General features: G+C 41.2%; 2 protein-coding genes across 2 annotated transcripts; both read right to left on the bottom strand.

Annotated features, from left to right (window-relative positions):
• Positions 1 to 3,790: 3,790 nt before the first annotated feature.
• Positions 3,791 to 4,225, bottom strand: LOC124589809 (molybdenum cofactor biosynthesis protein 1-like). Its single transcript, XM_047131601.1, has one exon. The coding sequence runs from the start codon at positions 4,223 to 4,225 to the stop codon at positions 3,791 to 3,793; it is 435 nt and encodes a 144-aa protein (XP_046987557.1).
• Positions 4,226 to 33,173: 28,948 nt separating this feature from the next.
• LOC124589807 (molybdenum cofactor biosynthesis protein 1-like) lies at positions 33,174 to 113,440 on the bottom strand. The gene is made up of 8 exons (XM_047131594.1): positions 112,916 to 113,440; positions 112,468 to 112,579; positions 95,777 to 95,944; positions 81,146 to 81,372; positions 67,534 to 67,758; positions 58,369 to 58,514; positions 46,609 to 46,694; positions 33,174 to 33,229 (listed from the first exon to the last, which is right to left on the bottom strand). The coding sequence occupies exons 1-8, from the start codon at positions 113,000 to 113,002 to the stop codon at positions 33,174 to 33,176; spliced, it is 1,107 nt and encodes a 368-aa protein (XP_046987550.1). The 5' UTR covers positions 113,003 to 113,440.
• Between the last annotated feature and the right edge of the window lie 503 nt (positions 113,441 to 113,943).

Raw genomic sequence — 113,943 nt, 5'->3', positions numbered from 1 at the left:
AACTACAACCAATTCCTGCATTTTACAATAGCATAAATGTATGCAGCTCTTTTTCCCCAAATTTGCTGCTTCAGATTATTAGTGTCATTATGAATTCTTTTAAGAATTAGAGGCACAAACAGATTAATAAATACAAACAAAAGCAGGAATATTCAATTTGCTCGAGGCTACTAAATGAAAGAAGAAAGGGGGATAGGGAGGAGAAAAAAGATCGCGAAAGAAAGAAATAAACTGCTGATTGTTTGCAACATTCCTAGACTCAAAACCCTAAGCAAAAGAAACAGTGATGATAGCATTGATTTAAAATCATGTCAGAAAAGACGTCAGATAATTCTAGGTGATCCTCCATAAAGCCATGGTCTCATGTTGTTAAACCCCTGCAGGATTGTTTGAGGGACAATGATTTGACATTGATTGTTAAGTCAAAAAGGCAATGCATCTTTGACTGAAGAAACAATCAAAAATATATTCTTTTAATGGAATATTTACATTGCAGTGTACTGATCTAAGAAACATACTGAAAAGAAACATGACTATGTTGAGAAATTTTCATTTTGTATTTTCTTATATTTGTAACCGCAGTACATGAAAAAAGTGACACTCGACATTTGAGTTAACTGAAAGATGAAAGATTAGGATTTCATGCCCTGCCGATCCTTGTCCCCAAACGGGGACAGCCCGCAAACAGTATTCTACCAGCCAGCTTGGACTGAAAACATAACACACGAGGATCGTGCCTGTGAGTGTAGATGGCACTCGGAATATCACGGAACACAGATACCCGAGGATGGTGTCTGTCAGAGCAGATTTCAGATGAAGCAGGAAGGCAGAGGGAGCAAATTACAGACCTGCTCCATCTGACGGTCAGTCTCAAGTAGCACTTTATAAAAGCAACGACTAATGTCACCGAAATATGCAAGGAAGACAATGATGTCCGACTGTGCAAAGGACAACTCGAGAATTTCAGCAAACTTCTGGAAAAACCTGAAGAACTAAATTGACAGAAACCTGTTCTGGATTGATAACTTACAAAATAAAACATTTTCAATCTCTGGACAAGTCACACACAAGAAAGATAATAGGCCTTTAAAAAAGAGAATACCATAATGCTGAAACATGTAAATGAGCCTGGCCAATATGCTCTACACCTCAGCAAAAGTGTCAATGAAGTGGTGCACCTTTTAGGAACTGTTAAAAAAGTGTCATTTTACATCAATAAACACAGCAATGTCAACCTGATCCTAGGAGAAAAGAGCTGATATACACTATTTACTTAAGAATGAACACTTCACCTCAACTTATCACAGCACAGGACCATAAAAAATTGAAATAATAGAGAAACACAGAGGACACTACCACACAGCTGGGGGAGAGCACAGAGAGAGAGGGAGGGTGGGAGGGGGAGGGAGGGAGAGAGAGAGAGAGAGAGAGAGAGAGAGTCTAATGACCTACTTACTCACTCTTTACTGGCAACAAGATAAGAGAGGAGGTGGTGTCATATCAAAATTGTAGAGAAAATGCACGAGAAAAAGTTTTGACAGTAGCAAATTAACATACTTGCTAGGGCTTATTTTCTGTTTTAAATATCTCTCAAATTGATCAGGTATTGGAAGTAGAAAGATAAATATTTTGAATTAAGACTTAAAACAGGATGGAAACAGGTATCATACTGGCCTGAATATAAGCTACACTATTTCTACAAAAAATGTCCAAAAAAATTAGAGTATACTGCACACCCCATAAAAACTGGGACTTTTATGAATCATAGAAACCTCAACTGTAGTGCTTCTTAAGTTTGAAACAAAACAAAAATATCACTACAGTTTGTAAATCAATTATTGTGTATAAGGTAGCAATTCAAACATTCTCTTTGTTGATATCCCATTTAGGTAGTGACGACAGAGGGATCCAGAAAAATGTAGACATTCTCTGATAGTTATTACCTTTGGAACAAAGTGTTATATGGCTGCAATTTTGAGCGGTAGCATAATCCACTGTTTTCCCAACAGATCTTGTTGCGTGGGTTTCCATCAGATGACAATGCAGCACTGAATGAAGTACAACTATTGTTTGAGCAATGCAAGGCTGTACTGAAGTGGTACTGTAAGTACGAAAACATGATGAAGGTACAATGGCAATGGCATAATGTGTATGGAACTCAGCCACCAACATATACAATAATTTATTGTATTTGAGATAAATTTTAAGCCGACGATACTGTTTAAAATGTGCACAAGGAAAGGCCCACTGACCGAGAACATCAACCTCCAGGTTCCAGCACTGCTGTATTGCAACATTTTTCTAGATCATCTCAAAAATCTGTGTAGCAGGGTGTATGGGAAAGTGGGGTAAGCCGATCAAGTGCATGATAAATTCTGAAGGCTGCAAAGTGTAAAGTGTACATTCCAAGATTGTTTCACACTATGAATGAGGACAACCCGAATTGAAGGATGGAGCACTACGAGTGGTCTGAAGGCATGCTTCACGAAGATGAATGGTTTGCAGGGAAGGTTATCTGGCCTAACGAGGCGCAATTCAACCTGAACGGTATTGTAAACTGCCATAGCTGTGTGTACCGGGCTGCTGAAAATCCTCATATTCACATGGACAAACATGTTACTTCACTTGGTGTTAAAGTGTGGTGTGGTCCGTCATAGCGTTGTTTCTCTGACCCATTCTTCTTTGAAGGTACATAACTGGTGAGGTGCATCATTTGCTGCAAACATTGATTTTATTAGCCATCCAATAAGTGTTTGGAAATAAAAGATTTTTACCTACAAGACTGCACTCCACCTCACCACCACAGAGATGTCAGATCCTACTTAAATGAAAATCTACCTGGCCGATGGATAAGTCGAGGAGGAGCTGTCAAGTGCCCACCAAGGTCTCCAGACCTTACAATTCTCGACTTCTACCAATGGGGGACCTCGGCAAACAAAGTTTACCAACAGAACCCAGCTACACTGAATGAGATATGAGAAACCATCAAGACATCCTGTGCAGCTACCACACCGGCAACACTGACAGCTGTACTTCAGTCAACAATTCAGCAGCATCAATGTTGCTTGGCTGCTAACAGGTGTCACTTTGAAAACACAAAATGATCTTCCTCCTATGCAATAATTTTGACACTATGCCATTTCGTTCCATCAATATTGACTATAAAAGAGAGTCTACATTTTTCTGGACGCCTCTGTATTACCATTCTCAAAGTTTCACTATTTTAGACAATGGGACAGGCACAGTTTTTCTCTAACTAAAGAATAAAATTTATTCTTCCCCAATGAAGCACAACATTTGAGAAAATTTTGGGATTCAGTACAGTTACGATGCAAATTTCAAACTCACAGTTATTCATCTAACAGATGTGCTTTTGAAAGGTACGGTTCAAGAAATGCTGCATGTGCAATGCCCGGGATTGTAGAGACGGCACTGTACTTTGGGAGGAGAGTGACAAAAATACTGACAGTGACAAAACAATGACTGGTAGTAAAGTTAACAGTGTCTTACATGAAAACTGCAATTGAAAGCTTTGTTTTTATGTGTAATTTATCTACAGTGTAATACAAACAAACTAGTTAAGGGTAATCACATTCTGAAAAGCTTTTGTAAATGGGTAACGTGACAAATTATTTTTCATTAAGTTTCTCTCTTTTTCGAAATTAAAAGTGCAACTTATATTCAGGCCAATTCGATGTGTATATAATTTATGATAACTATGAACAGACTTTGAAATTTGCATACATCACACCACGTATACTTAACTTATTTCACTGACCCACACAGGTGCTCATGTCCGGTGGAAGTCTCCTCTAGTTCCCCCACTTTTGGCCAGAAGCATTATTTCAGATATCACAATGTCATGACTCACAGCTTTGCACATATCGTACACTGTTAAGGCGGACACCGATACAGCAGTGAGAGCTTCCATCTCCACGCCTGTCTGCCCTCTACACTTTGCCGTGCCAGTTATAATCACACAGTTGAGAGCAGAGTCCAGTTCAATGTCCACAGCCACAGAGGATAAAGATATGTTATGACACAGAGGGATAAGGCTGGACGTCTGCTTGGCCCCCACAATTCCCGCCAGGCGAGCAACGCTAAGTACGTCACCTTTCTTCAGGCCATTTTCTCGTACAAGTTTCATCAGTTCGGGTCCCACAAAAACCTTTGCTTGTGCCGTAGCAGTCCGTTCTGTAACTGGCTTCGAACCCACGTCGACCATTTTCGCTCTGCCGGTCCGGTCGACATGAGTCAGACTTCCGAACTGTGCTCCCGAACTGCAGAAACAGCGAGAGAAGACAGAGGGCTGTGCTCTGTGCATTTGTCTTGTTAGGAGTCCTGCACTGCACATAATGCTTGAGGTACAGGGAAGCAAAAGAAACTGTTTTCTAGATTCAGTCACTACACTCAAATTATGTGATAACAACTGAGACATCTGTGTATCCGACACAAACAGGGGCGGAATATTGGTATCTGAGAAGAAGTACTTTTGAAAATCTTGTTTCTGAAGGTTTAACAACTTCCGACTTTGTGCCTTCACGACATCACTGCAGCCATCGAGTTCAGTGCCACCTGGAACCAAAATACATGCTGTAACAAAGAACTGTTCATAATCTGAAAATAGGTTAACTACAAAAGAATTTTTAAGCATTCGTGTTCAAGACAAGTTCTTTGAACATTAATGATCTGTGATGATTCTTTTCTTTCCTAAGCTAAGGTCGAAAATCTGTTTTGTCTGCAGAAGTGTGCAATATGAATATTACACAAAGTTGATAGGAACATCTCACATAAATCTCCTCAGTGGCTTTAGATTTCTCAATCTTGCAGGTGTGGATACAAGGGGAAGTCGTGGCAATGGTGATAACTACCACCCACTTCCCAAACAACATATTATACTGGGGTGCACTTAAGAAGACAGCAGTGTGGTGCGTTCTGTGCAGAAAGAGATGGGGAAAGCTTTATGGTGCTGTCTGTGTGTTCTCTCTCTCTCTCTGTCCCACAATTCACATTCCAGCCACTTCCAACCCTCGTATCTGGCACAGGCCACTGTGTCTGCTTCTGACTCTGCCTAGCAGAATTTATGCGGTCGAAAAACTATTGCTGTTGCTTTCTAATGTAATACTTGTCATGTTTCCTTTATGCCAGCCATTGTGAACACTAATGGCTAAGTAACCTCACCATACCTAAATGCCTTGTATCATACATGCACCCCAAAATGCACACGACAGGCAGATGTGGCAGAATGACATGATGTCTTTATATTTTTTACTTCAGCAATTTCCAAATTTCACACATAACTTTTGGAGAAGGAGGTAGCATGGAAACTGAAGTGTCTCAAAAATGGCAAGTACTTCCAGAAATGACAAGCTACATTTAATAAAGGACAGTTTTCAGTTGCTCGTGCTAGGGTCTGCCCACGAGGACATGCTTTTGGTCTGATTGACAATATTCCAGCCGGGTAAAGCTGCACGCCACTAGGCTGACCATACCAGCTGTCAACAACAGATTCGATACAACAACAACAACAGAAAGAACGACTTCCCGAACACAGTTGGAAATCACTGATAGAAACAGTATTCCCCTCATTCACATATGTCTGCAGACCTCTGTTCAGTCATAATGTTTATTGAAATAATGATGGTGAGTACACACTTTGACAGAGTTCAACTTGATTGTTACATGATTGTTCAATTTTTTCCTTCTTTCCTCCTCCCTTTTCTCTTCCCAAAATCTTTTCATTCTTTGACTGTGTTCTTGTTTCCTTTGATATGTACAGAATTTGTCTCTTTCATTTATCATTTCCATTCTGATTCCCGCTTGTTTAGGCTTCTTCTATTTCTTGAAACCAACTGTTTTTTAATTCAGGCATTTACTACATCCTAAATCCCTTTGTGAATCTGTTGCTGTTCATTGTGTGTATGTGTCCAAAGAATGTTAGTCGGTGTTTTCTAATCGTGACTGTGAGTCTGCCTCTGTGTTCTTATAATTCTCTGGTAGATCTCTTCGTCCATATACCATCTCTGTGCACTGCTCCAAAAAAAATTCTGAGGATTTTGCATTGTATTCTTTCTGCTTTGAGGTGCCTGGTCCTCAGATTGTGGTAATTTCTGATACAAAGAGTGCTTCTGATACTATAACTGTATTTTAGCGCATGCGTTTGCCTTGTACTGAAATGTTTCTTTTATTATAGTGTGTCCATGTCAGTTTGTACACTTTCTGAAGGTCTTTTGTTTGTTCTATGTTTTCTTCCTTCTTTGATCCACCTATTTGTATTGTTACTATTATATTGAAACATTTAATATATTTTTGTGTGTTTATTATTGTTATTAAAATTGTAGATGTCTGTCGTATGCTAACAGCGAGGTTGCTAGTGTGTTGCATTTTTGAGGGAAGCTGGGTGAGGGGGGGATGGAAACAATAACAAATGGTCACTCCCCCCCCCCAAATAACCAAACCCTGGATGCCAATACATTTGCTCTGTATAGGTGTTTGTGTCCAGAAGTAAGAGTCAATTTATCAAAAAAAGCAAAGCAAAGCTTCGTGTTCTGGCCCACATCAGAACCAGATGACCAACCACAGTGTCATCCTCTGCAATGGCATCACTGAAAGCAGTATTGGGGGGGGGGGGGGGGGGGGGGGGAGTCAGCACACCCTGTTCTGGTCACTACCAGCTTTCTTGACCTCGGAGTCGCTATGCCTCACTCCAACAGTTCTTGGTGCACCTCATTCCAGTCCTCCCACCAAGGAAAACCACGGGCAGTACCATGGGTGAGTCGCAGCTGAGCAGCTGCCTGCCCCCTGTACCCACAGTAGCTGCCACAGGACACTCTTTGGAGTGTCACTAACAAGCACACACTTCACAGTGCTAGGTGGCCAAGAGTTCTGGCTCAAAGTTCCTGCAACTGTGGTTGCAACTTCCCCAGTGTGACTTTCCCATTCTTTAACAGGGTATTTCAGTGTCAGGGGCATGTTCACATTGGACAACACTGTCCAGTACAGGCTGCTATCTTCCACCCGTGCTCTCTTGCACTGTGCATTGCATCTTGCACTAGTGGGTCATAAGGACTCTCCTCTTCTGTATGTACACTAAAAAAGCAAAATTGTCTTTTCAGACGAAAAAGTAAAATTTTCACATATCCACATTCTACCCTCAATATAAGTATCCTTATGCCTGGAAGACGGCAGATCCACCGAGCAGACCCCACCCGACGACCTGTAGCAAGTCCGCAGCACAAGAGGCAGGAATGCCATCTGTTCCCTTTCATGTTTCTGTCTTCCTTTGCCACCTATCAGTAAGTGATGAACCAGCTATAAATCTGGACTTCGCTGCCACCAATCGAGAGGCACTGGCTCGCAGACAGCACGAGCTCATTGTCCTACTGATGGGCGGAAGCAACACAACAGCAACACCAACGCCAGTCACACCACCAGTGAATATACTAGAGAGGCCCTCAATATCACCGCTGTAGTCCTCGAGCTGGAAGTGACAGCTCCGTGGAACAAAGATGGACCTTGGAAGCTGGTGGGTCCAAAATGCAATCAGCAGCAACATACACGAACAACTGAGCCTACTGACTCACACGGCAAATGCAGCACGCTTTTACCCACACCAGTTCCGAGCATCGGTAATATGAGGGACCATACAAACAATTCTGCAGCACATCAACAACACAACACTACCCCAGCTGCTATGCAGTACACTACACCGACTGGCTTCCCACTGGTCATAATACACAATTACACTTGCCTCGGCAAGCTAAACAAGACATTTGTAGAATGTCACTCCCCACCATATACCAAACACAAAACTCACAAGGGACCATGTATTACTGTATGTATGCAACAAAACAGATTGCACCAATATCCTGAACTTCATCAAAGCTGGGGGAATTGAGTATCATAAATATAGCACCCACAGGGGCAAAACTCGAATGTACATTGTGAAAGGAGTTGACATCACAACCCTCAATGACATTCTTCATGATATAATCACAGCTCTCAGCTGGGACTGTGAGAGCACGAGATGAATTCTGGGATTCGTGACACACAGACTGCAGCCAAACTATTTAGTGGAGTTGGCCAACGCAGCTTACACCTGCACCTTTCTGAAGCAGATGCTCCTGCTTCACATGGTCGTAGTAGAAATATAGACACCTCCACGTGTCCCCCAACAGTGCCACCACTGCCAGCAGTTTGGCTGTGTAGCACCCGATGTGATCTGGCACACGGTGCCGTGTAGCACGACACTTTAAACTTGGTACAACTATCAAATGTACCAAATGTGGAGGGGTCCATGTGCAAACTACAGATGGTGTGCAGCATACAAAGAAGTTCTAAGGTGCAAAAGTCCCAAAGACAGACAAGTGGTAACCAGAACAGCTCCAAGGCACTCCCCACCCCCCAACCAGTAAACCAGTAAGGTGCGGAATCTCTTTTACTAGCACTGTCAGTGGAAGTGGATGAACTGAGGATGCACAGAGCTCCACAAACTCATGGCACACTCCCCCAACAACAGAACCACAACCCACACCTGCAATGCTAAAAACTGCGCCTGTACTGATGACAACACTGCCGGTCCCAGACAACACCAAGTCAACTCTGGTCATCTTAATGCTAAACACTCTGCTTGGAACTAACAAAGATCAAACACCAATAGCAACAAACTATACGAACATGCACTGCGCCAAAACTACATTACACTATTGCCAGCTGAGGTGACACTTAAAACAGGGAACAGAGACTAGATGTGATAGACATTAGATGTGATAGGCATTAGATGTGATAGACATTACAGTCACAATCAACATTGAAATTATACACGATTTGGCCTCACCAAACACCTGTAATACTTTACATGGAAGAAACACTGCAGTATGATGAATCTCACATGATACTGAGCTACAAGCGCGTGAATTGGGCATTGTTCAAGGAAATGCTGGAAAGTCGTATCCCACAAATTCCCAAAATTACACAAAGCAAGAAACTTGATGAAGCTGTCAAAGCCCTTACCACTGCAGTTCAGGATGCAATAGCAGGCACCATTACAGTACTTATACCACAAGAATGCTCAATGGCCCTGCTCCCAGAAATCCAGGGGCCGATGTCAATGAGAGATCATCTCAGGAGATACTGGCTGTACAAACAACATATTAACAGGCTCCAGGGGATCATACAGGGCAAATTAAAACTTTTAAAAGCACAAACTGGGACAATACACTCGCAGGGCTGCACACCACATGACCTGGAGTGGGGCAATTAGCTGTCCACTCCACCAAGAAGAAATACTACACAACAAGTTTACAAATACCTTACAGACCAGCATACTCCATGGAGGAGAAGCATGAGCTGATGACCAGAACACTAGCAACATCATTCACACTGAATCTGGCTCCTTCCAAGCCAGCACTGCTACTTGAAATGGACCAGGAGGTTACATGGCTTGTAACCCAGCCCAAGTGCAATGTAACAATACATACTGCTACACATGAAAATACACAGGTTATTAAGCACAAAACAGCTAGAAAAGCTCCTGGTCCCAATCACTTTCAAAATCGTGTCCTCCAGGAGTTCACGAATAAAGCTATAGAGTATCTCACACATATGACGAATACCATTCTACAACATCAACACTTCCCTGTCCTGATGTTCAGGAAGCCAGGGAAATACCACTCCCTACCAGAAAATTACGGAGCCATCAGCCTGCTGAGCTCCCTGAATAAGATTGTTGAGAAGATGATTCTCAAACATCTTACCATGCACTGCAACACCAATGACTCACTGAGACTGGAGCAATTTGGATTCAGCAATCACCACTCCACAACACAACAACTCCTCCGTGTAGTAGAACATATTACACACACACACACCCCCCAACACCAACAAAGCTACAGGAGCGCTGTTCCTAGCCTTCAGTCATCTACGGCACAATTGTCTCATTCACAAACTCTGCAATGCTAGTCTCCCCGACAAGCTCATACATCTTACACACTCATATCTCACCAATAGAAGCTTCAACACCGACGTTCAGGGCAAACAGTCAACACAACACAGTATACAAGTGGGATTACCCCAAGGCAGCATCCAAGGGCCCCTCTTGTTTAATCTCTACGTCAATGACTTTCCAACTGAACAAAACACGATGGCGGCCATCTACGCAGATGACACTGCCATCCTAATGCAAGACTGGAACCCATCAGGCATAATTCACGACTGCAAACAAAACTGCTGAGCCTTTGCTGGAATGACAGTGTGTTAAAGCAAACACTGACAAGTGTGAAGCAGTTCTGTTCACTGACAAACCATAACAACTGCACAAACATTAAGTGTTCTGGCATACCCACAAGCTCTGGAATGAAAATTAAGATCGCAAGAGCAAAAAAGGCAGTGAACGCACCGTCAGCCAATAGCCCACTGCCAAGGGCCGCACCACGACGGGAGCAGGCCCCTAGACAAAGAGAATATAAGTGCCGCTCCTGCCAGCCTGGGCCACTCAGTATTTTGGACAGGATTAGGACAGTATACGGACAGGCCTAGCACAGAATGCTACAATAACAGTTATTAGTGATCCACAAACTGTGTGTCAAACTTACACGAACATTGTATATAACAAAGGACTAGGATTTATACTGCATGTCGCCTATCGCTTGCGACACCATTGTAAATTCCAGATTAAGCATTGTCAAGCTTCTTGTTTGTAATAAAAACTATTAATGTTGTTTGCTTGAATTGTTCTATAGCATTTTGGGAATGCAGCATCCTTTAGGCACCCTATACGAGATGAGTGGGCAGGACCTCACACATTAAGACTGCAGACAAATAACACTACACACATGCCCAATACGTTTCAGTGTGAAAGTCAAATACTTCGGTGACAAGCCAACTGAGCAAATGCAAGGTTCAAACAGTGTTACTCTAAGCTCAGCAGGTAAAGCACACTGAACAGGAGGGTATCGAGGTCCATGTACACGACACTATGACGATACGTGCACCTCCAGTCTGGGGTTACTGCCAACAGGTGATACAGGACAAAGTGCTCCATGATACACACACACTGTGGACCTTCACAGAGAATACTGCCTTGAGACTCTCACATAGGTATTCAAAAAACTCATCACACAACTGTACAAGAACTTGAGACACTCTGACAATCCCTTCATTCTTAACCTGTGAAACTACAACCACAACCATGGGTGGAAACACAACTGCTAAAAAACACTTCTATCTAGGGACAATTAATCACCTGTGGACAGCACAAGCTCACAGACAAAATAAACACTGGTAAATCCCTGCATTACAGCAAAACTAAATGGCATTGCCAGCTGCAAATATCTAGCTGACCAACCGGCAATACGGGAAAGCAGTATTGCACACTAAACATAAACATATCCAACCAAACCTCTTAAATCGTGGATCGCTTTATGGCCAATTGACCACTCGTATAACGACCTTGGCATGTTACAAGTACAGATGCTGTAGGTAGCCCAGGAGACACTCAGGTGCCCAGCCCAGCAGTACCCCTCCTCAATAGGACTGACACTCGTAAAGAGTGTTTTAAGCTGCGACAATGGTATCGAGCATCACACGATACCCAAAACTAACGACAACCTCATCCTTGCAGACAGAAAGAAACTGCTACTGCTCTTACTATCTGTCCAGACTATTGCAGAAGTTCTTTTCCTCTGGTGCTTGCCTCGGCACTTTTCTCCCTCTGCCCTTAAAACTGCTACATTCTGCTCACTTCTCGACCACTTCTATCGCCTCAAAGTGCCTTTATTAGTGGGTAATCCTATGGACAACATTGTGACCCCACATCCTGTGTACGTCTCAATTGTAACTAACCAAATGGAGGTGATGGTAGAACTTTGGTGATGGTCACCATGTCAGTGTGGGTGTGGAGTAGCTTCACCCTTTTTTTTTTTAAAAAAAAAAAAAAAAAAAAAAAGGCATTACCAGGAATTTGACCTGGGTCCTCCACATAGCAGCAAGATATGTTGACCACTGCGCTGCTCAAATGGACAAGAGAGAATTTAGCATTAATTGCAAAGTTTGCAACCATAACAATCACAATATAAATAATTTACATACAGAGTATGCATTGAAGCTTAGGGTTAAGAAAGCTGTTTTATATTCAGGTGTAACACCCTTTTAACATCTGCCAGCCGACATTAGGAGCAATCTGGAAATCCCCAAATATTCAAAATTAATGTAAAAAATGCTTTATTAGCCAGTCCACCAATAATTTATCTGGATATGTGAATGTGAATTTACCTACCTGTCCCACCTCAGATACACAATGCACAGACACTTTCTAACAGAATCCCACATTTGGCCATGCAACATATTCTCTAGGAGCAGACAGGAATGGTATATGGTTTACTCCACAGAGGGAAGCTGGCAGCAGCTTTGGAATGCCTTTTGAAGTGGTGATTCCATCGAAATAATAGCCTATGTGCAGGTACGGTTGGTTCTCCACGGAACAGAAACTACTCTACTGGTCCCATTGACAGCATAAAGGGCATTGCACAGGAAGGAAGTATATGAATTTATCAGAATAAGTTTAGATGACAGTGTCCTGTGTAAAATTAAATGCCCATTTAGCATGAAGTATTAAGTCAAAATAGTGGCAGAGCAGTTTAAGTAGCAGAGCATTGGCTTTTTTCAAGTAGTTGCTTCTCTGTATATTTATAAGAATAAAATGATGTAGAACTGATCCCCCTTCAATAATGATTAATCTGAGCAGATTAGTAGTAGATGAAAATGGTTGTTAGTAGTTCAGTGGCACTTCTCGCTTACTCGTTTTACACCCCTGAAGGCTCTCATCGGTGATGGAGCTGTTGCAATATTACATGTGAATGAATGGCTGAACTCGATAATTTTCAAGGTATTCAATATTCTTGTACAGTGCATTCAAAACAAAGTTATATAAAAATGAAGAGGGATGTGTACTTCATAAACTGGCTTGACACAAGCACACAACAAAGCAGTGTGATCTAGCTTACTCAAGCACCTCAGTTTCGCAGGAGACCCTGACGCAACAAGTACACACATCATGTTTGCTCATTGTTTTTTATTGCCTGTGCTCGAGCACAGTATGAAATGTATTAATTTTTATGGAGTCAGCTATGTATTGAATAGGACTTTCAGCAATTGTTTCCCTGTGATTTTCTTAAATTGCTTTGAAATGGACACATCCAATTTCCCTCTCCAATCTGGGGCTGCATCCCATCTCTAACTAATTTGTCATCAACAGGACATTAACTGTAATATTCCCTTTAATGAACTCATTTCCAGCAAATTGCTAAGCCGGTAATCTTCCTTTCTGTATTGAATAATAATAGTAACCCTGACATTTACATAAAGAGGCATACCAGCAGCAGCAGTTCACTGGCTTTTAAACTTCATTTGATGCATACAGAACATTGGAGATATACTGCAATGTCAGTAGGACATATTTACTGAGAAAAATCACACACAACACACTTGCCTCCACTGAACACATCCACACCCATTAATGAACAGGCAAAAATCCACAAAACCTAACATTCTAGAAGTGGAACAAAATGAATATTTTTCAAATACAGTGCTTAAAAAAAAGTTTCACACTGCCCTCACAGCCTGCATACTTTGTTTTTAACCCATTTGTGGGCACATTTTTTGTAGCAGCCCTGTAAAGTTAATTGTTTTGGTACCATTTTAGAAGTGTCAACTACATTTAATTTTCGATTATTTTATTTTTGTGATTTAGGAGCAAAAAACTATATGGTAAGTATACTTCCCACTGTCTTTAGGAAGCTTTCTGAGTTACTATTACATGTGAAAAAAAAAAGGAATTTTCTGTTTTTATTTTACTATTTACTACTATTTTACAACCCTAGAAACTTCATTTAACACTACTTAAAGAAACGAGCTGAGACAAGTCACAATAGCGTATATTGCAGAATGAAACAATGTGTTCTGTTGTAACAAGTGACAACAGTACTGACGTCATGACAGACAGACACTAATTGTTTACCATATTACCACAAAAGGTCAACCACATCCAGAGGAGGTACGACATATTCCCAAGAGCATAGTAAAACAACTAAATTAGTGGTAAGTGTGGTCAGTTGGTGGTAAGTATCCTTTCTGCAGTTCAAAAAAGAAATTAATTTTGTGGTAAGTATATTCCCCTTGTATCATGGAAAAATTACTTTGGTAGTAAGCATACTTCCCAGTGGTCTTCAAAACAACATTATTTGGTGCCACATATAGTTGCAGCTGCTTCTGAAAGGAACAAGTGACATTTCATGACAATTAAAAGCTACATTTCATAACAGACAGAAAGTTCAGCTGGTGCAGCAAACTAACATCTGGCGCCATGTGCATACAGAGCTCGTATGATGTATTCTCAGGAATACAGTAAAGAAATACAGTTGGTGGTACGTACACTTCCCACATCCCATAAAATGGTTAAATCAGGAACTTCTCTCACAACCTATCGAGCGAGGTGACACAGTGGTGAGCTCACTGGACTCACATTCAGGACGACTAATAGTTAAAGTCCATGCATTATTCTTCTGTGGCAACCTGTTCATCGCAGAGTAGCCTTTTCAACCTACAACCTCAATTATCTGCTGGATGTATTACAATCTCTGTTTTCCTCTACAGTTTATGCTCTCTACAGCTCCATCTAGTCCGTCCAGACTTGGGTTTCCTGTGCTTTCTCTAAATCATTACAAGCAAATGCTGAGATGGTTCCTCTGAAAGGGCACAATAAATAGCCGTCCCATCCTTGAAATAATCAGAGTTCGTGCTCAGACACTAAAGACCTCAATGTTGATGGGACATTAAACACTTATCTTCCTTCATTTCTCCTTTCTCGATACTCTTTTGTCTACCAGAAATTACAAAGTACAACTGACTGTGTAATGTAGGTGAAAGCGAACCTGCATTCTCATTTACTTTAGCAGAGTGCACTGTCTCTCCATTCGTTAATGGGACAGTATGACTCATGTGGGTTGTACAGTCTGTCGACCTGCTGCAAAGAGTGACTTAAGGCTTTTACTGGTCATAAGTGATATACTTAGCAGTAGCTGTGTTTCTTTACTGCATTTAGGGGAATACATTGAACCACTTCTGCATGCTCCTGGCATCCAGTGATAGTCTGCTGCACCAGTTTACTTCTTTTTGTTATGAAATATAGCTTTTAGGGCTGTGAGAAGTATACAGCCCACCAAGTAACAGCGTTTTAATGGCTCTTGGAAAATATGCTTTCCATCAAAATAGTTTCTCAAAAAGGCTTGGGAAGTACACTTATTACAAAATTAATATGTCTTGTGAATCTCGGGAAGCATACTTACCAAGCACTTAGTGGTTTTACAAAACTTTTGGGAATATATATTACCATCTGTAGATGTACCTGGTATCTTGTGACAGTACACTGTACCAGATGCATAAAAATTGCTACAACAAACAATTTTTGTTTGTCGTCAGATCACTACTATCGTCACTTGTGTAGCCGGAAAAAAAATTGCCTCATTTTCACAGTGGGAAATACACTTGCCACAAAAATAGCAGCTCACAAAAGGGCTGTAGGAGAAATGCACTATCACCACAGTTTTTGTCCTAAACCACAAAAATAAAATTATAAAAATAAATAAATAAACTGATCACAGTTCCAATATAACATCAAAAAATTTAACTTTGCAAAAGGATTAAAGCGTTAATGCTTAAAGACTGCCCACGCATTGTCACTTTACAATAAGAAAGTTTGTCAGCCCGGAAAGTTACCCCCACAATTGGCACACACTACAGCGACGTCATATGAACATTCCACAGCCTTTGCAGTAACAAAATGTTAAAAATCTGCACTGTAGAGATTGCTCAGAGCCAACAACAACTGACAACTGCTAACTTCAAATTATAGCTGACAGGTAGTACCTCAGGGGAACTTACTGTAACTGCACTGTGACTTTTTTGCAGATAATGGGGAGAGCTGTGTTGACTCACACGGTACACAACCATCTCGACACATTCAGTGGGGCCTCTAGGTGTCCATTACATACTACAGTACAAACCCCCGGGGAATGTGGTGCACAAATAATCATGATTTACATGGAAACCGGTGGATGGAAAGCGACATTCTTTTTGAGGAGCACTAGTGAGAAAATTTAGAGAAATGGCTGTTGACGCTGACTGCAGAACAATCTACTGCGACTAATGTACATTCCATGTAAGGGCCATGCAGACAAGTTTAGAGAGATTAGGGCTCATACAGAGGTATATAGACAAGTCATTTTGCCCTCATTCTGTTTGTGGTGCAACAGGAAAGGAAATTACTAGTGGTGATACAGGGTGTCCTCCAGCATGCACCATATGGTGGCTTGCAGATTATGTACATAGAAGTAGATGTCGATGTAGAAAGAAGACGAGTGAGGGAACACCTGGAAAGGAACTTGGATCAGTGGTATTGTTTTCCTTTCACAATAAGTGAAGCATTTCTTTGATACCTGATGATCCTTGTAGAAGGGTGTGGAAATGGCCAGGTACCAATGCATGTCTCAAGTGTGAAGACCCACAGATTCAGCAGGTAGTTGGGTCAGTCTGGTTTTGGTCTGGTGTCACCTATGGATATCAAATGCCTCTAATAACTAGTAAGTATAATTTGAGAGCTGTGCAGTATCAGAACTGAATCCTCCAGCCTACTGTCTAGCCAACATAATGTCAAAATTTCAGCAACGGGTCTCTCGACAAATAGTGCACTACGGCATTGGTCCTGTACTTAGCATGCATTTATTGTGATTTCTTGCTTAATGCAAAGTCCAAAGCAATTAGAAAAAAGCATGGTAATTCCTGTATATAAGAAGGGTAAAAGAATGGACCCGCAACATTACAAACCAATAACCTTAACATTGGTTTGCTGCAGAATTCTTGAATGCATTTTCACTTTGATTTCCATGAAACAGAAAAGCTTCTGTTCACAAATCAGCACAGATTTAGAAATCATCACTCGTGTGAAACTCGGCTTGCCCTTTTCTCACAAGATATCCTGCAAATCACGGATGAAGGGCAACAGGCAGAATTCACATTGCTATTTCTAAAAAGTGTTTGCCACAGTGTACCACTGCAGACTGTTGATAAGGTGTGAAATTACAGATTAGGTTTCAAGATATGTGAATGGCTCGAGATGACTTCTTGTGTAGTAGAAGCCAGAATGTCGTCCTTTATGGTGAGTGTTCATCAGACACAGGGGCATCGGGGTTATTCTCAGGAGTGCCCCAGGGTCACCTATAGGATCACTCTCATTCTCTATATAGACTGATGGTCCAAAACATTATGACCTGCTTAATAGCTTGTTTGTCTGTCTTTGGGACAAAATACATCACTGATTCTGCATATCAGGGATCAGACAGTTTGCTGTTAGGTTTGTGGAGGTATGAAGCATTAGATGTCTACACACAGGTCTTGTAATTCACATAAATAACATATCACTGATTTGCATACGTGGTAATGATGCTCGATAGTGACCCAGATGGGTTCCTTTAGTTTTACATCAGGCAAATTTGGCCAACGTGATGTCACTATAATGCTTCTCAAACCACTGTAGCATGATTCTGGCTCTAAAACGCTAACAATTATATTGCTGAAAGATGACATCACTGTCGGGGAAGACACCAAGTAAGAAGGGACATAGGTGGTTCACAGCTGTCGGCATGTCTTCGATTACTAACATAGGTCCCATCAAGTGCAGGAGAATGTCTCCCAAGCATAATACTGCTCCCACCAGCCGACATCCATGGTGTGCTGCAAATCTGGAGCTGCCATTCACCTCGATGATAGTTTTTGTGGAGACACCTATCAACCTAGTGTAGCAAACATGGGATTCACCCAAAGAGCCAACATTTCCATTGAGTAATGGTTTAATCCCAATGGTCCTGTGCCCACTGCAATCATAACTGATGATGATGATGTTGGGTCGACATGTGAACATGTAGGAGTGGTCTGCTGCGGAGCTCCTTGTTCCAGAATTTACAATGAACCGTGTGCTATGGAACATTTGTGGGTCCACCAGCATTGTGCTCTTTCAGCAGAGTTGCTACAAATCTCCGTCTATCCTACATTGCAGCTAGACATACCTCCAAACCCTGTGTTCTGTGAAGAGTCACAGACGTCTAACCATTTAGCACCTAGTGATAGATGGCACATGAACATTTGACCAGCGTTGCTGCTTTTGAGATGTTTGTCACAGGCTCAGCATAATAATAATCTGCCATTTGTCAGAATCACTTATCTCAACTGATTTCCCCATTTGCAACCCATATCTTCCCTAAAGTGAGCCCCCGTCTGTGTCTGCTCTATTTACATATTTTTGTTACCGCATCACATGCCCGCAGTGCCACCAGGCAGCATCCAACTCGCAGTGGGCAGTGGTCATAATGTTTTGGCTAATCAGTGTACATTAAGGATCTGACAGCCAATGTGGCCAGCACTATGAGGCTGTTTGCTGATGACGCTATTGTGTATGAGCAAATGTCGTCATTGAGTGACTATAGGAGGATATAAGATGACTTAGACAAAATTTGTGATTGGTGAGATGAATGGAAGCTTACTGTAAATATAAAAAAAAAAATGTAGGTTAATGCAGATAAGAAAGAAAAAATCCCATGATGTCTGAATACAGCATCAGTAGTATGCTGCTTGACAGTCATGTCAATTAAATACCTAGGCATAATGTTGCAAAGCAGTAAGACATGAAACAAGCAAAATTGGTTGTAGGGAAGGCAAATGGCCAAATTGGTTTATTGCAAGAATTTTAGGAAAGTGTAGCTTATCTGTAAAGGACACAACACTAGTGTGACCCATTCTTTAGCATCGCTTGAGTGTTTGGGATCTGCATGACGTTGGATTAAAGGAAGACATTGAACCAATTCAGAGATTTGTCACCAGTAAGTCTGACCAGCACATAAGTATTATAGAGATGCTTCATGAACTCAAATAGGAACCCCTGGAGGGAAGATGATATTCTTTTCACAAAACACTATTAAACTATTTAGGTACCTCGTACTTGAAGCTGACTGCAGGACAATCCTACAGCCACCAATTTACAATTCATGTAAAGGCCACAAAGACAAGAGAAATTAGGGCTTGTACAGAGGCATATAGACTTTCATTTTTCCTAGCACTATTTGCGAGTGGAACAGGACAAGAAATTACTAAGGTGGCTTGTGGGGTATGTACGTAATTTTAATCAGCATGATAGATACATTTTTGTACATGTTTACTTTCAAGGAACTTTGTTGTGCTGTTCTTTTTTAATAAAAACAAATACGAAGCTCGTGCTTATTCACTCCATTCCTGGCTGATGAAAGTATCTAATGTAATTATCATCTTTCTCATGTTCCCAGTACCTCGGAAACTCTCTGTCAATTGTATTTCTTTTTATTTGGCATTTATGGTGTGGACATCTTGGAGCTCACGAGCATCTATTCTGTTATCAGAAACATTACATTCTCTTCAGACCATTCTGCCACTCAAAGATCTTGAGTTGAAGACAAAAGTTCACTGATGAAACACCAGAATTTAGATCTCTCTCTCCTGCTCTCACCAATGCAGAGATGATGGAGACTTCGTTTGACAGTTCATCGAAAGACTGATAATGGGCAGAACATGAGTGAACACCTGTGAATGCTAACCAAATGCAACAGAATGGTGTCTGCTTGTGCTCAGCTACTGTTCAGAACCACAGAGAATTCTTGTTCACTTGTGTCCACTCCAGTGAAAAATGAGTTTCAGACCTGCAGTCCAGTCTTTTAAGTTTAGCACGCAGGTGGATCAGTCATGTTTTGGGCCAGTATGGTATACAGATGTCTGACACATCTAATTTCTAATGAGACTATTTGAGGGCTGTGCAATATGATGATAGGATCCTCCAACCTACTGTCCTGTAATATAGTCGATGTTTGGATGATCATTGGTTGTGTTTCAAGATGACAATACACAAGCACACCATGGGATACGAATGATGGAGGAAATCAAAGTCAAAATGAGGGCAGCTCAGTCTGTATTATTGTAAAATATTAGGAGAGAGAGAGTCACGGAGATGATATGCAAGTTGAGATGGTAATCACAAAAAGAAATACTTTTTTTGCTGTGGCAAGATCTTTTCACGAAATTCCAGTCTCCAACTTCATCCTCCGAATGCAAAAACATTTTCATTTTCATAGCACTCACCTTCATAGGGAAAAATGATCATTATAATAAAACACAACAATCAGAGATCACACAGAGCAATTTAAGTGTTCCTTTTCCCCACACATTGTTCAAGAGTGGAACGGTAGAGAAACAGTATGAAAGTGGTTTGATAAATCCTCTGTCAGGCACTGAATTGTGAAATGCAGAGTAGTTATATAGATGCAGACATTTCATATCCCATAAGCACGGTGGTTGTGGTGCTCTAGTGGGTAGCGCACTGGACTCCAATCTGGAGGTCCCGGGCTCGATTCCCCATAAAATGTGGGGATTTTTCCTTGTTCCAGTCACTGCAGGATGGCCCCAGGTGACGTCAACCTGCTATCAGATGACTCCTGGGGATATTTCCCAGGGTAAAAGGAAGCTGGGGTGATAGGCCCATAACCCTCTCCCTCCTAGTGCCACAGCGAACAAAGGCTGCACCCTACCTGCTGTCAGGACAACAGCCCAGTCACTGCCTGCCATCATAGACCTCACTTTAACTTTTATGTTTTATGCGTCTTAACAATTACTTTAGCACAGAACAAATATGGAAATGAACAAGACCAGAATAATTAACATATTCTGTTGTATTTTCTGTTGTGGCTATATCATAAATTAAACAACAGAAAGACATCTTCAATCAATTTTCTAAAATTCATGGCATAAAAGTATTGTATAAATCATTAAAACCCTACTGTACTCTATCGAAATTGTAATACTCCTGGGTAAATGCCAAAGTTAGCATGCAGCTAGGGCCAGTGTTGACATGGTTTTTAGGCTGTTGTCCACATCCGACTAGATGAATAGCAGACTGGTACGCACACCCCACATCAGTTACATTATCCTTAAACATTTTGAAAACATTCTCACACTTTCACACACGATAATATTAGATACATACAGATACAGGGTACATAACTTTCATCCTGGTGAGGGTTGGAAGGGGGGGGGGGGGGGGGAGGTGGCATGGAAAGGGCATCTGGCCACAATTTACCACTAATACTGCCAAATCCACATTAACATGCTGAGACTGTGATAACAGGGGATAAAGACTAAGAAAAAGAAAAAGTAAAATGTATCAAAGTTGTGAGGTAAAAGTCTGTGCCCACTGCCAGAAGAAAATTCACTCCAGATTTAATGTTGCAACAGCGCATATTGAGTACATGAAATGATCACGTTTACAGATCAATACTGCAAATGCTTCTCAGCTACCATGTATTGACCCGTGCCAAAACACACACATTAGTATGTGGTGTAGCCCTCACTGGTGACAATGCAGGCACTGACTATGGCATTCAGTCGATAGTACAGATGGCAGAAATTGTCCTGAGATAAATTATGTCACACATGCTCAATCTGTTCACATAGTTATGTAAGAGTTGTTGGTTGACAAGTTGCACGAGTCACTTCTCATCCCATTGTCCCCCACATGTGCTCGGATGGAGACAAACTCGTAGAACATGCTGGCCAGGGAAGTCACTGCTCATCTTTCGGAGAACATAGAGTTTCATGGGCAGCGTGTGGGTGAGCACTATACTGTTGGAACAGTACATTACCTTCCAGTTGCAAGAATGCAAAAATAATGGGTGTAACATCATTCTGCATGTACCAAGTGCAGAAACACCACAGATGAATGAGAGTTGTAGTTTATCGCATCCCAGGCCATAAGGGCCACTGTGTCTTGGACGAATGCACTCTACAAGAGTGTGCTCACCAGGTTTATGTCATTTGCTGATACGACCATCACTTGTGTGCGAGCAGAATCTGCTTCCATCACTTACGACCATGGCGTGCCATGCCATCCTCAAAGAGATCCTCTGATGGCACCACTCGAGCCATGCATGTCAGTGCTGTGGCACAATTGGAAGACGGGCTAGATGTGTGCATGTCCGTAGCGCAACTGTCAATAACCGCTTCGCAACAGTTCGTGCCGACACATCTGGGGCTCACAAGACCTTTTATCTGTGCTGTGGTAGCGGTACAATCTGCAACTGCTGGCCTTACAGTACAACAATACTAGTGAGCATCTGTGCTGTGTGGATGTCCAGAACCTCGGCTACGTGTGTGAGAATGTTCATGTGATCACTGAGACTAGCAACGTTGCACAACTGACGCAGCACGTCCACCTAGTGTGGCAATTCCCTTGAAAGGACCATCCTGCCACTCGGAAGCCCACAGTTTGACCCCTTTTTAAACTCACTCGTTGGCTATAAGAACCACGAGCGTGCCTTCCTGGCTTGCTTCACATATCTGCATCACACTGGCTGTGAGCATTTCCTACTAAAGGGTAGACACATATAACACTCTGGTAGCTACGCCATTACGCTATCTGTTGGCGGATGACACTAAAACCATTGCCAGTAAATCTACTATTCCCAGGTGACATGTGTTGTCATCGTAACAAAATTGACATTGTATTTCCAGGTGTGCTAATATGAGCTGTATCAGCAAAAACATATGACTAAAAAGATGCTAGCCTTACATTATTCTTGCACATTATCATTATCTTTGATGTTAATATGACAAGAAACATTAAAAATGCAATATCGAAAGTGAAGTTCATGGGAGAGATCTATGAACCGTTCAAAGTAAAGACAGGAGTGAGGCATGAAGATGGCCATCACCTACTCTATTTAACTCAGTTTTGGAGAAAATAATCAGGACATGGGACAAAAGAGACAGATGGGTAAAGACTGAACCCTCACCCTCCAAGTGCCGTGCCAAACAAAGACTGCACTCTACGTGCAGTCAGACCGTGTCACCCACAATATGGAGTGTGGAATATATTTGCACATGTAGATAAAATGTCTGGCCTTTGCTAATGATATAGCCATCATAACAAATAACAGAAAAGAAGACAAAGAAGCTCTACAAACTCTCTATCAAATCTCAGTCAAAATGGGACTACAAATCTCACATGAAAAAAAGTTGTACATTGACACAATGTAAAGAGACGGACACCCACTGGTAATAAAGTATGGAAAGATATCACATGAAGAAAGTTTCCAGTGCCTGGAAGAGATTACACAGAAAATGGGACTGAACTTAACATCCAATAAAAAAAGAATAACAAAACTACATAAGGTATTCAGACTTTATAACAAAATAAGTTTTTCCATCGATGCCAAATTAAGACGCTATATTACAGTAGTTATCACAGGCCTTGTGCACCCCAGAACAACAGTAATGAAGGGAAGAACAAAAATCAAGGAGATGGAAAAACAGAAGGAAATATCTACAGGCCAGTTCATAGAGAAGGGATCTGGATAAAGATATTGACAAAAGAATTGTACAAACACAAACAGAGGATTAAAAACAAAACTAGGTAAAGAAGGACAAAGTTCTAGAGACACATACAAATGATGCACAAAATCAGACTTACCAAGAATAGTTTTAATATAGTGATGACTAATAAAGTGAAAACCAACTGGGTATAGGAAACCATGGAGGACCTCAAGAAACTCAACATCTCCACAGAAGACATCACGGACAGGAAAAAATACAGAGAAAAAAACTGGAAACAGAAATTTCAGCAGATATTGAAAGAGAAGGAAACAGGGAACAACTATACAGAACAGAGGAAGAAGAATCACAATGAATATATGAGAATTTTTTGGAAAGACAAACAAGAGAGACAGAAAAAAAGCCTTAAAAATTGATGGCACTTTACTGCTCTCCGTAAGGGGGCATTAATTAACAATAATTCAATATAATAGTAATAATAATAATAATATATAATAATAATAATAATAATAACAATAGTAATAATGACACTGTCTCTGTCTCAAGAAACTGATCTTCGAAGATCAGCTGAAGCTATCTCCCATGTCTTACTCTGTTATGTTTGAAGTTTTCTATGAATTTTTGTAACATGATACTCTGTCCATGTGAATAACAATAAAAGTTACGCTTATTTGGGAAAACAGCATCAAAGAAATTGTTTATTACAAATGGAACAACAGTATTATAGATTCCCCATGACAAAGATTTATTGTCACAAATTGATGTTATCACCACTCTTGATAAATCCTGTTAATACAGTACAATAAAAAATAACAACACCTGATAAATCTCTGTACACACGCCACAGTTCCACAAGTGAAAACTACATGGAGTGGAAATAGAGGGAGATACTACGACGCAAAATTGTTTCCATCTTATGACCTTTTTGTTGTTGCTGTGGTAGTCTGAAGATTGGTTTGCTGCAACTCTCAATACTAATCTATCCTGTGCAAGCCTCATCACCTCCACCTCTACATATCTATTACAACACCCATCCATTTAAAACTGCTAGTTGTCGTGAAGTCTTGATCTATTTCTACAGTTTTTATACCCCTTCCCTTCCAACACACACACACACACACACACACACACACACACACACACTAGCACCAAGGAAGAGCCTACAGCTTTGATACAACCCCCCCCCCCCCCCCCACCCCCCCCCCTCCACCACCACCACAGTCATACCCTCATACCTCCCTAACTATGCTTTGTTCATTACTCCATCTTCCACAATCGCAACGAATTCCTCCATCCTCCATGAGATATATACATCCTAAACACCAATCCTGTAAGACTGTTGTCAACCTTTCTGCCACAACTCTTAGCCCTGCAGAAGTCTTGGTACTTTCTAAAGGCCTCACCTTTAGCCCAAAACCTAAATTCAAGTGTGCTGGACTTGTAAAGGATCTTCTTTCCTTATCTAATCTCTGCAGTGTAAATTTCTTCAATGTGCATTAGGGAGGTATAAGGGTATGACTGGAGGGGGGGGGGGGGGGGGGGGGGGGGGGGGGGAGGGGTTGAATCAAAGCTGTAGGCTCTTCCTTGGTGGCTAGTGTTTGTGTGTGTTGGAAGGGAAGTGGTATAAAAACTGTAGAAATAGTTCAAGACTATGCTCCAGACTGAACGCTGAAAGGCATAATCAGTCTTAAATGATGATGATGATGATGATGATGATGATGATGATGATGATGATGCATCCCACTAATAACAGCCAACAAAAACCTCACACAGAACCTTGCTTAAAACAGTTCCAGCCTCCCTCCCACCCTGAACCTCCCCTTCCAGCCAGTCATCTCTTGGTTATCTTTCAGGAATTCATCACTTCTAACCCGGTCTTACTTTCCTTTCCTAAATCCTCCCTAATGAGACCAACATCACTCCTATGTAACACACAGCTACCCATATCCTGAAAATCAATCCGTGCCTTATCATCTTTCCCACAGATAAAAGCTTCACCACAGTGTTCATGAATCATAGTGACTATGTGGCTCAGAGTCTTCACCAACTTTCTAACACCTCTGCATACAAACCTTACAACCATGATCACATCCTAGAATTCCAACAAGACTCCAGCAGCTCTCCAAGACCTTAAGTCCATCCCATAACCTGACTCCTGGATCAATCTCCCTCCTCACACCACTCCTTCCTTTTTACCTATTCGCCAAACTACACAAACCCAACTACACAGGTCTCTCCACTTGTCCAACTGTGGCTGGGAACAATCCTCCCACTGAACATCACATGCAAACCATTGTCTGTAACCTCCCATCCTACAGTGAAGACAATGCTCACTTCCTTCACCGCCTTTCCGCAGTTCCTGTTTTGTTACCACATGACTCCTTGCTGGTTACTACGGATGCAACATCATTTTAAAACATCCCCCATGCCCATGGCCTCACTTTCCAAACATCCTCCTGATACCAAACCCACCACCTCTTTCCTAATCCCCTTACCCAATCACATCCTGACCCACAATTATTTCACTTTTGAAGACCAAGTCACAGGGTGAAATGCCTAAAGCTCGCACCACAAGTATGAAGTGCTATTGATTTGCGGCTTTGACAGAATGGATTGGTAGTCAGGACTCATTATCGTTACCCAATCAACAGATTGTAAAGATACTTTCTTGTGCAGATGTACACTTTAAATGAAACTGTGCTTACTGACATTAACAAACTAAAAATACGGTAAATCAGAATGTCAGTTGGGTTTGTTGCATGATTCTAGTACAAGTTGTCAATGAGATACAGCATTTTTAAAAGTTTCCATACCAATACTAGTTTGTGCCACTCAATCTGGGTAGTTGCTAGGTATTATGATGTTTGCTTACAGTGTGTTTGTGTGTGTGTTCCTCGAGTGCATTGTGACTTGCAAGTCAGTAAGTGTGTGACAGTCCAAGCAGTAGGTCATGAGTGGGATTTACCAACGCAGAAAAAGGTGACATGCTCATGGTGTATGGAGAGTGTACGAAGAATGCGCTTCATTCTTGTACAGTATATGCAGCAATAAATCCCAATAAATGTCAACCATATCGGCAATCATTTATCGACCTCTTCAACCAGTTATGTGGAAGTTATAGCCTAACTCCTAGCAACATAACAGATGAAACAAGTAGTTGATCCACATGTTACCTCCTGCACAATCGCACGTGGAAATGGCATTAATCGGGCAAGTGTCCTATGCATTCTCCATTGACATAGGTTTTATCCCCATCTATAAAGACTGCATGGAATTGATCAAGAGAATCGTGTTAACTTCCATACGTGAGCATTAAGACAGGATACTCCAGATGTATCATGTATCTTGTTTAGTGGTGAAGGAAATTTTAACAATCATGGCCTGGTAAAGTGCTGAAATAATCACTATTGGTCTGTTAACAATTCTCTTTGGCTGTGGCAGGTGGAATGTCAGCATCCTTGGAATGTAAACGTGTGGTGTGGGGCAGTGAACCATCAGCTCACAGGCCCGTTTTTCTTAGAAAGAACACTGAATGCGCACAAGTATCACAGCCTCCTAACAAACCATCTTCCACGGATGCTAGAAGAGATTCCTCTGCAGACTAGGAGCAACTTGTGGTACCAATATGATGGCTGTACAACGCACAGTGCACGAACTACAACATGGCTTCACAAACTGTTTACAAATCATTAGATTGGATGCAGAGGACCTGTATCTTTGTTGACCCATTTGCCAAATTTCGTGCCTGCAGACTTTTTTCTATGGGGAAAGCTGAAAGACCGTCTACAAGGGCATACCAACTACATCTGATGATATGCAATGATGTATTACTGCAGCCTGTTGGATTGTCCCTGCTGAAATACTGGTATGTGTGCAGCAGTCTTTCCATACCAGACTGGAAGCATATACTGGTGCTGCCAGTGGTCATTTTGAACACAGCCTGTGATGGTCAATTGTCTCATTACTGGTCACAATCCACATAACTAGTGTATGGACTTGGACTGTTCTTTAGTGTGTGTGCTACCGCAGCTAATGTACAAGTGTTGGCGTGGGAACTTTACAGCTAATGTACAAGTGTTGGCGTGGGAACTTTTCAAAATACAATATCTCTTGAATGGCTCACACTAGACTCCTGCAACAAACACCGCTGATAGACTAATTTACGCTACTTTTAGTTAATACCAATAGGCATAGTTTCATTTAAAAAAGTGTATGTTTGCACAAAAAATGCACTTTCTAATATCAGTACAATCTGTTGGTTGGTTACTAGCACAAGCCCCCAACTACCAAACCATCCTGTGAAAACCACACATCAATAGCACTTTCCATTTCTGCAATGTTTGTGGTGCAGGTTTTAAGCGATTATCCCTGTATAAACAAATCTGTAGTACTGCCATGGGTACCCGCATGGTGCCATCCTATGCCAACTTTTGTATCGGCCATCAGGAGAAGTCCTTCCTATCCAGTCAACACCTAAAACCCCTTGTCTGATTCAGAGTAATTGAGACATTGTCATGATCTGGACTCATGGTATAGACTGCTTCTTCCATAACCTAAAAACCTACTCCCAAATCATCTTAACCTGATCATTCTCAACTCAATGCGCCATGTTACTAGACATCGATATCCATAAATACATGTCAAGTGGACCAACCACCAACAGTACCTCCCTCCACTTTGACAGCTGCCACTCATTCCATGTCAAAAAGTCTCTTCCATACAGTCTTGTCACATGTGGACTCACTATCCCCAGTGGAAAGCAGGAGTTGTCTAAATATGGCAATAGCACTACCAGAGCCGCAGTATCTACCCATCTCATTCATAAATAGATCTCCCGTGCCATCTCCTCATCTCACACCAGTAACCCTGTTAACCAGACAATGGTCAGCACTTCTCTAATCATCAAGGCCTTGAAAAGCTCAACCACATCCTTCACTGGGGCTTTGACTATCTCAGATGGGGTATACTGTACTCAAGATACTACCCACTTCCTGCAAAGTAGTGTTCCACTGCCCGCACAATCTAGAGAACATCCTTGTCCACCCCTAATCCTGTGAGTGACCCAGGTGCGAGACCTGTCCCACAAGTCCACCCACCATCTCCTACAGCAGTCCAGTCACAGGCATCTCCCACCATATAAAAGGCACGATCATGTGCAAAAGCAACCTGTTAAAAATCAGCTATGCTGCAATTACCATACAATTTTCCATGTAGGGATGACAAGTAACCAACTGTTCACTCGCAGGAATGTCTAGCACCAAACTGTGGCAAACCACAGACTTGACATTCCAGTTGCCAAGAGGCTGTACACCACTTCAACAACTGCTTCACTAGACATACCATTTGGATATTCCCTACCAGTGCAAGTTTCTCTGAACTACGCAGGTGGAAATTGTCTCTCCAGCACATCTAGTGCCATCCACCTGACCTAAACCTCTGCTAACTTGTTTCCCACTGTATCACTTTACCTTTTCCCTTCTCTCTTCTGTACCCACCAATCTTTTCCCATTCAGACCATGTACTGTCTTCTCCAATCACTCTGCTCCCCCCCCCCCCCCCCCCCCCCCCCCTCCTGCAGCTACTGCGGGTGTGTACATTTGGGTGTTTGTGTGGTTTCCAAACTAAACCATGTGCATTTTAGATATGTTAGATCCATATAATTTACCTGAAACTAATTCTCTGAGGTACTGAGATTGCTGCTTACTGGCTCAGGGTTTCTATTTTCAGCTAACACAGACGTATTGTCTGCAAACAAAAGTGTATGGGACAGGATATTTACCAGTGAATCATTCACACTGGACACCAAAAAGACTGTTGCGTGGCATGTAGACAACCCCCGAGATGGTGCACCCAGGCAGTGTGACTGTAGGAGCAGACAGTAAAAACTCTACACAAAAGATGGTCCAGCACTTCTCAGAGCTTACAGTCAAAAATTATCAGGCAAGGTGTCCATCTTATGCAAATTAATGTAGGATTAACAAGTGACAAATGCGGTTACCAAAGCAAATTAGATGATGAGCATGCCATCAGTATTATAGCTCTATAGGAAATGCATTTAGGTATTAGTGATGTAGAAGTAATTAGGATAAAACTCAAAGGCCTGGTTATTACATCAGTTCACAAATCACCTAACAAAAAGTGTCTGACACTAGTCTTACACACAGCAACTAGACAGCATGTATATGTTTAAGATTTTAATTCCAAAACACAACCCGGACATACATAAATAGAGACAAAAATAGAGAACCATTGTTCAAATGGATCAACACACAAGAAATTATCTAAGTTTGATGCCAAGGAATTTAAAACGTTTTGGGCAGGCAGATGGAAACTGATACAAAACCTGACCCATCCATCTTTTCCACTGATAAGAACAAATTACCACTGAATCACTCAACAGTAGTACTGAAACATTTTTCAAGGAGTGTACATTGGCTCACAAAAGTCATCATTGGTGCTGAAATATCAGTTACAAAATACATTGATAAACCCACATGGAAATTTGAAAAAGCTAACTCGATACAATACACCCATGAACTGGAGAGCAACCTGCACTGGACACCTCAAAAGGCAGAAAATTACACAATATCTGTGGGAATTATTGTAGATGTAGCTAAATGGAATATCTGAAGGAAAGTAACAAAATAATGTGTACTAGGATGGGAGAAACCTGCCCAAGTCCTCTACAAAGGGTACCAAGGGACTAAATAATTTTTTGATGACATTTTGTATTTAAAAATATTTGTGTGTAGAAATTGTTCATGTTGATGTAAATTTGACAATTTAAGAAATGGTCATGCTTAGGAACAATGTAAGAAATAGGTGTTATGTAAAAGCCAGTGTGCTTTTGTTTGAAACGAAAATGGCTGTGGGGAGTGGAAAAGGTGGCAAGGGCGAATTGGCGTGCTACCTTGAGCAAGTGTGGGAAGTAAGTCACACAGTCTGTAGGTAGCAGTGATTGAGGTAACTCCTTTGTGAAGCAGGAGAAGCTTTGCCTGCAAAATTTCATAAAAATGCCTCGGTTGAAGACTGCAAACAGCTTACAGCATAGCTGCGAGTTGTTGAGCTACTGTATGTAAAATTGAATGAAGCCAAGAAGAGAAATTGAGCCCATACAGCAAGAAACTTGCAGGGTAGTGTAGCCATCATAACTGTTCACCACACCCAAGCCTACAGCCACCAGATAAGATTTTTTTATTTTTACTTTTGTACAGCATGAATCATTAATTTAAACTGTGTTTTAATGATCATTCTTGAACTTTACGGAAACTGGCTCACCCTGTTATTTCATCCTAATCATACATCTGTATAGGGTTCCTTCCTGGTGTTTGATTAATCAGAGTGTCCTGTTTTACAGACTTATGAAGTGCCAAGTTAATATAAAGAGGCACCATTTAAATTGCTTTAGTGTAAATAATAAAAATGTTTTCTTAACTATTGCAAAGTGTTATAGTTTGCTTACATAAAATTCAATTAGAGTGAAGCCAAGTTACTAGAATCTGTTAGATGGCTATACAGAATCAGTTCAGTGGTTCATGGTGTGGGTTCCTGTAGTCATGTCCTAGTTCATGAACCACGGGCAACGTATGAGTGGCCAAGTAAGTGGTCCCGACAGTCGGGATACCAGTTACTTTGGAATAAGGCTGGGCATCTCGGACATATTCTGAGTCGTGGTCACCTTTGTGCTCATACGGCAAAGACTACCAAATCCACCGGTTAGTCCCTCAGCCGTTAGGGGTAAAACCCAATGGGACTCGGGGCAAGTAAGGCTAGCAACCTGCTTCCCTGATACTTTAAATATGATGCTGGCAACAATCAGAGCAAAATGCCTCGGACCTTTGGAGGTGACGGAGTCCCACCTCTAACTGACAAACCAGGGACTCCCAAGATAGATTAAGATATGTGAACACAAAATAAGCAGTCTTGCATATGCGGATGACTTAGTTGTGATGGCAGATTCGATTGAAAGTTTGCAGAGTAATATTTCAGAGCTAGATCAGAAATGTAAGGACTATGGTATGAAGATTAGCATCTCCAAAACGAAAGTAATGTCAGTGGGAAAGAAATATAAACGGATTGAGTGCCAAATAGGAGGAACAAAGTTAGAACAGGTGGACGGTTTCAAGTACTTAGGATGCATATTCTCACAGGATGGCAACATAGTGAAAGAACTGGAAGCGAGGTGTAGCAAGGCTAATGCAGTGAGCGCTCAGCTACGATCTACTCTCTTCTGCAAGAAGGAAGTCAGTACCAAGACTAAGTTATCTGTGCACCATTCAATCTTTCGACCAACTTCGTTGTATGGGGGCGAAAGCTGGGTGGATTCAGGTTACCTTATCAAAAAGGTTGAGGTTACGGATACGAAAGTAGCTAGGATGATTGCAGGTACTAGTAGATGGGAACAATGGCAGGAGGGTGTCCACAATGAGGAAATCAAAGAAAAACTGGGAATGAACTCTATAGATATAGCAGTCAGGGCGAACAGGCTTAGATGGTGGGGTCATGTTACACGCATGGGAGAAGCAAGGTTACCCAAGAGACTCATGGGTTCAGCAGTAGAGGGTAGGAGGAGTCGGGGCAGACCAAGGAGAAGGTACCTGGATTCAGTTAAGAATGATTTTGAAGTAATAGGTTTAACATCAGAAGAGGCACCAATGTTAGCACTGAATAGGGGATCATGGAGGAATTTTATAAGAGGGGCTATGCTCCAGACTGAACGCTGAAAGGCATATTCAGTCTTAAATGATGATGATGATAATGATGAATAATAGCTTTTCAAAGTAAATTCCATTAAGAAAGAGGTTTTCTTTAAGTGAAATGTTCAGTATAAAAAGTGTGTGCTTAAGTGTCAAAGTATTTAAGTTTCTTGATTATGGAAAGTGCTTTTCTAAAGGTTGTCCCCCCCACCCCGGCAAATTTTTTTTAGCTTCCTTGAAGTTATCTACTGGGCTTTTTCTTTTTAAAAACATAATGTATAAAGGTGTAGCCCAACATTGTTTAAGTGGGGTAATTTATTTGAAGAACCCACTAAACAGTAGCAAGAAAGTAGGCAAAATTCACATTTCTGCTTCTCCAATACTTCACTATTTCATTGCCAGGATAAGTTGGTGACCATTAAGTACATATTTTAAACCGCTAAATGAACTTGGAACTGAGTTGTCCTAACTTCAGTATATTATTATTCATACTGTGTTTCTATCTAACCACTGGGTAAGATCTTAGGAAAAGAAGTGAAGAGTCCAATTTACTTATGCATTAGACGCCACACACAGTAAATCCTGTAAGAAGGATAACTCTATTGATTATCTTTTCCTATAAACAGGACTATCCTTCCATAGTGTATTTTATTTGGAAACTAAACTAAATTTTAGTAAGAGGGTTATACGTGGAAACATAGAGACAGGGTTTCTGTTATTTACGTAAAAGCATACTAATATCATAATGGTAGTGTTATAAGGTCCTATTAATGTGTGGCCATGACATTTGTTAAATGTCTCACCACATTCCTATTGAAACTATTTACTCTTCTTGTAAATAACTCCTATGACAGTTTTATACAAATGTCCACCAAGACTTTGTTCGTCAACTTTCATTTATGTAACAGCGATCTTTTAGATGTATTTAAATCAGTACTGTTAAGAAATCAGTACTATAAAGAAATACTGACTATACTGACTAGCTTTATTTTCAAGAATCTCAAGTTTAAGTTATACATACTGTTATCCTCCAATAAGAATCATTGGCCGATTCTTCATCTTTGACAGGTTCATCATGCCTGCAATGCAAAACATTATCTTTTGCATTAACAGATGAAATCCAACTTTTTTAATTTAATAAATGCTTATACAAACAAAGTTTCTTCAAAAAATGTATTTCTGACAACTGGCTGTCACAGATAATTTTCACTGAATGTTGCAACCCAGTTATATTGCTGATGAGAAGCAAATGTTGATCTTTTCCCTCTCTTCCTTCACCATCTCCTGTTTTGTTCACCTTGACATATTTCTACCAAAAAGACTACCCCAATGGATCCACTGCTTATATTTAACACACAGCAAATTCAGTGCAAATATTTCCTTAACACAGGATGTGCATTGACAAGCTTGAATTAATCAGAAAAATATAAATAGATACTAACCATTCCACAACTCTTACAAAATACATGCATTAAGTAATCATCAAAGCTACTTTTTGTACAAGAGGACTAACAGCCAAAATGGTGCTACATGCTACAGGCAGTGCAATACGAATTTATTTTACTCATTGCTACAGCAATAAATGTACTTATAAAAATATTCAGACTTAGACTATAACCAAATACAGACAGAGAAAATATTCTAACTAAAGAGATATAGCAGCCATAGGCAGAAACAAATAAAAAAACTGATACGAATCTTAACTTTGAGAACCAAAAGTTTCTTCATCTGGAAAAAGTAAAGAGAGAAATGAGACTGTTCAAGAATTAAGGATGAAAATTCAGGATCTTGAGTCAAGGCAGATGGATGGTTAAATGAATGAAAAAACTAGACTGGACATGATGAACTTCAGTTGCGAAAGAGCAGCAGATGGTGTGATTTTAAATGCTGAGAAGTAAGACGTCTTCAAGAGGAGCCACCAAAAGGTCACATAAGTGAAGAACAAACTGAAAATACTCGTAAATGGGCTAAAATGGCGGCAAATAGATAAAGAAAACAGAAAGAAAGTGCTGAAGAACAGGCAACCAAACAACAATAACAACAATAATAATAATAGCACATTGTAGCAATATATAATAGCAGTCCCACAACATCTGGAGGAAGATTTCCCACTAACAGAGCAATAAATACATGAAGCCATCAACTCATTCGAAAACATCAAAGCAACAAGTGAAGACTCCACTACAGCAAAATTATTCAAATAGTCAGAGCACATAAATGATCTACAACTGCTTTTTGAGAACATTTGGAAAGCTGAAGAGATTATGGAAAGCATTAATCCACAGCTATGAAAAAAAGGGGACACACAAAATGTCAACAATTGCAGAGGTGCCTCACTTCTGCCAGTGGTGTACAAAATATTATCAAAAATTCTCTGGACAGAGTTGTAGAAACTTTAGACAAATAACTGGGAGAATCTCAAGGAGCTCTAGAAAGGGAAGACCCTGCACAGAACAGATTTTTAATAGAAAAACAATAATTCTCCACAGACTGTTAATCACCAAACCTATAATACTATCATGTATTGGTTTCAAGAAAACATTTGATTTGGTAGGCAGAGAAATTATAGATAAAATCATCAAAGAATTGTGTGTTAAAGCAAACATAATCCTCAAAACTCTAGCAAATAGGATGACTGAAGCTAAATTTATGGGAGAAGTATCTCAACCATTTGAAATAAAAACTGGTGTTAGACAAGGGAACAGTTTATCACCTTTACTGTAACACTGCATTCTAGAAAAAATAGAAAGTATCTGAAATTTGGAGAAAAAAAATCATAAAATTGAACCAATAATTCTAGGATGAAAAACAAACGGAATTAAGGTAAACTGCCTGGCTTCTGCAGATGATTCCGATATACTTTCAAAAAATCTGACAGACATAGTTATTGAAAGAAAGCTTCTGGAAGAAATAGCAAATAGAGCTGGTCCCAAAATTTCCGCAAAAAAACCAACATTGATGACAATTTCAAACAATGCATCAACATTCTTAGAAAAACAAAAATGTAAAATAGCGTTAGTAAGTAAATTTAAATATATTGGACAAACTGTACAACAGAATGGACTAGAAGAATTTACAGTAGATGCAAGAGTCAGCAAACTGGAGAGAGCAAATTGTTTAACAAAGGATATTTACAACAAGAAATGTACGACTAAAAAAACAAAACTAAAACACTATCCCACAGTGGTATGACCAGGATGTTTATATGGATGAGGATGCCTAATGATGAACTATAAGCTCAACAGAACAGAGGTTCCTCAAAGGAGCATTATTAGAAAATAATGGTTGCAATACAAGCTACAGATGGCTGGAAAATGAGAAGTAATAAGGAGATCTACAAAAATTTTGAGGAAATATCAGAAGTAATGGCTAAAAGAAGATTAATCTCTTTTTAGAGACCTCTACTGAATGAGTAGTTCTGGAAAAAGGAATCAACAATAGCATGGATTGCAGAAATAAGAAAGAAACAACATCAAAGAATCATAAATAATAGAAAGAAACCTTTTTACAGATAAAATACTAAATTTAAAGGATCATTACCTCTCCAAGATCAAAATTAATTTCATCCCTCTCAATAAGACCGTGAAAACCGGAAACAATATTCATAAATATGATGTTGCGAAGCTCAAAATCAATCAAAACATATTGGAACAATGCCACCAGTAACTGACAGTTGAATCCCATAAATGGGCAGACATTGCCTCCACGATCCAACAAGCAGCTAATACTACAATCCTGACAGCTAAAAAGAGGAAGCATAGATGGTGGAATGAGGTTTGTAATGAGGTGGTGGCCCAAACAGCAAGTGCATGGAAAAAGTGGAACTCCACTAGGAGACCTGAAGATTCTGATGTATTCTATGAAGTTCGAAAATATGCAGCCGGAACTCTACGAAGGGCTAAGCAATTGTATGAGAAACAGCAGTTAGAACAGATCGATCAGTATTTCCAGATAAACAATGCCAGAGACTTCTATCAGACGTTCAAATCGAATCTGAAAGGATACCAAGCCCCTAGTTTTTGTTTTAAAGACGAAAATGGAAAGCTCAGTGTTGTGTACATAGTTTCGCGTATTCAGCGCGTACACAACTTTCCCACTAGAGCGCGACCCGCTAAGCACAACAGCGCAGGCGCAGCGCTCGTCCGTCTCCGCACTACGAGATGGCGCTGCCATAGAGATGGACCAAATTCTGCTTCCTCCGATCCGCTTATTAATATGTAACGCAGCCAATGAGATTGCTGCTAACGTAGAACCTTTTCTCCTCGCGGATCACACTTGCGCAGTGATACATGAACGCACGAGATATTATAACGAGTGTAAAGACCTCCAATCAGTCAGTCTGCATTTGTCTGCACCAGTCCGCATTAGTCTGTACCAGTCTGTATGAGTTCTACATTTGTCTGTACCAGTCCGTAGTCAAGATTCAGTCTGCCCCTAATAAGATTACCATATTCCTTTACATAGCCATGAAGATAAATGTATAGACACTTTCGTCAAGTATCCGAGATATATGTGAGAATAAGATTAACGTACCAATACCAAAGGAACTTCAGATTGTCAATTGTAAATAGCATCCAGAACCAAGTTAAGTAATTTTTATGCTTGTTATTATTTTAATAAATGTGTGTGAAAATTAATCAAGTTCTGTTTAAAGTTGGTCACCGTCAATCTGCTACTCTAAGCGTGCAAGTGGCATTTCTATCGTCTGACCTAATGGCAGAAGACAAACACGCCACAATAAGACCACGAGACATATTGCTGATACTCGCCTACTTCGTTAGAGCAACAAGTCAAATAATCTGATGGTGTGTGTACTGAAGGTCTTACAGTATGCACACCACACTCTGCCTGACCAACAAAGAAAACTGCAAGATCATGTCTCGTTATTTTGAAAACCTACTTAATTGTGATGAACTGAAAGAAAGATTCCCAGTATGTGCCCCAATCCACAAACTACCCAACTCACCTCAATCTAGTAAAGAGGAGACCAAAGAGATCATCAACAACTTTAAGAATAATAAGGCAGCTGGAGAGGATTCAGTAGTGGCGGAACTACTGAAGCTGGCAAACAATGAAACTCTAGATGTACTAGTCCAACTTTTTGAGGAGATCTGGAGAGCTGGGATGATACCAACTGAATGGCAATATACGACGAGCATCTGTGAAGGACCTGAATGGATGATCACCAACCTGGGAAAAATCAGACGAGTTAAGAATTTCAGGTATCTCGGTGTAGTCATCCACCAGGAGAATGGATTGAAAGAAGAAGCAATTGTCAGGATGAGGAAGTTAGACCAAGCATACCAACTGACAAAGAATACTTATAACAAAAAGTCTATGAGTATATGGGCCAAGTTCCAACATTATAATACAGTTGTAAAACCTGAGGGCTTATAAGCATCCAAAACTTTGACCATGAATGGACAAGGTCAAGCTGAGCGGCTGGAAAAGCGAGAGCGTACAATATTAAGGGAAATCCTAAGGTAATAGATGGGTTGATGAACAATGGTGAATGAGAGCAAGTGAGGACTTGTACAGCAAGACAGAACCTATCACAGCATCCATTACGAAGAAACAATTGTTATTTTATGGTCATCTCAGGGGGATGGACGGTGATCGACTAACAAAAAGAATATGAAGTTTCATCTGACATAAGAAAACAAGGCCAAGATGGTTCAAAGAGTGTGAAAAAGATCTTAGGCAGATTGGTATCTCAGAGAGAGAAATTCCTGAAAGGAACAAATTTAGAAGATTGGTGAACAACTACCAAGGTTTTAAAATGACATCAACATCCAAAAGACAGAGAGGACCATTATCTGAAGAGCATAAAGAGGCCCTTCTTGGTGGGCTCAGAAGATACTGGAAGGAAGTCAAAGCTGGAACAAGAACAAGACCTGAACACTAGAGTGAAGTTGGTTGTTACCATGCAGTCCATAGAGACTCAACTTGATAATAAAAATAAAATAAAAGGCTTTCAATGCAGAAGAAATAGGGGATTGAGAACAAAATGAATAGAATAAAGGGGAAAATCAAAACATGGAAAGGAGATGGCCGAGTACTGGAAAAACAGGAGACAACAAGGGAAGAAGAGGAAGTGAAGTTGTTACATGACAACAGATGGTGATTGAATTTGATTAGATTCAGTTTTTGTTCCATAGACCCAAAAAATGAGATGATTCTTGAGGGTGCGGAACATGTCAGAGCGTATAACATAAAACATTTTAATATAATACATACTACTCTGATCATTTGTCACAAGATTGTCAAAATAGGTGAATACAATACAGATAACTGGAAAAGCTAATATTTACAGAATTAATATGCTGTCAGAATGAAACACTGTTATGCACTATTAATAAATTTATCATACACAAAATACCTAATCTTGACTGTTGCAACCAAGTGCTGTCAAAACTGAAATCTAACACATTTTTTACTTAAGCTGGGCTAACAGTCTCTGTTATGATATTCATTTACAGAGTAGAAGGAGTTGCCTATCAAAAAGTCATTCAAACTCTGTTTAAACTGTGCTTTATCTGAAACCAAGTTTTTAATGGTTGCTGGTAATTTATTGAAAATGTGTGTTCCTGAATGTTGGACCCCCTTTTGGACCAACATAAGTGATTTTAGGTCTTTATGTAGATTGTTCTTATTCCTAGTATTGATAATATGTATTGAGCAATTTGTTGGAAACAAAGATATATAACTTGCAACAAATTTCATTAAGGAGTAAGTATACTGAGAAGCAATGGTTGGAATACAAAGTTCCTTGAAAAGGTTCTACATGATGTTCTTCAAAGACTGGTCCCAGATACTCCATTGCACCATTCGCTGAACCTGATAACCCCAAGTTGTCAGTAACAAAAATGAAGTCTTGTTTAAGAGGTTTACAACACTACATGCACTTGTTACCAAAGTCTCATTTACTTTTAGAGCTATCTGTTCCTCTTCCTTTTTGGCCCCACCTCTCTCTGTCTTCACTATATCCCATACAGTTCTTATTTTGTTGCCCGATACAATTATCTTTTTCTCTTAATAAAGCTGCTTCGATTTCTGGATTACTTGATTCAATATTTTGCAATATTTTCTGTAATGCATTACAATGCTAATATCAGAGCTGTTCCTAGATAGTAGATACAGTCTCCTTTTTGCCCCACATGATATCTTTATTCCTTGTGTAATCCATGGTTTATTTTTCGACTTCTGTGTGATTTGAGTTACCTGTAGGGGAAAACAGTTTTCAAATGTGGAGGTAACTTTATTAATGAATGCTTTGTATTTTCCATTTGAATCAGGTAAACATCTATCCAGTTCATGCTTTTGAGCAATTTCTTGAATTCCTCAATTTCTGGCTTATTTATTACCATCCTGTACTCAGTTTTAATATATTTTTTATCCTGACAAGTTTCAACATTTAACACAAGATGCTGCATGTCGTGATCAGATAGTCCATTTACTATTGGTTTTGTGATATGACTTTTTTTCCCCTAGATTTGTTCATAAAGATATTATCAATAGCAGTCTCAGAGCATTTACATATCCTAGCTGCAAAGTTCATACTAGGAACTAAGTTCACAGTAGGAACTAAATTGAACGATAGTGTTAAAAACACCAGCAACCACTATTTCCTCTCTCTCTCTCTCTCTCTCTCTCTCTCTCTCTCTCTCTCTCTCTTTTTTTTTTTTTTTTTTTACAAGCCATTCCTTTCGCTTTGTGAAATGAAGCACTGCCTAGTTCCAAAACACAAGACTACTATGACAAGGTGAAGTGTTCTCAGATGATAAATATTAATGAAATTTTGTTTTTGTTATGTGTGTACATTCTGTATGATAGTAAATGTAATCAGCACTATAGTTGTTTTCTGAGTAGTTATGCTGTGTGCGTGTTTCATTCAATCAGATGAAATGGAATAAAATCATCAATTTATTTATTTTGGCTCTTTATCACCAAGATCGAGATTCGAGCAGTGATTAAGTACTTTGTAAAGAAAGGTATGAATGCGAAGGACATTCATGCCGATTTCTAGAATACACTGGGGGACTCTGCTTCTTCATCTTCAACTGTTGCCAAGTGGATAAATGAATTTAAATTTGGTCGGGAGAGCTTAGATGATGATCATCCATGAAATGGTCGGCCAAGATGTGTCACTACTCTATAAATCATTGCAAAAGTGTACAAAATGATCAAGGAGGATCACCAATTTAGAGTGCATGAAATTGCTCACACTTGCCAGATGTCATTTGAAAGGTATCCGCAAGATGTGTGCCGCGACTCTTGACGCTGGATCAAAAACGCACGAGAATGGACATATCACAACAATGTTTGGCCTGTTTTAGGAGAAACGAACAAGATCTTTTGCGCTAGTTTGTGACCACGATGAAACTTGGGTTTACTACTATACCCTAGAGACAAAACAACAATCAAAGCAGTGAAAACACGCTGAATCTCCGCCGCCAAATTCCTTCAGCGGGGAAGATCATGGCATCAGTGTTCTGGGATGAGAAGGGGATTCTGTTTGTACACTAACTCCCCACTGGGCAAACAATTACTGGAGAATACTATGCTAACCATCTGGACAAATTGCAACAAAAGATATGCGAAAAAGGCCAGGTTTAACAAGGAAGAAAGTCATCTACCATCAATCCAATGCACGCCCGCACACACGTGCCATCGCCATGGTAAAATTACACAAACTAAGGTATGAATTGTTGCCACACCCGCCTCTTCCCTAAACTGAAGAATTGATAGCCAGAGTTGACAACTATTTTGTAGGCCTGGAGGAAAATCATTGTCAAGATGGCACTGGAACACTGTTGGACCAAGTGAATTAATCTACAAGCAGAGTACATTGAAAAACAAAAAAAGTTTCAGTGATATAAGTACTTTTTTTCTATTCTGTTTCGAGAACTTTTCAAACCACCCTCGAAAGCATCCCTGACACCTAAAATAATTAAAAACAAATAAGTCGCCAGTTGCAGATGGAATCTTAACAGACCCGCGAAATTAAAGACCAATACCTGTACACATCAGTTTGCTGCAGAATTCTTGAACATATTCTGGGTTTGAATCTAATCAGTTTCATAGAGACCAATAAGTTTATGTCCACAAATCAGTACAAAGCAACTCAGCATGCCCTTTTCTCATATGAAGTCTGTTCAAAAAATTCCAGAACTTTGTCCACAAAATTTTCTATGCTTATCTTTTAGTTGCTATGCATTGTCTCCTTCGAAATACTCTCCTCCACAATTGATACACTGCTCCCAATATCATTTCCACTTCCAGGAGCAGTCTTGACATACCTCTTGCTGGGTCGCATAAAGTGCCGTCTGTGAATTTTCTTTTATCTCATCTACCAATGACCTTCATCCTTTTCAACTTTGGAAATAAAAAGAAGTCTGCAGGGCCATACTATTCTCGTAAGGAACATCTCATTCTCATTTGTGACATCCAAAAGCTTGTTCTGGTCTTGACTCATGAGCCGTGGAATGAACTTGGCGGCAACACAATGCCAAGATGCTGTGTCATTTCATAACATGATCCAATTGAAATGTTACATTCTTCTACAATCTCTCGGACTCTGAATCTTCGACTGGCACACACAATTTCGTTGACGTTCCTGACACGAGTGTCATCAGGGGACAACTAAGAGTGTCCTGAACGAGGGTCATTTATGACTTTTGTAAAGCCATTTTTAAAACGTGTGAACAATACGTAACACCGAGTACGGCTTAAGCACTCGTCGCTATAGGCTCCCTGCATCATTTAGTGTGTCTCTGTAAAGGTTTTCTTGAGTTTCACCCAAAATTTAATGCAGATGCATTGCTCCTCTAACTTTGCCATCTCAAAATTCACAAACCCAAATTCCATATTTCTTGATTTCCAAGAAGCATTTGACACAGTGCCTCACTGCAGACTTTTAACAAAGGTACAAGCACATGGAATGGGTTCCTAGACATGTGAGTGGCTCAAAGACTTCTGAAGTAACAGAACCCACTACGTTATCCCGACGGTGAGTGTCCATCAGTGACTAGGGTATCATTAGGATCATTCCAGGGAAGTGTGACAGGAGTGCTATTACTCATATTTTCTATGTGCATAACTGATCTGATGGACAGAGTGGACAGTAATCTGTGGTTATTTGCTGATGATGTTGTGGTGTATGGAAGGTGTCATCGTTGAGTGATTTAGGAGGATACAAGAGGACTTGGACAAAGTTCCCAGTTTGTGTGATAAATGACAGCTAACTCTAAACGTAGAAAAGTATAAGTTACTGCAGATGAGTTGGAAAAACAAATCCATAATGCCAGAATCTACCATTAGTAACGTCATGCATGAAGAAGTCACATTGTTTCAATATCTGGACATAACGTTGAAATGTGATATGAAATGGAACAAACTTGTGAGGGTCATGGTAGGGAAGGCGAATAATCATCTTTTGTTTGTTGGGTGGATTTTACTACAGTGTGGCTCAGCTGTAATGGACATCACATACAGGATGCTAGTGTGATCTCTTCTTGAGTACAGTTCGAGGGTCTGGGATCCGCAAGGGGTCGAATTAAAGCAGACATTGAGGTAATTCGGAGGCAGGATACTAGATATGTTACCAGTAGGTTGAAACAACAACATACAAGTATTATGGAGATGCTTCTGGAACTCAAATGGGAATCCCTGGAGGGATTTTGAGGAACACTATGCTGACTGCAGAACAATTCTGCTTGCACCAACATACATTACACATAAGGACCACGAAGATAAGAGACGAGAAATTAGGACTCATACAGAGGCATTTAGACATTCACTTTTTCCTCACTCGATTGGCAGATGGAACGGGACAGGAACTGACTACATTCGAATCAAAATTGCTTGATAGTTGGCACCTCAAACGCCAATAAGAGTAGTCAGCGTCACACTTGAACTGTCTGCTGTTGCCAAACTCCACCAAAATTGGCCATTCACTTCCAATTCCTGGTTCAGCATTCTTGATGTATTTGTATCCCGAATCACGGGCCCAACACTTTTATTATGTATTTCATGACATGCGATAACTACACAAAAACAACACACACTAACAATGCTAATGAAAGACACACATTTCATTCACAGCACTAACCAAACACTACCGAATAACTCAGCACAAGATGTAATTCAGTATCATACATATAGTTATCATATTCACAGAGATCGTCTTACATTAGATAAGCTTTGCATTACACTGCGCGAAACTGAAATTTTTAAGGTTGCAATTCATAGTTGCAACTGGGTCACTACAGTCACATATATAAATACTTCATGCAGAGCTATGGTATAGTGCAATGGTTGGCAGATTAATCTAATGTGTAGCATGTCCTAGGTTTGAATCTCATCATTGTAGCAAAATTTTTATTTCTAAATCTAACCAAAAGAGTGTGATTATTATTATCATTCAATTATTTGGTTTAAATGTATTCTTTTATTTCTAATACGTTGCTGCATCATTTTTCATCATTGTTTTGACTTTTCTATTTGGTCTTATTTTTCTTCCAGTGATTATTTCTTCATTTGGAATCTGCCTCTGTCATCTATAATCCACGACCAAGTGCCAACATGGACTGTTCACTGGTTTCTAACATGGCAGAATGTGCAGCTAGTGTAAGGATAGTTACAGGTAACAAATGACAGGGAAAAATTTCAATTTGCTTTCAGCCCTGAAACTGAGTTTTTGTTGTCTCGAGTTTGCCCTTAAGGGTTAGCTTTAATCGCCATGAACAAAGCGATCATGATATTAGTACTGCTGCAGACTGTTGACCACAATTTTCTCGGCTGGGTTAGGACACAAGTTTACTGTCAGGGATACAAAATGGGTTGTCTGCCCCAGTTCAGTCACTAGTCACTTTAAATCAATAGTTGACAGAGCATCTAACATTTCTGACATATCTTGCACCAGCCACTAGAAACATTGCTCCGTGTTAAACATTTAACATCATTTGTGAAGTGAGCCGCTTGTTTGTTGTCATCTGTAACCAAACGGTAGCTGGTAGCCAATGTGGCAACATTGTTGCAGCAAGTGATTGATGTCAACTATCAAGTAATTTTATTCAGACTATTGTAGTGGGACAGGGTACCTTCTGCCATGCACATGCCTTAAGACTGATTCGTGTACCTCAGTGGCAAAGGTTTATTAGCTGGTTGGTGTCTAAATGCTCTTGGTGTTTTGGATTTGCCAATTAAAGTAAGACACAGTTTACGATTGCCAGTGGCATTAGCGCAAGCGAGGACAGTAAATCTTTCTTTGATTTTTTATATCCGGAAACCATTTTTTCTTCTTTAGAGGCACGGGTTTCTGTTGCAACATTTTGTAATTCAACCCAGTTTCATCACATTTGTAAAGTTCATTGTCAGTATAACCTCCTTTGTCGATGACTGTGTGCAGTTTCTTCTTAAAATCAGCGATAGCAGCTTCATCCCCAGATAATGATTCGCCACTGATTGCAATTTCATGAATGCCATGCCACTTCTTGAAACGATCCTGCCGACCATCACTTCCGAGGAATTCTTGCTTCTTTCCTTCAATCGGCTCATCAGCTCATTTTGACCAAGTAGAGGACCTGAAACTGGCACACCTTTGGCTCTTATTTATTCGTGCCACAAAAATAATGCCTCTTTTAACTGAGGATGTGCACCTTTTCTCATTGTTTTTCGAGATTTCACTGCGCTGCCCAATGCTTGGATGAAACAAAATTTTTCAATTTCTGATCGATTTGTCTTCCAATCAGTAATCGTACTCCTACTCTGCAGCAACTTTTGTGGGTGGCTTACCAGCATCAATTCTCTGCAAAGTGTGAAGCTCTTGTTCCAACAAGATCACATTCGTTTTATGTTTCGTGCCCGTAGTCATGTTCAGTGTTCTTTTTACAGACACTCGACTGAGTCCTTTTTGGTTTTTGGCCCCTTTTATCTCTGGACATTTTATGGCACATAGTGGGAGCACAAAACCTCAAATCAAAAACACACAAATGCACATCTTGACAAGACTCGGGACACACTACACAAACTTTTGACTTTTGAAACCAGGCTGTGACAGCCATCAATGAAAACATTTGATACATCTATCCAATCGCCTCTGTTCTACCCAAGCCCACGTGGCAACACAACAGGGTGTTGTACGTTCACTATTAAACACTTGGCTTTGTCTGATGTACCAACAACAGGCAGAAAGTGTTTGGGGCCGCACTCATTGTCAGTTTGGACAGGGCTATGTCGCGCTGCATAGAACAATACTGTATGTACTGTACTTCCAAGTAGTTTCAATAGATGGCAGCGGCATGAAACCATGCAATACGAACCAGAAACACACTAAAAGTTCAACCAACACACACACAAATTGACGACACTCGGACTTTTGATACGTGCCAGTGCACTGATTAGCAGTAGACTGCAAAAAAAACACCAGTGAATGCTTGGCTCCAGGTGCAGACAAGTTGAAACTTGCAAGTGTCAGTCTAGCTAGCCAAAAGCGTAGCTGCGCGATGCAGCAGACAGCGCCAATGTGACCCACGAAGATCGGAAAAATTTATTCGGATAAAGCAGATTTTGGTTAAACATGATTCGGATAAATGGGAGTTTACTGTACTTGTTCTCATATGTCAGTCACAGACGTGAACAGGTTACAGTGTGCTCGGTACACTATACAGTGATGCTCCCTTGTAGTGATCAGAAGATGTAGTTGACTGGAACCTTGATGACGAGTATGCCCTTACTTTCCAACATCAGGCCACTGTCAGATCCAAATCAGGCGACCAAATGGACATCCACAATGAGGTTTCTTTCAAAATCTCATCAGGTGCAGATAATGCTGTCTCATACCAATATGCAGCACCTTCATGTCCTCCAGAGTGAGAATTCAACATCTGATGCTATTCGCATCCCTTATATACCACACTATGCTTGCTAAACAGCAATAAAAACAAAGAGCGCTAATGAATAATGCAGGAAAAGACAGACTGTTACTTACCATAAAGAAGACACCTTAAGCTGCAGACACTTACATAAAGCTTTCAGCCACAACCTTCATTAGTAAGTAGCAATCTGTCTTTTCCAACATTGTTGATATTCCTACTGGAGTTTCCATTGTTTCAAGAACACTAATGCTTTTCTGTGAGTGTACCCTTCATGATGTTTGCTGCATTTTAGCCTTTTCTTAAAAAAAAATGTTGCTGGAAAACTTCTGAAGTCCAATAAAGGAGTAACAAGAGCCACAGATGGTTATATGGTGGAGGGCTGAAATGTACTGTTGACCAATGGGCATTAATCAGAATGAATATTAAATAAAAAATTAAATCTATTTTTACATAAAAACCACAGGCTCTATCACTGTTATTTTTCGTTCTATTTTGCTCTTATGTTTGCTATGACTTGTTAGGTAGAAATATTATTTCTATCTATAGAGTTACACTTGCTGTAATGTTTTTGAATATGTTACCTGCATGTTGTTTCTTCTTTCTTCTCACTGCTGCTCCAATCATGGCAAGTAAGTCATCCTCACTGCATTTGCTTCGTATTGCATCTCTGAAACAACAGTTAAAACGTCCGTTAAACAGTACCAGGCAATTACCACACAGTGAAATGTCGGTACACTAAAGAGGGAGAAAAACTTTACAGAAATTTTCAACAGCAATCTTGCAGTCTGCAGCAGGCAACAGCAGGATAACAAACCCACTGGACAAGAATGGCAAAGTCATGATAGAAGTTACGTTTCCTTTTATAAGTAAACAGGTACCTTACACAAATGCTCAAGAGTGTACATATGACCTCGAGCTGGAGAGGTGGAGCAGAAACCGACATTAGTTTTGTTGAAGAGGGTGTAGTGGAACACAGCACAATTTCTTGCAAAATGAAGCCAAATTTATTGATAAACTGTTAATTAATTGCCAAGCTTACTAATGTGACCATTTTACAACAGGTACTTACTGCTTGGAGTATATGTGAATTTTTAGGCTTGCCTGGTAGATCTGTTGCAAAAACACTTTGGCTTTCCCGCCAGATAACATTATGCAAGTCCCTCCCTCAATACTTCAGTGACGCAACTTTTTGGCATCTTCAGGTGGTGGTGATTGCCACCATCACCGCTGCAAGATGCAACTGGCAATTTCTGTATGACAGCTTTGAAATTTATCAGGCCAGAAACAGGAATTACACGTCTAAACATCACGCTTGCTTTTGGGACCTCTCGTGGACAACTATGACCATCATATTCCGAATTCGGAGGATTTCATAGGACACCTGAAAATGCTTAAACTAGAATCTTCAGATCGTTTGGTTAGCTCTAATGTTATATCATTACTTACAAAAGTGCCTCTATAGGCCTCATTAGAGGTTATTAGCAGCAAGTTTGAGAAAGACATTGTGGTGTTGTTTAAACATGTGCTTCCCCCATACTATTCCTTACATGACACCCACTACTTTGATCAAGAGGACAGTGTTTCATGGGAGGTCCCCAACTTCCCTTGGTAAATATCCAACCTTCCTCCATCTGGTAGTATGCTGAAGAGACATTTGTGGTGTGGCCCACATAATACAGACACTACCTATGTTCCTGCACCATTTGTATTTGCTCCATCTGAATATTGAGTTCACTGTGGAAGTGCAAAAAGATGCAGCTTACCATCCCTGGATGTCACGGTTAGAAGAAACAATACCAGAGAAGGAAAGTTGCTACTCACCATATAGCAAAGATGCTGAGTCACGATAGGCACAATAAAAAGATTCACACAATCATAGCTTTCGGCCTTTATGGCCTTTGTCAGCACTAGACACGTGCACGCGCGCACACGCAAACACACACACACACACACACACACACACACACACACACACACACACACACAACTTGCACACATGTCTGCAGTCTCAGAGAGCTGAAACTACACGGTTAGAAGAAAAGCTGACATAACACTGGGGCATAGTCTCTACAGCAAATTAACTTGTGCAAAGTTATATTTGTGGGCCAAAAGTTGTCATCACCCTGCACAATGTGGCAGTGTCTTACACTCCCTGGCACATAGAGCACACACAATCTCTGATACCGACAGTCTGCCTGGTGAACTACAACACCTAAGAACAATGTTCCAGCAGAATGTTTATTCTTGTAAACAGATTTGCAATGTGTTCTGAGCAAAGCAAGTTCAGTGTGAGGATGTAAATGAAGATACTGATGCACACACTGCAAATGGCTTTCTTGCCATATTTCAGTGGCACGTTTTCAAAAATAGAAAGAATCGCTAAGAGAAACAGAATCAAGTGTGTTTTTCGTCTACCGGCAAAACTAAGGAATTGTTTGTGTTCAGTTAAAGACAATCTCGACCTTAGAAAACACAACATCTCATGCCATTATGGGAAATCTTATATAGGGCAGACACCTCACACTGTGCAAGAACACTGTGTTCAACAACGCTGATAAAAATGCCACCCAGTAAATCAGTGGTAGCAGAGCACTGCCTGAATACAGGACACCTCACGTTTCCCGAGAAGACTGAAATTTTATCCTCAGCATTATCACTCTAGGATTGTGTTTTTAAGAATGAGGCATGTACCCATATGGTGGGCAATCTTATCAACAGGAATGTGGAATTTTGACTAAGCACTGCCCAGAATCCAGTACTGGCTTGCCATGAAATTAAAACAGTAGAAACCAGATCCTCCGATGTATGACCTGATGCAGCACCTTGCAGAGAGTTAATTCAGCTTTTAACCACATGAGTGTCCAGAAGTGCAGTCATTGCCCTCAACACATATTTCAATTCTGCTGTGCGAATATCACCAGTCACATCTTGCAGCAGTGATGACAGGGGCCACCACTACCTGAAGATGACAAACAGTTGTGTTGGTGAAATATTGTGAGGCTTGCACAAAGTTATTCAGTGGCAACCTCAGAAGATTTGTATACATTATTTTTCTGTGATGCAGGTAATGTGCAGCAAAATGTGATAACTTTCTGCATTTGCCTTTTTGCACATTTCAGAATACCCCAAAAATTGGTGAGAAATACTGAACATATGACGTAACCAGATGACATACCCCACAGCATGTGCAGCAGTCGGGGTTGGGTGTAAAGGAATGATTGAGCAGTGCAATACTTTCGTTTGAGCAAACGGAGCAAATTTCAAAAACACTTTGTAACTATGATCTGTTGTAAATGTAGGTGTTACAAAATTATTGTCCTGCTGTAATCAAGCAAAAGCTGTCCTGATTTAGTGTTTTTTTGCTTCTGTCCCTTCTCTTTTTGTTTACAGACATTAGTTAGTAAAGAAAACATAGGTCATTTAATGGCAATGTTTATACTCATCTACTTCTTATGCAATGTGGTAGGTTTTTATTGTACTGTACTTTGCAATAAATCAAGGAAACTGCAAGACCGGTAAATAAAATAATAAACCTCAATATAAACACATAATTGTTTAACACAATGAAAAAATACTGCCTGCCAGATGCACGACTCAAATCCTGAACGCCATCACTAAAGTCACACACGTGTGTCCGTAGCCACAATGATATGAATACTTGACTTGGGTTGGGATGATCAAGTGTGACAGACCGAGAGGCTCAACCACTGCAAGCATGGCAAGGTACATCATCTGGTGACATTTGTCATTCGCTTTTAACACATTTCCCAACATTTGCGACCCCATGTGTCATATCCAACATTTGCGATCCCATGTGTCTTGCATTAAATTACTTCTCTGGGTCATCTACAGTGCTTTGGAGGTTTTTAAATGTTAATACGAATCACCCTGTCTCTGTGTGTGTGTGTGTGTGTGTGTGTGTGTGTGTGTGTGTGTGTGTGTTTATATATATGAAACAACCCCCCCATAAACCATGGACCTTGCCGCTGGTGGGGAGGCTTGCGTGCCTCAATGATACAGATAGCCGTACCGTAGGTGCAACCACAACGGAGGGGTATCTGTTGAGAGGCCAGACAAACGTGTGGTTCCTGAAGAGGGGCAGCAGCCTTTTCAGTAGTTGCAGGGGCAACAGTCTGGATGATTGACTGATCTGGCCTTGTAACATTAACCAAAACGGCCTTGCTGTTGTGGTACTGCAAACGGCTGAAAGCAAGGGGAAACTACAGCCGTAATTTTTCCCGAGGGCATGCAGCTTTACTGTATGGTTAAATGATGATGGCGTCCTCTTGGGTAAAATATTCCGGAGGTAAAATAGTCCCCCATTCGGATCTCCGGGCGGGGACTACTCAAGAGGATGTCATTATCAGGAGAAAGAAAACTGGCGTTCTACGGATCGGAGCGTGGAATGTCAGATCCCTTAATCGGGCAGGTAGGTTAGAAAATTTAAAAAGGGAAATGAATAGGTTAAAGTTAGATATAGTGGGAATTAGTGAAGTTCGGTGGCAGGAGGAACAAGACTTCTGGTCAGGTGAATACAGGGTTATAAATACAAAATCAAATAGGGGTAATGCAGGAGTGGGTTTAATAATGATTAAAAAAAATAGGAGTGCGGGTAAGCTACTACAAACAGCATAGTGAACGTATTATAGTGGCCAAGATAGACACGAAGCCCACGCCTACCACAGTAGTACAAGTTTATATGCCAACTAGCTCTGCAGATGACGAAGAAATTGAAGAAATGTATGATGAGATAAAAGAAATTATTCAGATTGTGAAGGGAGACGAAAATTTAATAGTCATGGGTGACTGGAATTCGACAGTAGGAAAAGGGAGAGAAGGAAACGTAGTAGGTGAATATGGATTGGGACTAAGAAATGAAAGAGGAAGCCGTCTGTTAGAATTTTGCACAGAGCATAACTTAATCATAGCTAACACTTGGTTCAAGAATCATAAAAGAAGGTTGTATACATGGAAGAATCCTGGAGATACTAAAAGGTATCAGATAGATTATATAATGGTAAGACAGAGATATAGGAACCAGATTTTAAATTGTAGGACATTTCCAGGGGCAGATGTGGACTCTGACCACGATCTATTGGTTATGAACTGTAGATTAAAACTGAAGAAATTGCAAAAAGGTGGGAATTAAAAGAGATGGGACCTGGATAAACTGACTAAACCAGAGGTTGTACAGAGTTTCAGGGAGAGCATTAGGGAACAATTGACAGGAATTGGGGAAAGAAATACAGTAGAAGAAGAATGGGTAGCTCTGAGGGATGAACTAGTGAAGGCAGCAGAGGATCAAGTAGGTAAAAAGACGAGGGCTAGTAGAAATCCTTGGGTAACAGAAGAAATATTGAATTTAATTGATGAAAGGAGAAAATATAAAAATGCAGTAAATGAAGCAGGCAAAAAGGAATACAAACACCTCAAAAATGAGGTCGACATGAAGTGCAAAATGGCTAAGCAGGGATGGCTAGAGGACAAATGTAAGGATGTAGAGGTTTATCTCACTAGGGGTAAGATAGATACCGCCTACAGGAAAATTAGAGAGACCTTTGGAGAAAAGAGAGCCACTTGTATGAATATCAAGAGCTCAGATGGAAACCCAGTTCTAAGCAAAGAGGGGAAAGCAGAAAGGTGGAAGGAGTACATAGAGGGTCTATATACAAGGGCGATGTACTTGAGGACAATATTATTGAAATGGAAGAGGATGTAGATGAAGATGAAATGGGAGATACGATACTGCGTGAAGAGTTTGACAGAGCACTGAAAGACCTGAGTCAAAACAAGGCCCCGGGAGTAGACAACATTCCATTAGAACTGCTGACGGCCTTGGGAGAGCCAGTCCTGACAAAACTCTTCCATCTGGTGAGCAAGATGTACGAGACAGGCGAAATACCCTCAGACTTCTAGAAGAATATAATAATTCCAATCCCAAAGAAAGCAGGTGTTGACAGTTGCGAAAATTACTGAACTATCAGTTTAATAAGTCACAGCTGAAAATACTAACACGAATTATTTACAGACGAATGGAAAAACTGGTAGAAGCCGACCTCGGGGAAGATCAGTTTGGATTCCGCAGAAATGTTGGAACACGTGAGGCAATACTGACCTTACGACTTATCTTAGAAGAGAGATTAAGGAAAGGCAAAACTACGTTTCTAGCATTTGTAGACTTAGAGAAAGCTTTTGACAATGTTGACTGGAATACTCTCTTTCGAATTCTGAAGGTGGCAGGGGTAAAATACAGGGAGCGGAAGGTTATTTACAATTTGTACAGAAACCAGATGGCAGTTATAAGAGTCGAGGGGCATGAAAGGGAAGCAGTGGTTGGGAAGGGAGTGAGACAGGGTTGTAGCCTATCCCCGATGCTATTCAATCTGTATATTGAGCAAGCAGTAAAGGAAACAAAAGAAAAATTTGGAGTAGGTATTAAAATCCAGGGAGAAGAAATAAAAACTTTTGAGGTTCGCCGATGACATTGTAATTCTGTCAGAGACAGCAAAGGACTTGGAAGAGCACTTGAATGGAATGGACAGTGTCTTGAAAGGAGGATATAAGATGAACATCAACAAAAGCAAAACAAGGATAATGGAATGTAGTCGAATTAAGTCGGATGATGCTGAGGGAATTAGATTAGGAAATGAGACACTTAAAGTAGTAAAGGAGTTTGCTATTTGGGGAGCAAAATAACTGATGATGGTCGAAGTATAGAGGATATAAAATGTAGACTGGCAATGGCAAGGAAAGCGTTTCTGAAGAAGAGAAATTTGTTAACATCGAGTATAGATTTAAGTGTCAGGAAGTCGTTTCTGAAAGTATTTGTATGGAGTGTAGCCATGTATGGAAGTGAAACATGGACAATAAATAGTTTGGACAAGAAGAGAATAGAAGCTTTCTAAATGTGGTGCTACAGAAGAATGTTGAAGATTAGGTGGGTAGATCACGTAACTAATGAGGAGGTATTGAATAGAATTGGGGAGAAGAGAAGTTTGTGGCACAACTTGACTAGAAGAAGGGATCGGTTGGTATGACGTGTCCTGAGGCATCAAGGGATCACAAATTTAGCATTGGAGGGCAGCGTGGAGGGTAAAAATCGTAGAGGGAGAGCAAGAGATGAATACACTAAACAGATTCAGAAGGATGTAGGTTGCAGTAGGTACTGGGAGATGAAGGAGCTTGCACAGGATAGATTAGCATGGAGAGCTGCATCAAACCAGTCTCAGGACTGAAGATCACAACAACAACATATGAAACAAATACTAACAAAGAGATAGAGGGACTGGCCAGTACTTACCTCAGCTCAGTACAGCCGATAGATACACAAAACAGAACAGAAAATTGACGTATCCTAGCTTACGGAACTTTGTTCCTTCTTCAGGGAGGAGAGAGGGGAAAAAAAGGGAAGAAGGGAAAGTGGATTCAGTTATTAACAACCCAGGTTATGAAGCAACAGGGGAAAGGTAAACAGGGAGGGTAGCAAAGATGGAGGCATGGATGTCAGAGGGAAGCCAAAGATATTCTACTGTAAGTACTGTGCCAGCTTCAAACCAAGGAGTATGCATACAGAAGTAAAGAGGTACATAGTATAAAGATACATGCAACAATGTAGGATGAAAAGATGCATAAATGGCTAAAGAGCAAAGGGAAAGAGGGGAAGACTAAAGAGTAAATGGGAGTGAGGTTGGTTAACGTAGGTTCAGTCCAGGGGGATGGCGGGATGAAAGGATGTGTTGGAGTGCAAGTTCCCATCTCTGCAGTTCCGAGGGACTGGTGTTGGGTGGGAGAAGCCAAATGGGACATATGGTGTAGCAGGTTCCTAGGTCCCTAGAATTATGCTGGAGGGCATGCTCCGCTACTGGGTATTGGACATCTCCTAGGTAGACAGTTTGTCTGTGCCCATCCATGTGCTCAGCCAGTTTAGTTGTCACCATACCAATGTAAAAGGCTGTGTAGTGCAGGCATGTCAGCTGATAAATGACGTGTTGTCTCACATGTGGCCCTGCCTTGAGTTGTGTATGTTTTACCAGTAGCGGGGCTGGAGTAGTTGGTTGTGGGGGGATGCACGGGGCAGGTTTTGCATCGGGGTCAGTTACAGGGGTAGGAACCGCTGGGTAGAGAAGGTGGTCTGGGAATATTGTAGGGTTTGACAAGGATGTTACGGAGGTTAGGGGGGTGACAAAAGGCAACTGTGGGTGGTGTGGGGAGAATATTGTCAAGGGATGATCTCATTTCAGGGCTTGACTTGAGAAAGTCATATCCCTGGCGGAGTAATTAGTTGATGTATTCGAGGCCAGGATAATATTGGGTGACAAGGGGGATGCTTCTGTGTGGTCTGGGGGTAGTAACATTGTTGTTGGATGGGGAGGAATGTATTGCTTGGGAGATCTGTTTGTGGACAAGGTCTGCAGGATAGTTGTGGGAGAGGAAAGCACTGATATATAATATAATACAGGGAAACATTCCACGTGGGAAAAATATATCTAAAAACAAAGATGATGTAACTTACCAAACGAAAGCATTGGTACGTTGATAGACACACAAACAAACACGCACACAAAATTCAAGCTTTCGCAACCCACGGTTGCTTCATCAGGGAAGAGGGAAGGAGAGGGAAAGACGAAAGGATGTGGGTTTTAAGGGAGAGGGTAAGGAGTCATTCCAATCCTGGGAGTGGAAAGACTTACTTTAGGGGGGGGGGGGGGGATGGGGGGGGGGGGGAGGGAAGGACAGGTATACACTCCATTTGAAGGCTGCATAGTACAGAATCAGTATGCCACACACACACACATATCCATCCGCACATATACAGACACAAGCAGGGTATGTGTGTGTGTGTGTGTGTGTGTGTGTGTGTGTGTGTGTGTGTGTGGCATACTGATTCTGTACTATGCAGCCTTCAAATGGAAGTTTTTTGATCACTCCTTATTTTGCACCCTGCCACCTTGGCAATATGTACCGCAAATCATCAGACAGACGACCTTCCCGCATGCTTCGAGCATCCACTGGTGCTGTTCCGAACCAATGCTAATCTTTGTAACTGCGACGAGCAGTGTGCAGAGTGCATCTTTGTATCCCACAAAGAGGTGACAGTTCCCAGTGGCATGAATGGTTACTGTTTATTGACTGTCACTGAATTGGTGAGTCATTTGCTACATTGTGGCCCACTTGTTCGCTGCTAAAGCCATGCTAGTCAGTGGTAACCCCTGTCGATGATATCTTGTTGCCCATAGCAGTTCACTCTGCTGATTGTGGCAGTATTTTCCTTGAATAAATCTGCTCACAGTACACCTTTGACACTGTGGTACAAGAAAGCCCAATGACTACACGCCCTTATAGGCTAAGTGTCTCGAGCCATGGGTACCCACGATATGGCAGTGATAAAATCACCCTGTGATCAAGTGTCGCACTGCAGCTGTAAGCTGCACCTCCTTTTTCAAAATACTCAGGTTTATTAATTTGAAGTAAATCAGATCTTTTGAAGGAAGATTTAACAAAACGAGCACATCCAGGAAAGGATGTCTAATTAACTGGCACACAAAATTAATAATTAGTGGTGACAAAGATCCTCTGCAATAAAAAATAATGTCCACTGACTTCATGTATTAGTCTTCAAGTGACAGAATATACGTAACTGTGTCCTTCTTATTTACACTGATTAAACAATGGAAATTCCAGGTCAGAATATCAACAGTGCAGGGAAAGATAGATCACTATTTACCGTAAAGAAAACATAGTTGCACACAGGCACAACACACAAGCAAGCACACCGCGCGCGCGCGCGCCTGCGCCCCCCCCCCCCCACACACACACACACACACACACAGAGGAAAAAAAAACCCTGCCAAGTCCAGCAGCTAGGGGCAAGCTGCTGGAGTTGGCAGTCATGTGTGTGTGACGTGCTTGCCTGTGTGTATGAATGTGTGTGTTTCTCTGTATCTCTTTTGCTGATGAAGGCTGTGGCCAAAAGCTTTGTGTAAGTGCCTTTTTAATTGTGCCTGTCTACAATGTAACATGTCTCCTTTACAGTAAGCAGCAATCTATCTTTTCCTATATTTTTCATTTACACAGATGTAATTAACAAATCAGAGTCTATTTATTCCAGAGAAGTGACAGTTTGTTCATGACAGTTCAGCACAAATCTGATTTTTTATATATAGCAAGGCTACCTATAAATTATTCTGTGTGCCAGTGTTCATGCTGACTATAGGGATTCACACTGATCATGTGTAATTTGACATCTGGTCCTGTAAACCTACTTCTGCTCAACGTGAAAAATTGTCCAATTCACATTTTGTAATTAACCTTAATATATCAAATAATGTACCCTTCGATATAACTACTTATTGTCCACTTCCCACCACTCTACTCCCAATGTCAACCCAGCTGACCTCTACTTCTAATCCAAAAACCATGGTTGACTCAATGTTTGCTATTGCAAGCTATTGCTATTGCAAGCTATTGCTATTGCAACACAAAAGTGCCAGAGGCACCAGTAATGATACATAATTAAAAATACTAGAAAGTAAGGCTCACTGGTTAGTATATGCTAAGACAAACACTACAAGTGTCTAAGACACTGCGCTCTCACACAAGTACGAGGTCTGAATACATTCCAGTTACGGTACACTAAACTGTTTCATTCACAGTGGCAATATACATACTCTCTCCCCAATAAACAGAATAGTTATAACTCAATTGTTCACAAGTGTATATATGACTCTTGCCACAGCTATGCAGTCAGTATGCCACAGGCGTGCCATAGAAAGGGATCAGGTTCAATTCCTTGTAGACCCGGGAAATTCTGCTTGGTGGACAGACTGGAATAGGGTACACTCTGCTTGTAGTTCCAGCTGAGGAGCTACTCAAGTGAGAAGTAGTGTCTTCAACTTCTGGAAGTTGATAACAGCCTGGAGAGTTGTGTACTGACCCCCTAACTCTCCATAGATATATAGTAGAGGACATCTCTCGATCAGCACTGCGTGGTCTTCCGGGCCCAATGCAGAGTTCCTTTATCAATGTATATTGTATATCACCACCTGTACACACTCATCAGCACAGTACCATATTGTCTCTTCACGTGGCAAATTTTTATTTCCTTGTTTCCAGATCAACATTTTTCCTCTCTCTCTCTCTCTCTCTCTCTCTCTCTCTCTCTCTCTTTTTAAGAATATGTTCCTTGCTTATTCCTATCTGCTTCTGATACATTTCCATTCTCACTTTTATTTTGTTTTGATCCATTTCTTTTTTCTTTGATAAACAAGTCAAACAACAATGGCAATATGTTGCAGCCCTGTGTTTCACCCTACTTACTACGAACTTACTTTTCTTAGCTTTCAATTTTATTAGTCATTTGGTTTTTAAGATACTTAAATTAATTGTTTGACCATGTATTTTTATATCTTATTTTACCTTGGGTTGATAAAAGGATTTCTGGTATGCTCACAAAGAGAGAGCTGATTCTTCCCACCCCCCACCCCCCTTACCTTGTCCTGAAACAAACTTATCGCCAAGTATCTTGCAGTTTTTTCCTATTATTAATCTCTTAGTCTAGCCATCAATTTAAAAGTGTCAGTTGTTGGTCCCATTGTCTAATAATTTGTACATTTATACACATGAAGTTCCAATTTTTATTTGGAACATATAGACTCTGATAATCATGAATCACAGTTCAAATGGCTCTGAGCACTATGGGACTTAACATCTGAGCCGAGGCAGGATTCAACCGTGCGAACGTAGCAGTCGCGCGGTTCTGGACTGAAGCGCATAGAACCGCTCGGCAACTGTGGCTGGCGAATCATAGCTAAAAATGTCTTTACACAATTTCCTGTCCTGATTACTTTCCTTTAATTTAATCTCACAAATAGGTTAGTGTAACATGATGTTGACAGAGGCAAATTATATATACTCACAAATTATTTAGCTAGAGGTATCTGGTTTGTATGTCTCGGAGGGGGGAGGGTGCAAGCTGAAAACTTCAAGAAAAGATTACTCATTTCATGCCTGCTGGATTTAACTGCAGTTTATCTCTTCCATATACCAACCACATACCTAATGTGCATGGCAAACAGTTTGAAAGTATTATTCTATACTCAGCATTTGGAACTATCAGTTCCTTCATGAGAGAGGAAAGAGGGATAAGTTTCTGAAGGTCTGAAAGGTCACTCGGACTCCACGACTAATGTGAGGACAAGAGGAACGAATGTGTCTATAAGAAGTTTTGGAATTTCACCTCCTGAAGGTAAAATACTGATCAGTCTGTCAGCCTTCTAGTAATTTTATGGTTTCCTCGCATGAATTTTCACTTTGACATGATTATTCTATGGTTCATCACTCACCTGAGAGATATCTCTGAATTCCCAAAGAGACACACCTTCAAATTGCCATCAGCTGTTATCCGTAAACGGTTGCACGTGCCACAGAAGTGTTCACTCATTGAGGTAATAAATCCTACACGTCCTTTGAAGCCCGGGACATGGTATGCCTGCAAAAAGAAATTGTAAGAAAATAGCTACTGCTGTTGTGAAAATACTATAAATGTGTTGCTCACCAAGTGGAGGAAGGAGAAAATGTGCATTAAGGGGAGTTTGAATGCCCTATCCTGACAATGTTAAATTTAGTGCCTTAGCTTCCCCGTATTTCAGGAACAACTGTAGCCATTGACAAGAAACTTTTACAGGACATTAAACTATGTGTTCTGAGTCTTACAATAATTGCATTTCAGCCACTACTTTTGGAAATACAATTTTTTAACTACACAGTTAAAATTTTGTGTACTTTTTTGTATGTTATTCTAAATAATTTTATTTATACATAACATTATGTTCTTCTTTTAGTTCAGAAGACTCAGGATATGTATGTTATTACTCCCTCAAAATTTGAATTCGCTACTCGAAGTAGTTTCTGGGATTTAGGGAAAAATGCAAGAGAAAATGTAAATTTTCAGGAAGAGTTTATAAAGTTTTAATAGACTGTAACTCAATATATGCTTAACATTTTATTTTTAGTCACTCAGAAGCACCCTGCAGCATACTGTATATCATCCTCTTGATCTTTTTCTAAGTGTTTTCTTCTTTTTGGACTCCGTAGTGGCCAACTGTGCTGCATACTCTGCTTTACCAGTGCAAACCTTGTCCATCCATTCAAATTCTCTGATGCAGTTTGCTCCAGGATTAATTCCCATATGTTGTAGCACTTTCAAGCTACCAATGTTGCCATCATTAAAAGCAATAACAGCATGACTGGCCCCACTTTAGTGTCTTCATTCCAAGAAAAATATTTTTTGGTCTACATCTACATCTACATCTACATCCATACTCCTCAAGCCACCTGACGGTGTGTGGCGGAGGGTACCTTGAGTACCTCTATTGGTTCTCCCTTCTATTCCAGTCTCGTATTGTTCGTGGAAATAAGGATTGTCAGTATGCCTCTGTGCGGGCTCTAATCTCTCTGATTTTATCCTCATGGTCTCTTCGTGAGATATACGTAGGAGGGAGCAATATACTGCTTGATTCCTCAGTGAAGTTATGTTCTTGAAACTTCAACAAAAGCCCGTACCGAGCTACTGAGCATCTCTCCTGCAGAGTCTTCCACTGGAGTTTATCTAACATCTCCGTAACGCTTTCGCAATTACTGAATGATCCTATAACGAAGCGTGCTGCTCTCCATTGGATCTTCTCTATCTCTTCTATCAACCCTATCTGGTACGGATCCCACACTGCTGAGCAGTATTCAAGCAGTGGGCGAACAAGTGTACTGTAACCTAATTCCTTTGTTTTCGGATTGCATTTCCTTAGGATTCTTCCAATGAATCTCAGTCTGGCATCTGATTTACTGACGATCAACTTTATATGATCATTCCATTGTAAATCACTCCTAATGCATACTCCCAGATAATTTATGGAATTAACTGCTTCCAATTGCTGACCTGCTATATTGTAGCTAAATGATATGTGATCTTTCTTTCTGTGTATTCGCAGCACATTACACTTGTCTACATTGAGATTCAATTGCCATTCCCTGCACCATGCATCAATTCGCTGCAGATCATCCTGCATTTCAGTACAATTTTCCATTGTAACAACCTCTCGATATACCACAGCATCATCCGCAAAAAGCCTCAGTGAACTTCCGATGTCATTCACAGGGTCATTTACGTATATTGTGAATAGCAACGGTCCTATGACACTCCCCTGCAGCACACCTGAAATCACTCTTACTTCAGAAGACTTCTCTCCATTGAGAATGACATGCTGCGTTCTGTTATCTAGCAACTCTTCAATCTAATCACATAATTGGTCTGATAGTCCATATGCTCTTACTTTGTTCATTAAACGATTGTGGGGAACTGTATCGAACATCTTGCAGAAGTCAAGAAACACGGCATCTACCTGGGAACCCCTGTCTATGGCCCTCTGAGTCTCGTGGACGAATAGCGCGAGCTGGGTTTCACACGATCGTCTTTTTCGAAACCCATGCTGATTCCTACAGAGTAGATTTCTAGTTCCCAGAAAAGTGATAATACTCTAACATAACACATGTTCCAAAATTCTACAATTGATTGATGTTAGAGATATAGGTCTATAGTTCTGCACATCTGTTCGACGTCCCTTCTTGAAAACAGGGATGACCTGTGCCCTTTTCCAATCCTTTGGAACGCTACGCTCTTGTAGAGAGCTACGGTACACTGCTGCAAGAAGGGGGGCAAATTCCTTCGCGTACTCTGTGTAAAATTGAACTGGTATCCCATCAGGTCCAGCGGCCTTTCCTCTTTTGAGCGATTTTAATTGTTTCTCTATCCCTCTGTCGTCCATTTCGATATCTACCATTTTGTCATCTGTGCGACAATCTACAGAAGGAACTACAGTGCAGTCTTCCTCTGTGAAACAGCTTTAGAAAAAGACATTTAGTATTTCGGCCTTTAGTCCGTCATCCTCTGTTTCAGTACCTCTTTGGTCACAGAGTGTCTGGACATTGTGTTTTGATCCACCTACCGCTTTGACATAAGAGCAAAATTTCTTAGGATTTTCTGCCAAGTCAGTACATAGAACTTTACTTTTGAATTCATTGAACGCCTCTCGCATGGCCCTCCGCACATTACATTTTGCTTTGCGTAATTTTTGTTTGTCTGCAAGGTGTTGGCTATGTTTATGTTTGCTGTGAAGTTCCCTTTGCTTCCGCAGCAGTTTTCTAACTTGGTTGTTGTACCACGCTGGCTCTTTTCCATCTCTTACGATCTTGCTTGGCACATACTCACCTAACGCATATTGTACGATGGTTTTGAACTTTGTCCACTGATCCTCAACACTATCTGTACTTAAAACAAAACTTTTGTGTTGAGCCGTCAGGTACTCTGAAATCTGATTTTTGTCACTTTTGCTAACCAGAAAAATCTTCCAACCTTTTTTTAATATTTCTATTTATGGCTGAAATCGTCGATGCAGTAACCGCTTTATGATCGCTGATTCCCTGTTCTGTGTTAACTGTTTCAAATAGTTCGGGTCTGTTTGTCACCAGAAGGTCTAATATGTTATCGCCACGAGTTGGTTCTCTGTTTAACTGCTCAAGGTAGTTTTCAGATAAAGCTCTTAAAAAATTTCACTGGATTCTTTGTCCCTGCCACCAGTTATGAAAGTTTGAGTCTCCCAGTCTATATCCGGCAAATTAAAATCTCCACCCAGAACTATAACATGGTGGGGAAATCTACTCGAAATATTTTCCAAATTATCCTTCAGGTGCTCAGCCACAACAGCTGCTGAGCCAGGGGGCCTATAGAGACATCCAATTACCATGTCTGAGCCTGCTTTAACCGTGACCTTCACCCAAATTATTTCACATTTCGGATCTCCGTCAATTTCATTCGATACTATTGCACTTCTTATCGCTATAAACATGCCTCCCCATTCACTGTCTAGCCTGTCTCTGCGGTATACATTCCAATCTGAGTTTAGAATTTCATTACTGTTTATATCTGGTATCAGCCAACTTTCTGTCCCTAGTGCTATGTGGGCATTGTGACCGTTTATTAATGAGAGCAGTTCTGGGACCTTTCTATAGACGCTCCTGCAGTTTACTATTAGCACATTAATATTGTTATTCCCTGTTGCATTTTGCCTACTCCTACCTTGCCGCATCTCAGGAGGCATCTTGTCGGGCCTAGGGAGGGAATTCTCTAACCTAAAAAACCCACATGTGCACTCCACACATACTCCGCTACCCTTGTAGCCGCTTCCTGCATGTAGTGCACGCCTGACCTATTCAGGGGGACCCTACATTTCTCCACCCGATAGCGGAAGTCGAGAAATTTGCACCCCAGATCTCCGCAGAATCGTCTGAGCCCCTGGTTTAAGCCTTCCATTCGGCTCCAAACGAGAGGATCGCGATCGGTTCTGGGAACAATACTACAAATAGTTAGCTCAGATTCCACCCCGTGAGGCTTTCCGCCTTCACCAACTCCGCTAACCGCCTGTACGAACTGAGGATGACCTCTGAACCCAGACGGCAGGAGTCATTGGTGCCGACATGAACAACACTTTGCAGTCGGGTGCACCCAGTGCTCTCTATCGCCGCCGGCACGGCCTCCTCCACATCTCGGATGAGACCCCCCGGCAAGCAGACAGAGTAAACACTGGCCTTCTTCCCCGACCTTTCTGCTATTTCCCTAAGGGGCTCCATCACCCGCCTAAATTTGGAGCTCCCAATAACTAATAAACCCCTCTCCCCATGTGCCTGCTCGGACCTTGCTGAAGGAGCGGCCACATGTCCACTCACAGGCAGAACGGGCGATGCCACACGGCCAGCCTCCACATTGACCCTCCGCCTCATGCGCCGCGAACGCCGCTGAACCCGCCACTCCCCTTGGGGAGAGGGTGGCCCAACCGTGCCCGGTACCCGCAAAGATGTCTCTACAGCAGGGACAGTGGGTGAAGCATGTAACACCTGGGGTGTACCATGCAACGCACCAGACTCCCCACTGCCGCTACACTCCGAGGCAGCAGCCTGAAGGCGGCTAACCGCGGCCATCAACACGTTCAGCTGTTCGCGAACAGTGGCCATCTCCTCCTGTGTCCGTACACAGCAGTCACACATCCTATCCATCCTAAGAAATCAATTTACTGTAGAGAGTTAATCAGCTTATAACTAGACTGCTAATTCACTAAAGGCGGCTGATAGTTGACTAAACTGTGGTTACTAGACACTTTTTATAGAAAACAATGAAAATAGCACTACCTGTCTCTGGACTGTATTGAAAACAAACACTAGCACTACTGGCACTATGGCTGACTAAATGGACTCTCTCTGACTGTATTCAAAACAAACACGAAATCTATGGAACACTATTACTAGCACTCGACAATTAAAGCTTCCTAAAAGCAAAAACACACGGAAGAAGAAGTGACAAGTAAGAAAAATAGAGTTAATACTTAAATTAGCGTAGCTCGTTGCACAGCAGACATGACGCAGACAGCAGTTACGACGACACTGACACTATAAGATTATTGAACGACTCATTGGGATTTTGAGTCTGACAATGCAGACACTTCTTCAATAATTCAGGATTGCCAGGTCTCTGTAAACAGGTTTTATGATATCCACAACTGCTGCCGGGATGGAATGTTTATGGCTGTATGACCTGTTTGAGTACTGGGCATTGCGGTAATTGCACCATGAACCAGATCCAAGAGGGCAAAGATGGTGTACTGGTTTTTCATCAGCTGACAGTCTCTGGAAGAAGGTAGCCCATACTGCCTGCTTCATTTTCAACAAATCCTCAGTATTATTTCTAATGGCAATCTCATAATACTGTTGTAGTTCATCAATCATTTTGCCTGTCAGCCTGCTTCTTATGGTCTTACCACCTGAAAGTTTCTTGTCTCTCAAACTTTGTTTCAACTTCCTCAATCTGGTACCCATCCTCTTCTGGACATGACCAACACATTCCAGTTTTGTGATAACCTTCTCACCATAAGGCTGAGTGGCTACTACACTGTTATATGCATTTGAGTCTGCATAACCTAAGAACTTAGTGTAACACACTCCTCTTTAGTTTACAGATCTATTATAAATTTCAACAGCTGCACAGGCCTCCGTACCATTAGTTGTCCTTCATAATTTCTATCACAGATATGCCCTTCTTCATTCCCTGATTTATACTTATAACAATGTTTGGTTAAAATCTGGAAATCTATTAGCTTTCCAGTATCCACACTGGTCACTGTAGCAACAGAATTCTTAGAACTGTAGCTGCGCTTTTACCAAGTGCCCCAAAAGCTACTGATATGTCAATCATACCATCGTTTATTTCAGCAGCTTCATTTGCAGCACCCTTCATTGACTCACATGCAGCAGATTCCACAGCAGCTCCAATAAATCCTGCATACTTGTCGATTTTATAAAGTGGGTGTGGCATATACATCACGACACACATTGTTTCTGCTGCAGTGTGTCCTTTGCCAATAGCTCTCAATCCATAAAACCACCTAACATTTACTTCAAAATAATTATCTTTACACTTATCAGAATTCCAAAATGAATGAATATATTGGCAACTGGCACAATTAATGATAAGTTTTCTGGCTAGTCCATTTGATACCTCAATGTCTTCATGTAAACTAACTGGCCCTCCACGTACATACAGCACACACATTCACATAACACCCCTGTTAGGATGTGTAAATCTATCAGAATATAACCTAACCTACCGTTTACATGACTTTTGTTTTGAGAAAACTGTGTTATCACTATGTTTTATTTTAATCTTCGAAGCACTAATAGGTGTTTCTCTAGATACTGATGAGATTGCCAGTATTTCATTGTCTGTAACTTCACACACCACATGCTGAACACAATGTTTCTCTTTATTCAAAAATCTATTACCATGAAACCCACATTTCTTAAAAACACTTCATTTTGGAGTCATACTTTTTGAGAGATTTATCAGTCTATTCGTCACTTTTCCTCGGAAAAACATTAGCCCTTCGATATACAAAGCATGTTTATACTATGAAAAGATACGATACTATTTTTGACAGTGCTACCAATACAAACACATAATTTAACCTTTATAACATAGCAATCCACAGCCTCCTACAGGGTGGTCCATTGACAGTGATCGGCCAAATATCTCACTAAATAAGCATCAAATGAAAAAACTACAAAGAACGAAATTCGTCTAGCTTGAAGGGAGAAACCAGATGGCACTATGGTTGGCCTGCTAGATGGCGCTGCCATAGGTCAAACTCATAACAACTGCATTTTTTTAAAATAGGAACCCCCATTTTTATTACATATTCGTGTAGTAAAGAAATATGAATGTTTTAGCTGGACCACTTTTTTCGCTTTGTGATGGATGGGGCTGTAATAGTCACAAATATATAAGTATGTGGTATCACATAACATTCTGCCAGTGCGGACAGTATTTGCTTCGTGATACATTACCCGTGTTAAAATGGACCGTTTACCAATTGCGGAAAAGGTCCATATTGTATTGATGTATGGCTATTGTGATCAAAATGCCCAAGGGGCGTGTGCTATGTATGCTGCTCGGTATCCTGGACGACATCATCGAAGTGTCTGGATCATTCGCCGGATAGTTACATTATTTAAGGAAACAGGAAGTGTCCAGCCACATGTGAAACGTCAACCACGACCTGCAACAAATGATGATGCCCAAGTAGGTATTCTAGCTGCTGGGGCAGCTAATCCACACATCAGTAGCAGACAAATTGCGCGAGAATTGGGAATCTCAAAAACATCGTGTTGAGAATGCTACATCAACATCGATTGCACCCGTACCATACTTCTATGCACCAGGAATTGCATGGCGATGACTTTGAATGTCATGTACAGTTCTGCCACTGGGCACAAGAGAAATTACGGGACGATGACAGATTTTTTGCATGCGTTCTATTTAGCGACGAAGCATCATTCACCAACAGCGGTAACGTAAACCGGCATAATATGCACTATTGGGCAACGGAAAATCTACGACAGCAGTGACAAGTGGAACAGCAGCGACCTTGGCGGGTTAATGTATGGTGTGGCATTAAGGGAGGAAGGATAATTGGCCCCCATTTTATCGATGGCAATCTAAATGGTGCAATGTATGCTGATTTCCTGCGTAATGTTCTACCAATGTTACAACAAGATGTTTCACTGCATGACAGAATAGCGATGTACTTCCAACATGATGGATGTCCAGCACATAGTTCGCGTGCGGTTGAAGCAGTATTGAACAGCATATTTCATGACAGGTGGATTGGTCATCAAAGCACCATACCATGGCCCGCACGTTCACCGGATCTTACGTCCCCGGATTTCTTTCTGTGAGGAAAGTTGAAGGATATTTGCTATCGTGATCCACCGACAACGCCTGACAACATGCGTCAGCGCATTGTCAATGCATGTGCGAACATTACGGAAGGCGAACTACTCACTGTTGAGAGGAATGTCGTTACATGTATTGCCAAATGCATTGAGGTTGACGGACATCATTTTGAGCATTTATTGCATTAATGTGGTATTTACAGGTAATCACACTGTAACAGCATGCGTTCTCAGAAATGATAAGTTCACAAAGGTACATGTATCACATTGGAACAACCGAAATAAAATGTTCAAATGTACCTACGTTCTGTATTTTAATTTAAAAAACCTACCTGTTACCAACTGTTCGTCTAAAATTATGAGACATATGTTTGTGACTATTACAGCGCCATCTATCACAAAGCGAAAAAAGTGGTCCAACTAAAACATTCCTATTTCTTTACGTATTACACGAATATGTAATAAAAAATGGGGGTTCCTATTTAAAAAAACACAGTTGATATCCGTTTGAGCTATGGCAGGGCCTTATAGCAGGCCAACCACAGTGCCAACTGGTTTCCCCCTTCGAGCTAGACAAATTTTGTTCTTTGTAGTTTTTTCGTTTGACACTTATTTCGTGAGATATTTGGCCCGGTCACAATCAATAGACTACCCTGTATATAAAAAATTACCGATTTTATTAGGTCTTGAAGTAATGCATGTAAAAATTTTAACATTTTCAACTGGTGTAGATTATATTTTATAAAATAAAATAAAATACTTCCCACACAAGTTTAAAAGTGATATACATATCATTTTATTCAGAAAATTGCAAATTTTATAATCAGATAAAAACCCGAAAAAGTGAAAAATAATTTTTTCCCCTTCTAACTCCCCTTAAAGTTACGAAAATGTGCAAGCTTTCGGAGCCAGTGGCTTCTTCTTCTGGCAAAAACAATGAAGGGGTAGGAAAAGGGAAGAAAGAAAAGGATTGTCAAGGTTTAGGAAATGGGGAGAGTTGCAGAAAAGCTGCACAGAAACCCAGGCCAGGACAGACTTACTGAATGAGATGAGAAATATGTAACTAAACCAGCCCATCTCTCATACCACCAGCAGATGTGAAGTATTCTTGTGATTGGTAGTAAGTCACAAACATTAAATTATTTTCAATGTATGTTCATATGTAATACTGCACGTACCTTTGAGGTATCATTGGGCCCATTGGGAAGAGGTGCAAAATCAGGCCACTGCTTTCTAATTATTTGGAGCATTTCACTAAATGAGACCATCTTCCCATCATTCCATTTGTTGCCGCTGAAAGGCATGTACTCGATAAATCTTACATCAACATTTTTCTCTTTTGTTAACTCCACAAAACTGCACACTTCATCTTCATTAAAACCTCGCATTACAACACAATTTATCTGTGGAAGAAAGACACCATTAAAAACTTGGTATCAGATAAAGCATGGTTTAAACAGAGTTTGAAAGACTTTTTGATAGGCAACTCATCCTACTCTATAGATGAATATCTTAACAGAGGCTGTTAGGCCAGCTTAAATAAGAATGTCTGTTAGATTTCAGTTCTGAGAGCACTTTGTCACAACAGTCAAGATTATGTACTTTTTGTTTGATAAATTTATTAATAGTGCATAACAATGTTTCAGTCTGACAGCGTATCAATTCTGAAAATATTAGCTGTTCCAGTTTGTATTGTATTCACCTAGTTTGACAATCTCCTGACAAATGCTCAGGGTATTCAAATGTTTTATATTTTTTATGTTATCCTTTCTGGCATGTTACTCACCCATGAGAATCATCTCATGTTTTGGGTCTTGGAACAAAAGCTGAATCTAATCTAATCCAACCTACAAAATAATGGTTCTACAAACCTGTTATATTTGTATACCTCACTGATTCTGTTAAATTAATCTTTTTCTCTCTTTTTAGAGAATGTGGGAATTTATCTTAGCATGCCAAGCTGTTAACCTTCTTAACAATTTACGAAAATTAAACTACATACATCTCCAATCTTTTTCCCCACTCCAACGCACACATCTTTTGCTGAAGGTATTATTTTAACTATTACATTAAATTAAGAAGCTTTCTTGGAACTGTGCTGCCATTTGTGAAACAAAGTTAAAAGTGTTCTCAAGATAAAAGGTCTTCACAAAAGGAGCATTTAGTATCTGTGCAGGTGGTAATACTGACAGCCTTCATATAAAAAAGCCCAAATGCTTTACATATACACGCAATGGCAGAAAAAAGGAAAAGAGCACACCTTTCATTCAAGCATTGAATATATAAACTGATGAGATAGAACACTATGACCTCCTGTTTGATAATGTGTTTGTCCACTGTTGGAACACAATACAGCAGTGATTTTGTGTGGGACGAGTTCAACAAATTTCAGGTATGTTCCCAGCATTATGTGAAGTATGTTCCCAGCATTATGCAGCACCGCATGTCTAAGCACAGGTCATGTAATTCCCATAAATTGGAGATCAGTGGTTTCTGGGTGCAGAACTGGTATCTGATAGTATCCCAGATGTATTCCATCAGATTCAGAAGGGGTGAATTTGATTCTGGCCTCGTGACACTGAAAGTCATATTGTTGAAACATGTCACCTTCATTAGGGACAGGGTGCGGACAGTGCACAATAACGTTCACACAGAACAAAGCTTTATGGAGCCTTCAGTTACTACCACAGGACCCACAGAAGACCAGGTGAATGTCCTCCATAGCATAATATTGATCCCACTGGCCTAAGTCTGTAGCAAAGTGCACCTTTCAAGCACCCATTCACTCTGTTGACATTGAATGCGCACACAACCATCAAGCAGGTGTAATGCGAAACACGAATGATTCAACCAGATGACACATTTCTATTGATTCACTGCCCAATCTCAATGCTCCTGAGCCACAGAAATTGTAATTCAATAGTGTTGTCAACATGGGAACATACAGGGGTTGTCTGCAGCAGAGCCCTATGTTTAACAATGTGCAATGAATGGTGTGCTCTGAAATACTCGTGCTTCCACCAGCACTGTGTCATCAGACCTGCCATAGAAATTCGCTTCCTCAGCCGAATGTCATCTTTTTCAAAGGAACCATCCCAGCATTTGTCTTAAATCATTTAGGGAAATCAAGGAAAACCCAAATTTTGGTGGCCCGATGGGACTCGGGTCCGTCGTCCTCTTGAAGGCAAGTCCACTGTGGTGGCATGACCTAGTCTTAATTAAGCCAGAAAATCCTGGGAAATGCTGACATACTTATTGATTTAAGATATAACAATTTAAAACAATCCTTTCATGAATTTCACTACAATTTTCTGCTCTTTTGAAAAAAATTTTCTTTTGATTGTTTTGATTTTGTTTTGTATGTTTAAATAATGATAGCAGTCTCTATAAATGGGCAGTTTGACTTTTAAGTTTAGTTATACTGTTTTAAACTACATCCTTCATCCATTTGCCCATCCAGAAGTGCGATAGGTTAAAACTTGAAGACTATGGTGGGGTGGTGGAGGACAGTCATGTGTCAAGGAGGAGGTGCTGCCAGAAATGAAGAGTGTGTGAGGTGACCTAATTGACACTGCATACAGGGAGAATAAAAATGCTCTATTCCATATTCATTTACAATCTACGTCTGGCCCCCATGTCGTTTTACTTTTCTCCAATAAGAAAAAAGAAATCATCAGTAACTGTCTTTATAAGGTCTTAAAAGGAAACAAACAACAGAAAATCTAGGCTGGAATAATGACCATATTATAAAAAAGATACATTGCTATTCACTGTATACAGGAGATGTTAGGTCACAGACAAGCACAACAAAAAGACTACTAAACACGTAAGCTTTAGATCAGAAAGTCTTCTTCTAAAGTGGACAAAACACACACACACACATGACCATTGTTTCTCCCATGATGCGCAGTTGCTCCCAGTCTGGCCCTGGCAGCCAGAGACAATGGTCATGTATGTGTGATCTGCATTTGCACGCACGTCTGTGTGTGTGTGTGGGGGGGGGGGGGGGGGGGTGTTGCCCCAGAAGCTTATGTGTTTAATAGGATTTTTTTTTTTTTTGCCTGCCTGCAACTCAACATCTACACTATACGGTGAGTGCCAATCTATCCTTTTCATAATACTGTCGATATAAGGTCTATAAACTTTGCCTGAATAACCTTGCCAAGAGGCATATTGTGGAGTAATCCGAAAGGCTCTACTAATATGTACAAGAGGAAGGAGAGCACAATCTCAATGTAAGTTTTTAGAAAACTGGTGTGTCCATTACTTCTGCAAACCTTTCAGAACGGACACGGTCTGCACTTCATTCAGCAAGATGAGTAATAAACAATATTAGCAATACTGCATCAAACTTGTTCACTTTCATCTTTGGATTAAACATTCGATTTCAGAGAGTATAGAATTTGGCAGAATCAAATTTTGGGGATATGTGGAACTGGGACAATGGCATATTTTTTACCCATTCAACAAACTAAGCACTGCTGATTGCTACATGTTGTAACTTTTATTGTGTCTGCTGCTGCAATGCATATATGAAACTGTAAGTGCAGCATCTATGATGGAATAAAATGTTATACAAATGAAACAAACAGGCACAGTGAAATGGAGTAGTATGGCTCATCATTTCGGTCTCACAGATTAGCAGATGTTGACTTGAAAGATAATACTGAAGAAGTTGAATCCAAAGGAGAGGATGTAGATGGTATTTCAACTAATTCTGACTATGAAATAAAACAAAGTACAGCAGGGAGCTCTGACGAATCAAAGAGCAGCGATGAAGATTCTGATGAATAGTAAAGTACGAGTTAAGAAATAAGATGCTACTGAGATCGTAAATTTTTGTTGTGTTGATGAATCTGTTAACAAACATCAAAAATGCACTGAAACATTTGCACATGTAGTGTTGGGAGGTGACAAACTGTCATTACTGTTGGAGGTGCTACATATTTCTTGCTGTTCTACTCCTACATGACACTGTATCTGAAGGTATAGAATGAATCTTCATTGGTCAGAGAAATGGGTAACACAATTTTACAAGTCTCTGCTGTCATGCAATCTCTTCAGGGAAATCATGACTGTACCAAGATTCGGTTTGTGGTCGACAAGGTCAGAGTGATTAAGAAATGCAAGGCAGCTACCGTGTCAGTCCTACAAGAGAGAGACGTAGCAAACTGTCAAAGCATGTACATTCCCGGTCCATATATTTGTGGTGATGTACTAACCAAGTAATACTGAAGTGTGATCCAAGTCGCACAAATATGGCTTTAATAATAACCTCTGAACAATATGCCTCTAAGGACTCCTCAAGACGCAGAACACTGATGTGCACATTACAAACTAGAATCACACAGAGAGGCAGTCAGCACTGTTCCACACTTATATATGTGCGAGTCGCCAGCAGATGGCACGGCAGGGGCCGCGCCGCACGCTTGCCTCCCAGAGGCGGCCTCCAGCACCCGGCCTGCACTAATCAGTCGGTGGCCAATTCAAAGACGCCCGTACGGCAACACCACTCTGTACAATCACACTGACACGTACTAGTAGCACAATACAGCAGTGATGAGCAGTGGGACCCCTCCTGTCTTGCGCGCTTTTTATCTGGTTCTACAATTTTCTTTCCTAGACCCACACAAATGCCTAATCCTCCTAATTCAATTTGCTCTGCAGACTATTTAAAATCCATAAAGAAAAAGGAGCCACAATTGCACTTGGTGTGCCAGTTACTTTCCAATGCATTGGCACCAGCTGATCTTATTTAAGAATACTGAACTTTGGTAGCCATACTTCCAGCACATCCTTTGCTCCTGTAACTTTCCTGGTCTAAATCCAAGTTAACTCCCAGCCCCCACCCTTGCCACGCACACGCACACGCGCACATGCACACGCACACGCGCACACACACACACACACACACACACACACACTCTCTCTCTCTCTCTCTCTCTCTCTCTCTCTCTCTCTCTCTCTCTCTCTCTCTTCGCCCCCCTCCCCCTCCCATCAGCCACATGTGTGCTGTTATCTTACGTCACGCCCTAGTCTATGAATGCCCAGCTGTCTGTCACCTGACCCCTCTACCAGCACCCCTAGCTAGCCCACAGATGGCTCCCCATTCTCCCACGAGCCACTAGGTGCTACACGCTTCCCTCCAAACCCCTCCCTGCATCCCATCTCTCTCCATCCCTCACATCGCCTCAACCCACCCCATCCTACCCCACTCTACAGACCCACCTCACTCCAGAACACTCACCGTGGGCCAGTAAAGGCCTGGCAGTCGACTGACCACAACATAAGGAGACATGCATGCGCATGTGAGTGAGTGTGTGTGTGTGTGTGTGTGTGTGTGTGTGTGTGTGTGTGTGCGCGCGCGCATGTTTTCCCTACAGCAACAAAAAGAAAGTGCATTCTTGAAGCTCGCCAAACAACACACCTTTCAAGTTTGGAAGGTAGAAGGCGAGGTACTGGCGGAAGTAAAGCTGTGAGGACGGGTCGTGAGTCGTGCATGGGTAGCTCAGATGGTAGAGCACTCGCCCACGAAAGGCAAAGGTTCCAAGTTCAAGTCTTGGTCCGGCACACAGTTTTAATATGCTAGGAAGTTTCATATCAGCGCACACTCTGCTGCAGAGTGAAAATATCATTCTACGTACCTTTTGTTTGTGTGCCTATTGATGACACAGCGCTTCTGCCTTTTGGTGAGTTGTCTCCTTTATTCCTAAATAATTCGTAATTTTCAACCGAAACTTTCCATACGTTATTATTCCATCCTACATTACAATATGCAATTTCCAGAGTATGTGGTCATCTGTGAATATGATGGGGGTAACAACTGTAGGAGACCAAAAACTGACTGCAGTAAGCAAGTTCAAGTTAATCTAGGCTGCAGTAGTTACGCAGAGGTGAAGAGGGTCACACAGGGTAGACTAGTGTGGGCAACTCTATGAAACCAGTCTTCAGATGGAAGATCACAACAATAAAAACATTTGATTCAGCATACACCAGACTCCAAACAGCATACACGACCTGTATGTTCAGAAACACAGAAAATCACTGGGGAGTAATAAGAGAGTATTGTTGTAACTTCTTATCAACCTGGTTACCAAAATACATATTAAGAAGACTGGTAAAGTGTTATTTTAAAGGGGTCACTCCAAAGCACCACGAAAGTATCTGAGCAATGTATAAAATTAGAGAATCAGTGCACAATATTGAAAGCCTATCTACATTATCTATATCTGCATGACTAGTCTGTAATTCACAATTAAATGCTGGCAGAGGGTTCAGAGAACCACCCTCAACCTATTTATCTACCATTCCATTCCCCTACAGCATTTGAGGAAAAACAAACACTTAAATATTTCCGTAAAAGCTCTGATTTCTCTTATTTTATTACAATGATCATTTCTCCCTATGTAGGTGGGCTCTAACACAATATTTTCACATTTGGAGGAGGAAGTTGCTGATTAAAATTTTAAGAACCTGCTGCAGCAGAATGCTTTTGTTTTAATGACTGCCACCCCAATTCACATGCGATATCTGCGGCATGCTCTTTCAAGTTTCCCAATAATACAAAATGAGCTGCCCATCTTTAAACTTTTAAATGATGTCCTCTGTCAGTCCAATCTGGTAAGGATACCACACCATGCAGAATACTCCAGAAGAGGACAGACAAGTGTAGTTGTAGATAGTCTCTTTAGTAATCATAATCTTCTAAGTATTTTACTAATAAATCACAGTGTTTTGTTTGCTTTCCCACCACATTATCTATGTGAGCATTCCAATTTAAGTTATTTGTAAATGTAATTCCCCAGTATTCAGTAGACTTCACAGCCTTTAGATCTGCGTGAATTATCATGTAACCAAAATTTAGTAGATGCCTTTTACTACTCTTGCGGATGACATCACAATTTTTATTATTTAAGGTCAGTTACCACTTTTTGCATCATATGGATATGTAGTCTAAATCATTTTGCAGTTCATTTTGATCATCTGATCACTTTACAAGACAGTAAATGATTTACAAGACTGTAAATGATAGCATCATCTGCAAACAATCTAAAAGGGCTGCTCACATTCTCTCTTAAATTGTTAATGTAGATCGGCAACAGCAGGTGGTCTATAACACTTCCTTGAGGAATGTCAGATATCACTTCTGTTTTACTTGATGATTTTCCATCAACTACTATGAACTGTGACCTTTCTGACAGGAAACCACACATCCAGTTGCACAACTGAGACAATACTCCATAGGCACACAATATGATTAGAAGTCACTTGTAAGGAACTGTTTGAAAAAGTCTTCTGGAAATCTACAAATATGGAATCAATTTGAGATCCCCTGTCGACAGCACTTATTACTTTGTGTGAATAAAGAGCTAGCTGTGTTTTGAAAGATCAATATTTCTGAATCTGTCTTGGCTATTTATCAATAAATCATTATCTTTAAGATAATTCATAATATTCAAACACAATATATCTTCCAAAAACCAAATGCAAATCAACATTAGTGACATGAGTCTGTTATTTAGCAGATTACTCCTCTTTTCTTTCCTGAGCATTGGTGTGACCTGAGCAACTTTCCAGTCTCTAGGTACGGATCTTTATCAAATGAGCGGCTGTATATGATTTCTAATGGAGCTATTGTATCAGCATACTCTGAAAGAAACATAGCTGCTTTATTGCACTGAGGATAGCTACTTCTAAGTTACTCACAGTTGCAGTTGTTCTTGATTTGAATACTGCAATAATCACTTTGTTGTCTTTGGTGAAGAAATTTCAGAAATCCGTGTTTAGTAACCCTGCTTTAGTGGCACTGTCATCAGTAACATTACCACAACTATCGCACAGTGCAGGTATTGGTTGTGTCTCGCCACTGGTGTACTATACATGCAACCTGAACCTCTTTGGATTTTCTTCCAGATTTCAAAACGAAGTTTCACTGTGGGAACTATTAAACACATCTTGTACTGAAACCCACCCTAAGTTCCGAGCTTCAGTAAAATATCGCTAATCTTGGAGATTTTGCATTCTTTTAAACTTTGACACGCTTTTTTTCATTACTTCTGCAGCAGTGTTTTGACCTGTTTTGTGAACTACCCTTTTAAATTATTTGGTATCCTTTCAATTTATTTGGTATATATCTCTTAATTGATATTGGTACTATTTCTCTGAATTTAAACCACACCCGGTCTACACTTACATCGTCAGACTTGAAGGAGTAGAGACTTAGGAGTAGAGACCGTCTCCTTGGAAGGCATCAAGTTAATTTTTATCTGCTTTCTTATTAAATGCCCTGTTGTGTAGGATTGAAAATTAATAGAGATAAGGCAGACAGAATGTGCAAAGTAAGTGGAAATTACTCATCTCTTCCCCGATTGCAGTGCAATAGAAGATACTACAAGATGTTGACTCAGTAGCTTTATCTGTAATAATGAGGTCACAGATACTTAAATCACCAGCAGAACTGGAAAACCAGTCCCTATGGCAATTAGGTCTGTAATATGTCAACAAAGCTTTGGCTGTACTCCTCTATCATTCTACCAATAGCCATTTATGTGTGTGGGACCTGGAAAATGTCAGTAAAATCAGCACACAGTCTCAATATTTTTCACCAACAATGTTCGAGGCGAATTCTGATGATCAGTTATCCCAACCAAGTTACAAACGATGAAGTGCTGAGAATATGAGGTCTACACAGCCTAAACAAAATTCTTGCTGATAGAAGACTGAAGCTTGCAGGTTATGTTCTACGCGTGTAAGTTGGAGGAATTGCAAAATTAACACTGTTGTGGAAATCAATGGACAGATACAGATGTACAGGAAGACCTTTTAACACCTGGAACTTTCGCAAAGAATCTTCAATGCATGGACACAAACTTGGAGGAAGATGAGAACTTGGCAGCTGATCAAGTGCACTGGTGGAAACCAGTTCCTTATATGGTACATAGCAAGTCTGAGTAAGTAAGTAAGTAAGTAAGTACAATTAGGGATTTTACAAAACTGTTGGATGATTGATATTATTGTATAGATTTGACACTGTTGGACTTCTACTTTTTCCTTGGTGTGTATTGTTCAAATTTTGAGTTTTATGAGAAAGCTGATAGGTACTTATCGATCAACCTTCCCTCACACGAACTGACATTGTCTCCTTATAAATTCTACTGTGCTAACAATTATTTACTGAGAATCCTCGACCAGGTCTCCACAGCTCAAATAAGCCAGTTTCTTTTAAATTTCTGTTTATGGCTATAATTGTCTTCCAAGTATGGTGACACAACATCCTGTCGTGAAACTTTTGTCTTTACTCTTGTTTACTTTTCTGGGCACTGCCTTTTGCTGCACTGTACACTAAATACACTATGTGAGTGAGCCCAATCTCCAACAACCAATTGTGAACTGTAAACAGTCGTAAACTCTACCAGGACACATAACAAACAATTAACATTTTTGTTTTAGTGTTCCAAGCTGTGAGGTCATCAGCGGACAAATAATTTAGTACCTATTCCTGACGTGCTGTTGTTTGGAACAACAACTGACATGATCCAAAATATTACTTTCTTTTATTATAGCTTCACTTTTATTTTGTCTAATGATTACTAATTTCAGTATCAAATACCATCATCAAGCCACTCAATGATCAGAAAGCACAGTATATCGTTAAAATAGCGTTTAATAGACAGATTACCATTAAATCATCATTCCTTAAAGTAATGTCCAAAGTGGAGGGACAAATGACTAATTTTACGAGGGTTATTCCAAAAGTAAGGTCCGATTCGCCGTAACTATTGAAATTTGGCGCCAATGACAAAACACGCATGCGCGCCGACTCCCGGCAAGCCTTGCGCGTCAAACGCCGCCATTCGCTTTGTTACTGTTGCTGAGTGTAGTTCACAGTGTCACTTTACAATGTTTAAGACAATTGATCAGCCCGCCGATTGTGAAGTAAGGGCAGTGATACGGTTTTTGTCTGCAAGAAACAATTTAGCGGCGGAAATCCATCGGCAGATTACTGAAGTGTACGGTCCTAACATAATGAGCGACAGTGAAGTGCGCAAGTGGGTGCGAGCTTTTAATGAAGGACGGGATAATGTGCACGATGAACCACGGTGTGGCCGACCATCAGTGATTTCAGACGATTTGGTCAATGCGGTTGACAAAAAAATTCGTGAAGATCGCCGATTCACTATTACAGACGTAGACATGCATTTTCCGAATGTGAGTAGAACAACTTTGTACAGAATTGTGTCTGAACATTTGAAGTTTCACAAATTGTGTGCCCGTTGGGTTCCCAGGCTGCTTACTGAGCCCCAACGAATGAAAAGAATGGCTTTTGCTCTTGATTTTTTGGAGCGATATCATAAGGAAGGTGACAGTCTTTTAGACAATGTTGTCACAGGGGATGAGACATGGGTTTCTCACATCACTCCAGAGTCTAAACGTCAGTCAATGCAATGGCGTCACACGTCATCGCCAGTCGGGGTCAAGGCAAAGCAGACAATCTCAACACGTAAGGTTATGGCGACTGTGTTCTGGGATAGACGTGGAGTATTGTTAGTCGACTTTATGGAGAGAGGAACAACGATTAATAAAGCCGCCTACTGCGCTACCCTGACTAAACTTTGACATGCAATCCAGAATAAGCGACGTGGTCTTTTGTCGTCTGGAATCTTGTTGTTGCATGACAATGCCAGACCCCACACTGCAAATGAAACGCAAGCTCTGATCAAGAAATTTGGATGGGAACAGATGGACCATCCTCCTTACAGTCCGGACCTGGCGCCAAGTGATTTCCACCTGTTCCGTTACTTAAAGGAGTTTCTCGGCGGCAAGCGCTTCGACACAGATGATGAAGTGAAAGAAGCAGTTAAGGACTGGTTATCGTCACAGGCACCCGATTTCTATAACATGGGCATTCAAAAGCTTGTTGAACGATGTGACAAATGTTTAAATAAGTATGGAAGTTATGTAGAAAAATAGATAAAGATGTAAGGAATGTAAATAAAACAATTGTTTTGAAAAACATTTTAGTTTTGATTTTTTTTTATAACCGGACCTTACTTTTGGAATAACCCTCGTATATACAAAAGTCAGAGTACTGAACCGGATATGAAAGAAGGAAAATCAGAAGGGCAGTGAGAGACGGGTGCCTTCTATCACCTTACTTATTTAATATGTTCATCAAGGAAGTAATAACAACAACAAAGAAAAGATGACAAGAATCAAAAGGTAATTTCTGGAATACTCCAAGGAAATGTGATAGGACCATTACATTTACAATGTATATAAATGATCCAGTAGAAAGTGTCAGAGGCTCCTTAATATTGTTCACAGGTACTACACTTGTCCATCAGAAAGTAGCAACAACAGAAGACAGTATCAATTTGCACAATGACCTGCAGAGGATTGGTGAATGGTGCAGGCTCTGGCAGTTGACCCTGCACATAAATAAATGTATCACATTACACACACACACACACACACACACACACACACACACACACAGGAAAAGAAATCCAATACTGTACAACTACACTATTAATAACAAATTGCTGGAAACAGAATCTACCATAAAATATCTAGAAGTAACTATCCAGAGCAACCTTAAAGTGAATGACCACATAAAACAGCAATAGGAAAACCAGATGCCAGACTAAGATTCACGGGAAGAATCTTAAATGAATGTAAATCACCCCTGTGTCCTTACCCAGTAGGACTGACAGAAGAGAGAAAGAAGGTCCAACGAAGTGCGAAGTGTTTTGTCACAGGATCATTTAGTCACCGTGAGATCATTATAGAGATGCTCAGCAACTCCAGTGGCAGATGCCATAAGAGAGCAGTTGTGCATCACGGAAAGATTTACTACCGGAATTTCGAGAGAGTAGTTTCCGAGAAGAGTCCGACAACATAATAGTTTCTCTCATATACAATTCACGAAATGATCACGAGAAGAAAATTTGAGAAGTTAGAGATAATACAGAAGCGTACTGACAGTCATTCTTCCCAAGCACTGTTCACAAGTGGAACAAGGCAGAGGGGATCAGTTGGTGGCATGAGACGTACTCCCTGCCACACACGGTTAGGTGGTTTTTGGAGCATGATGTAGATATGGAAACTTAATTGCATGCATATACACTGCAGATTGACGACATTGCAATAGTAAATCAGAGTAGGAACTAAATAAAATGTTTCAGGCCTTAAATCAAGAAATGGTAAAACTAAAGCTAAAAATGAATACAAAGAAGACAAAAGTTATGGCTACAGACAAGAAAGGAGGTGGAGGTAGGACTGACACAGAACAGGCAATGAGCAACTCAAGAAAGGAACTGAAATTCACTATCTCAGTAGCATTTTGCAAGAAAACAATCAATATTTCAAGGCATTCAAGAAAAGAATAGCACAGGTGAAGAGTTCCTTCCAAAATAAGAAGAAGCTGCCACTGAATAAACATATCAGCTTCCACATTAAGAAAATATTTGTAAAGACCTTTGTGCGGAGTGTTCTGACTCACAGATGCAAAATCTGTACATTAGAAAAGCCAAAGGAAGCTCGCCTCAAACCTGCTGAAATGTGGTTCTGGAGGAGAAGTACAAGAACTAGCTGCAATGACAGAAAAATTAAAGGAAATAGGAGAGAAGAAAGAACCACTGAAAGTTATAGGCCAGGGCAAAGCAAAATACACTAGACACTTAACTGGAGACGATAATCTTTTAAAAAACATTTCTGAAGGCAAGATCGTAGGTAAGAAAACAAGGGGATGACTGAGAACGTCCTACTTAAACAATATGATCAATGAATGGGATTTTCTTCATACATGGAGATGAAGACAACTGCTGAAGAGAGGAAGCTGTGGCTGCAGAGACAAGGTTTAACCTTTTGGAAGAGTAAGGACAAACTAATACAAAATATGATTCTGCATGGTAACTACATATGGAGTAAATGACAAACTTCTTGTGTGCAGTCATCAAGTCACTTACCCCAGTAGGTGTCTTATCTACTAAAAGTAAAGGTCACTGTTGTGCTTTCAATAGATGTGAACTGCACCCTGAAAATGGTATGTCTAGTTTGCAGTTGTACAGGAGCTTTTTATTTTGCAAAATGGTTCAAATGGCTCTAAGCACTATGGGACTTAACATCTGAGGTCATCAGTCCCCCAGGCTTAGAACTACTTAAACCTAACTAACCTAAGGACATCCCTGCCCAAGGCAGGATTCGAACCCGCGACAGTAGCAGCAGCACGGTTCCGGACTGAAGTGCCTAGAACTGCTCGGCCACAGCGGTCAGCTTTTATTTTGCAAAGAAATTTTTGATAATAAGATGAACTGATGTTGGTACTTGCTACTGAAACCAGTAGTACTTAGACACAACAAAAGTGTGACTACAGAATTAAGAATAATTTTTCCAAACAGTCGAGTATTTTTTTCAAAACAACACCACAATAGAGGAAACTTATTTTAAACTAAAGACACAAAAGAAAAAAAGAGAAACTGTAAAGATCTTGAGTCTCATAAGACTCTTGGGAGGAAAATATAAGATATTTAATTGGTAAACTTGCAAGGCATACTTTTTTATGTTGTATAAACTACGAAACTGTTAGCATCATCAGCTAAAATTTACTTCTTCTGTCTTAATATACCTTCCTTCACTTACAGCTGCAGTGTGGAGGCAGGGGTGAGGGTGGGGGCGAGGGTGAGGGCGTACTGCTTTAAAATGGTGATTCTCGTATTGATATTCTTAACAATAGATTTATATCTTTTGCTTATGAAAGTCTGCATGCGATGACAGCTGCACTAGTAATACCTTCACAGGGTCGTATTCAAGTTGCAAGGCTAGATCTATGCCAGCCATGACACGCTCCCAGCCTTTCCTCCTCGTGATCTGGTTGTAGCGTTGGGACTGCAGGGTGTCTAAGCTGATGTTCAGACCGTCAAGCCCTGCCCTCTGCAAGGCAACCAGCTGTCTTGTCAACATGAGGCCATTGGTTGTCATTAAGACACTTTCAAGATCTTTTATTTTCTTCAAGGCACCTGTGAAACAGCAAATTATTCTAAAGAAACTGAAATAAATAATTTGTAACACTGCTGCTGCATATGAAACAAAACTCCAGTTAATAAATTGAAAATACAAATTCCTTAAAAGTTAACTGTACATTTGCCCGAATACAAAGAGATTAGAAGGGTTAATAAACTGTATTGAAGAATGCAAGTTAAGATAGCAATGAAAAAATAATTAGAGGCATAAGATCACCTAACGCAACAGGGAAATGGGAATCAATATGAACCATTACCCAACTACTGTCAACTGATTCCATGTCAACATGCACACTGTATAAACCACTGTGGGTTGTACGACAAAGTACATTGTTGTACCACACATTATGGTTTTTCCCCATTCAATGCTCATGTGGAGTGTGGGAAGAATGATTCTTTAAATGGTTCTGTGCATGCTGTAATTAATCTTGCCTTTATGGTCCCTATAGGAGTGATACATATGTGGTTATTGTATAATCCCTAAATACCTCGCTTAATACAGGTTCCTGAAATTTCATAAGTTGGGTTTTGTCATATATTTGGCATCTATCTTCACTTGTCTGGCATTTCCAATTTTTTTGTAGCTTCTTGACGCTCTCCCATGCATCAAATAAATCTATGATCAATCATGCTACACTATTTTGTATACATTCAATGTCTGCCATTAGCCTTATTTGTTATGGGTCATACTTAAGCAATATTCTAGAATGGGCCACACAAGTATTTTATAAGCAATGTCCTCTATAGACTGATTGCATTTTCCAGTATCTTACCAACGAATTGAAGTCTGCATTCTGCTTTGCCTACAAGTGAGTCTATGTCATTTCATTTCATACTCTCACAAATTGTTACATCCAGATATTTGTATGAGTTGACCAATTAAAACTGTGATTATTTGATAATGTAGTCATACAATACTGTCTTATTTGTTTTGTGATGTGCTGCAATTTACATTTCTGAAAACTTAAACTCAGTTGCCTATCTTTGGACCATTTTGAAATGTTATGATCTGACTCAATATTTGTGCAGATTTTTTTTCAGGCAATACTTCATTATAGACAACTCTATCATCCAGGAAAAGTATGAGGTTCCTTATAATATCGTCTTCCAGAACATTAATGTACAACATTAATGTAATGGTATAAATTACTATAACTGTATAATAAGTTTATAAGTGTGTAAAATACATTGAACTATTTGTTACAATAAAACATTGTACTGGTATACTCAGCAAGATGTTAAATCAGCAGATAGCTACATTTTATGTTCAACATTTTGTGTACAGCATATATTATGGAAAGGATTTATAACCAAATTAAATAAATCTGAAGAAATGGTAGTGTGTGTCTGGAAAAAAAAATCCATAAAAACTCATACAGTCCTATTTGCTATTATGTCACTGTTACTGAAATATAATACAAAGTAACTGAATTCGATGAACATTCTCAGAGCGCAATATGCCTCAGAGTGAAATGCACAGTAATGTCAACATTATTTTTCAAGGCTATGTCTGTGAAAATGGATGAAAGCAAACCACACATTTTGTTCTCAATCTGCGGAAGCATTATGCACTGTGAAACACTGTACTGCTGTTCTACATAAAAGCTGTCTCATTGCCAACATCTTTCCCCTGCTGGCTGTTCTACACTTCTCATCGCTGATTCAACACGTTGTAAGATATTTTAAGCTGTATGACACCACAGTCCAATCTGGTTAGGATAGCATAAAAATAATATATGAATTTCAGTATTGAAACTGGAACAGCAGAAAAGGTAGGAAACAGCAGAAATTTACTTGTAAGGGTGCATACATGATTAAATTTTGGGAGTATTGGGTGCAGACTTAAGTACACAGAGCTGCTGCCGACTGACAGGAACAACAGCTCTCATCACACTGGATATCAAATCGAGCTTGGATTACAGCCATGGGTACATCACTTCATGCTACTCAACTGTATGTCATATGTCAGAGTTCAAGAGTTCATCAGCTGTAGTGGCTGGCGATTGGTGGCATACCCATCTCTTGGCATCCTGTGAACAGATGTTCCCCACAGGTGACAGATTTGAAGAAAATGCTGGATACGGCAACAGTGGAACACTCTTTGTATCGAGGTAGCTCAGTACAGCTCGGGTGATGTGTAGTCTTGAAATTATCTTGTTAAAAGATAACATCACGGAGCCCTTGAAAATAGGGCACAGCGATAGGCCTTAACAAAACACAAATGCAATGGCTGCTGTCCAAATTACTGGCTATGTGAACCAGAGGTTGTGACATGTATCCAGTTGCACCCCATACCATCACATCACATGCTGGACCCGCATGAGAATGACAGGTACAATCTGGCCAGGTCTGTTGGCATCAGAGCCTCCACACACAAGTACATCAATTGTGACGATGTTGCAGAACTGAGACTCATCTGATACGATGACACAGTGCCATTCCTGTGCCTGGCATTGTTGTCAGTTGCACCGCTGTCAGTTCACCTCTCTCTAGACCTGCATTAAGGGCTTGACAGTCTGTGCTGCTCCAGATGCCATCCCATTGTCTGTGTGGATACTTGTCTCACTGTATACAAGCCCATTTCCTGACTAAATGTACACAACTTCGCTGCAGGATCACGTACGCATGAGCAAACACTTGTCTGCCCTCTCAGGTGCTAGTTGGGTGGCACTACTGAGGCCCTGCAAGGCATTTAGCATGGCCCTCCTGAACCTACCAATTCTATGTTCGCACAATATGAGATTCTGAGCAATGCAAGCAGCAATATAGTGAAACAATAAACCAGAGTCTCAGCAGACCATGAGCCTGCCACTGCCAAATCTGGAATGCTGATAAACATTTCTCCTTCTTCCATTATGCTTAACACGGTCTTCTTGTAAACAACCAGCACTGTAATAGAATTTCTGAATGAGAAACCTGCTCCATAAGCTTTTCTTACATACAGAATATGCATGGGAGTGCTGAATAGTAATGCCTCTGAATTTTTTATTCTGTTCTCAATATCGGTCGAGGAATGACACGTCACACATATTACTCGGTCGACTTTCCCACTTCACTGACTCGTGGCACACCCCCCTCCTGCAAACAGATGGAGTCGCAATAGGCAGTCCACTCCGACCAGAGATTGTGAATATGTTTACGGTGCACTTCGAGGAAGAGGCCCTGATGTCATCCAAATGGAAATCCATCTTCTTCTTCTTCTTCTTCTTCTTGTTATGTGGATCTGGCCTCATGGAAGAGACAAACTTCTTGACTTCTTTGTACATCTGAACTCCACACGCCACAAAATCAAATTCATATGGAGACCAAAGAAGAAGGAAGACTACCATTCCTGGACAGCATAGTCAGGAGAATAACGGACAGCACCCTGTGCCACAGCACGTATCAGAAGAGAAAGCACACTCATCTGTATTTGCATGCAGATAACTGCCACCACTGGGTCACGAATAGTGGGGTACTAAAAACACTAGTACACAGGACGCACACCAACTCAGAGGCAGAGTTTCTGCTCCAGCAACTCGAACACCTCAGACTGTATGCCAAAAGAACAGATACTCATAATGGCAGATTAAGCATGCTCTTTGCCCCGCCACTACAGTATAACCTGTGGAAATGGAAGAAAGCACGAAGGAAGAGTTATTCACAACCTTTATACCGTGCACTGGTGTGCTATCAGGGAAAGTCGGGCGCATACTGAAAAAGCACTTCGTTATAACTGTCTTTTACCTGTCCAATAAAACACGGAAATTTTTAGGGAGTGTAAAAGATGGTTGCAGTTTGCAGGAGGTCAGGGTGTACTAGAATCTGTGCTAGTGTGGTAAGACACATATTGTACAAATAGAGCACAGCATCAGAGATCGCTGCCAAGAACACCAGCAGCCCACTTGATTAATGTACTCCAGCGAGGAGGAGGAGGAAATTAGTGTTAAAGTCCCATTGACAACAAGGCCTTTAGAGATGGAGCACAGGCTTATATTAGGGAAGGAAATCAGCTGTGCCCTTTCAAAAGAACCATCCCAGCATTTGCCTTAAGCAATTAAAAGAAATCATGGAAAATCTAAATCAGAGTGGCTGGACACATGTTTGAACCATTGTAGTCCTCCTGATAGTGAGTCCAGTGTGCCAACCACTGTACTACCTCACTCAGTTGCAGCCCACCAAGTCAGGAGTCTTAGAGCACTGTTCATCAGACAATCATGATATGGAATATGAATGTAGCAGGATTTGAGTGCTGACCTTAAAATACTGGGACAATGTTGTTAGAGAAGCCACTGAAATTCGCACCAGGGGGTAATCTTATCAATCGGGACTGCAGCTAGACTCTCAGCAAGGCTTGGGAACTCACACTGGTTCTAATTAAGAAGAAGCTCAGCAAACGCAAAAATCTGGAGACCAGGGCAGATAGAGCTGCTATATTGACACTACCACAGATGCCGATGCAAGCATCTCCAAGGCTTCTGATGTGCATCCTCGGGCATGGACCACAGGAAGAACGGTTTGCAGTGGGAGGGGGATATACGCTGAAATGTCAAAGAAAATGGTATAGGTATGTGTACTCAAATACAGAGATATGCAAATATTCAGAGTACAGCGCTGCAGTTGGCAATGCCTGTATAAGACAACAAGTGTCAGGTGCAGTTGTTAAGCTGGTTACTGCTGCTACAATGGCAGCTTATCAAGATTTAAGTGAGTTTGAACATGATGTTACAGTCGGCACACGAGCTATGGTACTCAGCATCTCCAAGGTAGTGATGAAGTGCGGATTTTCCCATACAACCATTTCAAAAGCGTACCATGAACATCAGAAATCCAGTAAAACATCAACTCCCTGATATCGCTGCAGCCGGAAAAAGATCCTGCAAGAACAGGACTAATGATGACTGAAGAGAATCGTTCAATGTGACAGAAGTGCAATCCTTCTGCAAATTGCTGCAGATTTCAATGTTGGGCCATCAACAATTTGGTTGGTTGGTTGGTTTAAAAGGGGGAGGGGGGATCAAACTGCTAGGTCATCGGTCCATCATTCCTATTAAAATAATTCCACAAGGGTGGGAGCAAAATAATTGAGACATACAAAACACAGGTGGAAGAAAGGAGAAAACCACAAGCATGACAGAAGGACAACAAACATTAAATTGGCAAAATCAGACAAGAAAACCACAGAGATACGCAAGAAATGTGTAGAAGAGATCAAAACAAGAGAACAGATTACCATGGCTGCCTGACCATGAGAATAAAAAGGAGAAGCCAGCCAACACATTAAAACCTCCACCGTATAAGCACTAGGGTGGAGGACACAGTGGGACAAAGGAGTTGCACTAAAACTTAGATCAAATGACAAAACCCACCCCCCTAAATAAAACATAAAGCTGCTGTTGAGGCATTGTCACCCAACACCGAAGGTAGGGCGCTGGGAAAGTTAAAAGTCCGCCACAGAGCGGCTAAAGTGGACAGTCCAGCAAGAGGCGGACAACCGTCATTTGTGAGGCACAGTGACACTGAGGTGGGTCCTCGCGACGGAGGAGGTAACCACGCATTAGCCACATATAGCTGTACGGCCAAAGCGGAGCCGGCAGAGGACAACTGATTCCCTGCAAGAGGACTGCATGGAAGACTTCCACACATTCCTAGTCCCCTTAATTACACGCAGTTTGTTGTGCGTACTGTTATGCCATTCCGTCTCCCAAAACCGAAAAACCCTGTGGCGTAAGGCAGAACGCAAGTCAGTTTCGGAGATGCCCATTTCCAAAAGCAGTTTCTGCGTAGCCTGTTTGGCGAGCCTGTCAGCAAGTTCGTTGCCAGGGATTCCGACGTGTCCCGAGGTCCACACAAACACCACTGAACAACGGGAGCATTCCAGGGCATAGATGGACTCCTGAATGGACACTACCAAAGGATGGCGAGGGTAGCACTGGTCGATAGCTTGTAGGCTGCTCAAGGAGTCAGTACACGGGAGAAATGACTCACCAGGGCATGAGCGGATGTGCTCAAGAGCACGAGAAATGGCCGCCAGCTCTGCATTGAAAACACTGCAGCCATCTGGCAAGGAGTGCTGTTCAGTATGTCCTCCACGAACATACGAAAAGCCTATGTGACCGTCAGCCATTGAGCCGTCAGTGTAAACCACTTCATGGCCCCGGTACATGTCGAGAATCGAGAGGAAGTGATAGTGAAGAGCCGCAGGGTTAACGGAGTCCTCAGGGCCATGCAAAAGGTCTGGAAGAATCTGTGGCCTATGTGTACACCATGGAGGCGTATGTGAATGGACCTCGTGGAGAGGTGGTAATGGACTCCAGTTCAGACAGAAGAGACTGGACACGAAACGCAATCATAAGCCCTGACCTGGGCTGCTGATGTGGGAGATGAACCACCACGCTGGGAAAAGGAGACAGTAACTAGGGTGCGCAGGAGAACTACGAATGTGTGCAACGTAACTGCGAGCAGTTGTGCATGCCTAACTTTCAAAAGAGGGACTCAGGCCTCCACCAGGACAATGGTCACCAGCCTCGTTCTAAAAGCTCATGCCGCTAGGCGAACACCACAGTGGTGCACTGGGTCAAGTAGTAAACGTAACGTTGAGGGCGCCACGAAACCTTAAACCAGACTCCCATAGTCAAGGCGGGATTGAACAAGGGGTTTATAGAGCTGCAGCAGCATAGAGCAATCTGCACACTAGCTGGTGTTTCTCAGGCAGTGGAGGTGCTGAGAGCACTTCTGCTTAAGTTGATGAAGGTGAGGTAGCCAAGTCAATCGGGCATCGAAAACCAGTCCTAGAATTGATATGTCTCCACTACAGTGAGTGGTTTGTCATTAGGGTAAAGTTCTGATTTTGGATGAACGGTGTGATGCTGACAGAAATGTACGACACACGACTTCGCAGATTAAAACTGGAAGCCGTGGGCTAGAGCCCATGACTGTGCTTTGTGAATGGCTCCCTGTAGGTGCCGCTCAGCAACAGCAGCACTGCAGGAGCAGTACAAAATACAGAAGTCACCTGCATACAGAGAAGGTGAGACCGACAGCCCTAAGCTGCTGCTAGACTGTTAATAGCCACTAAAAATAGAGAGACACTCAATACAGAGCCCTGCGGAATGCCATTCTCCTGAATACGGGGAGGGGGGACTATGGAGGCACTGACTTGGACACTGAAAGTACGGAGCTACAGGAAGTTTTGGATAAAAATCGGAGTGGGCCCTGGAGACCCCACTCGTACAATGTGGCAAGGATATGATATCGCCAGGTCATGTTATATGCTTTATGTAAGTCAGAAAAGAAAACAACCAGGTGTTGGCATCTGGAACAGGCTGTTTGGATTGCAGGCACGGGGGACACAAGATTATCAGTTGTAGGGCAACCCTGGCAGAAGCTACCCTGACATGGAGCCAGTAGGTCACACGACTCCAGGACCCAACCCAACTGCCGACACACCATATGTTCCAGGATCTTACAAAGTTGGTGAGGCTGATGGGCCGGTAGCTATCCACATCAAGCAGGTTTTGACCGGGTTTGAGCACCGGAATGATTGTGCTCTCCTGCCATTGCGATGGAAAGATGCCATCGCACCATATCCGGTTAAGATGACGAGATGTCGCTTGTAATCAGATGAGAGATGTTTAATCATCTGACTGTGGACCCGACCAGGCCCTGGAGCCATGTTGGGGCAATGTGCAAGGGTGCTGAGGAGCTCCCACTCTGTAAATGGGGCGTTATAGGGTTCACTGTGGCATGTAGTGAATGAGAGGACTTTCCTCATCCCCCATTTGAGAGTGTGAAAGGCTGGCGGTTAGTTCTCCGACGCAGAAGCTCGAGCATAGTGTTCAGCAATCGCGTTTGTGTTGGTAGATAACACGCCATTGATGTTAATGACAGGGACACCTGTTGGGGTCTTGGTGCCCAAAAAGACGTCTAATCTTCGTCCAGACTTGGGAGGGTGACGTGTGGCACCCAATGGTCGACATGTACCTCTCCTAACACTCCTGTTTCCACCTTTTTATAAGCTGGCGAATGCAGGCACGGAGCCACTTAAAGGTCATTAGGTGCTGTAGGGAAGGGTGCCACTTATGTCGCTGTAGAGTTCACTGACACACTTTAATTGCCTCAGCGACTTCCGGCAGCCACCAAGGGACTGTCTTTTGCCGGGGACCCTAAAGAACGAGGGATCGCATTTATCGCCGCAGCAACAATCGTTGTAGTGACCTGTTCAATGACAACATCAACGGCACCCTGTGGGGAGATTCAGCAGTGACAGCAGAGGTAAGGCTTCCCAGTCTGCCTTGTTTAAAGCCCACCTGGGTAGGTGTCCGTGGGCATGATGCCAGGGAACTGACAGAAAGTTGGGGAAGTGGTCTACGGGTAGCGTCTTTGATTCATAATCAAAAAGTCTTCGGTCCCGGGTTCGATCCCCGCCACTGCCTAAATTTTGATAAATAATCAGCATTGGCGGCCGAAGACTTCCGGCATAAGAAGTCACCCTCATTCTGCCAACGGCCTTGTCAAAGAGGGTGGAGGAGTGGATAGAGGTTCAGGGCACTCTCTTGTCCTAGGGGTGGGAAATTGCCCCTAAAGGCGGAAGAATCAGCAATGATCAACGACATGAGGATGCAGAAGGCAATGGAAACCACTGCATTAAAGACATGTAATGTGTATCCACAGTACATGTGGCCTGTAATTGAAGAAGTGTCATGATGATCTCTCCATTGGCAAAAGATTCCGGAATAGTCCCCCATTCGAATCTCCGGGAGGGGACTGCCAAGGGGGAGGTTACCATGAGAAAAAGATTGAATAATCAACGAAAGGATAACGTTCTACGAGTCGGGGCGTGGAATGTCAGAAGCTTGAATGTGGTAGGGAAACCAGAAAATCTGAAAAGGGAAATGCAAAGGCTCAATCTAGATATAGTAGCGGTCAGTGAAGTGAAGTGGAAGGAAGACAAGGATTTCTGGTCAGATGAGCATCGAGTAATATCAACAGCAGCAGAAAATGGTATAACAAGTGTAGGATTCGTTATGAATAGGAAGGTAGGGCAGAGGGTGTATTACTGTGAGCAGTTCAGTGACCGGGTTGTTCTAATCAGAATCGACAGCAGACCAACACCGACAACGATAGTCCAGGTATACATGCCGACGTTGCAAGCTGAAGATGAACAGATAGAGAAAGTGTATGAGGATATTGAAAGGGGGATGAAAATCTAATAGTCATGGGCGACTGGAATGCAGTTGTAGGGGAAGGAGTAGAAGAAAAGGTTACAGGAGAATATGGGCTTGGGACAAGGAATGAAAGAGGAAAAAGACTAATTGAGTTCTGTAACAAGTTTCAGCTAGTAATAGCGAATACCCTGTTCAAGAATCACGAGAGGAGGAGGAATACTTGGAAAAGGCCGGGAGATACGGGAAGATTTTAATTAGATTACATCATGGTCAGACAGAGATTCCGAAATCAGATACTGGATTGTAATGCATACCCAGGAGCAGATATAGACTCAGATCACAATATAGTAGTGATGAAGAGTAGGCTGAAGCTCAAGACATTAGTCAGGAAGAATCAATACGCAAAGAACTGGAATACGGAAGTACTAAGGAATGACGAGATACGTTTGAAGTTCTCTAACGCTATAGATACAGCAATAAGGAATAGCGCAGTAGGCAGTACAGTTGAAGAGGAATGGACATCTCTAAAAAGGGCCATCACAGAAGTTGGGAAGGAAAACATAGGTACAAAGAAGGTAGCTGCGAAGAAACCATGGGTAACAGAAGAAATACTTCAGTTGATTGATGAAACGAGGAAGTACAAATATGTTCCGGGAAAATCAGGAATATAGAAATACAAGTTGCTGAGGAATGAAATAAATAGGAAGTGCAGGGAAGCTAAGATGAAATGGCTGCAGGAAAAATGTGAAGACATCGAAAAAGATATGATTGTCGGAAGGACAGACCCAGCATACAGGAAAGTCAAAACAACCTTTGGTGACATTAAAAGCAACGGTGGTAACATTAAGAGTGCAACGGGAATTCCACTGTTAAATGCAGAGGAGAGAGCAGATAGGTGGAAAGAATACATTGAAAGCCTCTATGAGGGTGAAGATTTGTCGGATGTGATAGAAGAAGAAACATGAGTCGATTTAGAAGAGATAGGGGGATCCAGTATTAGAATCGGAATTTAAAAGAGCTTTGGAGGACTTACGGTCAAATAAGGCAGAAGGGATAGATAACATTCCATCAGAAACTCTAAAATCATTGGGGGAAGTGGCAACAAAACGACTATTCACGTTGGTGTGTAGAATATATGATTCTGGCGATATACCACCTGACTTTCGGAAAAGCATCATCCACACAATTCCGAAGACGGCAAGAGCTGACAAGTGCGAGAATTATCGCACAATCAGCTTAACAGCTCATGCATCGAAGCTGCTTACAAGAATAATATACAGAAGAATGGAAAAGAAAATTGAGAATGCGCTAGGTGACGATCAGTTTGGCTTTAGGAAAAGTAAAGGGACGAGAGAGGCAATTCTGACGTTACGGCTAATAATGGAAGCAAGGCTAAAGAGAAATCAAGACACTTTTACAGGATTTGTCGACCTGGAAAAAGCGTTCGACAATATAAAATGGTGCAAGCTGTTCGAGATTCTGAAAAAAGTAGGGGTAAGCTATAGGGAGAGACGGGTCATATTCATGGCGGGCCGCATCAAACCAGTCAGTAGACTGATGACCAAAATCAGTGTAGCTAATACATTCAGGGATACTGCACCATCTGGAGGAAGATGTACATCGCAAACAGTTATTTCCTGTGTCGACCATATCCCAACAGCTACAGCTTCAAGAGGGGTTTGAACGGGCATAGGTTCACTACATTCTGAGTTCAGGGAATAGATGCAAACTCCACCTGACACACTATTACAGTCACTACAGTTCCTGTAATATCCTTCATAGCCCCGGAGGGCAGGGGACCGCATTGCCGGGAACTAGGTTTCCTGGAGGGCAACGGAGAAAGCAGGTGTAAAGCTTAAGGTTGCCGTAGCTCAGCCACGTGGTGGAAAAAACCACTGCAGTTTCACTGGAGGATTACGTGATCATGAGACTGGGAAGGCATGAAACACTCAATGAGGCAGTCTACACCTCAGGGTCACCTGCTGCCACCAGATGAGTACCTGTGCAATCGACATCCATTGTGTCTGAGGGCCCAGCAAGATCTAGGTCCTCAGCAGACAACAGAATCTCCATTTCATCCTCAGACACAGAGCTTGTAGGTAGTGGTGGTGTGGGTGCCACCACAGTGCCTAGGTTCTTTGGGGTCTTTTTCTTTTCAGGTTCCTCGTGCTGCTCCTTAGGTTTGTCTGGCTGGGAGGGCTTCACTGATTCAGTCTCAGGGACTGAGGAGGACTGTGAAGCCCTACGACCAGCTACCTGTGGTTGCTTCAGCCACTGGCGGGTGTCAGCTTTGCCACTGGTAGGAACCTGAGAGCCAAAGAAGACTTATGCTTCTCCGGCTGAGAAGTGGGGACTGATGTCCCCGATGGTTGGGGGGATGTTGCTCCTGAAGAAGGTTGTGCAGGAGCAACAGAGAGTAAAGTGCCTCCCACCATCAAGGGGGTAGGTGGAGTCTGACAGCTCTGAGAGCAAACTGTACGTGGAGGAATGGAAGATGGGAGAACTGCTGTCATAGTGGAGGCGTAGGTTGATGTCATATGTACAGGATGTAGCCTCTTATATTTTCTCTTAGCCTCAGTGTAGGTCAGTCGGTCCAGGGTCTTGTATTCCATAATTTTTCTTTCTTTCTGGAGAATCCTGCAGTCTGGTGAGCAAGATGAATGGTGCTCCCCACAGCTGACACAGTGGGAGGCGTGGCACAGGGAGTATTGGGATGTGAAGGACGTCCACAATCCCGACAGGTGACACTGGAAGTACAGCGGGAAGACATTTGCCGAACTTCCAGCACTCGAAGCACCGCATCAGGGGAGGTATATATGGCTTTACGTCACAGCGGTAGACCATCACCTTCACCTTCTCAGGTAATGTGCCACTCTTGAAGGCCAAGATGAAAGCACCAGTGGCAACCTGATTACCCCTCAGACCCCAGTGGACGTGCCAGACGAAATGGACGCCTTGCTGCTCTAAATTGGCACGCAGCTCACTGTCGGACTGCAAAAGAAGGTCTCTGTGAAATATGATACCCTGGACCATATTTAAGCCCTTATGGGGCGTGATGGAAACAGAAACATCCCCCAGCTTGTCACAGGCGAGTAGTGCCCGTGACTGGGCAGAGGATGCTGTTTTAATCAAGACCAACCCTGACCGCATTTTGAACAAGCCCTTCACCTCCCCAAACTTATCCTCTATAAATGCTAAAAAAAAAAACTGAGGTTTCATTGACAAGAAAAATTCTCCATCAACTCTCGTACATACAAGGTACTGGGGTGAATAAGCTTTGCTGCCATCCTTAGCCAGCCATTCCTCCAATAGTGTGGGAGCGATTTGGGGTCATATTTCTTAGCATTGAAGTTAGACCTTGACCACTTGGGGACTGCTGGTGTTTGACCACCAGCAAGAGATGATGTACTACACTTCATGGCGTGTCATCCGCCCTGATGCCACCCACTCCGACCAGGGGCCCTCTCCACGGGTGCCACCCAGTTGCAGCAAAGGCCACCTGGCAGCATGGCCATTGCCGGGAGTCTCGATGCCTCCAGGCGACGGACATCTACTCCTTGGTATAAACGGTGCAGGCATCAGCAGAGCGATCCCTGTATGGTCAGGGGGCTACAACCAACAGGTTACATGGCGGCCCCACCAGAAAGGACTGGCTATCGTGCTGGATATCAAGTGCAAACAGGCTAAGAAGTCCAGCACAGAAAGCAATACTGCACAGAGGATGGAGGAAAACACACCCAGGAGGGTGATCTTGCCCAGCAGCTAGAGAAAGAGTGGAAGTGCAGATCCACGTCAACGAAGGATGCGAGAGGTCTCAGCACATGATGGACACTATGCACCATGAAAGGCACCCTTCCCCAATTGGCTTGCTCTTCGGGAAAATTTTAAAACCCTACAGGGGACCATCACATAAAGGTCGAAACATGTGAGACTCCTTTTAGTCACCTCTTATGACAGGCAGGAATACCTCGGGCCTATTCTAACCCCGGGACCCACTGGGGGGCCATCAACAAGTGTCAGTGAGTGAACCGTTCTTCGAAATATCATCCGTATGGGCTTTCAGAGCTGAAGGCCCATTCGTGTATGCTTGATGACTGCATGACTCAAAGCTTTAACCTCACCTGGGCCCGTCAACACCGACATTGAGCTGTTGATGGCTGGAAACACATTGCCTTGTCAGATGTTTCAAATTGTATCGAGTGGATGGACATGTACGGGTATGGAGATAACCTCATGAATCCGTGGACCCCGCATTTCAGCAGGAGACTTCTCAAGCTGGTGGAGGCTCTGTAATGGTGTGGGGCATTTGCAGTTGGAGTGATATGGGACCCCTAAGATGTCTGACAGGTGTCAAGTATGTAAGCATCCTGTCTGATCACCTGCATCCATTCATTCCATTGTGCATTCCAACAGACTTCGGCAATTCCAGCAGGACAATTCGACACCCCACACATCCAGAATAGCTACACAGCGGCTCCAGGAATACTCTTCTGAGTTTAAACACTTCTGCTGGCCACCAAACACCACAGACATGAACATTATTGAGCATATCTGGGATGCCTTGCAACTTGCTGTTCAGAAGAGACCTCCACCCCCTGATTCTCTTATGGACTTATGGACAACCCTGCAGGAAACATGGTGTCAGTTCCCTCCAGCACTACTCCAGCCATTAGACGAGTCCTTGGCACGTCATGTTGAGGCACTTCTGCATGCTCGTGGGGGCTCTACACAATATTAAGCAGGTGTACCAGTTTCTTTGGCTCTTCAGTGTAAGTCAGCCACCTACCCTCAGGATCTCAGTTCCGTTCATCAGCACACCTGATGATGACAACATGTCTGATCACTGAAATATTGTGGCTGTCAGACTCTACGGACCAGCATTACACCCATTGACTGTTGATCAACAAATACACCAGGAGAAACTGTACAATCTCATGTAGAATGTTAATAAAGTTTGTTTTATTTAAAAAGCTTTAATAGTCTTCATATAAAAATGGAGGCATTACTTTGAACCACAACCTTGTACATAGCATCACTCCTTGTGTTGTTACACTGAAATCCTAAGCATTTGCATATCCAAGCATGTGGTTCATTTCAAGCCAATTTGATGTGTAATGCCAACTCCATGGTGTTACAATTTTAATGTCCATCAGTGTATTTAGCAACAGCAACCAAGAGATCAACATATCACACATAGCAAAAGGAATGTCGAACAGTGTACGAAGACATTACAATATTTGTTGATAAACACTTACCGACAATGTCTACAATGTCCCTCCGAACAGTAGGTTCACCACCAGTCAGTCTTATTTTCCTAACTCCTTGTTTAACGAAAAGTTCAGCCAGGTAGATGATCTCATCCGTAGTCAGCAGCTTTTCTTTCTTTGTTAAAGTGACACCTTCCTCCGGCATGCAATACTGACCTGAAAATGATGTAATAACTGAATAATTATATGAAATCTACAGAATATACTGTCCTTTTCAAGAAATCAAAAACCACACACATTGCTGGGGAAATACAGCTAAAATATATCAAGTTTTGAAGCAGCAGCAGCAGTGAACGTAATAATATAGGATAATGCAGGTAACCACACATCTGGCATCAAGATCAAGACATAGCACATAATCTTTGCACTTTAGTGTGGTAAGCCGCAGCAAGGTGGTGTCTCCCTGAGGCAACAGCGAAAGTTGTTTGGGTGAAATAAAAAGTGCATTGTGGAGTCGACATGGAAGTCAGTTACTTTAGAGTGAATCTTCGTGCAGAGATAAGGTCATAGATGTGTATTATAAGCCAAATCGGTGTGATACAGCACCATCATCAGAGATAAGCACCAAGAAAATGTAGCTGTGTAGCATGCCATATTATAGCAAGTGGCTATGTGGTTTATTGTGACAGTGTCATGCATATAGTACACTTAAATAATAACACTAATAATAATATTATGAAAAGGATAGATTGGTACTCACCATATAGAGTGGATGTTGAGTCACAGAGAGGCACAACAAAGAGACTGCTATGCATTCAGGCTTTTGACCAAAAGGCCTTCTTCTAAAGTAGTGTGTCTGTATATGTGTGGATGGATATGTGTGTGTGTGTGCGAGTGTATACCAGTCCTTTTTTCCCCCTAAGGTAAGTTTTTCCGCTCCCAGGATTGGAATGACTCCTTACCCTCTCCCTTAAAACCCACTTCCTTTCGTCTTCCCCTCTCCTTCCCTCTTTCCTGATGAGGCAACAGTTTGTTGCGAAAGCTTGAATCCTGCCAGCGCTTTTGTTCGGTAAGTCACCTCATCTTTGTTTTTTTATATATATATATATATATATATATATATATATATATATATATATATATATATATATGTGTGTGTGTGTGTGTGTGTTATCTACTTAACAAGAAGGCATTTGGGCAAAAACTTAAACATACAGCAGTCTTTTTGTTGTGCTTGTCTGCAACGCAAAATTTTCTCTATATGGTGAATATGGTGAGCAGTAATCAATCTTTTTTTATAATAGTATTGTTGTTCCAGCCTAGCTTTTCCATTGTTTACTCTTAAATAATACTAACATTTGATGAAATCATGAACTATGGGGCGATATCTAAGATAGTTACCTAGAGTCCATTAAACATAAATGATTGTTGCATTTGTGATGGGCATTACCATGTACCTACTATAGGGTTTATATGTCTGTTAAATTGCCATATTCTTCAGTGTAGTTCCGTAGGTTCATGCTATTAGTCATCCCTATTTTTTTCCCCCCTTCTGTAAGGAGGAAGACTTAATTCCTACTATAATAAAAGGAAATACAGCAAAGGGTGGACTCCATTAGCTTCTCAGAAGCTACAGTGTTCAAATTTGTGGCTTCAAATTCTGATTCAAATTTCCTGAAACACATTGTTCACAGAGACTTCTGTGAAATTAATGTCAAGAAGCATGGCCATCCCACACAGACAATGACCTTAACACCAAAATACCATAAGCGTATATCTGTGCAGAGTAATAAACTTCCTAATGTCATATGTCTGCTTGTCTTTACAGGATGTGTCAAATGCCCCTGCCTATGGCTTTTATGCATCCTGTCATGCAATACATTAGCCCTAAAAAAACAGGACTTTTTACAGGAAATTTAATTTAGTTAAATTTTGTGCTAGGATATGTTTTCGGAAGAGGCCGTAATATATTTCTCTTGAATAATTCAGAAACTACAGCCTCCAGCGAAAATGTATTCCAGTACAAAATTTAACTACATTAAATTTCCTACAAAAATATCCTGTTCATATTTCACTTAAGACTAAAAGTTTCCACATATCAAGTGAAGAAATATCAAAATCTTGCATATGGTATTTGAAGGAGTTGCAGGCCGAATAAAACCCATCAGTACGGCAGTTACCTCGCCCTGTATATACACCTGAGGTGTGTCATGGGTATTATTTGTCTCCAACTCATTATGAAGCCGGAGAGCAGGTTGATGAACCTGAATTAATTAATGGTAGTGTATTAGATTACACTGAGAGCAATGCAAACTGCGATCAGCAAAGAAACTTTGGTGATATATAATGACAAGCCAAAAAATTATATGTATTCCTTGTAATTACTAATGAATTCACTATGTGCAGTGCTTTAAAATGTCCTATTTAATATGAAAAGAATATCTTAATGTATGTAGTACCTCATTGTACAATATACAGGGTGTCCCATCTATCTTGTCCACCCAAAATATCTTTGGAACAATAACAGCTATTGGAAAACGACTTTCACCGGTATCAATGTAGGGCTGGGGCCCATGAATGTACATATTTGGAAACATTCTAAAACGAAAGCATATGTGTTTTTTAACACAAACTTATGTTTTTTTAAATGGACCTCCTATATTTGTTCTTCAGCAATCAATAGCATGACAAAGCACATACACAATGGCGTTGATTGCATCGCAATATTCCCATTACATCCTGAGATATTGAGACGCGAAGTTGACGCTTCAAACACCCGACATGCGCTGCTAGCGCACGTCCTGAGGCTCAGGCGTGAACCCCATGCTGCCCGTAATCGCAGCAGGATGGCAGCAGACCGTATTATTCGTTTCGGACCTCTTGATAAGTATGGAGGGGTGATTACACATGTCAATCACATCGCGATTACGGGCAGCATGGGGTTCACGCCTGAGCCTCAGGACGTGCGCTAGCAGCGCATGTCGGGTGTTTCAAGCGTCAACTTCGCGTCTCAATATCTCGGGATGTAATCGGAATATTGTGATGCAATCAACGCCATTGTGTATGTGCTTTGTCATGCTATGGATTGCTGAAGAAAAAATATAGGAGGTCCATTTAAAAAAACTTAAGTTTGTGTTAAAAAACACATATGCTTTCATTTTAGAATGTTTCCAAATATGTACATTCATGGGCCCCAGACCTACATTGATACCGGTGAAAGTTGTTTTCCAATAGCTGTTATTGTTCCAGAGATATTTTGGGTGGACAAGATAGCTGGGACACTCTGTATATATCTCTTATGTCCATCACCTGATTTATGAAACTTTTTGAACATTCATCTGTCTCTCCTGTATAATTTACTTAATGTGACTTAACATTATTTAGCCCCAAGCACCTCAGTTCTTACACTCAGTTTCCAACACCTCCTAACACCATCACCAACAAGATTCAACTTCAAATGTACTGCAATTTAGAGTCACCACCATTATTTTCTTTGTTCTCCCCCCCCCCCCTTCCTCACATAGCATTTATCTCCTTGTGTTGGGTTTTATTAATACAAGAGAATTTGCATCAAGTCAAAACAGTTAAAAGGAAAGAAGATTAGGGTTTAATGAGCCGTTGATGACAAGGACATTAGGGACAGAACACAATCTCAGATTGGAGAAGGGAATCATCTGCGCTCTTTCAAACGAAACAGCCCACTATTTATGTTAACTGATGCAGCGAAACCATGGACAATGTAGATTTGGATGGCTGAACAGGGATATGAACCCCCGTCCTCGTGAATACTAGTTCACTGTGTTACCTCTGCACTGTGACACTCAGTCTCAAGTAGTCTGCTTCAGTTATATTACAATATGGCCCAACATATTTTCATATTATAAGGATATGAACCACAAATAATTCATCTAAGTTTCCTTTAATTTATGCCTACAGTAACAAAGTTTTTGTTAACAGATTACCGGTGTTTCTTTATTTTTTTTTTTTTTTTTTTCCTACTTTCTTGAAATGAAGGTTGTGAAACAGGACTGATTTTTAGTGTAGCCTGAGGTATAGGTTAGGTTGTAAGGGATAGTGTGGTTGAGAAATGGCAAAGCTTCACAAATGTGATGTCAAGAGGAAGCTCAGCTACAGTTAACAATATCTTGAGAAAAAACTCAACTTCAATTAATAGTTCAAGTAGTGATTTTGACTGTATACCGTTCGCCACAAAATTATTCTTATTTTTATGTTGAATATAAATACGGTCTACCACTATTTTTCCAAATACAATGCACATTCCATGATTATTTTCACATTAGGGAGGAACACATCACTTGCCCCCTGTTTCTCGTTGGATACTTACAATCAGCCGTTGAAACAACCCCTTGTGTTCTCATCACACCTCACGGTGAATGCTGCCAGCTGTCAACATTTCTCAGCTAAATGCTTAAGAAAAGGCACTGTCTCTAGTCTGGACTCTCAGCTTCTCAACAAGCACATGATAAACAGTCCACCTAAGCCCATTCATAAACACTTCTAGATATTGTGATGTCACTTCTCCCACATATGCAGTAACAAGATACATTGGCAGTTTGCTGTGCTAGCCCATCATTTTATTTTGCCCATAATTAAAGGAGAGAGCACATGGCATACAGATGGTGCAGATTTCTTGGAACTGTCTCCTGTGGTGCTATCTGGAAACCTTTAGCTGAAATTGTGGTGTCACCGCCAGACACCACACTTGCTAGGTGGTAGCCTTTAAATCGGCCGTGGTCCATTAGTATACGCCGGACCCGCGTGTCGCCACTGTCAGTGATAGCAGACTGAGTGCCACCACACGGCAGGTCTAGAGAGACGTCCTGGCACTCGCCCCAGTTGTACAGCCGACTTTGCTAGCGAAGCTACACTGACCGGTACGCTCTCATTTGCCAAGACGATAGTTAGCAGAGCCTTCAGCTACGTCATTTGCTACGACCTAGCAAGGCGCCATAGCTGTTGATAATTAATATTATGAAGCATGTACCGTAACGAGAGATGTTCTACAATTGTGGATTAAAGTTAAGTATTACATCCTATACGTGCTTTATTTGCAATTCTCAAGATATTGTCCTGTTCCAGACCTCATGCCAGTCAGCGTGTAATTAAACGCGTGCATTTCGGCCTCCTCTAGAAAAACAGTGTTGGCTCTTCTGCCAACACTACAGAAATATTCTCTCGTTGCCTGATATTACAATTCTGAAGTACATTTTCCATCCTAGCTCTTCACGGAAAGACATCTGGGAAGAGACAGGACAACATCTTGAAACCTCATAATAGATTTGCCAGGAGACAAAATGATAGGTCCTGGGTAAATAGGTTAGCCGTCAACAAAGGATTTTTTTGTGCCATAATTCACAGAACCAAAAAGATATCTTTATGGAAAAAAAATGGTTAAAACTCCACAAGTTAGATGCTACCCTACATCTACAAGACTGTTCTGCAATTCACACTTTTAAGTGTTTTTATGTTGTTTGGTTTGTGAGGCACTCAACTGCGCGGTTATCAGCACCCGTACTCATTTGCAACTTGTACACACTACAATCTAGCCACTTACATGAATGACGAGGACAACACAAACACCCAGTCCCCAGGCAGAGAAAATCCCCAACCCAGCCGAGAATCGAACCAAGGACACCGTGATCCAGAGTTAGCAGTGCTAGCCACTAGACCACAAGCTGTGGACTTCTTTAAGTGTTTTGCGGAAGGTTCACAGAGCCATATTAATGCTATTTCTTGAGTGATCCACTCTCGAATAGCACATGGGGGAAACAAACAGCTGGCTCTGATATACCCTATTTTATTAAGATTTTCATTTATCCTATGCAGCAGGAAATAAACAAAATATTTTCGAACTTGCAGTAGCAAGTTTGTGGTTGAAATTTTGTGAAAATATCTTGCCTTTGTGAAAAGATGTCATTGTTTTAATGATTGCTATCCCAGTTCATATATCATATCTGTGGCCATTATATCCCTTGTTTTGTGATAATACAAAACAAGCTGCCCTTCTTTGAACATTTTCTATACCCTCCTGTGGTCTCTGTGGTATATTTATTGCACTTTCTTGTTCTGCCAAAACAATCTTTTGTTCACCTTAACCACAACATTTTCTATGTGGTGGTTCAAATTTAAGTTGTGATCCATGGTAATTTAGTTGAATCAATAACCTTTAAATTTGCTTCATTTATCATGAAACCAAAGTTTAATATTTTTTAGTTTTCATGTGGAAGGCTTCTCTTTTTTTTCTTTTTTTTTATTGTTTAGTGTCAATTGTCCCTGTTTACATTATATAAGTATCTTGTGGAAATCATTTTACAACTTATTCTGGTCTTCTGATGACATTATTGGATGGTAAATGACAATATAATCAGCAAACAACCCAAGAGGACTGCTCAGAATGTCTCCTAAATTGTTTATATGCAGGACATCTCAGCTAACTCTGCCACTTTTTATATTCCCAAAATGAATCGAAAATAATGCAATTGGCCAGGGAAGCACCTACGTCAAGAGCTCACACAATGGGCACGAATACATAATCCATAAAGGTCAATGAACACTACTTTCAACACAAAGTTAGGCTTTTATAATGGCACATACATGTTTTTTCTGCAGAAATAATAATTATAGGTACAATTAGTGATGGCAAACTTGGTTTCACAGTTCTAAACCTCATACATTCTGAAATGTTAGACTTAAAAGATGGCAATGCCACTGTGGTTTTTGTCATAATTCCCAGGGCAAGGTTTGCTGCACTGTCCTGCAGCTTGCTGTGAACAGACCACTGTCAGTACGCATGTTCTACCTTATTGATCAGTCTACTAGTGTCTCTTTCTCGGGCCTGCTGTACTGCTGTAGGCGTCAAAAAGGAAAATACACTGTGATGCATCAGACGTATGCTTCGGACAGTGCTTCCCCGTTTTGGTATAGCTTGGGACATTTGGCGTCATCTCATCTATATGCAGACCTTGAGTAACGAATAAAAACTAGATGTGAAGATAATTTATGGCGAGTGTTATGGAAATGCAACCACAGCTGCAGCAGTATACACTGAGTGCTACCCCACTGGGGCTGCTGCACTGCACAATCTTGAGGCGAGTGTAGACAGGTTGCACACAGTTATGGAGTAAGCTGTAGTAGTGTGTGAAGAATGTGACACAGGCATACGTTTCATTTATATCATACCTCAGTCCGCCAAGAACTGTACAGGAATGACTTTAAATCCTACACTGAATTCTGTCATTTTGCAGATCAGTGGATGCTTTACAGATGAAGCTTCATTCACAAATCATGATCATGTGAATCTGCTGAACATGCACTGTTGGTCCGGGCAAAATCACTACTGGCTCTGCACGGTTGTTCATCAGTGACATGGGGCGTCACTGTTCAGTGCTGCATCAATGGTACCCGTTTTGTAGGTCCCTATTTTTATCAAGGAACATTAACCGGATGACAACATACATTAGTTCTGCAAGACACACTGTCCCATCTCACGGATAAGGGATTGGAAACACATTGATCAATATGGTTCCAGTGTGATGGATGCCCCGTACGCTAAACACGTTTCCAGAAAAGTTGTGGATGCAATGTTTGTAAATAGGTGGATAGTATGTGGAGGTCCTGTGAGCTAAATAGCCTGCCCCCCCCCCCCTTCCTCCCAACTTTACGCCATTAAAAGACTTTTCTGGAGCAGAGTGAAGGAGTTTGTGTACCATGAGCCTCCAACGACACGAGTTGATGTGCAAGAATGTATTACTGCTGTGTATGCAGCAATATCTGTGGAAACACTACACTCCGTGTAACACTCACCTGTTCTCGTCTCCACAAGTGTATTGATGCAAAAGGCGATCAGTTTTAACATCTGCAAAAGTGACACAGGTTCATCTGATGTGACATTACTGGCTATTTGTGAGTGTATTTTCCATGCCGCTAACAATTGTGTTTATGACACTAGAACCATGTCTTGTCACTAAACTGTACCTCTAGTTTTCATTTCTTTAGAAAAAACATACATGTGCCATACAAATAAATGTTAATTGTACTGAAAGTGATGTTTGTCTACTTTTATGGGTTGTGCATTACTGCCCATTGTGCGAGCCACTGACAGCAGGCAGCAATACAGTGCAGGCAACCCTTGCCCTGTGTATTTCAGCAGAAACTGCGGTTCAATTGCCATCCTTTAAAATCAAATATTTCGGACTGTATGAGGTTTAGAGCTGTGAAACCAAGTCTGCCATTGTTCACTGTACATCTGGTTTTCATTTCCGTAGAAAACACACATAAACATACAGATTAGTCCATCAACACTGGCAGTTTTCCTCCAGTCACATTAGATGGCTTTATCAACTCACAACCAAAATGTAAAATTTCAGCCTAACCTCTAACAAATTATCAAAACTATGATCATATAAGATTTCAAGTGGAATTTGTGACTGAACTGAGGATTTTTTGGTAGGGAGGACACAAAAAGTTACCTCATATGGAGAGTCATCAACCAATGTAGATGGAGAGTCAGGTGTGCCCTGTTGCTGTTTTTGTATATTAATGACCTTGCAGACTATACTAATAGTAACCTCAAACTTTTTGCAGACAATATAGCTATCTATAATGAAGTACTGTCTGAAAGGAGCTGCTTTAAACATTCCGTCAGATCTTGAAAAGATATCAAAGTAGTGCAAAAATTGGCGACATGCTTTAAATATTCAGAAATGTAAAATTAAGTGTTTCACAAAAGAAAAAATGCAGCATCCTATAATATCAATGAGTTACAGCTGAAAATTCATACAAATACCTGGGTGTAACACTTTGTAGGGGTATGAAATGGGACGGTCACACTGGCTCAGTCATGGGTAAAGCAAGTGGTAGACTTTGGTTTATTAGTTGAATACTGGAGAAATGTAATCTGTATACAAAAGTGATTGCTCACAAATAACTCATGTGACCCATTCTAGAATACTGTTCAAGTGTGTGGGACCACACCAAATAGTACCAGAAGGTGATATTGAATATATACAGAGAAGGGCAGCACAAATGGTCACCATTCTGTTGGACACATGGGAGAGTGTTACAGATATGCTGAAGAAACTGAACTGGTAGACTCTTGAAAGTAAGTGTAAACTATACTGAGAAAACCTACTTACAAATTTTCAAGAATAAGTTTTAAGTGATGATGCTATGTATCATTCCCATAGGAATCTGGAGAACAATCAGATTAATAACAGCACACAGAGCAACATTTAAACATCACTCTTGCTGTACTTCATATGTGAATGGAACAGGGGAAACATGCTAATAACTGTTATGATGAGACATACCCTCTGCCATACATTTCACAGTGGTTTGCAGAGTACAGATGTAGGTGTAGAGCTACGCTGCAAACCAGTCTGTCACCACAGCCAGTTTACCCCCAGTCACATTCATTGGTTTTGCAAACCCACAACCGAGCTGTTACATTTCAACCTAGACCTTGACCTACACTACAAATCAGTCCGTCACCATATCCAGCTTTCCCCCCACTCATAACCATATTATAACGTTGGTGTATGAAAAGATATCCCAAGATTCCTGTTATATCCTGAAAAACAAACAATACAAGAAATAAATACAAACATCAGTAACCAAACAGCGAGGTCATTGATCCCACGATCTAAGCTGACAGAAACTAAGGGAGGAACAACACAAACACCAAAGTCCAGAAAATGGGCAAACAGAGATGCTGGGATGCAGGAAGAATAAATGAGAGGGAGGGGGGGAAGGGCGAGAGCAGGGGTGCACCAAAGGTGCTGCACACGATGGGGTACCAACACTGCAACTGGCCCATCCTGACGTCACATCACACCATGAGCATGACAACTGGAACAGCACCAGGGGACGAAGACACAAGAAAAGGCAAAACAAAATGACACAAAATAGCAGACAAAATGTAGGGAAAAGAGGGGGTATGGGTGATCTAGCCGGCATGGAGGCAAGACCAGAGGCCTCCCAAACCAATGCCAATCCTAACCAAAGGACTCCAATACCAGAATGAAGGGCCAAAAAACAGAGCAGTCAACCACAATATGGGTCACCATGAAGGAGGCCCCAGAACTGCAAAGGGTACGACTCATATGGAGTAAAAAATCATGGGTTAACCTGATAAAGCCAATACAAAGACAGCAGAGAGTGGTAGATTCCCACCGGGAGAGGAGGAGGAGGAAGGAAGAATGCCACATGGTGGGAGTTCCTTATTCACATGAAGTTTATTAGACAGAGGAAGAAATGCAGGGGTGAGGGGCACAGAGCGTGTGGTCTCCCAAGAGTGTGACCATGAAGGAGCAAAAAGGGAGAATAGGAGGTAGTTGGTGGCCCCACTAGTCAGCTCATTACCCAAGGTACCCATTTAGCCAGGAACCCAAAGGAACGAGCAGTACAGTCAAGATTGTGGAGAAGTTCACGGATAGCAGAGACCAAGGGATGGTGGAAAAACTCTGAGTGGTAGTCTAAGGGCCACTATCTAGTCCATACATAACAAAATACATTTGAGGGAGGACCGTTTAACAAAGCAGAGGACCCGATAGATGGCCACCCCACACATGTCAGGCAAGAGATGGTATTCCATGCCAACGGAAGACGTGAAGGCATGTTACACGTGATCAGCAAATTTAGAGCCAATGGTGTAAAAAACAACAGCACATCCCAGACCTGCCATAGGATCAGGTGGAACAAACAACAGAAACAAGAGATTCGCTGGAATACAGAAAAGAGGAACATTGGGGGTTGGGGGGGGGGGGGGGGGGGAGTGTTCGAGAGAGAACATGAGGAACAGGGCAGAGAGGGAAGATGGAAATCATGGTGGAGAGAAGCAAGGCAGAGCCCAACAGATAAACCAACAAAAAGGAGGGCAATGGGCAGGTCACTTCCCTAAGCTGCAAAAAGAGCAGTGAAAGAGCAGATAGTGATGGCATTGCAAACCAGAAGCTGGGACCGCTCAACCAAAAGAGGTGAGGGTCCAAGTGCCAACCAGAAAACTATCAAAAAGGCTAGTGGGGAAGGTATTGGTGGCCAATGAATATCATGATGCCGGACTGGGTCCAAGAGGAGCAGTGTGGAAGGGGCAGCTGACTCGTGAGTCATAAACTTGACAACCATAGTCCAGATAGTACGGAATTAAGGCCTGATAATGGCGGAGAAGAGTCGAACAATACACACACCAAGAGGTGTGGACAAGGAAGCAAAGGACTGAGTTTACAGAAGCCACGGCCACCAGGAGATGGATATGGGGCAACCAACTAAGCTTGTTGTCCAAAAGAAGACCCAAGGAATAGGACTGGGGAACAACGGTCAGGCATTGGGCATTGAAGTAAAGCTCTGGATTGGGATGGACTGTAGTTGTTGTTGTTGTGGTCTTCAGTCCTGAGACTGGTTTGATGCAGCTCTCCATGCTACTCTATCCTGTGCAAGCTTCTTCATCTCCCAGTACCTACTGCAACCTACATCCTTCTGAATCTGCTTAATGTATTCATCTCTTGGTCTCCCTCTACGATTTTTACCCTCCACGGTGCCCTCTAATGCTAAATTTGTGATCCCTTGATGCCTCAAAACATGTCCTACCAACCGATCCCTTCTTCTAGTCAAGTTGTGCCACAAACTTCTCTTCTCCCCAATCCTATTCAATACCTCCTCATTAGTTACGTGATCTACCCACCTTATCTTCAGCATTCTTCTGTAGCACCACATTTCAAAAGCTTCTATTCTCTTCTTGTCCAAACTAGTTATCGTCCATGTTTCACTTCCATACATGGCTACACTGTAGTATGGCAACAGAAATGCACCACACATGTTGGAAATGGGGAGAAGTGAAACTGAGAGAGAGTGTCCATGCGGAAGTGCATTGGATGGCACTCTGGAGCTGTTGCTCTGCAGAGGCCACTGAATGGGAACCAGTCCACATATAAAAATCATAGCCCAATGGAGGACACGAGTCCATCAGTAGTGATTAAAAAAAATGGAGGAAACTAATTACAGAGCCCTGTGGAATGTCGTTCTCCTGAGTCTGCAGAGTGCTGAGAACAGTGCCAACCTGAACCCTGGATGACCAGTGAGGCAGAAACTCGTGAATAAATACGGGAAGGAGGCCCTGAAGACCCCATTCATGGAGTGTTAGGGAGACGTGATGGCACAAAGATGTGTTATAGGCCTTACAAAGAGTGAAGAAAACTGCAACAAGATGGCAGTGTTGAGAAAAGGCCTGCTGATCTGTGGTTTCCAATTGACACAGGTGTACAGGCGGAGATTGTCTCTGCCGAAAGCTGTACCAGTTCGGAGATTCAAGGACCCAACTGAGCCAAAAAGCCACCATCAATTCAAATAACTTCCAGACGATGCTGGTCCGACTGATCGGCTGGTAACTATCAACAGATGACATATTCTCACCAGGCTTAAGGACAGGAACCACAATACTGTCCCTCCACAGAGAGGAGAAATCACCTTTGAGCCAAATGTGGTTAAGCAATCGGAGGTGACACTGTTTTCGTGGAGGACAGAGGTGTTGAAGCAGTTGGTTCTGGATGGAATTGCGGCCAGTGACTGAATCATGGGAAGAAGAGAGGGCCACAATAAGTTTTCATTCAGTAACAGGTTTATTGTAGGATTTCACCTGACATTTGGTAAAACATGTGGAAACCTTCAGCCAACTATTTCCAGAGGAGGAAGGTGACGGGATAGGAGGCTGATGCCGAAGCCGTTGCAGAACGAGTCACAAAATGTTCCGTGAGGACCAATGGATTCATACAAAGGCCACCCGGAAGGACAAGATGCAGGATGGACGATTACCATTGGTAACCTCAGAGGGTGCAGAGCGTAGCCCACATCTGTGACGAAGGGACAGAAGAACCTAAGGAGGAGGCAAAGCATCCCCAACACACCCACTTGGTCTGTTTCATTAACTAATGGGCTTTGGTGCAAAGAATTTTAAATAAGACCAGCAGAGGACAAGTGCTGGTTAAGGCACTGCAAAGCCCGACGGTGATCACAGATGTTTATGGCAATGACCATGTCCCACCACAGAACCAGCTGGTGGCGAAAGGAGCCTGTTGAGTTGGGGATGACAATATCGGCGGCGCAAATAATTGTATCGGACTGCTGACTCGGCACGAAGAGGGGGTAAACATGACCTGGAGCAAGGTTGCAAACCAGCCACATCAATGGCTGTCTGGCACCCCAGATGGTTTACACTGAGAAAATTTAGAAGGGGAGGTCAGACCCCAATGGGGGACCAAAATTGCCAAAAAGGAAAGGTGAAAACGAAAAAGCAAGGCATGAGAGAATGAAGCCCTGGAAGGAAGAAAGGCCCACAATAGCTCAGGTCTTCAAGTGCGCCAAGCATGAACTCACGAAAGAGCGAAAGAGCCATGAGCCCTCAGAGGGGAGGGTAAAATTGTGCTCTCCAAGTTGAAAACAAAAGTAATAAGCTTGTATTTTCTGCTGAAACAACTCATTAGATTCAACGATTCTCTTTGGCTACTGTACACTATCATCTGATGGGCTATGGCTTATGGAAATGAAGGGTCAACAGCAACACGCAGCAGAAAAGCCGCTGACGCCAAAAGCGCACTTTAGCCACCCTCCACCACTAACATAGCTAAATCCAGGTTAACATGCTGACCCCATGAAGATGAGGGATAAGGTAAAAAAACATTAAAAAATGAATGTCAGGAGAAAAACAGCTAACAGGTACTTCGGAGAAAGCCACTGCTCCGGCTATGCTACTCAGCTGCCGTTTTCATATTGTTGTGCTTTAGCTTTGTATAATATGTAAACATTTACAGATACTTTGATGACAATCACACTCTTAGATGTGCAACTGAAGACAAAAACTATATTTGTTCTGTTAGCGTGGATAAAATGTACCCACATTAACAAATTAATTTGCAATATGAATATAAAAATACTTGTTCCACGTCATTACAATTTATCGTGCATAACGATCCACAGAACATGAAACTGGCCAACTGATTAATTAACAATATTGTGTATAGTTTTCGTGACAGTTATGTTTGCATCCTTGAATTCAATGTTTGCGTAAAACTTATTACTGATACCTAAGAATCACTGTAAGGATAATGATCTAAAGTCATTTAACTTTAAAAACTAAATTTAAGTATTACAGTGTTATATTTTACCCATTCAAACATAATTATATTCCATAAATCAGATCAGGAAGGAAAGCCTTTACGAATGCGGAATGAGTCACACCATACTAAAGCTACACTAAAAGGCTGGAGCCACAATTGCCAGCTATTTATGTGAAGTATACTGACGACAAATTATTATTAGTGCCAATCTACTGAAAACAATATTTTTGTAATTACTTCTGGATTGCATTATATGGAAACTTAACTGCAGAAAGGGAACAAGTCCCCTTCTTCAAAGTTTACAGGCGAGTCAAAAAACTTTTATACAGAAACTCTAACGTAAAATTATTCTACACTTTTTCTATAAATATGTGGTTGTAAGGTATTTAAATTTCGTAATTTTTATCCATTTTGTGTTCCCAGCAGCTCAATTTTTTTCTTCTTTTTCTTTTGAACTTGACATACTCCCTTCTTGTAGCAAAAGATGTGGAATATAAATTAAAAGACTTATATTTTGAGGAAGAAAATTTATTTTACATATTTTCCTCAAACTAAATACATTGTAATCAATATTATATCAAATTAAGTCAATGGGCTTATCATACTCTTCCTTTTCATCACTCTCTTTGTGGTCAAATAAGTCATAATTTCATTCCAAAAATGCAGCCTTTCTTCCAGAACATAAATTAAACTTTATTTCATATGATCCATTTTAAGATGTTTATATGTAGTTTGGCTTTGTAGGCTGGTTCCTTGGGAAGTTCTAGATTCACCTTAATATTTCTTACATAAAATCTATCAGTTCACATAGTTTTGATGTTTATCTTACATTGAGCTATCGGTGGTGTATCTTTATTGAAACTAAATTCGTGATTGACAGGACAAAAGAAATCTTTTACCTCTTTGGAAAACATTTTCCATAAGAACTGTTACTAGGGGAAGCTTTTATGGGAAATACGGAAGCGTCCGATCCCGCCCGTCTGCTTTGACCCATGACGTCACAAATATGGCGGAAACAAAAACAAACACACACACTTTCCACAAGAAGCCTAATGACACTAACAGGACAAGCGCGGGAAATGGGGTGTTTTGGGTGGGGGCAAACTAAATATAAACAAATTTAGACGCCTTGCGTAGCTACAACGTGTAAGTGAAGACAGCCATGCATGAATACCCACCCACCTCCCCAGGGGTCGTAACCCCAGCAACCTATAGAAGATAAAGATGCTTCAGTAGCTGATTAGTGTTTTTTGTCTTTTAAAAAAAAAATCTCACGGGATAGAACGAACAGATCAGAAAGATAAATATAATAAACTAAAACAGAAATTGGAGGAAACAGATAATTAAAATAAGTAATAAGTGTTTTTAAATTTAAAAAAATCCCACGAGATAGAACGAACAGATCAGAAAAGTAAATAAAATAAGATAAAACAGAACTGGAGACAGCCACACTCAAACAAAACTCCGCGCCCTCATGACGTCACACACGACAACACCCTTACGTCACGGGTCAAAGCCGACGCGTGGGATCGGACGCTTCTGTTGACCCCTTTTATGTAGAGTCTTGACCACCAAGTATCGTAGTCTGTGAAGTTCGCTGTTTTTATGAGAACAACCTAAATTTGTCTTTCTTCTGTGATGATCCAAATATGAGTTTTATCACCTTACTAACAGTGTAATATCATTCCTGGTTTCTAAAGTTTCTCCTGATGATACCAAACTCTCCACACAGTTCACAGCAGAAAGGGAACATGTCTAGGACATGATCTCTTTCTGCAGTAAGGAGTTAATTGTACCAAGTTACTAGAAGCACTTTATGACTTCTGCAATAAAAGAAATTTTGAAAATTTTTGACCTGTTGTTTTTCTGCAGTTAGCTATTCTTGTGGATGTTAGGAGAAAAACAGCTATTTTGAAAATGTGTAGCTTTACACATACTACTCTCAGCTTATGTGTTGGAAAAGCATGGGCCTGTCTACTACCAATATTAGAGTTACCATACATAGTGTTTACACTGACTGTAAATATCAAATTGTAAGAATGGCTAATGAGTCATTCTTGTACTTTTTTTATACATTTGGGAAAGTTCAGTTTCATGTCTGATATTCACTGGTAACCTTTTATAGACTTTTGCTCCGGAATATAAAACTCCATTCAGAACCCTCAAGAGGAATGGATAGTCTATGGAAATTACTGCTAGTATTGTGATTGTGAAAAGTTGAGTTCATCCTAAATTCACTTTGGTTGTTCAACCACAAATATCATTAGGGAATACATATATTGGCATGTACTTGTAAGAATCTGTAATACCTGAAGAGGTTTCTACAAGATATTTGGCTACCAATTATAAATGATATTCTCATTGCGCATTTCTATAGAACACCTTTTTTAACCTTAGCTGCAATGCTCCAGAAGATTACGCCATATTACATAATTTAATGAAGGTATGCAACATTTCATATACAAAAGTATTTGTTTCAATGACACACAAAATGTTTTGCATATTCTGTGAGTTCTGAAACAATCGGAAATATTAAAAAATATAGTATGTTAACAAAGCCTATTGCTACCATGGTAAACATCGGTTTATAAACTAGAGTTACAAGATACTTACATCTCAAATTGCATCTTTCTGTCAGTGATATCCGTAAATATGTGTGATATCGCCCAAAAGTATCTGTCAGTATGTTTTGTTCCTCAACGCTCGCTTTCTCTTTCACTAAGGCCTAAAACGAAAAAAAAGTTAAATATCAAACACTATTCCCTTAAACACAAATTTGATTTCTTACAGGGCTTGCCCACTATAGTAACTTTCACTCTGCATTATTGTGGCGAATATTTATCATACACAACAAAAAAAGGTAGCGAAGTCCGAACGGTTAGACAGCTGTTATGAATGTGCTCAACAGAGCACTGAATTCATTAATATCAATGATAACCGGCACAGTTTTTCACTCTTGAAGAACTATATATGACACTCAAAAGGTACGTGAACAATTTTATATTATGCAACAGATATCTCGTCCACTGTTAACAAACAATGTTATTTTTGAAATGCTTACACCGACAGCAGATATCTGCGAGTTGTTGGCATCTGTAAACAGACTCCTGGACACGCATGTTGTGCGCTTCAGCATACGCAGTAACATCACAGGAAATTCTTCTATGCGTTTGTTTCGTAACAGGCAGCGAGTTTTCTGTACAGAAGTCGGGAGATCACTTGCATAAATACACTCATACAAAGGTGTACATTTATCTTGGACTGCAGACGAAGAAAAACACCAATTTAATCTCGACGATTAGAAAGGATTAAACTTTGAGAGCGTCAGTAGGTAGTCGTACACGAGACACACGATAGACGACACGTAAAGAAATGTTTTCTCACGGCGCGTGGGAAGTCGGTGGGTCTGTTATTCGAGTTGTGCAGTAATAGCAGACGTGTTGTGCATATGCAACAGCGTCGCTCTCCCAATTAGTCTCTATTCTTCCCAGGCTTTTCATGGTCGCACGCAGACTCTCTCTGCAGCGCTTGTCGTTCCCCCTTTTCGTTCTCTGCCTTATCATCTCCTCTCCCTCTTTACGTAAACTTGGCCTTTGAAAGCACCAAGTCAGCTGATATACAAGTAAACAACAAAGAAGAGGAAGGGGGAAAAAAAACACACCCTCTTCTGCGCAGGCGCTACGCTGCATCTCAGTAAACAGCCAGTGTAATTAGAGCTCGCTGACGTCACAAAGATACAAACGCAAAGGCGGTAAAGTGACATTGCATGTCACTCTGACGTAGCTGTTCAACAAGCCATCGCACCATACCTTCTTTTTGACATGACTTGAATTCTCACACCGTAGAAATTTTGCGACTGTGAAATAAATGGGTCGATTATTAGTTTAATAAGAGCTCTTAGCAGTAACGAATCTCATGTGTGTATTTGGCCGACAACGAACTTACATTGTGCGTCGCGGAGTACGAAATGTACCGTTTTGCTACCACCACTAAAATGAAAATCCACCGAAATTTATTGTTAATGGCATTTCTCCTTTTTTATGTTACACTTATTTTAGGTACTCCATCGCAAGAAAGTGCTTGCTTCTG

The sequence above is a fragment of the Schistocerca americana genome, unplaced genomic scaffold (assembly GCF_021461395.2).
Source record: "Schistocerca americana isolate TAMUIC-IGC-003095 unplaced genomic scaffold, iqSchAmer2.1 HiC_scaffold_73, whole genome shotgun sequence".
NCBI classification, from domain to species: Eukaryota; Metazoa; Arthropoda; class Insecta; order Orthoptera; family Acrididae; genus Schistocerca; species Schistocerca americana.
The sequence above is the reverse complement of the archived record's forward strand: the minus strand, read 5'-3'. Positions and strand labels throughout refer to the sequence as shown.

Bases quoted from the DNA above. Each gene is read 5' to 3' on its own strand.
- LOC124589809 (XM_047131601.1), bottom strand. From the start codon at position 4,225: ATGGTCGACGTGGGTTCGAAGCCAGTTACAGAACGGACTGCTACGGCA.
- LOC124589807 (XM_047131594.1), bottom strand. From the start codon at position 113,002: ATGTTACTGCGTATGCTGAAGCGCACAACATGCGTGTCCAGGAGTCTG. The intron at 112,580-112,915 runs GTAAGCATTTCA...TTTTCGTTTTAG, and splicing joins CGCAGATATCTGCTGTCGGT to GCCTTAGTGAAAGAGAAAGC. The intron at 67,759-81,145 runs GTATTACTAGTG...TTTCTTCCACAG, and splicing joins TTGAATACGACCCTGTGAAG to ATAAATTGTGTTGTAATGCG.